The sequence below is a fragment of the Saccostrea cucullata genome, unplaced genomic scaffold (assembly GCF_032062105.1).
Source record: "Saccostrea cucullata isolate Sc308-1 unplaced genomic scaffold, CSIRO_AGI_Scuc_v1 ctg2493, whole genome shotgun sequence".
NCBI classification, from domain to species: domain Eukaryota; kingdom Metazoa; phylum Mollusca; class Bivalvia; order Ostreida; family Ostreidae; genus Saccostrea; species Saccostrea cuccullata.
In genome coordinates this window covers 245,001-353,923 of record NW_026928825.1, presented here as the reverse complement: position 1 = coordinate 353,923, position 108,923 = coordinate 245,001, and the positions used below count along the sequence as shown (strand labels likewise).

The window sequence follows — 108,923 nt, the reverse complement described above, 5'->3', positions numbered from 1 at the left end:
GCAAAACATACGGTACTAATAAAAAAAAAGAAAACGAATGAAAAAAATGTTGAAAACAAATAGAAAAAATGCACATTATGAATTGTGAAACGTACAATAAAAAATTGAAAATAATCAACTACAATTAAAAAAGAACCAATATTGCAACGTTTGAAATCCAGAACTTATTGAGATTTTTAAAATCCTTTTCATAACAATGAGAATCACATCGTGAAATCAGTTTACCTGGTGACAATAATACAAATTTTACAAGACAACCACATGTAGTTGTCATGTTAAAAACTTTCTATAAATACCTCCCAGTGAATTTTATCTTTTAACAAAATAATAACAACTTTTTAAAGAATTTTATTTTTAAAATCATATGCCAGTTTTAAATATTTTTTAATAATCTAGAGCATCAAATTAATTTTGAATTACCATATCTATACTGTATTCCAAAACAGCTATGAAGGAGAAACTTCAGAAGTATTTAAGAAGTGATATAAATCAGATGCTGATACTTAAAAACTCCAATGATAGTTGATATCATACTTTAAACATATTTTATTGATTATCAAAGACCTATATATAATAAACAAATGCTAAGTATTTAAGTTTAATGTTTTATTCGAGTTGGCAGGTATTGTCCACAGTGGTCTACACAACAGTGGGGCAGCCGGCAAAATGGCATACCCCCAACATCAACATAAGTTGTGCCCTCCCTGACGGGAAAAGTAGCACGCTGGGTTGACCTCAATCGTGCTACGGACACATTTCAACACAAATTGTCTTTTAATTATATTATTTTGCTTTAGATTTACATTATATAAGATATAATTTTCAAAGTCAACATCACATATATCAACATCAACCATCACATATATCAACATCAACCACAAAAAGTCAACAAAATCAACAGTTCAATGGTTAAATTGAAGGTGACGATTCCGCCAATACGACCACTGTGAAGTATAGTTTACGGTCTTTCCCCGAACTCCTTGAAATCATGGATAAATCGCAAAGTTGACACTTGTCACGCATGGTATTCGGTCAGAGATCATTCCAAAGGTCCTAGAATACGGAAATAGCGGGCAATTCTGATCAGCACCGTCAGTCTCCATCAACGAAATCTCAAATACCTGAAAAGACAAAAACAAAACCCCACAGCAGAAAAAGATTCTCAATAACATTTCCATAACTTTAATAAATTGGCTATACCTAACCCATGTAAAACAATGTAAACGTAATTTAAACAAACAAAAGGAGAAAGAGTATATACTTAACACCTAGCTCAAGGGTTGAGGTGGGAGGGTATTTCATAATACAGAAAAATAAATCGGATACTTTCATCACCCACCTTTCACTTTCATTGATGCATAGAAAAGGGGAGATAACCCGTAAACCTAGTGACTACGTACTGACACTGTATGGATGGATAAACAAATTCCGGCTTATCTCATTTACTCGATTTTTCACAAAAAGGAGGTGAATGATGACATATAATTAAAGGATATAGAGCTTTGATAACGACGCATATTGTGAGATGAACTCAAATATGCGGTATTATCAAAGACCTATATATAATAAACAAATGCTAAGTATTTAAGTTTAATGTTTTATTCGAGTTGGCAGGTATTGTCCACAGTGGTCTACACAACAGTGGGGCAGCCGGCAAAATGGCATACCCCCAACATCAACATAAGTTGTGCCCTCCCTGACGGGAAAAGTAGCACGCTGGGTTGACCTCAATCGTGCTACGGACACATTTCAACACAAATTGTCTTTTAATTATATTATTTTGCTTTAGATTTACATTATATAAGATATAATTTTCAAAGTCAACATCACATATATCAACATCAACCATCACATATATCAACATCAACCACAAAAAGTCAACAAAATCAACAGTTCAATGGTTAAATTGAAGGTGACGATTTCGCCACATGGGCACCGTAGGTGCCCACCGCCACCTGGTGGGGGTAGGCAACTTCAATACGCCAGTTTCGAGATTGTAACTCTCCTGCGATAGAGGCTCAAAGAGTATCCATTTCAGCATAGAGGTGGGACAGTTTGTTTATGTATACAAACGTGCACAAATAAATGAACGAAGTTTATGGCTTTTAAAATTTATTTACTGTTATAGAAAGATAAAAGTGTTAAACAGTGATGCATTTTAATAATTTTATCAAACTCAACTGTGAATATTTACATATCTACTTTCAATTATAGGGTACTTGAAAACGTAATAAACGTCGTGGTCTTTATAAAAACTAAGAAATTTTATTGATTTTACGTCAAACATTCTCTCAAAGTTAGTGGGTTTTTTAAAGTTATTATAAGGGAAAAAGATCAATGTGTCATTTAGATTGCCAACATGTAATGATCAGTTTCATGTTTACCGTATTTATAAGAGGTCCATGTATCCCTTCTCTCGTCTGAATAGTCTCACATCCACTGAATTTTCTTTTTGTTTCGATTTTTTACTTTTAAAAATGGACACCTATACTTTAATTCGATTATTCTCAAGTTGAACAGTGCATCCTTACAATTATATAATTACGATAAACCAGTAAATAGATGATGCGATATAACCAATGATAAATAACTGTCCCACCTGTTTGTTTACGCGGCAACCAAACTCCCCTCCTCAACGAAAGAACGCACCAAAGGAGATAATCTCGAAACTTGCCTATTTAACCACCCACCATGGACTCCTAGCCTACTCAAAACCCTCAGCAACCCATCCATCGTGAACATCACTCTCTCTCATTTCCAACCCACTGTAGATTTATGCTGCATTAAATAAATCTGGTTACCCTTCAAATTTATCGGGCCTTACCCCCCCCCCCCCTTTTCCCTGATTTTATATCTTTCGAAGTTGTATAGCTTTGGGTCTCTATTTCTATTACTAATATCCAGCTATATTACTCAGTCAGAAAGAAAGAACTAACTGGACTAATGTAAGAAAATAAAGTAGAAAAATATGTCTTATCTAGATTTATCCCCCCTTTTTTAATTTATTGGTTTATTCATTTGAATTTCATTTCTTATTCATCTTTAGGTCATTTGAAATAAAAAATTTGTAATATACTTTCCTGCAAAGATTACAAACAAGATGAATGAGTACCGATACTACCCCCCCCCCCCCCTTCAGGATGATTAAGTTGTTCCTGTATTGTAGACAATAATTTTAAGTGTTCACATTCCCACTCTGTCAAGTGCAGAACATGTTTTGTGATATTTTGTAATGTATCTTGCCAGTTCTGAAGAAATGAGCTTATCTAAGTACTACTTATTTTTTAAACCAAGCTCTTCCGAAGACCATGTAAAATTGATTAAATCTTGTATATACTATTTACCTTTCAAGTCAAGAAACACAAGAGGGTACTTTGTATTTACCCCTAAGCATTAATTTTGTTAATGTAGATGGACTGCACAAGACATGTAAGGCACATATGACTAAAACCTTTATTCTAAATCCCTTTCCAGCTGATACTCTATCAAAAAGACATGATCTAACTACCTTAAGCTTCCTACTTTGGGAATTTTGGGGAGGGACCCCCCCTTTCCTCCTGCAAAAAATATGCTATGGAATGGGTTATTAAAAATATAGACTTCAAAATTCTTTTTAAGGCTGTAAAAAATAGATTTATGATAGAGAGCATGAAAATTAATATGCTAAGTTAGTGTAAACATATCCTTTCTATAATACCCTAAAATGCTGTCGAAGTTTATCTAATCTTAGCACTATGAAACGTTAACTCCTACTCACTTGTGGATTTGTATTTGTATCCCCTAGCTAACCTGTATTTTACTCCAGCATGCTAGAGGTTCACGACGAGATACTTTTGACTTGGCTCCGAGGTACATAAGGAGCGTAGGGACGTTACCCGAGGCTCTTATACATGTACGAGTAACCTGTATTTGTACCCATTAGCTGATGCATGGATGTAAACTACATGTACATATGCAATTATGCACCGACTAATGCATCTTAATCCCATATGAGATTAATGTGTAAACAGAAAATAATTCAGCTAACTGCTCACATGAGGGATAAACACATACCATATTACATGCGAATGGCAACTGGGTTTGAACTGATATTTTCAATGAAGAAATGCCCCTAAGATATGCATATGTGTAAGCTAACAGTAAGCGCCTACTATTAAAAAGAAAATATTGTAGGAAATGGATCAGATTATAATCTAGCCTGTGGTACAATATGTATCTAACCCCCCCCCCCCCCCCCCACCCCGAATTTGTATCTCTATGCTGTTAGGAAATCTCGCCTTATGCGGTTCTTTCATTTTATTTATTTATTTATTTATTTATTTTTTTTTTAAATCTTATAATTCCACATGAATAAAACCAGTTACCTAAACAATTTATCCTTTATGAGTGTAAAATCTGTGAATAAAGAATTTTAACTGAAGCAAGTTTTATCTGTGTGAAAATAGCAAATCTTTTGTATCTAATAACTCAATAGACACAGCAAAAACCAACACTGACAAAAATTTAAGCCCCATTTTAAACCTTATACTGGAAGTCTCATTATAATCCTCTTTATTTTATTTATTTGTTGATTTATTTATTATTATGACCATTCATACAGCATATGCCATAAGGAAAATACATAGAAAGACCAGCACTGCGAGCCTTATTCAAATGAGCCTGCATTGACTTTAGCACCTAAAGAACTCTGTAATTTGTCCCTCATCCCTTTGCGAAACTGAATTACTTGATTAAAACTGGTAAAAGTTCAGGGACTTGAAGTTGCATTTCCTATTTTGAGGTTCACTTTCCCTGATGAGAAAAATAACTCAAAGGAATAAATGTTAATTTACTAATAATTTTGACAAGATTAGCCTATAAATTATTATTTATTTTACAGTCTTTTATTTGTAGAATTATATTTAAACACCTAAAGATTTTCTTCTTTTATAAGTCTTAAAGAACATTGTCAGGAAATAAAAGCCCGTGCTGAAATTAATCTCTGTGTGAATTATCGACATTTGTGAAATTGTCTATATAATAAATTTAGTAAAATAAGTTTACCTGATTTTTCATGTTAACTTAAGATGGTACAAAACTTATCATTTACTAAACACAACTATATAAAATACAAGGCCTTTATGCAGTTAAAGGGTGAGAAGTCATTAAATGTACGTGTCTTTCTTGTGTTATCATGTCGATTGATATCATCAAACCTACTCAAATAAGGTATAGGCCCTGTTAGAAAAATTCATAATTATGTTCATATACACTGAAGACGGCTTCTAAATGAACAAACAGCCTGACCTTCATTTATTTCCTTTATTTATAACTTTAACCAAACCAACGAAAATGTCAACACAGAATTTATATGTGAAACAAGCCTTTGACCCCCTCTTACTTAATCTGCACACTTATATATACATATATTAACCAGCAAAATAATAGCTAGACTTGTTAGATAATAGATATCTACATGTACTTAATTAAAATAAAATTCGGGGAATCCTATCTATATCAACTAGTGAACCATTGAGGCCCTAAATTACTATGCACACATTGTTATTGTTCTGGTTGAGTCTGAAGTTGTCCTCCTTGTCAAGCCCCCTAAGAGAAGAGATATCCGAATAGATGAGGATGCTGCTGGTCCTAATATAACTATTAATATGTAGATTTGACAGACAATGTACAATTCAACTCGGGTGCATAGAACCTATTCCCCCAGCTTTTACAGCCTGAATTGTTCATTGCAATGCTTCCATCCAACTGAATTTTTTTTTTTTTTTTTTTTTTTTACTCAAAATCTATTTAGTCATCATTCGTATTTACTTACCTTGAGTTTTGTCATAGCATGAATTGTGTATAAACAAATACACATCTTATTTCATGTTAAATTCATATACATAAAAATGCATTAATTGTAATATAACATTCAAAAGCACCACAATTTTTTCTTTATTTTACTTTGAATTATTTTATTTCACAATTGATTACTGCCTTTGTTGCAATTCCATACCTTTCATGCCTCTCTTTGGACCATTGTTAAAGTTGAATGGCCTTGATTGAAAATGTATATCCTTTAATTAGAGTTCTGTTCCTAGTTGAATCAGGGTAAATAACATTTCTAAAGACATCATGATACAATAGCTTTATCAAACTTTAATTTATTCTCAATCTGTATGTTTTCTATTTATTCACTGTTTTAAGGAAAAGTTTTTTTTTTTTTTTTTTTAAATGTCACAAAATATTTTGAATAAACTGATAAATACAAAAAGCCCAAAGTTACAAAACCATACTCATATTGTAAGAATTATAACTATGTATATTCCCATTTCTAAACCCCCTAAAGATAGGCCAAGGGACCTACATGTAAGTATCTAAATAGGCCTATAGGCTACCATGTGTACGGATGTTTGACCAATGACCTTGAATAACATGGACCGAATAAAGTTGAAGTTCAGACCTATTTTTAGATTAGCTCATTTTGTTTAAATAATATTTCACTAAGTACGCTTTTCTTCATTCAAAATATACTGATGAAGTTGGTTATTATTACCATACTTGTATATCTTGTACCATGTGCCAGTGTTTAAAGTATGGACGGGAGGCAAATCGATCTGTTTCAATCCAATGAAATATTTGCCATCGAGCAATATCAATGTTGATAAGATAATCCATGTTAATTCTTTGACTGAAACTTAACTTTAAAAACTGGAAATTATGATAAAATATTTCATAATACAGAAAAATAAATCGGATACTTTCATCACCCACCTTTCACTTTCATTGATGCATAGAAAAGGGGAGATAACCCGTAAACCTAGTGACTACGTACTGACACTGTATGGATGGATAAACAAATTCCGGCTTATCTCATTTACTCGATTTTTCACAAAAAGGAGGTGAATGATGACATATAATTAAAGGATATAGAGCTTTGATAACGACGCATATTGTGAGATGAACTCAAATATGCGGTAATATAATTCAATCAGGATTGGGCAACAGGCAATGCCTATGTAAGCCCTCTCCTTTTATAAATGGTCAAGATACAAATTAGAAGTAAATAATACATGAACATGATAATCAATAAAATTATAATGAAAAATAAAGATTCACAATCAAGTATTATTTATCAATAATATATCTAAAAAAAAAATGACAACCCCCTAACTGTATGCATATTATTTACATACTGTTCCAGCTTAAAAATAATACAAATATTTGAAGAAGAAAAAAAAAAATTATGCATTTAATAGAATATTTAATATGACAGTGTCCCTAATTTAGTCTTTTAGAAGATTTTATAAATTCTTGTACATATGAAAATATTTGACAATTTGTTTGATAAGAGTATTGAGATTTACCTCTTAGTAGAGCGTCGAGTTCAAAAACAACATTAATATCATTTAATTTTTTTACCAATATGTTTCTTTCAACATTATACGATGGACAGTTGATAAAATAATGTTCAGTATCTTCAGTATGAAATCCACACTTTTGACATGATTGAATATCTGATAAAAAATGATTTTTAAATGTGCATTAAGATTACTAGCATTGTTTCTCAACTGACAATGCAAGATATTTTCTTTCCTATTACCAAAGTTAAAGTACTTACAAGGTTTATTAGTTGCTCCCCAATTCTTAAGTGAATGATATCATAAAGAACATATGTTGATTTTCAATAATTTTTAACTTTTCTACACATTATACAACCATTCCCACGATAAATGAAGTCCTTGCTTTTGACATCATAAGCAGCTGCTTACCTTGAAATTGGACATTTGCAAAACTATTTATTTAAAACATTCTGACTCTAATTTTGCACACAAGTAATCTGAAAATGACACTAAAAAGATGCCCAGGTTTCTAGTTGACAATATCTATGAAGTTTTTGGAGGTCAGGTCTTCCATTAATCTGTTAGAATGCAACTGGAAACCAATTGCATCCTGTTTTTTGTAACTCTGTTGTTGGTTTGAACATATTTTATTGTTTTGATGTTATATCAAAAGGATTGGACACAAGTAATTAAAAACTTAGAACGTCCTCTCCTTTACAACAGTTAATAACACAAAGTATTGTTCAAAATTAATTTACACAGGGACCAAAGGTCAAGAAAATTATCTAACATAGGTAATGCATGTACATGTATAGAATTGAATTAATGTAGTATGGACAAACAAATCTAAATACATTACTCAAAAACGACCAGATCTCTTGATAAATAATTGCACATTTAAAAATAAACTTTCATTTTCAGAAATACTGATCGAATTCTGTTGTTGTATATAGATGAAACAGATTTAATTCAAAAAGAGAGAAAAAAAAAACACTTGTTGAGGTCTTTTACTCGACATTTAGATATGATTAAAACGACGACGTATTGTCGTAGGAAAAATGTTATTGGTAACCTCACAACGAAACCTTATGATATACGTGATGACTTTTCCAATCGTCAACTTTCCTCACTTATGTAGCGATATATCCTCATCGCCAGTTTATGCGTTAATTCGATACGCATGTTCTACATACGATCATTTTTTTAAAACGAGGACAGCTATAAACCAACCAGTTGATGAAATGAACAAGGATATAAACACGCTTGTTTGAAATAATGAATTACATGTAGCAAGTTCTATGGTCGATACAATGACTTTATCAGTAAATATATATTCTATCACTGGGTCAAATGCTGACTGCGCTTTTCATTCTAAAAAAACTGGAATCTCTAAAGATTTTCCCGTTTACTTGATCATGAAGGGGCACAGGGCAGGTGTAACTGCTTTACAGGAGATGCTTACTCTTTCAAGGCACCTGAACCCACCTTTGGTTGTTTTAGAGGTCCCTTTTTGCTTAGCTGCAATAATGTAGTCCTCTCCCTTTTTTGGTGGTGGTGGTGGTGGGGGGGGGGGAGATAAACAAAAATCGGAGAGGGCTACATTATTGCAGGTACTGTTTGCATTCCTCCCGATTTGTTTGTTTAATTGCACGTTGAGCTTGGCTGATGTTCATCATCTCCATTGTTCATTCTTTAATAGTAGAGTGTGCTCGTTGAATATGTATACAGTATAAATGTATAGTGTGATTATTTTAATTCAAAGTAGAGTTTTTGGAAAACGTCGAGTTAAATTAAGGTATTTTTTATACTTTTCATTATAGGTAATTAGTCTAACCTTATGAAAGGTTATTTTTATATTGTCTGCATTATGGACACTGACCAACATAAACTAGTACTCTTAAAATAAGATAGCATTTTGGGATAACATGAACTTTAAACATACTATTGAAAAAGTCGGAATTATCACTCATAATTGTTATCACTACACCTGAGATAATGTTCTATTGTTACGTGTGCAGACAAATCAAAAACATTTTGTGGTGGCAAAAAAATTGATAAGAAGGCATCTAATATTTCAAGTACAATGGCAAAACACCCATTTTTTGACGTGAACTAAGTATGAATTTCTATGATTTGGATAGAACTTAAAAAATATGGTTTTGGTATTCGATATCAAACATTTTTTACTTTTGTAAAACTCAAGAGTATTCAGTACATGTAACTATAAAACATTCACTCTTTCTACCACAAATGTTTTGCACTTGATAAATAACCTAAATTTGAGAGAGTTTGGAATAGTGTAATCGATTGCAGACATCCTAAGAATGAATACGTGAAAGTCTTTAATACAGGAAATAGTTCATATCGCAAAACACGAATTCCTGAACCCCCGACTCATGCAATTGTTCGTGTGAAAATTGTTTATTTCAAATAAAGCCAAATCAAAGAGATAACAAGTCAATCAGAATTCTGACAACTTAAGATTGGTAATAATCAATTGAACGATTTTATCGCTCGTCCTGTCTCGATAAAAATGACATCTTGTTTGTAGAGGGAAATCACTAAGAATGGACACGTAGAAGCTTACAAAAGAATTTTGCCGTAATTTCTTAAATTGTTATTTGCTTTAATTCATATGTTCAGTGTTGTGTTTATAGAAACCAAAGAAAATGACTGCTAAGCAATTTGTATGTCCAAATTCTTGCTTTAATTAACGAACTGTCCAAAATTTTGGACATTGTGAGTCGATTGAAATAAATGGCATGCGGATTTTAGACATAAATGAAGGTATACATTGTCATAATCAGTTCCATTTCAGTTTGGTTTCATATAAATCATTATTAAATTCCACCGTATGTAGGTATATTAAATCCAGCCTTTCTTCTACTCCACTAATTTTTATTTTCATCGAAATATTTTCTTTATATTTCAGCATTTTCTGTTGAAGTAATCGGGGTCTTTTATGATACGATTATCTGAAGTTTGTAGAAACACCCAGTATCCCTTCACAACTCTCCAACAATGACTAATAAAAATATTCATGGTATCACATCGTTCCTTGTGTTTATCTGTCAACGAGCATCATTGTAACTTTTATTGAATCTCGAAGGCTGATAGTGTGAAATTATTTGTATACCCGGCAGCGACTCAACTCCCAAGTATTTTACTTTGGTCAAAACATATCTGAGGAATTTTGAAATGGTCTTCAAAAATTATTTTTCTCTGTCTTCCTGCAATCCATCACAAATCTTACATGGCCTAAACCCATGCAAGGAATCTTACATATTTGAAAGAGCTGCTTCTGGAATTTTTTCATCGTTTCTTTGATATTTTTATATTGCAAATTTTTTCATCATAAAAATCATTTTGAGTTTACTTTGAAATTCTTATTTACCTATTTCCTAACTAGAGTCACGATTTGTAGAATCTATGTCTTTGATGTAAATTCCTACAGACACAAATAATTTGTATAATGCCCACTGGTTCATCTGCACTAAAATAGTAAATTAAAAAAGAGATATATTATATTATCTTCTATGTATTATCATGTACTACAAGTAACTTTCATGCAAAGATCCTTAGGAAACATATGTATATAGGGAAAAAAATTATCGAGAGTCTCTACTCAATGCCATATTTGTTAGAAATCAATGCAATGGTGTAAATGAATGCAATTAATTGTAAATACGCGAAAAAAAAAATCAACACAAGCGAAAACGACAAAAATAAATGACCAAAAAAAAACAACTTTGGAACGTATTTAACATAAAATGATATTTTCAGTGGAAAGCTCTCCTTAGATTTACCAGATTTTTTTCTTTGTGGACTGAATTAAAACCTTTATTAGGAAAGGAGGGCAATTACGTGCGTAGGTAAACGATATTCAGGGAACAATATATCTGTCAAAACGTGAATACCCCCTGCTGTAACCGAGTTTTCACGACATGACTCATCAAAAATTAAAGACATGCGCAATGAAGTTCACGTGCACGAAGTGTCACCTTGGACTGGCAGCGAGTGTCTTGCTGATGCGAGGGCGGGACGTAATATCATTGCAGATGTCAACGACTAAACATAGATACCCTAACACCCAAATTATGAAAACATCTTCGTGAGATAAAGAAATCTGTTAAAGATATTAATCACAAAAAGAAACGTGCGGATTTAAATAATCAAACAGATACGGATATAGTTGGAAACAATTTTCAAATGAATATCGAATAAAAAGTCAATATTTATAATTTGTTAAAGACAGAATACCTTTGTTCTCTGCTGTGTTATATTTGTTTTAAGACATTTCAAATTAAGTGATCTACTCGAATAGACGATATGCCCATGTTTGCATAGAAAAAAAAATCCAAGGGCTTTAACCATCACCTGGGTGAAAAATAACAATTTAAAGGATCAGAAAGATATCATGCACTTCGCTAATTATAAAGTAAGGCAAAATAAAAACAAATAGATAAAAAAATGTTCCTCAAAATAAGAGAAATATAGGACATTGGGGATCAATAAAATATACTAAAAGTAAGTATCAGTAACAATATGCTTACTATACTAATCTTTAATTTTATAATAGACGCACACACGATCAAGATTCAAAGACAATGGATTAAAAAAATTCAGATAGCAATTGGTAGCCAGACTGACTCAGGCGATCAAAAGCATAAGAGGAGAAGGTCTGAAAAGAGCAAAGAATTGCAAGAGGACAAAGACAGTTTTATATGCCGTTTTTGAAATATTAGTGGTCTTGTTCACTTTCTTATTCGGGAAGGTAGTTCAATATTTGGAGGAGTCTAAAAAGCAAATTCTTTGTAAAAAGATTTTTGAGAGGAACTAGAATCAGGAATCCACTACATTAAATTTCTTCATGACAGCGTCCACGCGCCATGAAGAGTAAAGGAGTTTTGGGGATAAACAGAACAGAAAAATGATAATTTGTCACACAATAATATTCGACTTTGTTACCCTTTGACTTGGTTCATTTTCCAAACTTGAAAAGAAACCTTTCAAGAAAGAGGAAACATAATCCAGTATACGAAGGGCCATACTGAAAATGAGTTCTAAACCCAATCAGAAATTGGATAAAAATGTTACCAACATGTATTTTTAGGTCATCTGAGTAAACTCAGGTGACTTATTGCTATCCGTTTTCGTCCGTCGTCGTGCGTTGTGCGTTGTGCGTCGTGCGTTGTGCGTTAACATTTGAACATTTTCAGCTTCTTCTCTGCAACCACTGAACCAATTTCAACCAAATTTGGCACAAAGCATCTATGGATAAAGGGGAACAGAATTTGTGAATTTTATGATCCCTGCCCCCCTGGGGCCTGAGGGGTGGGGCCAAAACCACTAAAATTAATGCAATCTTAAAAAATCTTCTTCTTTACTCCTGGACATCAAGCAGTCAAACTGTTCACATGTAATAATTAGCATCAAGTCTTCTACCAAATTGTGAAATTCATGGCCCTGGGATCAGGGGTTCTAGAGCTAGGGCGGGGCTAAATATGTATATAGTGAAAATGCATTATCTCTTTGAAAATCTTCTTCTCTGCTCCTGGGCATTAAATAAACCAACTAAGTACATAGTTATGATGAGCAAGAGTGCCTCTACCAAAATTGTGAATTTTATGGCCCCAGGGTCAGAGGTTCTGGTGTTAGGGCGGGGCTCTATTGATTATATAGTGAAACTGCATGAATTCTTTGAAAATCTTCTTCTCTGCTCCTGGGTATAAAATAAACTAACTAAGTGCATAGTTATGATGTGCAAGAGTGCCTTTACCAAAATGTGAATTTTATGGCCCCAAGGTTAGGGATTCTGGTGTTAGGGCGGGGCTCTATTGATTATATAGGAAAATACATGAATACTTTGAAAATCTTCTTTTCTGCTTCTGGGTATTAAATAAACTAATTAAGTGCTTAGTTATGATGAGCAAGAGTGCCTCTACCAAAATTGTGAATTTTATAGCCCCAGGATCAGGGGTTCTGGCGGGGCTCTATTGATTATATATAGTGAAAATACATGAATTCTTTGAAAATCTTCTTCTCTGCTCCTGGGTATTAAATAAACTAAGTAAATGCATAGTTATGATGAAAAAGAGTGCCTCTAATAAAATTGTGTCAGGGGTTCTGGTGTTAGGGCGGGGCTCTATTGATTATATAGTGAAAATACATGAATTCTTTGAAAATCTTCTTCTCTGCTCCTGGGTATTAAATAAACTAAGTAAATGCATAGTTATGATGAAAAAGAGTGCCTCTAATAAAATTGTGAATTTTATGGCCCCAGGGTCAGGGGTTCTGGTGTTAGGGTGGGGTTCTATTGATTATATAGTGAAAATACATGAATTCTCTGAAAATCTTCTTCTCTGCTCCTAGGTATTAAATAAACTTACTAAGTGCATAGTTATGATGAGTAAGAGTGCTTCTACCAAAATTATGAATTTTATGGCCCCAGGACACTACTGATTATTACTGAATATTACTGATTAGTTGAAATGCATTTTTTGTTCCCCTACCCTGCCTATGGGTATTAAGTTACCAAACTGAGCAACTGTTAAGTGTATAGTTATGATGACCAATGGACCGCCAGCTCTTTCAAAATTGTGAATGCCATAGTATCTGGCTTAAAATATGAATCAAATTCAATGACTGGAAAGTTGTTGCATAATGCTCAGGTGACCTATAAGGCCCATGGGCCTCTTGTTAATTCAAAGGGAATATTTAAGTTAAATTATTTAGACAATATTACTAGTATTGGAAAGCATCTTTTGCTTCTTTCCGAGAACAGGGGACATTATTTATTGAACAGCCTTCGTACGGCATGCAAACCCAACCGTATTTGAAGAGCATTATTCTGTATCCTTAGCTGCTATTGTCGTTTGATATTGGCCAAAGATTCGAAGAGTGGTCCATTTGGGAAACACACTTTAGAATTTGATTTTAAGAAAGGATAAAAGTTATAACGGATACTTCAAACAAAAATTTAATGCAAGGATTATTTATAAGATAGGCACATATCCCAGCAATGGAAAACATCAGAAAACTTATATATGTCAACATGTTTATTTTTTTCCCACTATTGCCTCCAACACTATATACCCCGAAATGCAAAATACTGCAAATGCACCTAGCCACAAATTTGTCTATATATAAGAATTAAAGTCTGAAGGGTCAACTTTAATTAAAAAAAATGTTAAGGAACATAATTTAATCATTGTTTTGCGTTAATTATTTTAAATATTAAATTTCCACTTCGTTAGGCTAACGTATCAAAATTTAGTATACGGGAAATATGTCTCACTTGTCAATCTAGGTCATTTTTAAATATTTTTATGGACTCAATCTTCAAAAATTTGTTTTCTTTTTACATAATAACATTTAAGAAAAAGAATAAGCATAGAAATATTATAAGTTGACGCATTACTTTTCATAATACAGGTTCTGATATTTCAATGCAAATTTATTTTGAAAATTTCAAAAGTTATTATAATTTAAAATTTTGACTTACTAGTAAGTTTGTTCTCATATTATGTTCTTTGGGCCAGGTCCTTTAACAAAATGTTGGAATTCTGATGGCAAGACGGGCCTCTTTATTAGCCAATCTATTGTAATAGTCCTTTATAGCATAATTTATTTATCGTGTAGTACATTGGTTGATGTATTGCATGCCAAATCTTAGACCTTTGCTTTTACTCTAAATCAAAAATTGTTCCGTATACTTGATCAATGCATAGAGCACTTGTCGGGCGTGACCCTTCAACAGGGATTTTTTTTCCCTCCTACGCACCAGATCCCGCCTTTTGATTTTCCGGCGGTCCTTTTTATGCCCTATTATCAGATTTGTTACTTCAACATATTTTTTTTATTAACCGCCGTTGTCTTCACTTTTTTTATCTATGTACACTCAAATCTGACTACAGTGTTGACATTAACTGCACTTAAATTTATGTCTAAGAAAATTGTAAAATGAAATTTAAAATAGAAAAAAATATAGGTTGTGACTGTAATACAGCTCATACTGAGAAAATGCAACGTGGGAGCAGAGCAAACAAGGACTCTAGAACCATCAGAGGTGGAAATAGGTGCTATATTTAGGAATAAGCATCCTCTGACGACCAACGTTCATATCCATCGTTCGTGAACTCCTTGTCATGGTCAGACAAACAGGAAAATCTGTTTACACTTCAGTGTGAAAAAAATTATCGTTAACAATTGGCATAAAAATTCCGTCATCATTCAATTTAATATGGAATGCCATATACGACAGCCAACTGCCTACTGCCAACTGCTGACTGGTTACTGCTAACTGTCAGCTGCTTACTGCCAACTGCCACACATATTTGAATAATTTTATATTTGTATTGATATTTATATGGATTTTCACCCAAATTAAAAAAAAGAAAAGAAAAGAAAAAAAAGGCACGTATCCAAGACATTTTTTCCAAGGGGGTCACCCTGGTAAAATTGAATTGAAAAAAAAATGACCACTATGTTTAATCTTATGTAATATTCAATATATGCGGTTGATAAAATACATTGTTTATTTTTTTATTTGTTTTCCTATTTAAGATAGGTAATAAAATGACTATTTTCTGCTTTTTATCTTTAGAGAAGCCCCCCACCCCCTCCCCCGGAGACAATAAAACCTTTGAAGAGAGAATAATAATAAAAAAGATTTATCGTTTCGCAGAGAAAGAAGTTTTGAAAATGAATGTCCGTTTTCCATTATATTCTATAGTTAAAAATTTCCTCAAATTAAAGATGTGTATCTCTGTGTGTTATAATGTTTCACATGCATAGATTGGGGGGGGGGGCATTTAAAATTTGTACAGTCATACGTTACATAAACTAAAGGAACTACCGGTATAACTGACCTTGGACCCTCCACTTAGAACACGCCGATCAAACATTTATTTCTCTTTGTTTGTACAAATGAAATATGTTTTACATGCATAGATCCAGAGAGAGGGGTCCGGAACACCCCTTTGAAATTTGTAAAGTTATTTAATTCACAAACTAAACCAACTAAAAGTTATTTAATGTGTAAAATAAATCAACTAAAAGGGACCTTAGACCCTCCCTCTCCCAAACCGAAAATGTGGATTTGTGTTAAGTTTGTATGAAAAATGTCATACACATGAAGGTATGACGCATAATGTCCCCCTCTCCCCGGCCGAAATAAATTTTCACATTTAGGAAAGGACTTAACGTATTTTTTTCTTGTCAAGAAACTTTCTGGGTTGGATTTTTTTTTTTACCAGAGTGAACCTCTTGGAAAAAAATGTCCTATAGATCCGCTCCTTTTTTTTTTAAATTTACATAAATATCAATATAAAAATAAGATTTATTCAAATACTAGTATGTGTGGCAGTTGGCAGTAAGCAGCTGCAAGTTGGCAGTAAGCAGTCAGTAGTTGGCAGTAAACAGTTGGCTGTCGTATATGGCATTCTATGGCAACTGCTAACTGCTTACTGCCAACTGTCAGCTGCTTACTGCCAACTGCCACACATATTTGAATAAATTTTCATATTCATTTTGATATATTTATGTGTATTTTCAAAAAACAGACGCGGATCCAGGATTTTTTTTCCAAAAGGGACACCCGGGTAGAAAAAAACCAACTCAGAAATTTCTTGACAAGAAAAAAAGTAAACTCAGTTAAATTCCTAAATGTAAATGTGAAAAATTATTTTTGGCAAGGGGGGGGGGTCTCATGCTTTAAGTCTATGAGATTTTTCAATTAAACACGGATCCGTGTTTTTTTTTTTGGGGGGGGGGGGGCAAGGTCCCTTTTAATTTATGCATTATATACATTTCAGTTGGTTTAGTTTGTACATTAAATAACTCTACAATTTTCAAACGGTGGTCCGGACCCCCCCCCCCCCCCTCTAAGCATATAAAACATATAATGGGGTTTATCCAATATGGATAAACCTGGTTATTTCGTGCAGCTTAATGTTTTACATGCAAAGATAGATAATTCTTAGTTTCTTAACATTGAACGTCATAAATCATCGGGCTCGGTGCTTAAAAAATTCTTGATATTTCTTGTATGCGCATGTCTTCTAGAATATTCCTTTTGAATCTGTAAATTGAACGAAGCAGACGCAAAGATTTTTTAAAAGAATTAATCGATCATCATCTGCTGATTTATTGTCAATTACAAGTAAATATGTTACGTGTATCAAGAGCTTCGAAGGCCAAAAGACCTTATTTCAGAGAAATCACAAGAAGTTCCGTATCCAGACCTAAAACATAGAGAAGGCCTAGCTGTAGAAACTCATGCAGTTCTGAACATGATGTCGCCATTGTCGAGCAGGCACCTGACTCAGAGTCACTGTAACTTCCTTAGTTTACCTGTTACCTGCTCAACATAATCGAGGTACAGTTTAATTTGACCCAAATCCTTTTATTAATTATTATATTTTTAATTTTACGAATTTCCATACAATGCAACATTCAAATGACGTCATATTTGTTATCCAAGGGAACCCTATGCATGTTTTTCACAAAATATGACACCTTTTTTCCACCATTGCTATTTGCCAAAACCAATATCGAGTGTTTTGTGTATTTCTGCACATTTGGGAATTTGCCTAAATCTAATGCACGTGTATCCGTCGTGGTTTAAACCAGAATTACAAACTTGATTTAAAAAACCAAAACCCTGCATAAATAGTCTATAAACTATCCATCTAGGCTTCACATAGTAATAATTTGGGATTTCCATCGTTCGTTATGTTTTCTACGGTGATCTAGGAATGCCATTTTTATATAATTTTCAATGAAAATATCGGGGTTTGTTAAAAAAAAAAAAAAAATCGTCCCATTACATGTACATAAACATTTAATTTCTTTAAATATACACTAAATTATACATGTACATAGAATTAATTTTTTAAATAATTGAATTAATCGATTAATTAAACGTTTAACAATATTTTGTTTTTCTAAACGACTCCCAAAATGATTAAATAAATAAATAAAAATAAGGTATTCTAGACTTATTGATTTGTAATTAATATTAATTTTATTTCTTGGTAATTTTAATTGTAGAACACGTCACACCATTTCCTAGTCGTGTATGGCAGGAATAATCTGTAAAATTAATGCACTTCAATTTTATTTAGATAGTTCAATGGTTACGTGTTGTGTTTAGTAAACATTGGTCTTGCCCACATTGACCGGTTGACTGGCCTGAGGAGTAATGCAGGGATATCGCCTTCCTAGAAATTGTATCTGTTGTACTAAGGATTATGATCTGGGCTGAAAGTTTAAATTAAATTAAAAAAAAAAAAAAAAAACCAACTTCATATTGACAATTTTTCTTTGGTTTATAGCAATTTAATCACAAATCATCCAAAAAAAAAAAGAATTATGGCATTAGTCGGGATGTTAGTTATGCAGATTTTTTAAGTTTAATGTACATTTAAAAGCAACATATACAAGGTATATTATAAAATAATGATAATAAATAAATTCCATATACTATTTCTCGGTTTATGTGGACCAGGTTTCATTACAGTACCTTTTCCCTCCATGTACATGTACCTATTCAGTTTTGCATCTAACTATTTAGGAGCCAGCTGTAGCCAGTCTCCTTCAAACTGGTGTATCTCAAAATACAGAAAGCAAAAGTCTTTTTTCAATTTCAGGCAACAGGTATCATTTCAGCAGATCTGGTCCCCTCCTTTTGATCATATGATTAATTTTATAGCATATATATGTCAGAGTATTATGGCTTTTCTACCGTCAAATGTTATTTATCAGGAATCAGTTTTGTCATCAACTTGCATGGTTGACAGAATCCAATCGATTCATTTATTATTAATAAGATATGGGTTGGTTACAAGAGATTTAACTAATGCGTCTCAGGATATAAGAAAACTATTATATTACCTATGTTGGATAACATTGTCAGTGTTTTGCCAGATTTGTGTTCTGATTTTGAAGCTGCTTTATTTAAGTCTGCTTTTACATGATTTTGAAGCTGCTTTATTTAAGTTTGCTTTTACATGATTTTGAAGCGGCTTTATTTAAGTCTGCTTTTACATGAGCTTTCTTTGCATTACTAAAAGTGAGTAAAATAGTGGCTTTGGGTATCAAGCATATAATTGTCTCTTGTGATAAGATTCAAGTTTTTTGTTACAACATTTTAGACTGGCCAAACTGGTTCGGGAACATGTTTGCATTTTGAAAAATATTACAATATGATTGTTTCAATCTTTGCAGAATTTTGCTGTATTATGTACAAATATTGATAGGGCGTCTCAATTTTCACATTTAAACTCAAAACCCTTATCCCAATATCAGTTTCCGTCCATCTTAAGGTATTCAATGTATAATGAAGGGATTTTCGACAATTTTAGATAAAGATAAAAGTGAAATGAACCAAAATTCGCTAGACTAATAACATGTACAGAGACGGTCATTTTGCACATTGAAAGTTTCTAAGAGTTACCTGGCCTTGATTAAAAAAAAAAAAAAATTATTTATCTAAATTTCTTCGGTATTATTCACTTTATATCATATTTTAATAAACAAACAAACGCATATTTTCATCAAGAGATAATACTCGGATTAGTTTGAAATTCAGATTACTTCTTAAAATATCTTTCAAACACATATGCGCTGTCCATAGACTTTAATATTAAAATCAAGGTGCAATTAATTGGTTAGTAATCAACATGTAAATTCCTTGTTGGAACATTTTTGTTTGACAACATCTTCAAATTATGACTAAAATATTGCCGACTTGGCGTAGAACAATAAAAATTAATCAATCAAAATATTTTTCTACCAATGATTTAAAATATTGGACTATTTATTTCTTAGGTACAAAATATGGTCGTTATACATTGTATAAACTTTAAACAAAGCTTTGCAGTTTTTGAATATTCAGTCAACTGAAGTTAAGACGTACTGATTTTTCACATTGGGGTTGCAACCCACTTGTATACAAAAGTGTTTACAGAGGAAAATATTACGCAGATCGGAAGGTGGCAGTTGGGCGCCAGGGCTGTGTATTGAGCAAAATTGAAAAAAAATTAGATACGATACGATACAATAATTTTTTTTTTTTTTCTAAAGATATATGCGATATATTGGATTCTATTACAAGTCAATCATAAAAGGCTTATAAATCATTTAACGTATGAATTTCATAAAAATTAAGTGTTTCATTGTCATTACAACTTACACCTCAAATTAAAACTTTTAATGACTATCAAATCAAAACTTTTAATGACTGTAAAATCAACATTTTAAATTAAAATTGTCTATGCTTTAGTAATAATTCTAAAAACTGTGTTATTGCCTTAAAAAATTGAATGATTATTTAACAGATTTAATTAGTGAAATATGATCTTTGGTGATTGAAGTTCCAATCTTTTTAACAGAATTAGAAGAAAAAATGCCTGTCCGATACGTATTGGAAGTAAATTTTCGATACGATATGTTTCTTGTATATTGATACGTATCGATAAATTGATAGAACCCTACAGTCAGCAGCCTGCAAATCTTACATAAGACCATTGTTGTAAATTTACCTTCTGTTTATATATATGTTTTATATTATGACACAACTTTGCAATTCAAATATTGCTTTGACATTTACTTAGTATTCCCACAAACTTTTATTACATATATGGTCACATATTTTGCCTCAAAATAATTGATAAATTGCCTTGCAAATTTAGAATGACAGAAGTGTAGACATAGGATTAATAGTGCATGTGCTACATTTGTGGTAAGTTTAAGGGTCGTGGTGCATCAATCAGTTATCCACATATTAGGACGCATTGCAAGGGAGATACTGGAGTTTTTCAGATTTGGGAATCAATTTTATTTATACTTTGAGAAATGATATCAATTGTGTAATTTTGTTTTGTGAAAATTTCTGCGATGCTTGTCATGAGCCCCATTGTGTGCGAGTTGCACATTTATCATTTTCAATGCAATTTGCATTAATTTTCAAATTTCAATCTTAAGGCGCAATTTGTGCCTTTCACTTACCAATTTTGTTATTTGGTGCGATTTGTACCTAATTTGTGCACGATTTGTGCTTTTATTGTTGATCTGGGTGCCAATTTTAGTTTGAGACGGATGGGTCATGCGACTATGTCCCTTGACCCATTTGGCTTAATACATATATTTTGGTGCGATTTGTACCTAATTTGTGCACGATTTGTGCTGTTGTTACTTTGGGCCGCAAAATTGCCGCCCCAATTTTAGTTTGTGGCGGATGGGTCACGTGACTTTGTCCCTTGACCCATTTGGCATAATTTTGCAAAGAATGCTGTCTCCGGGGGGTACTGTTTTTTCCAGACTCCTTGGATCAAGGTGGTATTTCTCTTGCTCATCATCTATATTCATTTACCTATGCTGCCATATAATCATAATGATCGGCGCATACATTGTGTTATATCTAATTTATTATTAAATGGCCATGACAAGCACGCCAAAACAAATAAAGTCTTCTTTTTATTGACTGTATTTTCAGACTTCGTAAACCTTTTACTGGGGTTAATCTGATCAAGTTTGTTTCTGTTATTGTCGTAGTCCAATGTCACGAAATAATGGGGTTTATCCAATATGGATAAACCTGGTTATTTCGTGCAGCTTAATGTTTTATATGCAAAGACAGATAACTCTTAGTAACTTAACATTGAACGTCATAAATCATCGGGCTCGGTGCTTAAAAAATTCTTGATATTTCTTGTATTTGCATGTCTTCTAGAATATTCCTTTTGAATCTGTAAATTGAACGAAGCAGACGCAAAGATTTTTTAAAACCCACCCTCCCTCCCCTTAATTTTATATTTTATCCCCCTTTAGCACCTCTGCCATTCTTCTAATGCATTTTCATTACAACTGGGTTTTTTTCCGGTTGTTTTTTCGTTTTCTTTTAATTTCTCGTTTCAGCGTCATGGCATGGATCGAATCTTGAAGAGGATCCACCAGCTTGTTGATGTGCTTTGCGGACCTTCGATGTTGATGTGCTTTGCGGACCTTCAATGTTCCAGTTGCGTGTGGCTATTGACTTTGTTAGGCATAATTTTGCAAAGAATGCTGTCTCCGGGGGGTACTGTTTTTTCCAGACTCCTTGGATCAAGGTGGTATTTCTCTTGCTCATCATCTATATTCATTTACCTATGCTGCCATATAATCATAATGATCGGCGCATACATTGTGTTATATCTAATTTATTATTAAATGGCCATGACAAGCACGCCAAAACAAATAAAGTCTTCTTTTTATTGACTGTATTTTCAGACTTCGTAAACCTTTTACTGGGGTTAATCTGATCAAGTTTGTTTCTGTTATTGTCTTGGTCCAATGTCACGAAATAACTATTTTTGTAAAAACAAAGAGATATAAATCTTTGAGAAAATTATTCAAACGTTCAAAATTAACGGGAAATCGAAATTTAGTTTTAAAATAATTCCCCTGTGAATCAACAACAAATCCTTTTTTCATTTTTTTATACTTTCCAAAGATTTTGTTGTCTCATGTAGGGGGGGGGGGGGGGGTTTAAAAAAGGAAAATGGTCATTTTATAATAAAAAAAATAAAAAATACTAGACTTTATCGATTTAATTTTTTGAATTTTTCATTAATAAAAACATACGATGAGATTAAGGAGTCATTTATCCATTTTCATTAGTATTTGAAGATCTGATGGTATGTTCAGTCTGATTTCAATTGATAAAATCTACCCCTTATTAAAGGAGTTATACATAAGAGCAATTAACTTTCTATCAATGGTTTTCAGAATGAGTACTTAAAACTGACCTTGGAACACCCCCCCCCCCCACCCCCCCCAAAAAAAAACGCGGATCTGTATTAAGTTAATTTGTATGAAAATCATAGATATGAAGATATGGAACATAGCAAACCCACACTGCCAAAATAATTTTTCACGTTTACGAAAGGAGTTTATGTTATTTTTCTTGTCAAGAAATTTCTGAGTTCGCTTTATTTTTACTGGGGTGGATCCCACCTGGAAAAAATCCTGAATCCATTTTTTTTTTTGTTTTTTTTTTTTGACAATTTTCATAAATATTAACGAAAATATGAAAATTTATTCAAATATGTGTGGCAGTTGGCAGTAAGCATCTGACAGTTGGCAGTAAGCAGTTGGCTGTCGTATATGGCATTCCATATTGCAGAGATACATATAGAAATTATTTTTGAATAAACTTATATTTTGGATATGACAAAGAAAAATATGGTATTTTTCGGCAATAATGGGTACTCGCACGTTTAAGTGTTACATGAAGCTTGAACTTGATGTCAGAATCACAATAAGCCAGTTCCTTTCTTTAAAAAAAAATAAATTTCTTAATCCATACGTGTCCTTTGAACAAAAGGAGTAAAAATCCTTGTGCACAAGTTCAAACTTTGGTGTATTTCATGTAAAAATCCGTTGTCAGTGTTTTGTTTACAAACGCGCTATATGACGTCATGTCAATACCATTCTGGCGGGAAAATGTAGGCCTATGTGGTGGACATCCTTGTTAGTTGTACTTCAAAAAGGTCAAGCGATATTGTTATCGACCGAAAATTATCAAAATGGAGCTTAACATTTAGTATGCCATTGAAATATAAATTTGCGACACAGTAGTTGAAAAAAAATCACTAGAAACCGAGCTTTTTAAAATGACAAACGATAATTGAACTTGAAAAATGCCATACCTTTATCAAAGATATATCGTTGCAAAAATTTGGAAATATTCAAGATGCCTGACTTTGCGGCATTTTTTAAGAAAGGCTTTAACATGCTTGTAATAGAAATGAAATTTTCAAACCATAAACACCTACAGACATTATAAATCATATTACAAAAGATGAAATAGCCTCTGCTGTTTGAGAAAGAGAATGATAGCGATCAGACGGACGGAACCGAATAATAACAAAACAGGCGTATGCTCGAATTTTCTTTTAGAAAGTGTATTAAAAACATACAACTTGTACACACTTCACTAAATGATGGGAGTGTAGGACTGAGCTCTTTTCAACGTAAATTTCGTTTGGACTAAAAAAATCCAATGAAGGCCCGCACCCCTTTTTCTAGATCCGTGCACGTTTTATTTAAACTATTATTTTTTTCAGTTATGCAATAATAATGTCTTTTGCTGCGACTCCTTTTTTTCCTATCGAGTTACAAATGGATTCACAAATGAAACATTGTTTACTCTAGATTATTCTTTAAAGGATGCATTTTTAAGTGCAATTTTAAGTAATTACAATTAAGTAATAGCCCGCAAGATTAGTTTACAAACTTTACACATGCCGAAAAAAAAAATAGTATAAGAATTTCAGTTGAAACTGATTTGGTTTTGCACTCTCGACTTAGTATGCTCTAATTACCACCATAGGTTAATGAATACCCCTTGGTACCTATTTAAATCACGTGATCATGATCTTTGACCAATGTTCACTAGTCGATTCGCAAAGCAGTAACAAACAACACCAGCTTTACAGTTTACGCTGCAGACTAAAGGTATAATTTCATGTGCAAAATTCTTTACGGGACGCTCCAGATAAAAAAAAACTCTTAAGGTAAATAAAAATGATAAATATTTTTGCTAATTAGTTAAGATTTTAAGATGAAAACCGTATAAATATGCACTCTGATATTCCATGACTCCCGCCATTTTCATATTTTTTCAGTGGTCAGTGGTTAAACTGATACAACTCACAAATCTTGTAAACGGAAAAAAGTTTGTGAATTACTTATTTAGTTCAATATATATTCATTGATTGTGAATTCAAAATGTTAACATTCACGAGCATTTCAACAGGCCGCATTGACCCCGCTCGCTTCGAAAGGGCATATTGGGGTATTTTAAAACGGAAAACAATTAGCATAAAATATTAATCTGAAATTAAAGAAGTTGCCTATATCCCTATTATTTAGGTCGTGAAGTCTAAACCCTCTTGAAGTAAAAAAAAAATCCATTTTGGAGGCTAAAAAAATCAAGCAAATTTCTGTTTTAATGTATGCTGCTAGATTTTATTAATTGGAAATGTCTTTTAATGCACCAGAGATTATAAAAATGATACCGTATTATATTTCCAAAAGTATAGCTCATATACTCGCCGCTCTCAATTCCATAAACCTGGTAACAGTCCTGTTTATATAGAAGACAAATTTGAGGCATAAATATCATATGTCTAGTCTAATTTGCATCGGGATCGAAATGATGAATTCATTTAAATTTTGGCATGTGGCGCGAACAGCAAATTCGAATGGCGTCGTGACGGTCGTCTTTGGTGAGAAAGTCTATACGGTATGGGAAGAACGATCGATGGGCTTAAAGCATTCCATGAAAGAATATTTGCTTGAGTTAGTTGCATGAATTTATAGTGCAGTGTTTCAGACAAAGTATAAAACTGTAGAAAGAGACTGCTTATAGCTTAAAGGTGAAACGGGTAACAACTAATACTAGACTTGCTTTATAGTACATGTAGTAGGTGTGTCATATAGTTTTAAAAATGCATCGAATGTTTTAATTTTACATGTTTTATAATCTTGTGTACTGATTGACTTCAAAGTAGAAAATTTATTTGTATAGATTTAAATTATTATGGCACTAAGGTGATGGATGTAGGAACTGAATGCACTGGGGTGGGGTGGGGGCATCCCATTAATTTTGCTGATTTATAGTATAGTATAAAATCACTCGGTACTCTATAGAAAACGTGTAGTAATAATTTAAAAAAACAATAATGCTATATACTCATGTCCCTCCAAATAAAATGCCTGATGATCCATCTAAACCCACCCTACCCCCCAACTGTAATTGCTTCCTCTGGCCTGAGGATAGAGGCACTAGCTAGGTATAGGACGAGGCTGACTTTGTCAAGCACATGTATTGAACATGCAAAATATTTTTTTTTTGCTGGAAACTAAGCAGTCTGTCAATCTGTTGGCATGATTATTGTCCCCCGCTTTCCCAAAAGTGAGGGGACATTAAATCTCATTCATCTGTCCCTCTGTTAGTCTGTCCGTCCATCACAAAAACTTTTACCTTGCCCATAACTTTTAATTTAGTGAATTCTTTGAATTTGCTTGTTACAGTTTTTTGTCTACCAAATAAAATTATAAAATTCCAAAACTTTGGCAAACGTTTTTTGTGCAGTTCTCATTTCTAAGTACCTATGAGCCCTATGATAACCAAACTTGCAAGGATGATGCATCTAAGGATGCATTAACTTATACAGAACTGAATTAAACATGTCTTAGGTCAATATTATCTCATAAAATGCATTTCTTTTGATGCACAGCTCAGGTGGTATTTTTTGAAAGTCCATAATTAATATTTCGGGGAGGGGAAGTGTCACTATCTACCAACAAATTTTTCTGTAGGAATATAAGAAAAATATTTTGAAAATCTTCACGTCAAGAACAGCATGGTCATTATTAGTCATATTCATATTACCGGTAGATTAAAGATTGTTTTAGTCATTACTTTAGGGGTATGTTGAAGCCACAATAGACAGTTAAAGTTTTGCATAGGCAAATTAAAGAAAAAATCTTCAGAGGTTTTCTTACACAGTACAGCAAAGCCATTATTAGACATATTCATATGGAAAAATTCTCAGATAATGTACATTCAACTTTGTTCAAATCTTCAACCTCGGGTAGGGGTGGGACCACAATGTGAGATCAAAGTTTAACATACAGGTGTAGGAGTATTAAGAAACAAATCTTGACACTTTGGACTTGGAGTTGGGTAGGATGACATTAGGGATAAAGGTTTTACATAGGAATATAGAATAGAAAAAACTTGTCGATATTAAGAACAGCAGGGCCATATTGACTCATGTGAGCATTGTGGCCATGGGCCACCTGTAATAACACCTGTAATACCAAGGCAATTTCATTGTCCTTGATATCACTTATCTAAAATGAATAATAAGCTTTGTTTAAAAGAAGGTATTTAATTTAATTTTTAAATAATTTTCAGTTTCTTTATTGTATAAGACACATGTTGTATACTGTAGATCACTTAATTTTCGCGACACCTTATTTTTGCGACATAGTCATTGTCACTTGATTAGCGAGACAAAATTTTCACGAATCGTGGTAATCTTAAGGAATACTATTATGCGCGAGAATTAAATTTTTGCGAGCACACTGTCTCGCGTAAGTACGCGAAAATAAAGTTCTCGCGAATAAAAAGTGATTTACAGTAGCATCATTACAATATAAAAAGCTTAAAATGCGGATATATGTTGAAGAGAGCTATTAAACTGCATCAGCATTTTTGGCAATTCCTTTTACCTTCACTTAAAATTTATATTTAGCTTAATTTCAGAGAAAATATTCAGTATACTGGTATGTTTATCAAACATTATACACTTCTACATTTTGAGAGCTACATCTCAGTGGCAACCACATTTTTCCTTTTTGCTATAGATTTTTGTTTTGCTTTATTTCAAAGAAAGTATTCAGGACATTTTAATCCAAATTTAAAATGTTTATGCATATTGATGATAGAAATTGAAAATTCAACATTTTTACCTAGTCCTTTCCTTTGACCTTGACTTATTGGGGTACATTGTATGTTCCCCCTTTGATGTCTCTTTTTAGCTCAACCCAACAAGGTTGGGGAAGCTGATGGTATACCCTCGGCGTCCCGGGTTAAGGTTAAGTTTTTTGGAGTTTTCTTTTTAATTACTTCTATGTCCTATATTGTTTAGACATGTATAGAAGATGTTTCTAGTGTGTTTCAATGTACCAGTCAAAGTTTCAGATGCTGCAATTTCAGCAAACCAAATGGCCAGGTTAATGTTTTTGGAGCAGGTTAACATTTTTGGTGCAGTTTTTGGTGTAGGTCTCATTTCCAAGTAACTATAAGCCCTATTTTGACCAAACTTGCATGGATGATACATCTAAGGATGCACACTACCAGGCTTGCTACAGATGCTGAATCTGACCTACATTTTTCGGTTAAGTGAACAGGTGCAAGTTTTTGGTGCAGGTCTCGTTTCCAAGTAACTATGAGCACTATAATGACCAAACTTGCATGGATGATACATCTAAGGATGCATACTACCAGACTTGCTTCAGATGTTGAATCTGACTTACATTTTCAGGTTGAGTGAACAGGTTAAAGTTTTTGGTGCAGGTTTCATTTCAAAGATACTATGAGCCCTATAGTGACCAAACTTGCAGGGCTGGTACATCTTTGGATGCATACTACCAGACTTTCTTCGGATGCTGAATCTGACCTACATATTCTGGTTGAGTGAGGCCAAGCTTAAAAAATTGTTTGTTTGCAGTTGCTGACCTATAATTTTTAGACTGGGTAGCTAGGTAGGCATTCTTTTTTTTTTTTTGGAAAAAAATTCAGATTTTTGTTAGATAACAAATAATAAGGTTGTTCCATGTTTTCATAGGCCTACTAAACATGAGTAAGCTCCACTCTTGTTATTAATCACTGTTTGATAAAATCGAAAGTCAAAAATTACAAACTGAAACAGTTCAGCATTCTGAAAAATTGAAAAAAAAAATAAAATTACAAAATGGCTTAAATAAAAAATTTGGGTTGGGTGCATTTTCAGTGGGTCAGTAGGCAATTGCAAACAAACTAATTTTTATGTTAGGCCTGAACAGGTTAAAGTTTTTGGTGCAGGATTTATTTCCAAGTAACTTTGAGCCCTTTAATGACCAAACTTGCATGGATGGTACATCTAAGGGTGCTTTCTACTGGGCTGGCTTCGGATGCTGAATCTGACCTACATTTTCCAGATTAGTGAAAAGGTTAGTTTTTTATACAGGTTTCATTTCCAAGTAACTTGAGCTCTATGTTGACCAAACTTGCATGAATGATACATATAAGGATGCACACTAATGGACTTGCTTCAGATGCTGAATTTGACATAACATTTTCCAGATAATGGACCTCGTAAAAGATATGGGTGCAGGTCTATTACCAAGACACTATAAGGCTCATTTAAACCAAACTTGCACAAATGATGCATCAAGAGATGAAAACTCTCAAACTTGCTTCAGATGCTGGATTTTAATGATGTTTTCCTGATGAAGAACTAGTTTAAAGTTTTTAAATAGGTCTGTTCCAAAGTATCAAATCAAAATTGCATAACTTCTGCATTTTTAGATGTACACTTTTTGTGGGTAATTGTGTGACTTTGCCTTACTTAAAGACAACATTCATTGAGGTGAGCTTTGTAATCTCTGATTACCTAATGTTTTCTATTTTCAAGCAGAAGAAAGTTAAGGCAGACCAGGATCCTGAAGTGAGGAGGAGTCTCTTTCCTGCATTCATGAGCAGAAAGAGCGGTGAGATTCAGACTTTACTTGCACTGCTGCTTTCCAATATGCCAGTTTCGAGATTGTAACTCTCCTGCAATAGAGGCGCAAAAAGTATCCATTTCAGCATGGAGGTGGGACAGTTTGCTTATGTATACAAACGTGCATAAATAAATGAACGATGTCTATGGCTTTTAAAATTTATTTAATGTCATAGAAAGATAAAGATGTTAATCAGTGATACATTTAATGATTTTATCAAGCTCAACTGCATGTGTATTTTATAAATCTACTTTCAATTATAGGGTACTTGAAAACGAAATAAACGTCGTGGTCTTCATAAAAGTAAAAGATTTTCTTGATTGTACAAACATTTCTCTAAAAAGTTAGAGGGTTTTTTGAAGTTATAATAAGGTAAAAAATCAATGTTTCATTTAAATTGCCAACATGTAATGATCAGATTCATGTTTACTGTATTTATTAGAGGTCCATATATCTCTTCCCTCGTCTAAAAAATCTCATATCCACTGAATTTTCTTTTGTTCCTATTTTTTTGCTTTAAAAAACGATACCTTTACTTTAATTCGGTTGTTCTCGAGTTGAACAGTGCATCATTACAATTATATAGTTACGATAAACCAGTATATCGATGATGCAATATATCCAATGATAAATATCTGTCCCACCTGTTTGTTTACGCAGCAACGAAACTCCCCTCCTCAACAAAAGAGCGCACCAAGGGAGATAATCTCGAAACTTGCATATTGATGTTGGCTTTGTCAGGCTTTGACCTCTTGACTTTCAATTGACAGGATGCAGAGATGCTGATACAGTTCATAGGGAACATCACCAGGAGCCACAACAACAACCAAGGAAGCTTAAATGGAAGTATTTTTGATTCCCCATTTCTCTCAATTTTCTTTGTCCTACCCCCCCCCCCCCCCCTGACTCTAATAGAACTAACCCTCCCTCTATTCTTCATATAGGCCTTTCAACTGCCGCTATGGGTCGGCTTTATGAACGATAACTCACTGCTGAAACTTGTTGAGAGCAGGCTCAGGGTATCTAACTGTTCAGACACAAGGCAGTTTTTAGCCTCTCAGTAGAATACAGTGGTTTTAAAATTTAGCACCAATGTTAAACTTATTTACTGTATAGTTGCGGACACCATTTCACTACATATCATGAAAAGTTTTAGTTAAAACTAGAGGTACTGTGAGCAATGAGCTCACTAAATGATACCCCCGCCTTCCATATGAATATAATGGCAGTTTCCATGTTTTGCTCTGGAAAATCAAAAATATATGTCAGATCAAAAAGTAAAATAGGAGGTGCACAATGGCAATATGTAATTAAGAATCTGTGAAAGTTTCATTAAATTTCCTTCAGTGGTATGAGAGGAGTTGCGGATAAGAGATGGGTACCCCAAAGCGTAACAGACGGACGGACGGAAATACCTATTACTATATACCCTCCCACTTTTCAAGCGGGGGGTATAATAAAAAGTGAAATCTACCATCCTTCTTAGTTCTAACCTAAATAAACTTTTATGCTCGGTCATTCCCCTTCGTGCTTAGTAACACAAGTAAGATGATCAATTGCTGCATTTACTTGTAAAAATAGATATATTTATAAAGGAAGCGAAAAAGCGCGCACACAAAAAACATGACATTAAATTCTCTTCATAATAATAATCGTCAAAGAGAGTTAAAAATATTGAATCTAGTCTGTTCCCCATTCATTTACCCTGTTATTTCAGGTAGAATGAAGGCATTCTCTTTCTCATGGTCAACACTTTTGTGTACAAAACAATATCAATGCCGGAGCAGCATATATATCTCATTCGGGGACTATGAACGATAACTCATAAATCGGCACTTTGTTGGCAATTTTTTCACTTGAGTTACCTGTCCTTAAAACACAAAGTCGGAAAAGTCAATTAAAAATAATTAAACTTTTTAATGATGTCATTGAATGTATGCATATGTAATTATTTTTTTGATAATTTCATGTACCTATAAATCTATCTATGCAATGTTTTTTACCATATGTGCAACTTGAAAAATTAGTTGAAAGGCCTACTTCATATTCCTCTTCCAGAATGATATGTCATTGTTTTCTGATTTTTCAACTAATTGTGTTGTACTGATTATTTTCACTTGAATTTCTGTGATTTGTTGCATTGTACTAACATTTCCCTCCCCTCCCCCACTCTCATCACATTTTTAGCTCACCTCAACGAAGTTGAGGGGAGCTTATGTGATACCCTCGGCGTCGGTGTCGGCGTCGGCGTCCCAGGTTAAGGTTAAGTTTTTTGGAGCAGTTTTCTTTTTAAGTACTTCTATGTCGTATATTGATTAGACATGCATGAAAGATGCTTCTAGTGTCTTTCATTGTACTAGTCCAAGATTCAGATGCTGCAGTTGAAACAAAAAAATGACCAGATTAATGTTTTTGGAGCAGGTTAACATTTTTGGTGCAGATTTTGGTGTAGGTTTCATTTCCAAGTAACTATAAGCCCTATGTCAACCAAACTTGCATGGATGATACATCTAAGGATGCATACTACCGGGCTTGCTTCGGATGCTGAATCTGACCTACATTTTCTGGTTGAGTGAACAGGTTAAAGTTTTTGGTGCAGGTTTCATTTCCATTTAACTATAAGTGTTATGTTGACCAAACTTGCATGGATGATACATCTAAGGATGCATACTACCAGGCTTGCTTCGGATGCTGAATCTGACCTACATTATCCGGTTGAGTGAACAGGTAAAAGTTTTTGGTGCAGGTTTCATTTCCAAATAACTATGAGCCCTATGTTGACCAAACTTGCATGGATGAGACATCTAAGAATGCATACTACCAGGCTTGCTTCGGATGCTGAATCTGACCTACATTTTCCGGTTGAGTGAACATGTAAAAGTTTTTGATGCAGGTTTCATTTCCAAATAACTATGAGCCCTATGTTGACCAAACTTGCATGGATGATACATCTAAGGATGCATACTACCGGCCTTGCTTCGGATGCTGAATCTGACCTCCTTTTCGTGGATGAGTGAAAATGTTAGTTTTTGATCCATGTTTCATTTCCAATTAACTATGAGCCCTATAATGAGCAAACTTGCATGGACGATACATCTTAGGATGCACACTAATGGACTTGCTTCGGATGCTGAATTCAACATACATTTTTCAGATAATAGACCAGGTAAAAGTTATGGTTGCAGGTCTATGACCAAAAAACTATAAGGCTTATATATATAACATTGTATAAACCAAACTTGCACAAATGTTGCATCAAGAGATGAAAACTCTCAAATTTGCTTCATATGCTGGATTTTGATTACATTTTCATGAAGAAGAACTAGATTATATTTTTTATGTAGGTCTATTTCAAAGTATCAGATCAAAAGTGCTTAAATATTTTCATTTTTGGAATGTACACTTCTTGTTGGTTAATTGTGTGACTTTGCCTTACTTAAAGACAACATTTGTTGAGGTGAGCTCTGTAATCTCTGATTACCTATGTTTTGTAGTGGTTCTGTCAATTTGGTTTCTGTTGTGTTTTTGTTTCTCTGTCTAATTTTCTCTGTTTTCTCTTTGCCGGGACTTCATCATTGGAAATGGTGGAATAAGGATTTGGAGGCGGCGGGCTCTTCATCGTTGGATGACTTGGAGGAGGCTGGGCATATTGGATTGGAACAGCATGCCAACAACGCTGGAATAGAGGTAATTCGACGTTGTTAAGGAAAAGCAGAGGTGAGATTGTTTCATTATTATTTTTGCACTCTTAAGTACTAACATTTCCCTACCCTCCCCCACTCTCATCACTTTTTTTTGTAATGGTTCTTTTGGTTAGATTTCTGTTGTGTGTTTGTTTCTTTGTCTAATCTTCTCTGTTTTCTCTTTGCCGGGACTTCATCGTTGGAGATGATGGAATAAGGATTTGGAGGCGGCGGACTCTTCATCGTTGGATGACTTGGAGGAGGCTGGGCATATTGGATTGGGACAGCATGCCAACAACGCTGGAATGGAGGTATTTAGATGTTGTTAAGGAAAAGCAGAGGTGAGATTGTTTCATTATTATTTTTGCACTCCTACTAAGTACTAACATTTCCCTCCCCTCCCCCACTCTCATCACTTTTTTTTGTAATGGTTCTTTTGGTTAGATTTCTGTTGTGTGTTTGTTTCTTTGTCTAATCTTCTCTGTTTTCTCTTTGCCGGGACTTCATCGTTGGAGATGATGGAATAAGGATTTGGAGGCGGCGGGATCTTCATCGTTGGATGACTTGGAGGAGGCTGGGCATATTGGGTTGGAACAGCATGCCAACAACGCTGGAATGGAGGTAATTAGATGTTGTTAAGGAAAAGCAGAGGTGAGATTGTTTCATTATTATTTTTGCACTCCTAATAAGTACTAACATTTCCCTCCCCTCCCCCACTCTCATCACATTTTTTGTAGTTGTTCCGTCAATTTGGTTTCTGTTGTGTTTTTGTTTCTTTGTCTAATCTACTCTGTTTTCTCTTATCTTCTCTGTTTTCTCTTTGCCGGGACTTCAATGTTGGAGATGATGGAATAAGGATTTGGAGGCGGGGGGCTCTTCATCGTTGGATGACTTGGAGGAGGCTGGGCATATTGGATTGGAACAGCATGCCAACAACGCTGGAATGGAGGTATTTAGATGTTGTTAAAGAAATGCAGAGGTGAGGTTGTTTCATTATTATTTTTGCACTCCTACTAAGTACTAACATTTCCCTCCCCTCCCCCACTCTCATCACTTTTTTTTTTGTAATGGTTCTTTTGGTTAGTTTTCTGTTGTGTGTTTGTTTCTTTGTCTAATCTTCTCTGTTTTCTCTTTGCCTGGACTTCATTGTTGGAGATGATGGAATAAGGATTTGGAGGCGGCGGGCTCTTCATCGTTGGATGACTTGGAGGAGGCTGGGCATATTGGATTGGAACAGCATGCCAACAACGCTGGAATGGAGGTATTTAGATGTTGTTAAGGAAAAGCAGAGGTGAGATTGTTTCATTATTATTTTTGCACTCCTACTAAGTACTAACATTTCCCTCCCCTCCCCCACTCTTATCACATTTTTTGTAGTGGTTCTGTCAATTTGGTTTCTGTTGTGTTTTTGTTTCTTTGTCTAATCTTCTCTGTTTTCTCTTTGCCGGGACTTCATCGTTGGAGAGGATGGAATAAGGATTTGGAGGCGGCGGGCTCTTCATCGTTGGATGACTTGGAGGAGACTGGGCATATTGGATTGGAACAGCATGCCAACAACGCTGGAATGGAGGTATTTAGATGTTGTTAAGGAAAAGCAGAGGTGAGATTGTTTCATTATTATTTTTGCACTCCTACTAAGTACTAACATTTCCCTCCCCTCCCCCACTCTCATCACTTTTTTTTGTAATGGTTCTTTTGGTTAGATTTCTGTTGTGTGTTTGTTTCTTTGTCTAATCTTCTCTGTTTTCTCTTTGCCGGCACTTCATCGTTGGAGATGATGGAATAAGGATTTGGAGGCGGCGGGCTCTTCATCGTTGGATGACTTGGAGGAGGCTGGGCATATTGGATTGGAACAGCATGCCAACAACGCTGGAATGGAGGTATTTAGATGTTGTTAAGGAAAAGCAGAGGTGAGATTGTTTCATTATTATTTTTGCACTCCTACTAAGTACTAACATTTCCCTCCCCTCCCCCACTCTTATCACATTTTTTGTAGTGGTTCTGTCAATTTGGTTTCTGTTGTGTGTTTGTTTCTTTGTCTAATCTTCTCTGTTTTCTCTTTGCCGGGACTTCATCGTTGGAGAGGATGGAATAAGGATTTGGAGGCGGCGGGCTCTTCATCGTTGGATGACTTGGAGGAGGCTGGGCATATTGGATTGGAACAGCATGCCAACAACGCTGGAATGGAGGTATTTAGATGTTGTTAAGGAAAAGCAGAGGTGAGATTGTTTCATTATTATTTTTGCACTCCTACTAAGTACTAACATTTCCCTCCCCTCCCCAACTCTCATCACTTTTTTTGTAATGGTTCTTTTGGTTAGATTTCTGTTGTGTGTTTGTTTCTTTGTCTAATCTTCTCTGTTTTCTCTTTGCCGGCACTTCATCGTTGGAGATGATGGAATAAGGATTTGGAGGCGGCGGGCTCTTCATCGTTGGATGACTTGGAGGAGGCTGGGCATATTGGATTGGAACAGCATGCCAACAACGCTGGAATGGAGGTATTTAGATGTTGTTAAGGAAAAGCAGAGGTGAGATTGTTTCATTATTATTTTTGCACTCCTACTAAGTACTAACATTTCCCTCCCCTCCCCAACTCTCATCACTTTTTTTGTAATGGTTCTTTTGGTTAGATTTCTGTTGTGTGTTTGTTTCTTTGTCTAATCTTCTCTGTTTTCTCTTTGCCGGCACTTCATCGTTGGAGATGATGGAATAAGGATTTGGAGGCGGCGGGCTCTTCATCGTTGGATGACTTGGAGGAGGCTGGGCATATTGGATTGGAACAGCATGCCAACAACGCTGGAATGGAGGTATTTAGATGTTGTTAAGGAAAAGCAGAGGTGAGATTGTTTCATTATTATTTTTGCACTCCTACTAAGTACTAACATTTCCCTCCCCTCCCCCACTCATCACATTTTTTGTAGTGGTTCTGTCAATTTGGTTTCTGTTGTGTTTTTGTTTCTTTGTCTAATCTTCTCTGTTTTCTCTTTGCCGGCACTTCATCGTTGGAGATGATGGAATAAGGATTTGGAGGCGGCGGGCTCTTCATCGTTGGATGACTTGGAGGAGGCTGGGCATATTGGATTGGAACAGCATGCCAACAACGCTGGAATGGAGGTTTTTCTTTGTATTTATTTTTATGTTTGTTAAGTCTCAATGTTATTTTAGTTATTTATTGTTTTTTATTTTGTTTAGATTGTTAGTTTTTGTTGTTAGATGTTTATTAGGTTGTTATTATTGTTATTTGCTTATTTGGTTCTTATTATAGTTTTTTGTTAATGAGGGTTGTAAAGTTGTTAATTTTCATGTTTTGTTTGTTATTTGTAACATTAAGTTTTTAATGTTTTGGGTTCATGTTACTGTTAAGTTTTAGCTTTTGTTAGTGTTGTTAAATTTGTTATTTTAATGAGTCATAATGTTATTGTTATGATTGATAATATTTGTTATCTATCAGTATATAAGTTATTGGCTATTGTTTTTGATATGTTAGTTCTGTGTTATTGGTATGAGGATCAGTCGTTTGTTATATTTACATGTATAGGAGGATATAAGTTATTTATAATATTATACAGTCATGTAGTTATGAGTTTTTATTAGATGATATTGTTATGATTCAGTTATTTGTTATTGTGACAGTTATGAGCATTTGTTGTTTATATTTGTTTTAGTTAGTTGTTATTGTGAAGTTGTTATGAGTTTTCGTTGTTATGAGTTTTAGTTATTTGCTTTTCTTGTGATTTTGAATTATTTGTTATTGATTTCAGTGTTAGCTAGTTGTTATTGTAATGACTTATAGTTATTAATTATTGTGACAAAAAATCATTACAATTCTTCACAAAGCCATAATTGTTCATTAATTTAAAAGCATAATTAAAGTGAATTATAACAATAAACAAAAAATAAGCCTTTATGTGTCATATTAATTCAAAATCATGCTGAGGAAGTGTAGTTTGTTCAAATCCCCACTTCCTCCTCCCTCGAACTCGCACTAGATTAGAGGTATTTCTTAGCCATTTAAGAAGACCTAAGATTGTTTGATGATTAGTTTGTCACTCCTACTTAGTACTAAAAATTTTGAGATCTGCCTTTTGGGATCTACGTGATTCGTGTTTCTGGGTCCCGTCGGTTGTTTGCAGTAGCTATCTTATACGATTATTTTGGAGTGTTTCCTGCTTCAGTTGAAAGGTAAGAGGATTATTGTAGTTGTAAGCAGCCTTACTTAGGTGTTTCTTTGTGTTAGGTTTAGTTTGTGTAGTGTTTCCAGTAGGCGCAGTTTTGTTTTAGGTTAAGTTAGTTTGTAAGCTTTAGTTTTTAGTTTTACAAATTAGAGTTCTTTAGAAGTGTAGGCCAATATTGTAATTAAGGTGTTTGTTAGTTAGTGCTTGTGGTAGATAAGTTTGCATGATTAACACCCTAACAAGTACGAGGGGCAATCAGAAAATAAATCAAGTAATGTTATTCCATAGAAATTCTTCTTAAATATTTTGTTAGTGTTGTTGGTATCTCATTAGCAAAGGTACATGAAATTTTGACCAAGCTCTTCAACATTCCTAAAGTATGTGCACGAAAAATTGCTAGAAAACTGTCTAAAATCTATAAAAACTGTGACAGGATAAAATTTGTTGACTTGCTAACAGGTGATGAAACTTGAAATTTACTTTTTTGAGCCGCAAAGAAAATTGATCAATATGATAAGGGTAAGAAAGAATAATGTCATTGCAAAAAATGTGTCAGAGTGCTAGGAAATTTTTCTTTAATTCTAGTGGCCTTTTTATGCAAATTCCAACTCCGAAAGGTAGTTGTATCTCGGGACAATTTTACAAAAAAAAATACTGAAAAATATTAAGAAAGTATATGAAAAGAAAAGACCAAAGACACGCTTGAAGAACATGAATCTCATTCAAGACAGCGCTCTAGCCCATAAGAGTAAAACAGTTCAAAGTTTTTGAAAGATGAATTGTTCAGCCCCCTTGTCCACACTGTTCTCCCGATCTAAGTCCTTGTGACTTTTTCCTAGTACCTAGACTGAAACAAATGTCATCTGGACATCGCTATACTTTGCACAGTGCAGTTGATAGTGCTATTATCAGTGCTTAGACATTATTCCAAGGAAAGACTCCCTCGGGGATATGCAAATTGCAAATGTGTCTGAATGTAAAAGGGGGTTAATTATTTTGAAGGATTAAACTAGTTAACATTTTGATACATATTGTTGTCATTATTTTATAGATATACTTGCAGAATTTTCTGATTGTCCCTCGTAACAAGCTACTAAAACTACTAACGTCTGCTAAATGTTGTGTGACGCGTCTAGTGTGTTGGTGTTAGTGTCTGTGTGCTTGTCACCTCACGCTTTCAGCCATCACCGCTGGCTAGCAGCAATGTGAAAAGGGAAGGAATTTTTGTCTTCCCCTGCCAGTACATAGCCTCTCCACAACAAGTCCTATGCGATGCCTCCACGTGGAAGCAGATGGATACTGGGCACCATTCGGTCCCAGGCTAAGTTCGCAAGGGCGCACGGGAAGATAAGTCTCCTAAGTTTTTGCAAGCACCTTATCTAGGAGAGAAAAATGATCACAATCCCGATTTAGTATAAGACTTGATTGATGTGGTAACTGGTAATAGGAATGAACCTTTGTCCATTGTCTGTCTTTGTCATTTTTGTGAAAACTCACACTTTCATCTTCATCGGGCCAAAATCAACCAAACTTGGCAGAGTATCCTTGGGTAAATGAGATTCCAGTTTATTCAAATGAAGCCCCATGCCCTCTTCTAAGGAGAGATTATTACAAATAAGTGCAAAATTAATATGACATCTTTTAAAAATCTTCTTTTGAAGATCAGCTGGAGCAGGAAAGGTGACCCTTGTGTGGAATTATCCTCAGGTAGTGTACATTCAAATTTATTCAAATCTAGACCCCACTATTAGGGTGGTGCTAGAATGAGGAATCAAAAATATACATTGGAAATTTTTTTAAGGAGACACTGTGACACACAAAGGGGAAATTTGACAAAGGTAGAATTTTTGCATACTGTAAACCAACTTTTATTCGCGTGCGAGAAATTTTCGCGAAGTTCGCGAGAGCCTCGTCATCGCAAATATTTCTCGCTGCGAACCGGTCCTTAAAGTGTATTTGTCTATAAACAACAGATCCAAAAAGGCTTGATCGCGAAAATTAATCGTCGCTAACTAGTTTATCCCTTTTAAATCGCGAAATAAAGTTGTCGCGATTAAAAGTTGGTTTACAGTAACCCTTGTCAATTTTTTTTCAATTCCTGAAGGAATTTGGTTTCAGGAAATTACAGATTTCAGAAACTAAAAACTCTATTTTTATTGAGAAAAATAAAAATAAAATAAATTCAGTATGCCCCAATACATTGCACTAAAAGATTGTTTTACTTCTTTCCTCATATTGTATGCGCTCAGAAAAGTTGAATAAGTTACCATGACCTGAAGTACCTAAAAATAAATGTAGGTACACCAAGATTTTTGATACAATATTTTTAAAAAGCTGTATGCAGCAGCCAACATGGCCCAAAGTAGTAAGCAATAAGTTTCTCTGTTAAATGAAGTTTTTCAATTGATAGGAAATGAGTGATTCCCCTTTGATGTCTCTGTTTTCTCTTTTAAGCGGAAGAAAGTTGAGGCTGACCAGGATCCTGAAGTAAGGAGGAGTCCCTCTCCCATTAAACTGCACTCATGAGCAGAAAGTGTGGCAAGATTCAGACTTTATTTCTTGTATAATTTTCTGACTTTTTGCTTGCCAAATGAGATTGGGCCAAAATAAAAAATAGTCTTGTTTCCTGCTACCCGACCTACCCTATTTTTTAGCACCCGACCCTAAAGTTTTTTTTAGTTTTGGGGGAAAAATTCAAAATTTTAGGAATTTAATGTTTCAAAGGTGAAAAAAATATATATACTCAAGTTGTATTACATGAAATATATTTATGAAATATTGACTTACAGAAAATTCCACTTGAGTTGTGCATCAAAAGGCATGGAATTTCATTTTAAAAGATGATATCTACCTAGCTATGACATGTTTAATTTGATTTTGCAGTAGTTCATATCCATAAAAATACCGTTGGAAAAAATAAAATAAAATAAAAAAATAAAATAATTTTCCTACCTACCTACCCTATTTTTTTCTGGCTGGAAGCAGGAAACAAGACTATTGTTTTTTTTGGCCTTGGCTGTACCATTCTTTAACATCTGGACTTTTAATTGATAGAATTACAATCAAGGACAGGGGTCAATTAATATAAGAAGAATCCATGTCCTGGCTGTGTTTTTCAGGCAACATTTTCAAAAGTGGTAAGTAACAAGTTTGTTTTAAGCTTCTCACTTGATATGAAGTTCAGGTATCCCCCCCCTTTGATGTTTCTGTTTGATCTTTTGTAGCAGAGGAAGGTTAAGACTGACGAGGACTTCTAAGGATGGAGTCCCTCTCTCATTCCACTACGGTAATGAGAAGAATGCACGGTAAGATTTGGGCTTTACTTCATGAAGTATTAATAAATTCTGACAAATCTTTCTTCTACCTCTTCTCTACTCTAAAGTAACTATACATCCCTTCCCCATCCTAATTTTCCCTGTAATTCGTATTCCCACCTTATTGTCTTATTTGATAACTGATTTTCCAGCTAATAATGTTGTAATGATTATATTTACTCGAAATTCTTTGATTTACTTATATTGCATTGAATTATTAAGTACTAAAATTCTCTCCCTTGTATATTTTCAAGGACTTGGACAAGGGAATAAGGGGAGGGGGAGACCAGGGCTGACCTAGAGAAGAAGAGTCCATTGTCAAGCTTTGTCCAGCAGCCAATATCTGATTAGACGTTACGCACGATGTAGGTGACGTTTGACGTTACGCTTTTATAAAGCGCTACGGAAAAATTGACGTAATGCTTCCTATTATGTTACTTGCTTGACTGATACCCTTTCGCTATCTCTTTTTACTTGAAATACGAGTTTAAAAAGTCATAGGCTATTAGTCATTAAACTAAGGGACATTTAGGGCGATTTGGATTTGTATATATCTGATAAATTTTATTAAGTACTCAAAGCAGTCTTGAACGCATTTTCATGTATTACGCTGAAGCAGAACGAATTTTACGCGTCAAAAACGTCCACTGGACAAATGTGTTGAACCTCCTAAATGTTGCGTAAAATATTAATTAATGGAGTAGATTTATTAATCTGACATTCAATCTAATCGTTTAGAGTAGCACATTTTGAAAATTCAACTATTTCTGTAGTCGATGGGGAAAACAATATAATTTCACGACTCGAAAAAAACATTGTCTTATTTTTGCACGTCGTTTTAGACGCTGGACATTTCTGTTGAACTTGTAGTCTTATTACTAGCTCCAAAGCATGAAGTTTGATATCAACATCATTGAAATATTTCAAATCTATAGAAAAGCACATTATTTTGATATATTTTGTTTTTATTTAAACTTTCTTGTTAATGAGCAAATTTATTGTTTTTATTCATATGCACGTTTTTATTGAAAAGCGTTACAGATTCTTCACCTGTAAAAACTATCGCTTTATATTTCTTGCCAACATTTAATGCAAAATCGTTAATGAAGTCACAAATGACATGGATTGCTCTTGTTTTGTGAGAAAAATGAAAATTCTAGATTCTCTTTTGAATGCTCTACACACAAAAAATGCGCGATCCCTGCTAAAAAATGTAACGCGTTACACGCTTGAAAAATACCCTTTTTGCGTTATAAAATTCTACTTTTTGCATAAAAATTATTTAGATGCTATTTTCTTACTAGAATCGGGTAGTTCTGTTCAAAATCTATCCATTCATACTAAAATCATCCATATTGCGAGTATATTTTTAAAATCACCGAAGTATTTCATAGGTCATATTCTAAAATTGTAAAATAGCACCAACATCGCGCGTAACGTCATTAAGAAGTGAGTAAAAAGCTTTTTTGGCAATTTTCAAATTTTCTTTGTAATTCAAGTTTGTTTAAATCGTGGGTCCAGGAGAATTTAATTACTTCTGTTGCAGAACAGCAAGACCATGTTAGTTGCAATAACACTAAAGCATTCCAATGTTGTATTGATTCAATAAAGTTATATCATGATCCTTTGGGGCTAGAGTTGGCAAAATTATGAAGTAAAGATTTTTTTCTTCTTATAACAAGGTTAGGATGACTCAGGTGAACATTATGGCACAAGGACCTCTTGTACATTTGTAATGATCTTTGGATTTTTCTTTGTTAACAGGCAGAAGATGAGACTGACCTCAATCTGTCAACAAGACTGTGGAGAGTAAGGATTAACTGCTGTCTATCCTAAAATTGATGGTAAGATAGTTGTCAATTAAGCTATAAACCTTTCAATTTGTGATTAAGAATTTATGACATCACTCTTTTTTTTTTTTTATTCCTAGTGGGTTTTTTTGTTAATAAGCAGGGGGTTATGCTGGTATTGTCCCATTTCCAAGAGATAGCAGGTTGTCATAAGTCAGTGAGAGTCCAAAAAGATCAACTGGGACTGACCTGAAAATAAAGGTAAGACACAAGTTCTACTTACTCCTTCTACTCTGTGAAAATTTACTTTGCTCTCTTATTTATTAAAATTTAATTAATATTTTTAGCTCACCTGAGCTGAAAGCTCAAGTGACCTATTCTGATCACAATTTGTCTGTAGTCCGTCTGCCTAGGTGTCCATCTGTAAACTTTTTTAATTTTCAACTTATTCTCAAGAACCACTAGACCAATTTCAACCAAACTTGCCACAAAGTATCCTTTGGTGAAGGGAATTCAAGTTTGTTCAAATGAAGGGCCACGCCCCATTCCAAGGGGAGATAATTATTAATTATTGAAAAATTAATGGCAATTTTCAAAAATTCTTCTCAAGAACCACTGTGCCAGGAAAAATGAAACTTATATGGAAACATCCTCAGGTAGTGTAGATTCAAGTTTTTTTCAAATCATGACCCCCAGGGGTAGGGCGGGGCCACAATGGACAATCAAAGTTTTACATAGGAATACATAGGGAAAAATCTTTTAAAATCTTCTCCTTCAAAACAGCAAAGCCATAATTGGTCATATTTATATGGAAGTATCCTCAGACAGTGTAGATTCATATTTGCTCAAATTATAACCCCTGGGGGTAGGGTGGGGCCACAATGGACGATCAAAGTTTAACATAGGAGTATATAGGAAAAGTCTTCTCAACAACAGCAAAGTCATTATTGGTCTTGTTTTTATTGAAGCATCCTCAGGTAGTATTAGATACAGATTTGTTAAAATTATGACCCCCAGGGTTGGATGGGACCACAATAAAAGTTCAAACTTACAGGGAAAAAGCCAGTTAGTCAAAAAAAAATATGTAAGCATCCTTAGTTAGTGTAGATTCAAGTTTGCATAGATAGAAGTTTGTTCAAATCATATCCCCCTTTTAGAATCGGGACCACTTAGGTATTTACTGAATTGATTTTTTCCTAGCCACAGTGTGCTCAGGTGAGCTATGTGGCCCATAGACCTCTTGTTTGTTGATCCTTTTATGATTTGTTTCTTTACAGGTAGACTGGCATCCATATATTGTTTCTTTAATGGCAGACAAATAAATGAAATAAGCTTCAACAGTAGTGCAGAGAGTAAGGTTTGGACTGCAGCTTGATGTAGTCTGACTGAGGAAACTAAACAGTCAGGACTCAGGGGAACTTTTCATATTCTTTTCTTCAAACTAGATACACTTTACTGACAGAGTTCAATGGACAGTGTTGATGAGTTCATTGTTATCACAGAGTGATGGACACATTAGATAGCTAAACTGACAGAGTTCAATGGACAGCTCTGAGTACATCGTTAGATCTACAAAACGGTGGACACATTAGATAGCTAAATGAGAAGAATCAAATGGACAATGCTGACGAGTTCATTGTTATTAACAAAGTGAGGCAACACATTAGATAGTTGGAGAATCAAATGGACAATGCTCTGCGTACATTATTGTTAACAAGGTGATGGACACATTAAAGAGATAAACTCACAAAAGTCAATGTACAATAACAATATTTAATTCATTGTTATTAACAAAGAGATGGACACACTAAGCAGCTTAATGCAAGGAATCTAATGGACATTTAGGAATGGATTTTACGTTTTTTTTCTTGGCAAGAAATTTCTGGGTTGGATGTTTTTTTTTACCAGAGTGACCCTCTTGCAAAAAATGTCCTATAGGTCCGTGCCATTTTTTTTAATGTACAAAAATATCAATATAAAAATAAAATTTATTCAAATATGTGTGGCAGTTGGCAGTAAACAGCTGACAGTTGGCAGTAAGCAGTCAGCAGTAAGCAGTTGGCTGTCGTATATGGCATTCCATAGTGTATAAATTTCAGATTGGTATATACGATTTTTCAACGGTGTGTACAAATTCGAAGACACTACAAGAATTTAAAAACACATGTAATTTACTGAAAATGGAGATTTCTATTCATGACGTTGTTATAAATCTAGCGCAGCGTCGGACTGGGCTATGCAGTTTGTGTATACAAACTGTTTATTTAGATGACTTTCGTAATTTTGTGTGTATTGTGTTGAATTTTAAAGATTAAATTAATTATAAACTATACTTAAAGATTATTGCTAGCACTTGGAAGTGCGTTGCGCCTTAAAAAAGAAATGAAGTTCGTGTCCATGAACATGTGTTAAGTCAAAACCCAAATGTTTGACGTTATAATGAAATTACCTTAAGGTCAAGATCTAGTAAATGAAAGGTGCCCACAGATTTATCAAACTTGAGAAATGAATTCCTTTATTGGTGCTTTACAACTTTAGCTTGATCAAATAAGATGTTTCGGGGCATAATTTGTAGGTAAACAAGATGAAAAATTGTATTTTAAACTGTCATTTTCAATGAAAAATTAAGAAAACCAGTCATGAATATGGGAGTTTTTTTCGTATTCGGCAATGGAAATGTATCAAGATTGCCTACAGTCTCTCAGGAAATGGTAATTAGTATGTTCATGGCCTCTTCTTTAAATCAATATCAAATTTAATATAGGTATCCGGTTTACTTTTCATATGATTTCAAATTGAATGACATGAAAATACCCTATTTTCTAAATAATTCTGCTAAAGCCGTAAAGTACGGGAAAAAGAAAGTTGAAATTGATTATGACGTCATAATGGATCCAGCACCAAAAAATTAGTCTCAAGGTATTTACTAGATCTTGACCTTAACGTCAGACTGGTCCGTGCGCACAATCTGCGATCTTTAAAGACCCCGATTTTTACAAAAATATAACGTTTCCTAAATAAAAATGAAACCTTTCTGACTTGGTTTTTCACAAGAAATATTTTGATATACAATAGATGCATATAGAACCATTTATTTTGCCAAAAACGTCATTGTCCACGAACTTTTTGGACAACCCTCGTAAAAATAAGGTACCCATTTAATTTTTTTTACTAATAAAATATCCAAATAAGATGCAGATGAATAAGACTCTGTGGGATCTTTAATTCAAGTTCACTTGCATGACTTGGATTTACAGGGTCGACACTTGAATGGAGGTAGCTATTGTTAATTGATAATTTGTCGTTAATATTTCTAAATGTCGAGTTGGAAGTCATGGCAAGCGATTTTTTTTTCTAAAGTGTAAGTTTTTGAATAAATTTTGCTACACATAAGTACAAAATTAGGCATGCTAATAACAGGACACAATTGTTTTGCTCATATGAATTTCGATGGATTGTTGAAGACTTGATCTCAAGAACCAACATTTTATACCATTCGGAGTACTTGTGTAAAGAATGTATTTAGAAAATTATTTTGCAAATGACCAATGATGTTGAGTAAAATTACGAGTCTCAATTTTATTTCAAAAAGCATCTGTCTATGATGTCAAAAAGAAGTCTTATGTTTTGATGTTAATGACTTTGGTAAACGTTTGTGATTTTAAATCTTCTAAAATTTCCTTGTATTTTTTATGTATTCACATCTGATTTAAAACACTTTTTGAATATATTGATTGTATATACAGATTTCAAGACAAATTGACAGTAAAAATGCACAACTAATGTAATCCTTTGCAACTATTTATTTGCTATCAAAAAATTCAAGCAAAAAAAAATTAAAAACTGACATGATGAGAGAAGCAAAAAACAACACGGAGACATTTTTGACATTCGCTGTTTTTCATAGTCCTTTTACGATGAATCCGATTTTTACCTACAACGATAGAATACCAGCATTAAAACGAACAATTAAGTGTTAAAAATATTTAGTACAGGAACTTCTAAAAATGATTACTTCTCCACTTACTTCAAGCTCCTTTACAGATACCACAACCTTTTCTGCACTTCTTGTTCATGAATTGAGGGTTCTTCTTACATTCACCGGAAGTGGCCCAAAATTCACAATCTTTATCGTTGTCTTCGCAAACTTCAACGCCTTCGCCTTTTAGAGCAATCAACAGAGTTTTCAACTGTACAATTTGCAAAAATCAGTCTCTAATAGCTTGGGATACTATATTTATGAAATTCTTACCTGTGCAAAGTTTATTTTCGCAGGTTTGTTTTTGAAGACACTTAGAGCAAGCTGCACCTTTCTCAAATGGATACTCCGATATATCATTTCCCCTTAATACAAATGTTGTCTAGTTTAGAATATTTGATATATCCATTGAAAATCAAGTTTAAAAAAATCCCTAATGTGGATACGTTACATTTGCATACAAATTTCTTGCTGAATTACATTCAAGGATGCATGTGAGAATATTTTTTTTTAATTTTTGTACTTATGCCTATAAAAAGTGTATCTAAAAGTTACAGGACAAGATTTTTATCCCAGAACCTTTGCAATACGGACGTTTGACTTACTTGGGATCGTAGTAACAAGCAAGATACCACGCGTTCTTCACAGGTCTTCCAAATGCTTGAAGGTAGTTACATTTCTCCATGGCACATCCGACTTTTCTAGTTTTAGCCCAGACTACCTACAATATAAAGTATTACAGACTTTGAATTAAAAATTTACTCGTTGGAAATGGTGTACCAAATTACCTATAAAAATTTAATGAACAATTTGCCCGTCTCCCTTTTTTGCGAACACACAAATTTTGTAAAGGGTAGAGGAAAAACTTGCATCATCGCAAACTACATTTAAAATATCGCAATCTCTTTTCCCTGATCTTTTTAACATATGTCATAAAAATGACAAAAATTTGGATAAGGACCTCCCCCTGCACGGTTCCTACGATCCCGTCCATAAACTGCAAAATTTTATTACAGACAAATTTCACCAAAATTAAGGCTATCCTAACCTGCGTATAATGACAACTTCTCGGTGCACAGGATTTCCTATTATAGTTATAGTCCTTGATTTCATCATACCAGGCCTTCATTGAACTATTGATTAATTCCTCTGTCTTCTTAGGGTTGGAATCAAAAGCCAGATTTTCTCCCCTTCCTTTCATCTCGTGTTTGAAACTGCATCTCTTTATCCAACTTCCCGCCTCTTTGCTGAGTGTGTCATCCCACACCTATTTAAAAATGTATGTTAATAGGGATCATCATTATGATTTTTTCTCCATAGATTTAATTATGTATTTATTAGTACTCACCAAAGCCTGCATGTCGGCTGCACCTTGCTGGGCCCGGTAAGCATTGTGTACGTCTAGAAGTTGCTGTTTATACTGATCTACAGGGACGGTCTCAGAATGTACTCTCACCAGGACGACACAAACCAAAGACAGCAACAACCGCAACACCTCCATCTTAATAATAAAATTTTCATTAAAAGTATCGTGTTCATCTTTTTTTTAAAGTGTCATAAACCAATGTTTCTTATCCATTTCATGTATAAGAATTTTAAAATGTCGATTACGCCGTCCTTTTTGGTGTCTCAAGTAAAGTAATAGTGTAATAAATGCTATATCGATCTCTCTATAGAATACTTTAGGCATTATACTTATGGATTTGTCTCTTTTTAATGTCTTTGACACTCAAAATATACGGAGAAATGTTGAAAATTATTTTTATAAAGTAAAATTTCCAATCATATTTTGGATCTTAATAGTTTTTTAACATGTTATATGTAAAATGTGAAGATAATGAACTGTAAGCGATTTCAAAAACCCCAAAACAGTACAAATATGTTAAGTTAAGAGTGCAGCCATAAAACACGGACCCTTGAAATTCAAGAAATGTGATCAGGTGCCTAGGAGGAGTAAGCATTCCCTATTGACTGGTCGAAACTGCCGTTCCTTTTTATCAAAAACTCTCTTTTTTAAGGTTTATCATTCTTCTGTTCACTTATATTAAAAAACTGCTTCATGAAATAAATATTCATAAATTCATTATTGAAATGGCAACAATTTTGGTTTACTTTGTAGAATAAAATTTAACAAGAATGGTGTTTCAAAGAAAATCAAAGTCACGTATTTCTTCTTCTCAAGTTACTGTTCTTTTCTAACAGGCTCAATGGGCCTTAAAAAAAAACCCAGCAACTTACCTTTCTGCTCGCCGTTTTCAGTCCCCAGTCCCATCGTTCTTTTTATACTTATGTTATAAATGTTACTGGGTCTTATTATTTCCACTATATTTCAAAAGATTAGTTCAGTTGAAGACCATGTTAATGTAGGCCTCATCAACATCTAGTACCAGTTTCTGCAATGTTCGTCATTCAGACTATTATATATTTTGACTAACCATGCACGACAATGGTAAATGTTACTGTTAATTACAATAACTGGGAGATCGATATGCATGCACTATTCAGAGGGAGAAAAAGATGTGCATTCTACTACTTTTTGGGTGCGTGAAGACAACAGTTCACTTCAGCAGGAGCTGCAATCTGCCATAAACAAGACCATTGGGATACAGAATAAACTGATTGTACCTGTAATAAAGTGCGTATAATCCTCCAATTAAATAAAATTGAAATATTAAAAGTTTTAATGCAAGTCTTAATTCTTTACAAATATGTCCGTGATGAAACTGGGTTGGTTTTTTAAAAAAAATTCAACATGAAAAATTACAAAACTTGAGATTATTTTTCTTTAATGTCTAATTATCTCTACTTAATATTTGCTTTTTTACTGCAGTTCATTTCAGGTTCAATACTTATAAATACATGTAAAACTGAATTGGAATGAATATATGCATTAGGGACCAGGGCAAATTATATCACATTCACACTGATGGGACCAGTATATTCAGGTATGGGACAGTGATTTTTCCATTAAAGAAAACCATGGGACTAAAACAATTTTTAAATTAAGTACCCATGCAGCACTTTTTTGAAAAATGATTTACACGGTACTTAACTCAAGAGACACATTTATTATATTTGAAAATATTATTTTTTTCCTCAAAAAGTAATGGCAACTTAAATCTTCAAAATAATGGGAATTTAAAAAAAAAAGTAACAATACTAAATCATTAAAATGAAGGCCGATTTTTTTTAATCACCTTGGCTACTTATGTAATATGTCGCAAAGACAATACATGTATTACTTTTACATGTAGTATTTCAGTACTTTGATTGTATTAAAAGCCACTGAGAAAACCCATTTTTACCCCACCCCTGTTCCCTCCCACAAGAAAATGGCCGACCATGAATCAAAACAATCACAAGACACATTGGAGAATGGCGAAAGCAAGAATGCAGATGAATGTTCATGGCCAAAACCTGTGGTAGGATTGCAAAATAAAACTGATATTAACAGCTCTGCACGATCTCTGCGGTACCAAAGTAAGTGCATCTTTGAATGCTAGAATTTCCGTGAATCCTGAGTTTAGCAAGCCCTTCCCGAATTTACTCTATGCAAAAGTGCAATAGGCCTAGCATTACATTTTGGGTAAAAAAAAAAGGACTGCAAAAAATATGCGCTTTAATATTAACTGAAGTAAAGTAGATAATGACTAAGTCATTGAAATCTCATTTCGATTGTTGCACTAGAGTCTGAAAATTTATCAATGTTTTAATTGCTGATAGAGATTGTACCCTCATCCAAAAATAAAGATCACTTTAGTTGATAGATTATCAATGAGATGGTATTAAATAAAGCTAAAAAATCTAAGGGTTGGAATTTAGAGTTAATACCTACAGTAGCTGTAGAACTGAAGATGGGGGAGTTATATGATTCCCCTGGCACCAGTGTCAGTGTCATGAGCGTCCCAAGTTAAAGTTTTTGGAGCTTTTTTCTTTGTAAGTAGTTCTAAGCCCTATAATGATCATATGTACATGGAACATGCCTATAGTATGTTTCATTGTACCAGATAAGGTTTCAGATGCTGCAATTTCAGCAAAGGAATGACCAGGTTGATGTTTTTGGAGCAGGTTAACATTTTGGGTGCAGTTTTTGATGTAGGTCTTATTTCCAAATAATTAAAAGCCCTATGAGGCCCAAACTTGCATGGATGATACATCTAAGGATCCATACAACCAGTCTTGCTTCATATGCAAGATCTGACCTACATTTTCTGGATGAGTGAACAGGTTAATGTTTTTTGTGCAGTTCTCATTTCCAATTAAGTAACTGATGTTTTATGGTGTGACCGTTTGGGGGAGCACAGTTGTACCTGCAAAAATACACATCAAACATTGATCCGCCACTTCAAATGCCAGGTCGCACGTGACAATTAGATTGTGACTTCACACAAGAGTTCGTCAGGGTTTACGGAAACAGCTGAGCATCTAGTTGAAACTAATAGACCTTAATGTGCAATTTTTGTCGAAAGACATTGCAGAGTTATTTTTTGTTTATTTTAAAGATTTCTACAAACTGAAAGCCTTATTCGCGCAAAGGGCATTGGGTAGCAAAGGAATTCTGGGAAGGTTTCACAGGAAAATTTGCTTGACGTATGTACAGATTTCATTTCGAATTTCCTCTGTTCTTACATGTTAGTCTATTGAGCTCGCTTCATGATGCTTGCTGTGCTCGCTATGAGCCATATGATGACCAAATTTGCATCTATGGTACATCTAAGGATGCACACTTCCAAGCTTGCTTCGGATGCGTGATCTGACCAACATTATCTGGATGAGTGAACAGGTTAAATTTTTTGGTGCAGTTCCCATTTCCAAGTAACTATGAGGCCTATTGTGACCAAACTTGCATGGATGACTACCAGACTTGCTTCGGATACTGGATCTAACCTTCCTTTACCAGTTGAGTGAAAAGGTTAATGTTTTGGTTCTGGTCCCATTTCCAAGTAACTATGAGCCTTATGATGACCAAATTTGCATGGATGCACACTGATAGACTTGCTTCGGATGCTGGATCCCACAAACATTTTCCAGATAATGGACCAGGTAAAAGTTATGGGTGAGGTCTAACACCAAGAAACTATTAATCCTATATTAACCAAACTTGGATAGATGATGCAACAAGGGATGAACACTCTCAAACTTGCTTCAGAAGCTTGATTTGTTACATTTTCTTGATGGGAGATGGACAACTATTTTGAAGTTTTGGATAGGTCTATATCCAAGTAACTGCAAGCCCTATCAGATCAAAATAGCATAAATTTTGCAATTTAATTAGGGTGCAAAATTCTAGAATGTTAGTTAATTGTGGGACTATGCCTTACTTAACGTGCTTATATAAAGTCAACATTCATTGATATGAGCTCTATTATCTCTGATTACCTACGTTTAATATACATATTTTATTTAATTTTAGTTGTAACACATCATTTGATTGGGTAAAAGATTTTATGCATTTCGTATAACATAAATTGGCTGCGTCACAATGAGTTACGTCAAAAACCTATTACTCTGCTTGACGTTACTTTTAAAATAATGCTCAATTTGATGCCTTATTCCGGAGGAAATATTGTCTCATTGTCTACACTGAAATTAAATTATAACTTTAAGGAATGAAGCTAATTTCAACTTATGTTATCCGATATAACAAAACTTGTTGCAATTTATGCTTTTTTAAAAACCTCTTCACGGTTTATAAAGCGCCGTATTAAACTGCCCTAAGTTATGTGAAATCGGATAACATAAGCTTCATTTCTTAAATATAATTATATTACCCTTACATTACCAGATGAGTGAGGAATTTTTAATAACTTTGTGAAAAGCCGACATGGCTGAAAGGGCTAACAGTAAAGATTTTATTTAATTTGGACTGCAGCATTCTGTTTTTATTAAAGTATAATTAGATATATATTTGTCTTCGTCCTCTTCGACCATAATCGTGCTACAGACCCTGTAATGCTTTAAATACATAAATTGCAGTTTACAACACAAGAAAATGCACACCATTGGGGAGAATTTTGTAAAATTAATACCTAGATTTTTTATTGACAGAGTTTTATTAGTTTTATTCTACAGCATGCTCACAATAGACTTTAATTGTCTGCAAACTTTTGGTTTTATGTTAATAAGCTGAAGGTTTTGCCACGTACATAGTGACATCAAATTAGACTTGTGAATGTTGTTCATAAAAAAGAGGCAAGCGCTCAGAAAAATATTAATAAGTAAAACAAGACATTGTTTACTATTATAAAAGTTATATATACAGATTTTTAGTGTTTTATGCAGTACATTATTTTTTAGCTCAAGAAAACTGTACCAAAAAATCTTAAGTTATTTACTAGCATGTTTAGAGTACCGGTATTTGAAACTTCTATGAAAAAGTCACAGTGCACACATGGGGAACTTACTCTAAATTATTGCAATAAAACATATTCATGACACAATTGCTTTACGTCTTAGATATACCTCAAACTGTGGAATATCACCAGTTATAGTTGGTACTCAGCTGAATTTCCTTGTCAGAGATAGAATATGGGGATATATATATAGTGTCTTTGTGATAAATGAAACATTTTCCATTACATTTCAAGTGTTACTTGAAAGTCAGCTGTATATGACAGAATTATTTTAATACTGAATATGATATTATAAAAAAGATAACTTTGATCTTCAGTTCAACTTGGTAGGTGAGGATATTTTCCAAACATAATATATATTTGAACATGTTCATGATTTGAAATTGTTGAAGAGTATGACAGGGGAATTTTTTTTACATGTACCAAGAAAACCAAATCAAACATTTCCCTTTACCACTAGCTAAGTAATATTCTATATTATATGTTTATAGTTATTCATTACAAGTGTTCTTAAATAGAAATCATGTGATTTGTCAAGCAGGAAAGATACATCATACAACATTTAGATTTCATTTATATGCATGTAAAATAAGAGGCATTTGGCAGGAAGGAATTAACACTGAATTTTAAAGATGGCATTTTCAACAGGTACTTTTTAATTTTTTCTCCCCAAAGTCTGGATTTTAGGTGGTCAGAGAGATTTAGGATAAACTGCATGTCATTTAATGAAGAAAAACCACAAATGCAGAATGACAATATTCAATGTATATGTATCTTGCATACTTTTATTGCTTGATACTTAAAAGTGGGGTTTGAAGGCAATTCATGTGTTTGTAAACATATAAAATCAATTCTTTTTTTTTCTTCAGCAGTTTTACAATGAAAGTGCATGTTATTCTTAAAGTCTTTAATACCCAGATTTCAGTGTATTAATCTAATAATGTCCAATCATTAAATTTTCTTATGCTTTAAATGTGAAATTTTGACATCTCATTTCAGTGTAGGGTCCAAAGGACTTCTGATGATTAATTTTGTTATGATCATCATGACTCTGTATCCCCTTGAATTGATTAGGTTGATGTTCAAGGGAAAATTAAAAAAAAAAGAACATTTATATCTTAATTTTATTTCACAATAAATCTGCTTGGTTTCATGTTTTACATTTATGACTTTTAAAATTTCTTGAGAATATATAAAACTCAAATGATCATATTGAATGCAGTTGAAATATATACACATGTATAATTATAAAAAAGTCTGCTACATGTAACAAAAGAAAAATCAAAATAATAAAAATACTTTAAATAAATAAATATTTTGTGAAACCTGTAAATAATTAAATGACGAAAATATTGGTTCATTAAATTGCTACTTGTTGCTAGACTGATCTTTTATGTTAATTTCCCCATTGGCATCAAATTATTGATTTGTTAGCATGATCAACAATTCAAGATGGCAGAGGAAACTATTTATCTGTGTAACTTTCGAGTTTCTGTTGATGGGGACTGGTTATGTTTGAAAGAACTCAGTGATGTGCAGTTGGAGGTAGATGAATTAGATCTACCCACCCCTGAGGATGGTAAGGGGGTGCTTGAGTGGGGGAGGGGGGAGGCTTAATCTGTGCAGTGGAGGGTCTCAATATGCAATCATTCTTGCATACTTTGTCTTGGATAGATGGACAGACATGCATGATTCTAGGGTTTCTATAGGGTGGTTTTTTTGCATATTAGGGGAAAATATGTGCTAGGAATGTGATGTATCTAATTACAAGTCAATTAGTAAATTCTGCAGAGTAACTAAGAGTGTGTGTTTAGATTGCATTGATTTTTTTCTCTTGCTATACTTCACTGAACCTTGCATGTTTTCATTGCTGACATTCCGTCAGACTCTGGTGTTCAGTATTCTTTTGGGTGAGTCATTCCATAATAAGCAGTTGTTATTAAGCTCTAATTTAGTACAAATCTAATATGTCAAATCCTAAGAAAGCAAGTCGAACTTTTGCAGATTGAACTTTCTTGTTAGTTTTCATTAACCTACTCTTTGTACCAGTGAAAGAATGCCAGACATTTATGTTATGTGCATTCCTGCAATTGAAACATGTACATCTAAGAAAAATAATAATGTTCATTTTTTTCCCGCATACAAAAAGTACATGTACCATACTTGAATACAGTAAAACTTGGTTATAACGAAGTCACTGGGACCTTGAAGATTACTTTGCTATATCCGTAATTCATTATATACGTATAAGGAATTTGTTAAATTTATATGGCTGGGGATCCAAGATAACTTCACTGTATCTGTAAATTCACTATATCCATGTTCGTACTAAACGTGTTTTACTGTCTTTAGCATTTTGAACATTTTGTATGGAAAAATCTTTAAAATGTTGTCTAGTAATTATGAAGAATGCTACATTGGTGACGAAAATAAGTACATGTATATAATCATGGAAGACGGATGCATGGATTCCAATCTAGAGATTCTCAAATAAAGGATGTCGGAAATAATAATAGTCAAAATCAGCAAGTATCGAGCATTGAATGGAAATTAAGTCAAAATTTTATTTTTTCAAAAGATTTTGTCTTACCTAATGCTAAAATGCAATTAAGATTTTTTTTGAACGTATAAAGGGACTGGTATCCAAGGAAATTCATTTCCTTAGCAACGGGTTCATAAATTCTTATGAAAATCAATGATTTTTAGCCATTTTTCTATGAATATGTTTTCTGAACGTGATAAGATAAGGTATTTTGGTTACCTTATTTGTTGAAAGATGGAATTACTTTATTCTCCAAAAATAGGAAAAACAATTACAAAATATCTGTAGTGATATTGTTGCCATGACAACGGGAAAAGAACATGCGTCAGTGCTTATTAATTTTGAAAAAAATCCATATGTTTATCACTCTATACGCAAAATCTATAACCACTGCTGGAAAAATGAATGCTGTGGTGTTAGGGGTTATCTATATGATCTATACAATAACATTTGCAGGCAACTTTAGTAGAAAAGAGTTACAAATTGTTAAAATGTGTGACAATCTGGCATTTATAAGCTTTTTTGAAGGGCGGGGGGTAAATTGAATACATGTACAGTGTCCATGATATTGGTCATATTGGTTCTGACCAAAGTGTACTCATAATTTTTTTATTGTTGAAAAATAAATGTACATTCAATTTCAAAAGGAATTTTATATTCCTCACAAACGAAACTTGGAAAGGGGGGGGTGTAGGAATCACCTTGTTCAGCCATCCATATGTATGTAAAATTTTGACTTGTCCATAACATTTCAATGAAGTGCCACTGAAAGTTCATACTAGATATTAAGATTGCTTATGATCTAGAGATGTGTCCAAAACTTGACCCAAGGTCATTTGAACAAGGTCAAGGTCATTGGTAGTGCAATCTTTGCCTATTCTCTAACATTCTAATGAAAAGACTTGAAGTTTCATCTCGGGGATTATTTTTGAGCTGTAGGTTTGTCATGACCTTGACCAAAGCTCATTTGGATATGTTTGACCTTGACTCAAGGACATAGCTTTTTCAAGGTCACTGCAGTAAAAGTGTACTATATGAGTTTGGCACATTTACATATTTAACTAGTGCTAATTGTAACGGGAACCGTTACAGATGTTCCCCAAACGCTCCCCAACTCCCTTTTAGTGCCATATTCCTGTAAGTTTCATTAAAATAGGCAGAATCTATGCATTTAAGCCTTAAACAACATTGCATGAGCGTAATGACTATATCATCTTGTCTACACTATTTTACTCATTGCACGTGCACGCACGTGCATGATGACCATACCTTCTTGTAGGAGTCCATTATGCCTGTCTATGTTCTTAATCCCATCTTGTTTGGTTGAAAAACAAGGGATTTATAGCCATTTTAAAGTTTAAGCCAATCAGATTGCAGCGCACGTACATGCGCGTGTTTTCATGACAATTATTATATATCATATTGTAGGACATCTTAAAGTATGCCTATGTTTTAAATTTCAAAGCATTTTGTCAGAAAACAGAAAAGATATTGAGATTTTTGTTTCAGCCAATCAGAGCAAAGTGCACGTGCACGCACGTGCATGCATGTAAATGCTGACCATACCATATTGTAGGAGTCCTTTATGTCTATCTATGTTCTAAATCCCATCATGTTTGGTTGGAAACCAAGGGAGTTATAGTCATTTAAAGTTTCAGCCAATCAGAGTGCAGCGCACGTGCATGCACGTGATTTCACGAAAATTTTTATATATCATATTGTAGGGAATCCTAATGTATGACTATGTTATAAATTTCAAAGCATTTCATCGAAAAACAAAAAAGATATTGAGGATTTTGTTTCAGCCAATCAGAGCAAAGCGCACGTGCATGCGCGTGAGTTCATGCAAATTTGACCATGTAATCATATCTATACATCTTATATATCCTTATATAATGAGTTTCAAAACATTTCATCAAAAAATATAGAAGTTACATCCATATTAAATATATCAGTCAATTCACTCATTTCACGCGCACGCATGCGTATGCGCGCAAAATGACCTTCGTTCCGCACACCTACACTACACACCTATTAACCCTAAAAAGGTTTTAGCTCAGTTGGGTGAACAGTTTCTGAGAACACTCGCGGACAAAAAAAGTACAGGAGAAGAAATAAGAAAAAAAAAAAATAATAATAATAATAACTAGAATCTTGTTGCCATGGCAACAAATAAGTCTTCCGTTCTTCTAAATCTAGAAGAATTTGCTTTTTTTCTGTGCAAAAAACATAGATATCATATGTACGCAGAAAAAAAAACTGCAAAAAGTTCTTTCAGTACTTAAGGTACTTTGATTTTCATGATCAATCTTGTTCTGATGCATTTTGGCACTCATAAGAGCTACACGTGTATCATAGACAAACCAACGGACGAACGAACACCGTACTCTCATAAACTTCACTGTGTTTATGTTCTGGCACAATTTGTGATGGTGTTATAAAAATGTCATGAACTAAGTTAGTACCACATTAAACGTAAAGTCGTTGATTTTTACAGTAATACTATCGAGATTTGTCAGCAGAAAGATTATTCAACTACAGGAATAATTCAGCAATCGATTTATTGATTATATGTTGTTTAATGTCCCTCTCGAGAATTTTCCACATGGAGAAGGTGGGGACTGCAAAATGTTGTCCTATAATTTGACTCTAATGGCCATTGAGCAGTGCGGAATCTTTTTGAGTCAGTACCATGTGACACACGGGACCTCGATTTAAACGATTTCATCTGACGGACCGGTCTTCCACGTCCACACAACTTAAGTCCATAATTCAGATATATGATGCTCTAGTCATGTTTTTATTTTATTTTTCATTTCCCAAATTTGTTGCATCAGATTTTCTTAAAGATCATACTTAATAAAAATCATTTCGAACAACTTGATTGCAATGCATACAGCGTCCGGTGATTTTGATTGACAGGTCAATACATGTGCACTTAGTGTAATATATACTTCTTAAGCAGAAAAAATATACAGAGAGTGACTATAACGGACTATGAAATCAGAAAATATTTAATAAAGAATGGATACAACTGATATAGAACTGATTTTTGTCTATGAAAATGGATAGGATAATCAGGATTAAAAGGGAACATCTCTCTCTCTCTCTCTCTCTCTCTCTCTCTCTCTCTCTCTCTCAGACATGTAAATTTCAGTGTCTCGTATAATGAAAAATCTACTATTATAGAATATGAATTCTGTACACATGTTAATGGTAATTATAAGCAAATGTTCCAGGTTTAATTGTATATCGAATTTATAATTCAAAGGCCTATAGTTGCAATAATGTCTCCGAATAAAATTAAGAGGGGGGGGGGGGGGGGCTTCAAAAGGATTACATACTCGGTAATTTTATGTTTTATGAATTAAAAGTAAAATACTAAAGGTTGCATGTACATGCATATAATTATAAAACTTGCATAAAATTGTGTTCATTCGTATACTTTATCTAACATATCAACAGACTTTTGCAGATATTTTTGTTTCATATTTTAGCGTAGCATTATTTCACACAGAAACGCGTAACTTTCACATAATGTTAACCCTTTGAGTACTAGTACTAATATTTCACAAAAATCCTAGAATCGCTTTTTCTCATCTTTAAAAACTTCTCGGGTATATAAAAGTATATATCATGTATAATAAATAAACCTAAAGACTTTTAATCAATGAAATATACGTGTTAAAACCAAATCCAATCTATAGATTGATTTTCTTTCTTTTAAGTTGCAGATATCAATTTATTTCTAAAGGCTTTACACCTACTCTTCTATCTCTCAGTTCCCTTCTGAGTACATATAATATTTTAGAATTGAAAATAAAACTCGGATTCCGGGATAATTTCGCATTCAAATTAGAGAATGAATTAAGAATATATTTTTTTTAATATTATCATAACAGACAGCACAGATTTACACTACGCTGACAACTTTAAACTATGCATATACTGAAAGCAGTAACCAACGTAATCTTTCATGCAGAAGTGGATATGGAAACTTAAAGTCTAATTATTTTTTTATGTGAAAAGTGTGGATATAGACATCTGCGTCGTCATGGATACTACCTCCGCCCTTTTCTCGAAAGTTCTTTTCCCACTTACATGTCAGAGTTATCTATCTTTGCTCATTGTCACTACGTAAATAGAGAAAATGAATTTATTGACGGAACCTTAAATCTCCAAAATGCAGAATTCGATTGAATAAATAATATGTTTAGTATTTTGTAGAATAATTTGTATATACATCGCTGTAATTTATACTGCGTACAATATTATTTTCTTCAAAGTGCTTAGCTGACACAGAACGGATATTTTTTTTAGATATAAATTTGTTAATCAAAAACTTTCAATATAAAGACTAACACTACACAGCCAATAAACTAATATGCATAAAGTGAATTAAGTAACATGCAAAAGAGAGAATATTGAATGTGTAAATATGTTGATCTGGAGAGCGTGTATATGTCTCTAACGTCATCAATACTATTTCCGCCTTTATCTCGAAAGTTCTATTCTCAGTCACAGGTCAGAGTTATCTTTCTTTGCCCACCTTAAACATACTACGGAAATGGAGAAAATTTCGGTACCGAAAATATACAAAATGCGGAATCTGATTTAAAATCAAATTAAATATTTACTATTTGTAGAAAAATGTCTGTTTTGCAAAAGAATATCTTGAAAAAATATCTAAAAACAAAAAAATCGAAAATTGACCAAAAACAAATTCACTTCCGGTTCGGACAGGAAGTACTGGAAACACACGAAAACAACTTCAAAACAAATAGAATATCATGATCTAATACTCCTGTAAATTTCATATCTTTACCTCAAACCATTTCCGAGAAAACTGCCGGACAAAAGTCCATTTTAAAATTCGAAAATCGGCCATAACTTCGGACCGGAAGTGAATTTTTCAAAAAACGGAATTTTATATAAACTTCATATATCAACCTACTTACATGAGAAAAATTGTGAAAATTTATCCAGCCATCTCTGAGTAATCGCGCTCACAAAATTTGGGAGGAATAATAATAATAATAATAATAATAAGAAACAATACAAACACTATAAGTCTTCCGTTGTGAACGGAAGACTTAATAATAAGAAACAGAGTAAAAACAATATGTTCCCAAACTCCGTTTGGGGAACATAACAAGAGAAATTGGAAGTTTGTGCTCAACACAACGGTTTTACTACCTATGACTTGAGTATATGTCAAAGTCATTTGGGTATAATGCATATATATCTGCACTAGCAAAATTTCAAAAAGGTTTTAAATTAATATCTGGACCTTTTTTTGTTATAAAAAACATTTAATGCAATAGCAAGAGGGTGGGTACTGTAGATCACTAAATTTTCGCGACACCTTATTTTCGCGAGATAGCCATTGACTATTGATTAGCGAAACAAAATTTCACGAAATGTGGTTATTTCTCTATATAATCTTAATGAATACTATTATACGCGAGAATGAAATTTTCGCGTGATCGCTGTCTCGCGAAATTACGAGAAAATAAAGTTCTCGTGAATAAAAAGTGATTTACAGTATCATTTTATTAGCTTGCTCACAATAACTCTAGTTTATGAAAGAGAGTCACTATATATGACAGCTCACATAATTTTAGAGTAAAAACATATTAATCAAGCATGTAGCATCAGGTTTGGGTTGGGTAGGGGGGAATGACATCCCCCATCCAACTTTTTTTCTCAACAGAACCTGATGTTCCCCCCCCCACCCCCCCCGAGTTTGGAGAATTTCCCCACTTTTTTTCTTGCAGTTTATTGTATGCCTACCCCACACCATGCACTTTCAAAAACGATACAATGTCAGAACGAATGAATGCAACCGTTGGTATTAAACCTATGATATATTCTCCTGCTGTCCTAATTAGGAAACAATATTGCAAGACAGCTAAGGCCTCAGTAGCTACTGGTACCTAAAATAAAAATCTGGAAGGGCTATATATCTATATATAAATGTCTAAACTTGAACTGACCCTAAAAGATATTTCATAATAACCCTAATGGGCAATCTTTTGAATGGCATATATCGAAATTTTTGTTGTACTTATATTTAAAAACATTTTGAAAACAATGTAGAAATCAGCAGAGAATGACAAATATGAATATTTTTTTAAATAATACCTAGAGATACAAAACATAAATATGAGTAACGTGTCATCTAACTTTAAACTAGCCCTCTTTTTTTCTCACAAAAACATTGTCAGTTTTGAAATTAATTGATTGATCATTTAATATTGACCTTGTTTTAATTATGATATTCAAAATGCAGAATATAAAGATATGTTTCAGATATTTCTTCTATCTAATTATGAATCTGCATGCCAAAATCTTAGATAGAGATGATACTATTGTTTGCAGCTAACTGTAAAGTTTCACGTTTCGTCACGATCTTTTTCGTCAGATGCATCCAGCGTAAACAATTCATGTGATTGGTCAACTCAAATTTTCAACATTGATATGGAAATAGTCTGTTGCATGAGCAGCCAATCAGGGATAAGAAGAAAGTTCCAGTCGTAAAGCTTGCGATTAAGAGACGTGTACAATTTACTTTGAGTGCAGCTGTCAACTAGATCGTGACGTAACGTGAAAATTTACAGTCAGCTGCAAACAATAGTAATGTTGTTATACATATTTTTGTATACATTTTTATTTTCTTGAATAATGTAGAACATTTTTCTGTTTTGTTTAGGAAGAGACCCCCGAACTATTGAGAGATGTAACTTGTTAAATGTATCCAAACTTATCATAAAGGAGGTGATCGACTCCAGTCTGTCTCATGGTCGCATGCTGGATGACAACCACGTTCCACTTCAACAGTTCTTTATTGTACTAGAACATGTTCTGCGCCATGGACTTAAGCGTAAGTGGAAATGTATTTTTGTTGATTTGTCAGCCTGAGAGAATGTACATTAAAATTCACTCATAGCAAACATGCTTATAATGAATTGTCACTTATAACAAAATGCATATTAGGACTTTGTGCATACAGCAGACTTTAAAAAAAATATATACTGTGAATTTTAATGGATATACACAGTAATGAATTGCCGTTATAATAAAGCAAATTAAGTTGTCTTCTCCCCTGGCTCTTGGTCATAAGTGTGGTTTACTGTATAAGATTTTTATTCAGATATTGCTCCATTTTAGCAGTCATCATCAATAACTTTTTTATTGCTCAATGAAATATTTAACAAAAAATGCATTTTTTTCAAAAATAGCCAAGAAAAGTTTACTACGAGATCGGCGAGATTTCTGGTGTGTCCTGGAAACGGTAGAGAAACTGGTTCCCGAAGCTTCCGAAATAACCACCAGTGTCAGAGAAATGCCAAACCTCAAGTAAGGGTATATGGCTACATCAGTTTAACCAATCAAGTTTCTCACTAACTGAAAGTTAAAGGAAGTAGATCATGATGCGGGCAATCATGCATCAAGGGGGGTAACTCTAATTAAAGTTGTAGTGAAAGAGAAAATTATTGGGTTAACACTTTCTTTGATAAATGACCAGTAAATAAAAGAAATATAATTATATAAGTACATGATGTTTATTTCTTTATTTGTAGTTAACGGTATTTATGATATGTTGGCAAAAATACTATGTATTTGACACTGTGAATTCTTTTCAATTCCTGTTGTAATGACATGTAAACTCTCCAATGTTTTATGGTATGGACTCTAATGTACTAGTATTTTAAATATTGACATGTACGTATCTTATTTCACTGCAGGACACCATTAGGCAAAGCCAGAGCATGGCTGAGACTCTCACTGATGCAGAAGAGCCTGGCAGACTATCTTAAAGTACTGTGTGAGAAAAAAGACCAAGTACTTGGGTATGATCTGGAAAAACAGGCATATACATAAACTGATGCATGTTAATTAATGTTCTAATATTTACATTCAGTGTAATTTTCCTTATGAAATCCATTAGAAATCTACGACGTTCAAATTTCTATAACATACGTGAAACCTTGTCACCGCGCGTTAGAATACTCAGTAGGAACTATTTGCATTTTCAATACTTTAGGAACACCAATTTGTAAAAATGTTTTATTTCAATTTAATGAAAAACTACAACCATGAAAAATTAATGTTAAAATGAACGTAATGTGCGTTAAGAATTAATTGGTCACTTTTTTCATCGCAATGTTTGTTTGTGTTATTTAACTTTGCAACGTCATTTAAAGTCATTTGACGTCATTTGACGTCACAAATGGCTCTTACATCTATTAACCACGGCAATTTTGAAGGGCACTAAATTCACATTTAAGATTAACGAAATAAGCAATAATGAAGAGGGAAAATTAGAGAATGTTAATATAAGCATTGAATTCATATTTTTGGATGTCTTCAGTCCTATAACACACCTGGCCGTGCCGACAAATTATCATACCGCGCTAACGCGCGGTATTCAATTTGTTGGCACGGCCAGGTGTGTTATAGGACCGAAGACATCCAAAAATATGAATTCAATGCTTAAATAAAACATCAATTACATGTATGTCCAAAAGTTTCTTTCCCTTTCTTTGAATTTCAGATTATGAGATGTACATAGTATATCCCTTCCCCTCCTAATCATTCTTTTCTCAGCTGAAATATTTCAAGCAATTTTTTAATTTACATTCAAGTGTAATTAGTTAATGTTTCAGTGTATATATAAATATATTTTTGTATTTTCAGTGAATTTTACGAGCCTGGTGCTATGATGTTGGAGGATGAGGGGATGGTTTTTACGGGGTTACTTGTGGGACTTAATGTCATCGACTGTAACATGTGTATAAAGGAGGAGGACTTAGACCAACCTGTACGTTCATTCATTTAGTTATACATGTATAAAAAATTATCATTTGGATAAATTCTTTTTGTTCAAAGATTATGGCTTCTAGAATTTTTTCTTATACAATCTGATAAGCTGAAGGCTATTTCAGTAAAATTTTTCTGAAAGGGGGTGGGGGTAATGTTTTGGAATACCTGTTATTTTCAGACTCCTTCAATCTCAATTTTGAGAAAAAAAGACAACAAATATGTGAAATGTGCCTCACAAATCTCTCAGAAGAAAGTGACTCATGTCAGGAGGGAGGGGGGGGGGGCACCTGTAAATCTGTATTTTCAAAAGAAAAAGTTTGAAAAGGAGTCAACTTGTATATAATGTACTTTAAAGTTATTGTAAACAAGACTTTGTCTCGGTATGTTAATGGATCTGGCCGCAATGTTATATATAGGTAATGTTCTTTAGCTAGAAAGAGCACTAGGTGATTTATTATGACCCAGGCCTTGCTCCTTTTATTGTTGTACTCAAAAGCAATTTTATAACATTCTTCATAAAATATTCTCATGATTGTTATTCATGTTTTAATTTCAGATGGGAGTCATAGATTTTAGTTTGTACTTAAACAACAGAATTAATGATGACCTATCACCAGAAAATGAAAGGTAAACACCATCAGTCTTTATGGTACATGTATTGTTTTTTTTTGTGTAAATATAATGAAAAAAATTTCTGCAAATTGAACATCATTTATTATATAGAATCAGAGAAGTTTTGTATCATAATAGAATTTGTATTTCTCTCACCCACTGGTTAAACTTTTAAACCATGTTTCTAAGATCTGATGACCTTTGACAATTTTTGATTTACAGTCCAGAAACAAAGAACAAAATGGCTACCATACTAGATCAGAAAAATTATCTAGAGGAACTCAACAGACATTTGAAGTAAGGACATTGTTTTTTTCTTGGTTCTATTTTGGATATATTAAGGTTTGACTGTATTTGTTTGTGTTGTTAAAATAGGATTGGTTATGGTGCAATGTATTCTTTTACTTTGCAAAAGTACATGTATAAAGATACATATGTTAAATTAAATTAAAACCCTAAAAACAACATGCAACTCTATTTAAAAAAAGATTACATAAGAATTCTCTGTTACTTTATTTGTTATATTGACTTTAATTAATTCAAGCACAAAAATAAATACATTTAAGACATTTTCATTCAGTGCATAAATTTATTTCATTTTGTTTTTCAGTGCAACAGTCACAAATCTACAACAAAAACTAGAGAGTGTTCAAACTACTAATACTCTATTAAAAGAAGATCTTGCCATTGCTAAAAACTCGGTGTTAGAATTACAGGCAGAAAATGACACTCTGAAAGCCAACCAGGGTTCAATTGTAGACGACACAAAGAGGCAACTGGAGGTAAGGATACTTTGAGCTATTTTTTTTAATTATGAGAAGAAGTTAAAGTAAATGCTAATGATGTTCTATATTCTCTGGTAATTTCTACATCAAAACTTTGATACAGTGAAAACTGTCTAATCTGACACCTGTGGAATCCGCCACACTGTCAATTTCGATGTTAAATTTCTTTCCCCTTTTACTATTTTCATGTGTTTTACACTGTGTAATCCGACACCATATCAATTCCAATGCAAAATTTGTCACCCAGTGCAAGGTGGATTAGACAAGATACAGTGTATTATTTTCGTAAAAATATTCAAAAGCTTTGCCATACTTTCAATCTGACATTCATTATACAGGCTGTCATAAAACATGAAGAGGTAATTTAGAATTAAGAAAATTCCTATTATGTAAACAATTCCACAGCAAATGGCACACATTCTAAAGGTCCTGTCACAACCTCACAATCCTTTTCCACAATTACTTAAGACAAATTTATATAATTAAAAGGCTGGTGTAAAAATGTTGTGTGTTTGTATTGGTGCTTGACACTTGTACCTGCATTTATATAAATTTTATAGAAGTTTTTATTTAAGGAATGAGTCATTCCTTATAATTTAATTTTAAAATAATTAAACAACTGGGGGTGTAAAATTGTGTTGTTTTTATGAGTTCAAATTTACCGCGCAATAATACAACCGTAGTAACGGAAGTGATGGGAAGCGAGGGGAGGTAAAAACTGATACATAGATCTAGCAGCCATGATGCTTGTTTACACGAGGTAAGATCGAGCTACTGTTTGAAGTTAAAGGTACATTCATTAAATCTGGAATTTTCCATGAATCCCAAGGACTGGAAATGAGGAGATTGATGGATACAGATGATTCACCTGGTTGTCAAGGGGGGGTGTCCCCATACCAAACCAGATTATACAAAATGTTATGCGTTCCTTTTTGGAAATCAACCAATGAGAGGCAAGAATACAAACAAAATTAAATTATTTAAATTTCAATGACGGTATATTTTTATTTCATTACTCAATTTTCCTTCAACATTTGTTGTAAACAATATTTTGTTTAGAGGAACAGAAAATATAAAAGCTTTAAGGCAGAGGTTTTTTTTTCAGAAACTAGAAAGAACGAAACAGTATTATCATGCTTGATTGCAGTAAAACTATTGCAGTAGTAGCTACTTAAAGCAAAATGTAAATCCCTAGTGGCACAAGAACATCTTCCTGCACTTTTTAAATTTCATACTTGTACATATCAAATCACACTTTCAAATCTGTTAAGTTTGAAATATTATTAATAACAATATTAAGAGAATCACCCAACCTTCCAAACCCAAAATTATAAAGTAATTATTGAATACTTAAAAAAAGTTGCAAGGACTTCATTAATGAACTGAATTCCCTGATTTTGAGTGCTCAGACTCTGAAATATTATCGATTTCAGAGAAGAAAAAAAACTTTGATTCAGAGAACTAAACCATTTTCTGGTACACTTAAATTTAAGACAATGCATACAGAAAATATCAATTCTTTTGCATTAATTTTTCAGATAGTAAATACACGTACATGACAGTATATATACCCTGGTATTAATATTTGTAATAGAATTTACCTTTTTTCAATATCAAATTATATAAGCATTTATCTTTTTATAAAGGCTGCTAAACAAGACATTGAAACAGAACGAGCTACATACAAGACGTCGAGGGAGGGACTGGACAGCATGTACTCCGACCTCAAAAAACAGCTGGAGGAGGAAACTCACGTCAGACTCGTAAGTTACCTGTTAGGGCACACAAGTACTAAAATATTTTTAAAGAAAAACTAGTTGTATTCTTATATGTGAAAGTTTAAGTAAGTTTTTCTGATGATGTTTTTGGAGATAATGAACAGTAGTCAAGTTCAATAGTATTTGGAAAAAAAAGGAGTAGAGTAGACACAAAACTCTAGAAATATTATAGGTGGGTTCAGGTGCCATGGAGGAGTAAGCATTCCCTGTCAAACTGTTCACACCCAGCGGGTACTCTTTAAAATATTAACATTTAAATATTTTAATGGAAATTGGAATTTGCATCCTTCAATACTTAACATGAAAGACTGTGTGAATCAAAAATGAAACAAAAACTATAAAAACATTTATTTTAAATATAGGATGTTGAGAAGGAACTAGAATTGCAGATCAGCATGAAACAAGAAATGGAGATGGCGCTGCGAATATTAGAGAAAGATATCCACGAGAAACAGGACACCATGATTTCCTTACGACAACAGCTGGAGGACATCAAAGGAATCAACCTGGAAATGTACCAGAAATTACAGGTAAATCACAGGTAACATGTAGATTTCTGCACATCTCCTCCAAGCCTCGTAGATTATCTTCAATGTCAACTCTCTGGTAATATTCCTTAGTCGTGTCCACTTTGTGAGAATTCACTTATCAGCATCAAATGTTAAAGCAAATCTCAGATGTTTTCGCAGATTGTTACTTATGAATGCTTATCAAGATTTACAGGTAATCTAACCAAACAATCGTATGGTCACTCTAAGAAGTGCATCAAACATCCGTTATAATTAATACCTGCCGCAAGGTTGACGCTCCAATATAGCGATAAATGCGAGATTTCGCGAGAACGCTTCACATCAAAGAAGTTAAGGTTTATGTATTTAAAAAACCCTTTTTTCCCATGGACATTGGTATTATTTGAAAGTCTGTTGAGAAATGCAGTAATTTTATTTAGGATCAATCAAACTTTATCTCAAATACCATGGATATATAAAAATCAGCTTGAAGTTCCAACCACTTTTCTTCTGTTATTTTAACTGCATGTCAAAACTCAGATATCTTGAAGTGTTTCATGGTCCTACTGGATATGAAATAACAAGATTTGACTATATATACTTGCTTACTGGCTTGGTGAAATGAAACAAGTTTGCTGTAAAATCACATATTTTCGAGGGGTCAAATTTTCGTGGTTTGAGAAAAACATTGGTTCATGGGAATTTGATTTCGTGGTTGACAAATTGTTCAGTAGTAATATGTGTGTAAAATTGCCTTTTGTTGTGGACATAAATTTGTGGGTGTCTTACCTTGAAAACCACAAAAATTAACCCCCCATGAAAATTAGTGATTTCACAGTACTGTAAATGTATTTCATTTGGCGTGTACGATATTTGGCGGAAATTCAATTTTCAACAAGTTAGCGTAGATTTGATTTAGCGCTGTCTGGATTTGCTAGTTATAAAATTTAATATAAAAGACATTTAGCGATGTACTTGAATTAGCAGACGCTGCTTTCCGCCAAAATCGCTAAACAGAATACACCGCTAAATGTAATACGTTGACAGTATTTCATCTGATATAGGGTGACCTTTTGTCTAAGGTTTTTGGATCATATCTGACTGCAAATTACATACAAGTTAGATTGTAGTATTTAGAAAATTGAAGACAAGCAAATTATGATTTTCTGAGATAAAGAAACTTTGATTTATAGTTTTGATCTTACATTATATAGTCTGCAACATTGATAAATAAAACTCTTGAATTTTTTATGTATACTCTCTGAAATTATAAACTTACTGTATATTGTGTAATACTTTTATTTTCATCTCGATGTGTAAAAACTGACATTTAAGGAATGAATTAAATAGACCCCCCCCCCTCTGCGAAATGGCAGAAGTAAATATTTAAGTAATATGTATCAGCTATTCTTTTCATTCTTTTAAATAAATCCTATATTTGCCTCTTGTGTAAACTCTGTGCCCAAAGTAAGTGAAGATTAATTTTATGAAAGGTTTTAATAAAAGTATATAATAGACTTTTGAGTGTGTCTGTAATTTGATGAACTTTGTAGTAATTGCCTCCAAAAATGTAATGGTTCCATTATATTCTACCTGTATGCTCCTATCCAAACTTAAACCATTCAGGTGAATCAAAGTAAAGACCAAGATATAATTTTTACCACTTTATTTTGTTATTTCGTCCATTGATATTGAACACATATTGCTTATTACATGTAATGGTTCCACCCCAGGCTTGTCTCTGTTCTGCTGCTTAAACTTCTCTGGCATCCACACTATTTTTATCCTGAAAAGAAATTTAGAAATAGAATATCACTTATTTTCTGGGTTCAAATTTTCAGGAGCTTATCATGCTTCTCTCATGAAAAAAAAAATGTAGCTTCATTTGAATTTGATTTCGTTGTTGAAGAAATATACTAGATGTGTAATTTGCCAATTTTACAATGAAAATTAACCCCCCCCCCCCAAAAAAAAAAGAACAATATATTTGGGGACCATTTCCAGCTGCTCAGTTTGTTAGATACTAAGCTTGGTCACACAAGTTTACACTTGATCCCAAACTGATCTCAAACTGATCTCACACTTGATCTCAAACTGATCTCTCACTTGGTCTCAAACTAATCTCTAAACTGTTGTCATCTCAAACTTTGATATCCAAAATTCCAAGTGCGGGTCGAAAGTCCCAATAATTTGTTAATTATGTAATTTAAACCTGATATCTCAAATGTTGGATATCTCATGGTTTTTTTCTTGGTTGATCAGGTCTTTAAACTGAGGTTTGACTATTTCATTCATACATGGCCACTTTTAAGTCTCTGTGTTTTGCTCTGTTTTTTGTAGATTAAGATGAGCATACAAAAATTTATTATTAATTGGATTTACAATTAAGATTAGTGAATAGGACATGATTTTGTGATCCTAATTTTTTTAAAATGAGGATTGAGTTATCCAGTAGTGCAAATTAAGCTTTTGCCATGCAGGCGAAGTAATAAGTACAGTTAGGAATTAAATGATGATAAAAATCTTAATTACCTGCATCATTGAGAAAACATCATCAAAGTTTGAGTTTGTGCATTTTTGTATTCTCTCCACCTCATCCTGTAAACGATACAGTCAGATTTTACTCAGTTTTACCACAATTTAGTTTTCAGGACAGTATGTTGCTTGTAATGTTTTTGTTCTCAGAATAACCAACATTATTAACTTGATACTGAATGTAAAGATTTATAGACAACAAAAATAATCTACCTAAATACATTATCAGTAATGAGAGTATTTCAAAGAAATTAAGATAAATTGTGCTAAGAAAAAGTGATCTCTATATTTATTAATTCATTTAGGATGGGTTCATGATAGACATTTAAAAGTTCAAGTAGATTCATTTGATCTAAATTGACAAACATTAACAGTATCACTGATTTTTTTCCTAACTAATGATTTTAGAATAGTTATGTTTTGTTAGTACACCTTTATACTTGGACATTGATGATATATCAATTAGCATTTTTTGGAAACCAGTATTCAAATTTAATTTCATTTTCTTTTGACTTCAAATGTATTTATAGAAGAATAAAATAGAAAATTTTATTTTAGTTCAAAATATATTTGGATGAATTAACACAGTTTCAAGTTACAATATTATAATGCTGTAAAAAAGTAAGATCTTTAAAAATGTGCTATATGATAAAAGATGGATCTTTTTTCTAGCTGGAAAACAAAACTTAAAATTAGTTCTATCCAAGTTCATTGTAAAATTAAATTATTTACAAAGAGTTGTTAAGGATTTAGCACTGATTTTCAAAACTATAAATTTGCTATCTTTGTGTTTGTACTAAATATATTTTAGTGTATCTACTAAAGAGGGATTTAAAAAAAATTCTTGACAGTTTAAAAAAGCTACTGGGATAGTAGTATGTTGACAAGAATATGCATAATAATAATCGTATTAAATTGGTATTCTATAGCATCAATTTTTAAATATTTTCAAAACTTACTTATTTATAATTTTAATTAAAATCCAGAATTTTTTCTCAAACAATAATGTTATATTAAATCAGTATATTGATAAATGAGATATTAAATTGGTATTCAATATTAACATTTATTTTCAGTAATTTTCAAAACTTAATTTTAAATTTACAAGAATTATTAGATATTTTTCTCATACAATATATGTTATATTAAATTCAATAAATTGGTACATTGGTAAATGTTATATTAAATTGATATGAATTTTTTTTCACACACAATAAATGTTAATATGTATTTACCTCGATGATTTTGTATAAAATAGATCGTATTTCTGGCCTGAGAGCACATGGTTTATAACTCCTTTTGCCGGGTTGCCAGCCGTTGCTGAAGTGGTAATTTTGAGCGTGGACTTCACACAAAAATCCAAATGTCAAAACTATCACAATCACTTGTGTACACGGTGAAGTCTTCATCCTTTCAAAAAAACGATGATGTTATAAATGTAATATATTTTCCACTAATTTCAAATATTGAGATTGAGTTAAAAGATAAAAGGAAAGTAGAAGAGAAAAAAACTTACTTTTAAGACGAGATTTTATTTAAACTTTTTTTTGGTAAAAAATACAAAAGTTACTAAATGTGAGGAAAACTCCTGGTTAGTGTTGAGAATGGGAAAAGTTTCATATTTACATGCCCATTTTTAAAATACAAAAGTCAAAAATGACTAAACATTATCGAAAGACTAATGAGAGAGCTTGCTTAAGTGTTTACCTTGTAAATTTCCCTGATTTCTCTCCTTCTGTTGAATGGGACGTAGCAACGGTAGATAAATACATTTATAGTCAGTCTTACATGACAATCCTCAAAGTGACCAAAATCTGAAATCACCTGCCCCAGTAAGAATATATGAGAGAAGGAAATTAGCTGCATCCATAAGTTTGGCTGGGGGTCATTCTAGATTAATGGATTAATTGTACAAGGAGGGATACTTGCCATGTCTTGGACAGTATTGGGAATCAATCTTTGTAAATAGATGTATTTCTGGCGGTAATGGGCGGACAGATCTAACTTCTGAAATGTTGTCAAGGTTATGTGAAACTAAATTGGGCATACATTTATTTGAACAGCTGTCAGTAATGTGAATATATCTTGAATGTTACTTCTGTCTTTTATTGCTTATGTTCTTTTTTTGAGTAAAGAAAATATTAATTTTCTGTAACAGAATTTCAATCTGCTGTAGATTCCTATTTTTTCGTGAGTACTTATTATTGCGAATGAGCTCTTTGACTTCAAATCATGAGAATAATAATTCGCGAATGAACGGTTGATCAAAAGATTTTATGTGAATTACAGCACCATAAAAATGAAGGCTAATAATTTTATTTCGCATGTGGTGCTTCTCGCAAAAATACGCAATAATTAATTCCATTCGTATATTTAGGAATCTATAGTATTTTTAAAATTGCCATTCCATCATTGTTCAGTGAACATTGCATACTTTGGTACAATTTCTCTGGAATGTTTGTTTCCAAACATTAAGAGTGAATTTTAATTAAATATTTCCAATTAATTTTACAGTGGGAATACATGTATTATAATTAAAACTTTTAGGTATATGCATATGCAGGTATTTGACCACATGTCCAGAAATCATTTTAATTCTTTGTTTGAAATCAATAGAAAATCAAAGCCAGTTAAGATTTGAAAAAAACTATACATGTTGTTGCTTAATATAACTTTACTAGAAAAATATTACAAGTTTACTAAAAAAAAAATAATAATAGAAATTGCCATAAAGATGATTATGTATATCTAATTTAAGCTCACCTGAGCTAAAAGCTTGAGCTTTTCTGATCATGCATTGTCCTTCGTTCATCCATCTGTAATATGTAAATTAACTTTTCACATTTCAGCTTCTTCTCACTAACTACTTGGCCAATTTTAACCAAACTTGGCACAAAGTATTTTTGGGTGAAGGAGAGTTGAAATTATTAAAATGGAGGGCCCAGCTCCCTTACATGGGGAGATAATCAAGGAAAGAGGAATATAGGGTGGAGTCATTAAAAAATCTTCTTCTCAAGAACCACTGGGCCAGGAGAGCTGAAATGTAGAAGCATCATTTGGTAGTGTAGATTCTAAATTCTCAAATCATGACCCCCGAAGGTAGGGTTGGGCCACAATAGGGAATGCTAGTTTTACATTCACATATATAGGAAATAAAAGTTTTCTTCTCAAGAACTACAGGGCCAGAAAAGCTGAAACATGTGGAAGGTTCAAGCATCCTGGGGTAGTGTAGATTCTAAATTGTTCAAATCATGACCCCCGGGGATAGAGCATGGCCAAAATGTTTTACATTGAAATTTATAGGAAAAATCTTTAAAAGTGTTCCTCTCAAGACCCACTAAAATCTGAATAGGATTCATCAGGGATAGGATTGGGTTACACTAGGTATTCCAAGGTGGGTCTAGTTGTAAGAACAGGATGGCCAAAGTTACTCAGGTTACTTAGTGTTGTGGCCTATAGGCCTCTTTTATATTACATGTATGTTTCTGTCAATGTTTTGTTGGAGATACACACTAGCACATATGAAAAGCCAATGGTATGCAATGTCTACTTTGGACAAATTAAATGACTTTTCATTCAGTGTGAAGTAAATTCCTCTATGCTGATGTAAAACTTATTTTAAATTGTTGACTGCCTTTCACAAAAAAAGCCCAAAACATGATAACCCTATTTTGTAAGGGGGTGGCTGTGGGGTATGACTCTTGTCTTGATTGGACATATTTATCTGGGGGAGGGTGTGACATTATTTTTCTAATGTCCTCTGCTGTTTCAATTGTTAGGGACAACCCTGAGTCTTTTACACTATAATTATCTCCAAAATTATCCAACTCGTGTTCAATCAGGTAGAATAAATTTTGTTTAATATTTTGATTGAGATATGGAACTATTGTAAATTAAAGATTCCTTGTCAATTGAAGCATGATAAGAGGAGAGCAGGTGCTTGTCCTGAAATGAAGAATGGAATTATCCAGTGGCATTTATTTCTGGGATCTTCTTTTGTGGGCATGGGGAAGATGATTAATCATTGTCTTTTAAGCCCTTGTAACAGAGGGCAAATGACCTTTAATGTGTCTTTGTGGTCGCTCATTTTCAATAGTAGGAGATTAATTCCTGTAATATTGAATCATCAGGTCATTTTCAAGTGCTAATAGAACATGTAATTCTGTTATAGGCATGTTAGTAAATTTTGATACATAATTGGCTTAGTCCTTGTGATTAGATGCTAAAAATAGTTTTTTTATCCTTGTTTACTGGTTGGGCTTAATTAATTTGTAATTACTGATGTGGCTTTATAATTATTCTCCTCGTCTTTTTACATAATTCTTCAAAAGCATATGAAATAATTATATTATGGTATCTTTGAGCATCCTTAAACGCCATGGGTTCTGAGCCAACATGTTGCCATTGGACCCTCCGCAAATTTCATTCAATAGTTAGTGAACTGACTATATAGTGACATCTAAATTGCATTAAGGCATTTGATATGATAAACAACTTGCTTGTAACACATGAATTTGAGGTGTCAACTGTATCCTTTCTATAATGCCCTGCTCCTATTTTGTAATGTTTAATGGACTTTTGAGCTCAATACTGTTCATCATCTCCGCATATTTCATCTAATTCTTGATGAAAGCTCAATGAGAGAAGCAAGCCCTAAACTATCAAATGAAATTTGCTAGAGGTCCAATGGTAATTTAACCCAAAACCCATATGGCATTGCTTGTATGATCTCGGATGAAATTTTCACTTCCTATAAAATTTGATAATTAGCTTTAGCTATATAATTTGACAAATGTAAAAGATTATTTTTTTCTTAATTGTAGGCATGTGAGGGCAGTTTAAAACATAAAAGTGAATTAGTCGCTAAGCTGGAAGAGAAAACTAATCAGTTAGTGACCACACTCAAGGACATGGAAAAGAGGTTAGTCACTGTTACATCATTTCTATTTATATATCAAATACATTTTCGCTGGATAGACATAAAGGGGGTGGATTTAATGAAATAATTACAAAACTTACAATTTTCATGTAGAATTTTAAAAGAAGGTGTTTTCTCCTGAACAGAATATAACATTTTTTCCACCCTTTCTTTTGTCTTATAACATGTCACCATATACATACTAGCCAAATATATTTAATGACATGAAATTTGTAGCACATTTTCAACTTTGTATAATATATTCACATTTCTTCATTGTTGTAAAGTCACAAAAATCATACATATATAATACACATAATAGCCCATTGATTATATTCTATAAGAATGTAATACTGTAAATCACTTTTTATTCGCGAGAACTTTATTTTCGCCTAATTACGTGAGACAGTGAGCACGCAAAATTTCATTCTCGCGTGTAATAGTATTCCTTAAGATTATATAGAGAAATATTAACAATTCGTGAAAATTATGTCTCAATTATAAAGAGTCAATGACTGTCTTGCAAAAATAAAGTGAAGGGAAAATATAGTGATCTACAGTATACCAAAATAAAATGACAAGAGATTTTTTTATGCCTTTCCCATTTTTTCATGTTGCAATGGAGAGAGCCTTTATTGCATTTAAGATTTATAAACTATACACAATGTTCAGTATATTTATATTTTTTAGTTTATTAGAAAATGCTTTGCATAGGAACCAGGATAAATAAAATCATAAACTTCCTGTATTTAAATAATAGTCTACACAAGATAGTGAATGACTTTCTTTTTCAATCTCTAAGCAGATTTTGCAAAGGAAATATTGTTATTTGTATTAGGCAGCAATGAATGGGTTCTGCGGGATTTGATTTAGTAGATGAAAAATTTTATGTGCGAAAAATTACATTTCATATTGGACATAATATCATGGGTTTCCTCATACCTTGAAAACCACAAAAATTACCCCCCCCCCCCAAAAAAAAAAAAATTAATGATTCCACAGTAATACACACACAATGCTGGTTCCTAGGCTTTTGATGAGTTATTAGCTTCCAAATTATTGTGTAAAATGATTTTGATTTTTTGTTTTTGTTTTATTTTGCATGTCTGTGTCTCCTGCTTTTGTTTGTGTGTGAAGATTAAAACAAGCTGAAGCTGACAAACAGGCAGCTGAAGAAACAGCCCGAAAACTCGGCCAAATCATTGCCGACAAAGACGCAAAAAGGTGGGTGAAAAAACAAATGGGAATTGTCAACCCAGAAACTGAGATTAAAAAGTGGATGTTAAATAGGAACAGTTCAGTCTTTTCAGTTTTAACAGTGCCTTGAAAAGAGCTCAAGTTGATCAGCAGAATTGATAGAAGTGGTAATAGATTTTTTTTCCAGCACTCAGTTTCCATTTATTTTCCAAAATTAGAAGTTTTTTTATAAATGGATAATAAATCAAAATGGTAAGAGAAGTCAAAATCAGAAACATGACCGAATAGAAAACAGGCTGGTATTTACAGGAATCCAAGGACAGGCTATTGTGAATTTGTAGGAGTTGTTTGTCGGAGTTATTTATGAATAAAAGGAGATATTTTTGCCTTTTATCATTCAATTTTCTTATGAAATACAATCCCTTCTAGCTCACCTGATCTGAAAGCTCAAGTGAGCTTTTCTGGTCTCATTTTGTCTTAGTTTTGTCTGACTAGCTGTCTATCTGTCTGTCTGAATGTAAATTTTTCACATTTCTGACTTCTTCTCAGGAATCACTGAGCCAATATCAACCTAGGTGATTTCTTCAAATAAAGATCCACATCCTAATTCAAGGGGATATTATTCAGAAATAGAGAGGTAAAATTTTGGTGGTATTTTTTGAAAGTTCTCATAAAAAATTATTGGACCATAAAAGTTGAAATTTATAGGAAACATTCTTCATAATTATAGTTTAGATTCAAATTTGTTTAAATGATGACCCCAAGAGTAGGATGGGCCACAATTGGGGGGGGATTAAAGCTTTACATAGAAATATATAGGAAAAAAAGTTTTAAAATTTTCTTCTGAAGAACAACAAAGCTTTGATTAGTCATGTTGATAGGTAAACATCCTTAGGTAGTGTATATTCAATACTAATCAAATGATAACTCTAAGGTAGGGTGGAGCCACAATGGGTATTAAACTTTTACATCAGAATACATAGAAAAAAAAATCTCTAAAAGTTATCTTCTCAAAAAGAGCAGTGCCATGATTAATTACATATTTGTGGAAGTATTTTCAGGTAGGGTAGATTCAAGTTTGTTTAAATCATGATCCCTTAAGCTAGAGAAGGGCTTCAATGGGGGGTCGAAATTTTCTTTTACAAAGGAATAGGAAAAAATCTTCTCAAGAACAGTAATATCATGGTTACTCGTTAGTCATTTTAACATGGAAGCATCTTCAGGTAGTGTAGATTTTAGGTTGTTAAAATCATGATCCCCAAGGGAAGATTAGGGACCACAATGTGGAATCAAAGGAATATATAAAACATATTATTTAAACATTTGTTCAAGAAGAGCAGATCCATTTCTGATATTTACAGTAAAACTCGTTTAGTATGAACACGGATATAACGAATTCACGGATATAGCAAAGTTTTTCAGGGTTCCCGGCAAAATTCTTAACAAATCTTTGGAAAAATTTATAATGAACTCTGATATAACGAATTTACGGATATAGCGAACTGATTTTGAGTCCCGTTGAGGTTAAATATAATGAAATTTACATCTTTTATTACGAACTTTCCAACATTATAAAAAAATTGAAAAATTGAATTGATTTGATTTACTTTTAGCATTTGTATATAAAATTCAATTCTTAATAAAACCTTAGTTATCGAAGATATGTTTTTAATATTTACTTCCCTAACATATTTGGTAGTAATACCTGAAGGAAAACACGCATATTGCGAATTCTCTATAATGGTTATACGAATTCATTTATTAAGTTATACACACAAAATGGATATAACAACGTTATTTGGTTAACAAAAAGGTGACCAACCGATGGTCAATACAGGACGTTCCTACTAACTTGGTCCCCTTAATGGTTTCGTATATAGACTTGGTACCGTCTTATAACCGAAGTATACGGAGTAAACCAGGGAAGGCTGTGTGCTCCGAGTCGCTCCCCACAGCCGACTAAGTCTAAACCCAAAACAGCTGGTTTATATAGACAAAAGTTGTTATGATGACATAAGAGACAATCAGATACCTATATTACGTCACAATCAATACAATCAATAAGTTAGCTATAACCGAGTCTTTACAAGTGTATATGGAAGCATTCTTATTTACAAAAGGTTAAATATATTCAAGTTCCCCAATGTAACAATATGTTTTTAATATTTACTTCCCTAACATATTTGGTAGTAATACCTGAAGGAAAACACGCATATTGCGAATTCTCTATAATGGTTATACGAATTCGTTATACGGATATAACGAATTACGGATATAGCGAAGTAAATTCACAGGTCCCCAGGACTTTGCTATAACCGAGTTTTACTGTATATGTCTTAGCCAATGTGATCAGATGAGCGATGTGGCCCATGAGTCTCTTATCTTTCATCAACCATTATCTCTTTGTTTTTTTTCTAAACAATTGAAAGTAATTTCATCCCAGTATGCCATAGAATGATTTTAGGTAATTGATATGCAAATTTAAAGAGCTGGATTTGCTCATAAACAAATGAACCAGAAATTAAAAAAAGAAAATGTAAATTTTCCAGTGTGCAAGGATGAGCCAAAAATGGTGCCCAAAGCTTCCAGAAAAATCAAAAAGTGAAAAAAATAAATTCATTTCAGCTATAACGTGACATTTGAATTGAAGTTGCATCATTCTGGTTTTTAATTGAAAAGAAACCAATGGAGGTGACTTTATTTTTCATTTTCAGGACAGCACTGGAGACAGATCTAAAAATAGAAAGGGAGTGGAGAGGGACCTTACAGAGGTCACTGGAGGAGGAAAAGGAGAGAGTGGCAGCAATACAGACAGACCTACAGAAGTATAAACAGTTAGATAAGGTTAGATTTACAGTAATACAGACAGACCAACAGAAGTATAAACAGTTAGATAAGGTTAGATTTACAGTAATACAGACAGACCTTCAGAAGTATAAACAGTTAGATAAGGTTAGATTTACAGTAATACAGACAGACCTACAGAAGTATAAACAGTTAGATAAGGTTAGATTTACAGTAATACAGACAGACCTTCAGAAGTATAAACAGTTAGATATAGATTTTGTGTTAATTTATATAACTGTAAAGATTTTCACTGTTTATGAAAATGTTTTTATTCAAATATACTTTTTATAACATACATCTTAAACGAATAGTATCCACATAATTTTGATTAAACTTTTGTTGCAAACATACAACAAAGAAATGCTTGTCAATTTCAATATGATTTTTATAAATTTGAAGGAATATGCTGCTTTGGAGCATCGACATAAGGAGATGCAGAAAACGTGTGAAGAGCAAGAGAGAACACTAGCTGAACTGGGATCTCATCTGAGCGCGTAAGCAACACTGTTAGAATTTTTTTTCTGAATTTCAAGCAAAAACAACAAGAGAGTGTGTTTAAATCAAGGTTTTTTTTAAATATGGAGAACACCTTCTTCATATATGATCCTAGCTGTGGTAAAAAAAATTATGTGCAGTGATGAGCACCCAATTTTCTTTTCATTTTTTTTTTTTAAATTGAAATAATCTCATAGATTCAAAATTTATTTGGGTCAGGAAAAGCTTGTTCCAGTTTATGTTCATTGATAGATCTGTATTTCTTATAAATCCAGGTCCAAGTTACGTGTTGAGGACATGCGGGAGGCGCAGCAGGCGGTGAAGGAGGCCCAGTGGATCAGTGACAAGGAGGCCACAAACTGTAAAGGCTGTAGTAAAGAATTCTCCATCTCCAGGCGACGGGTAATCAGATGCTTATAGTCAACTCGCTAGTACAGTAAAACTCGGTTATAACGAATTCACTGGGACCTGGAAAATTACTTCACTATATCCGTAATTTGTTATATCCGTATAAGAAATTTGTAACATTTGTGTAGTTGGGAATCGAAGATAACTTCGCTATAAACGTGAATTCGCAATATCCGTGTTCGTACTTAACGAATTTTACTGTATTGACTTTTTTGTTTGTTTGTATATTGTTAAACATCCCTCTAGAGAATCTTTCACTCAAATGGAGACGCCATAACTTGCCTGTGGAGAGCTGCAAAGTTTGTCTAATACTCGGCACTTCCAGCAATTGAGCATTGAGGGATCTTTTTCGTGCCAGCACAGACATGTGACCTCGGTGTATACGTCTCTTCCCAAGGAACAGTCACATATAATGAGTTGATGCTTACAGCAAAGTGGTTTTTCTTTCCCTGGGGCTTTAACATAAATTAAGATTTTGATAGGCATAATGAACTTAATTTTTAACAAAGCAAAAACATCTGTCCCTGGCACTTTATTATAAGTGTGTTTTATTGTATTTTTTTTTTTAGGAGTCTGTAATTTTAACAGTGCAAGGGGTTCTTCTGAAGTTCTTGTAACTTTCTCTTTGTAAACAAATTGACAAATATACAGTAAAACTTCTCTAATCTGACCACCACTGGTTCTAAAGAAATTTGCTGGATTAGACAACATTCTGGATTAGACAACATTCTGGATAAGACAAGATTTTAAACAATAAAAATGACTAAAAGGGACTTAAAGTTTACATTGGATTAGACAAGATTTTAGAATATACAACATCTGTATCAGACAAAATTCACATTGATGAAAGTACTAATTTCAATGAAAGTATAACTATTGTTGTAAACTCTTTTACAAAGCTAAATCAATTCATTTACTGTAAACCAACTTTTATTTGTGACGACTTTATTTCGCAATTTACGGATAAACTAGTTCGTGACAATTAATTTTCGCGATCAAGCCTTTTTTGATTCTGTTGTTAATAGACACATACACTTTAGGACCGGTTTGCTGCGAGAAATATAAGCGATGACGAGGCTCTCGTGAACTTCGCAAAAATTTCTCGCACGCGAGTAAAAGTTGGTTTACAGTAACTGAAGCAAAAATAAATGAGGTATAAAATTTCAGGTATTCAGTAGGGAAGAGTCTCTGTGAATAAATTGAATTTTATCTTAAAATTTCAGCACCATTGTCGAAACTGTGGAGATATATTTTGTAACGAGTGTTCAGACAATAAGATGCCCCTGCCCTCCTCAGCTAAGCCTGTGCGTGTTTGTGATAACTGTCATACTTTACTACTGCAAAGGTATTCCTCAACAGGAAACTGATGACATTGTCTAATTGTGAAAATTTCATACAGTGGCCCAATACTCAAGATGCCAGCCTTATATCAATGTGAAAATTCCATAGGTTCAAAAAGTGCTGCAGAAATTGAGTTAGTCATGAACCATTTAGTGCTAGAAGGTGTTCCCATGTTGACCATTTAAACATCTTTTCATTCACAACCATTTAAACATCTGTTCTTTTTTGAAAGTCATTTAAACATATTTTTTTGTCATCCATAGATACATTCCAATATAACTTAAATTTCTGTTACTAGAATGCATCAGATGTGTTGGATAATGTATGGTGTCCCTGTATTTTGAGTCAACATAGCTATCACAAAGCCAAGTTGTTTTGCTTGTTATTATTTCCAAAGCCATAAATATATGCAATATGTATTTATATACTACATGTACATGCTAGTAGTTATTTTTTTATTTTTCCTAAATTTTTACTTTGTCTCCCTAATTATAAAATGGAACTACACTGTAGTAGAAATGAACAAAGCCTAGATACTTATAAGTGTAATTTACATCCTGAAGAATGTGGGCTAATGTCATAAAATATGAACTGGGTGATTTGGTATATTAACATGACATATACACGTTATATTATTGTGATTTTAAATGTTATGTGAATGAAATGTATTTTTGGTTTAAATGTAGATCAATTATCAACATACAGTACATGTACCAAGTTTTCAACAACAAAATGAGTTGTGTTCACATCAGATAATATATACATTGTATGTATTTAAAATCTGATCCCCTTTCAGTATTCAGTTTTGTTGATGGGTGTTACTACATGTATGTGGAGTATGCTTTACTTAGAACTGTAATACAAAAGCAAAATCTTAAAGCTTTTGGGAAAGGTGGCTTTAATTTTTTTTCCACTTATCTGTATGTTTTCAAACATATTTGAAAGCAGTTTTTGAATGCAAGTTTATTTCAGTGAAGACAGTTTGAAATGCTTCATTTAATTTCTTTCTGGGTAATATTTAGAACAGAATAAGCCTTTTCTGTGTTGACGTTATCATGTTGATCATGAATTAGTCTGCTAGAGACAAAAATTAAACCATAAAGGAGCTACACTCCATAGGTAAAGATATTTTTTCCCCTCAATGAAATACTTTTGAATTATAATCAAGGGTTTTGTGGGAATAAAAAAATTAAAAAAAAATTTAATGCAATTGCCAGGCCCATTGCAATCACATGATGAAGAATGGTTACTGCTTCCTTTCAGAAAATGTTATAGAGGATTATTTTGCAATGCATAATTGTTGATTTGTATATTATTGTTATTAAATAAAAAATAAAATGAGGAAAAATAAATTTATTTTTTCCCTTGATGATGTGTAGATACAGGATTGAAAAAAATATGGTGATGAATTTTGGTAACTTCATGAATACATTTTTGCAGCAAGAGTGGAACTTGGAGTATGATATGATGAAATCAATTGTTCATAATTGCTAGAATAAGCAGCTGCCCAAATAAATTGTTTATATTTTCCAATTATTCATATTTTTTCCATGTGGTCGTACGTATCGTGTGTCCCCTTTGTTTTCCTCGAGCGTCTATCTATGTGGTCGTATGCTGTGTCTTCTGCATCTCCCGTGACGTCATCAGAATGAATAATGTTCTGCTTGTAATCTGATCTGTCATAAACACTACTGGTCAGATTTGGTTTCTGATCCTGTCTGGTCAAATGATCATATGCTGCATCTTTGTCGTCTGCTGCACCTGTGACGTTAGATTGGTTGATATGCGATCTGTCGTAGATACTACTGTTTGGGTTTGGTTTCTGTCTAGCCACGTGATCGTATGTGGAATCGGTCCTTTCAGTAGTTTTTCCTATATGTATAGAGGTGTACTGCGACTTGTCTGAGTTGGTTTGTTTGAATTTGGCATAGTCATATTTATGCACAGAATCCTGCACTTCCGGAGTACCTCTTGTCATGTGGTCGTAATTTGATCCAGCATTTTGATTTTTGTCCGTATATTCCGTTAGGCAGTCTTTCTGCTTTTTGTAATTCTTAGTTTCAATCCAGGCTTTTCGGGCTCTTTTAGATATTTGTTTCCTAGTAAGAAACAAAATCAGCATTTATATCTCCTTCAGAATCTAGATTAATAATGGAATTATAATTTAATTTAGAAAATACCTCAGCATAAAGACTGTGACTGCAATAACTAGAACAACAAGAGCAAACATCCCCAGAGGTACAAAAATAGTAACAATGTGGTTTTCACCTGTGGAAGACCAAAAAAGAAAGTTTTCATTGAATAAATGTACATAAACAGAAGAATTACTCATATACGTACATGTATATAATACGGGAAGTATATTAATATTAAAAGAACAGACTGGACATAATGCGCAGTGGTGGATCCAGATATCTTGAAGGAAGGGTGGGGGGCACAGCCACACACACACACAAAGAAACATTTATTAAAGAAGTTGGTTCACTTTATGCATAAAATGGCCCTGTAGATATACCAGTTAATTGATCAACACTTGATTTTCTATTTGAAGCATTAAAATAAAATAAAGACTTGGTGCTTTCATATCCTATTAAACATTTTCTTCTAAAAGTCCAGGTCTAGGAGAACTGGCTTTATGAAATTGCAATGTTCTTGAAATTTTAGGTAAACAGGTATAATTAAGTACTTTCAGTGAAGAAAAATAATATGAGCGCAATCTCGGATCTAAAAAGTCAAATATGTCCATAAATCCTAAGAAACAGTTCTATCATTTACTAGTTGCATATTTTAGATCAGAGGTTGCGCTCTATATTAAATATCGAAAAATATCTTTCAAAATTGGCCGCTTTTGTAGACTTTTTCAGAATATGAGGGAATTGACGCATTTTGTGACGTCATAATGCATTGACTAGCCAGAAAATGACGTCATTTTTGAAAGATACGCAGTCACCATAGATTTAAGTGATATTTAATGCATTGTTAACTAAAACTATGCGGTTTCAGTTTTTCAGAAATTCACAGGGCCAAATAAGGCAAAAGTGAACCTTGTTCTTTATGTATATTTTGGACACAAAAGAGGCGGGGAAGGGGTGTTTAATCCGCTAGTAATCATTCAAATTAGACGACAAAGTAGTAAATTTACAAAATGATTGAATGGATTTTACTGGCTAAATTTTGCAATTCACATGTAAAAGACATTCATATTACTCCACTGGTCAAGGTTTATAATGGTTTACCTTCAGGTGGAAGGGGTCTCGTAATTATTCGAATTCCCTTTACACTAGTTGTGCTTGTTGGCTGTGTGCTTGTCTGTTGGACTTCGCACCAGGATGGCAAGCGCTGGCCACAGTTTTCGTTGAATATGTTCATAGTCCCATCTGAATTAACAGTCACAGCCGTACACAAGGTAGATATTTGTGGATTATTGGGAATAACTACAAATAAAAGAGGTTCATGTAATTAAAATTTTTGTAAATGTTTAATAATATGTGGATACTTTAAGTCAGTTTTGCAGAATAAACATATGAATATTCCGAGATGGAGAATCTTACAAGGTTTAATTTTGCAGTGCAATACCCTTTTTGCAGTGCAATTTACCATAATTAAGTAAACACTTTGATTTATTATGGAACTTTATTCTAGAACTTTTTAAGACAGGGTCTTATGTTTCTTAAATTACATACGGATTACATATGTAGTTTATTTAAGTTATACTATGGAAAACCCAAAGTACTCACTACATGTCGGATCAAAAAGTAAAATAGAAAGTGCATAATGGCAATATATAATACAGATTATGTGAACGGCCCATCAAATTTCACTCAGTGGTATAAGAGGAGTTGCAAATAAGAGACGGGTAGCCCAAAGCGTAACAGACGGACGGACGGACATCCCGAATACTATGTACCCTCCCGCTTTTCAAGCGGGTTGTATACTGAATAAAATATATATTGATCCTTGACATACTAAAAATACTTTGAGTTAGTATAATGAAAATTCAAATCTTTGGTTTACTATAGCTAACAATAGGATTTTTTCATACCCCACTCGAAAAGCGGGAAGAGCGACGGGAAACACACTGTATAAAATTTACGCACTTTGAATTTTTTAAAAGTGCGTTTAGAGTGAACGTAAAAAATATTTACTATGGAGGTATATAATAATCGGGATATCCGTCCGTTCGTTCATCTAGCTGTCTGTACGTCCACGGGTCTGTCTGTTACGCTGTAGGGTACCCATCTCTTATCCGCAACTCCTGTCATACCACTGAATGAAATCCTCTTTTTCTTTCAAGAAATACATTTAAATAAACAAATAATACCTCTATTTAAAAGTATTTTTTAAAATTCTGAAATGAATTTTTCGAAATCTAAAATTGAAGTTTCTTTATTATGGCATACTATAAGATATACGCACATTTTCGATATTGCATGTACTAAAATCTGCTTGACTTAGGAGTAAATGATGCATAAAAATTGTATAACAAGTTACATCATCTTGTCTGATATCATAATTATCTACCGGTGTCGATTTTTGTGAATTCTCTGCGAAAAATTCCAACCCAGAAGAGAATTAGACGCGATGGATTTAGTACCCCAGGGAAGAAGTAAGTATCAGCGATTCTGTAGTTGAGTCTGCTGCACTCCAGCACTGCCTCTGACCAGTTCATCCGTAGATTGGATGTGTAAAATACATCAACTGTAGAATACAAAAAAGTAAATACTGTCATTAGAAAGACAGTTTCTCAGACCCCCGCTTTTTATTCCCTCCCTCCTCCTTCGGCGTTCAATGCCAATCTAATTACATGGAATTCCGCTAATTTAAATAAGATTGAGTTCAACGTGGCATGCTAATCGAACACCATTTTCTATACTGTGTGAAACTAGCTGATAACTTTTTTTCTTAAAGATCACTGTTACAACGCACTTTGAAAAATTACGCACTTTGAAAAAATTTTTCAAAGTGCGTTAAGTTTTGGGACCAGGTTAACGCACTTTGAAAAATTTTTTCAAAGTGCGTTGAATTTGGGACCAAATCAACGCACTTTGAAAAATTTTTTCAAAGTGCGTTAAAACTGTACATCATAATTTTACACCATGTAAACATTTAATGCACTTTGAAAAAATTTTCATTAAACAAAAGGAATTAGACTTATATTTTAGAAATAGACAACAGTATTATCCCCTCGCAACGTATGATGGGATATAGTGATGCGATTATGTGTGTTATTACTTTATGTGTATGTTAGTTTTTTCTGTGTGGAATTGACGTAATTATGTTCCCCAAACGAAGTTGGGGAACATATTGTTTTTACTCTGTTTCTTATTATTATTATTATTATTTTTCTTCTTCTTCTTCTTCCTGGGTACTTTTTTGTCCGGGAATGATCTCGTAAACTATACATCCGACTAAGTTGAAATGTTTTTAGGGTCAGTAGACATGTTATGTAGATTTGCGGAACGAAGGTCATTTTGCGCGCACGTGCTTGCAAGAGCGTGCACGTGCAACATGTGAAATGACCGATTTAATTGATATAGGCGTAACTTTTTAAATTTTTGATGAAATGTTTTGAAACTTATAATATGAGGATATATTAGAAGCATAGACAATATGACATAGTCAAAATAGCAAGATCTCACGCGCATGCACGTGCGCTTTGCTCTGATTGGCTGAAACTAAAGTCTCAATATCTTTCTTATTTTTTGATGAAATCTTTTGAAATTTTGAAAATTGCCATGCATTAGGATATCCTACAACAAGATATATAGCAATTATCATGAAAACACGTGCATGCACGTGCGCTGCAATCTGATTGGCTTAAACTTTAAATAGCTATAACTCCCTTGATTTTCAACCAAACAGGATGGGATTTGGAACATAGATAGATATACTGGACTACTACAAGAAAATATGGTCACCATGCACATGCATACACGTGCATGTACGTGTGCTGCAATCTGATTGACCGAAACTTTAAACAGCTATAACTCCCTTGGTTTTCAACCAAACGGGGTGGAATTTAGAACATAGATAGATGTAACGGACATCTACAAAACGATATGGTCACCATGCTCGTGCGTGCACGTGAAATGAACAAAATCAAAAACACACTTGAATGAGCGTATCTTTTTAATACTTTTGGATTAAATGCTTTAATATTTAGTATATAAAAATATATAGATTGTGTAGACAAGATGATATGGTCATTATGCACATGCATTCACATGCGCACGCAAAATTTGAACGAACTTTTTACACTTCTGGGTAAACGTTATTAAAGTCTCAAATGCATCGAGTTTGTCTTATTTAATGAAGCTTACAGGGAGTATGGCACCAAAAGGGAATTGGGGAGCGTTTGGGGAACATCTGTAACGGTCCCCGTTACAATTAGCACTAGTTTATTTAAAATATGCTCAATTTGAAGCCATTTTAGAGGAAAATTATCCAATTGTCTACACTAAAATTAAATTCCTAATAGTCAAAATTTTCTCTAGGATTTCTCTGTTCCAAATATTCTAAACCACATTGATATATCCTTTATAACTACCCTTCGTCTGTTCGATCCAATCAAGTTCATTAAAGTTCATTATACAGATTGCCCATATATATCGTTGTATACTCTCAAAGGAACTAATCGCAGGAAAGTGGATTCAATAGATCTTTAATTATGTTCCCCAAACGAAGTTGGGGAACATATTGTTTTTACTCTGTTTCTTATTATTATTATTATTATTATTTTTCTTCTCGGGAAAATTTTGTCCGCGAATGATCTTGTAAAGTACACATCCGATTAAGGGGAAACCTTTTTAGGATAAGTAGGCATGTTATGTAGATTTGCGGAATCAAGGTCATTTTGCGCGCACGTGCTTGCAAGAGCGCGCACGTGCAAAACTTGAAATGACCAATATATAATGGATATAACCGTAACTTTTCTATTTTTAGACGAAATGTTTTGAAACTCATAATGTAAGGATATATGAGTAGTATGCACAAGATGACATGGTCAAAATAGCAAGATCGCACGTGCAAGCACATGCGCTTCGCTCTGATTGGCTGAAACTAAAGTCTCAATATCTTTTTTGTTTTTTGATAAAATCATTTGAAATTTTGAACATAGTCATACATTAGGGAGATCTACAGCCCGTAATAAAAGAAATATCATGAAAGCATGTGCATGCACGTGTGCTTGCAAGAGTTCGCACGTGCAACACGAGAAATGTCCAATATAATTGATACAGACGTAACTATTTAAATTATTGATGATATGCTTTAAAAGTCATATTAGAAGTATATATTAGAAGCATAGACAAGATGACATGGTCAAAATAGCAAGATCTTACGCGCATGCACGTGCGCTTCGCTCTGATTGGCTGAAACTAAAGTCCCAATATCTTTCTTGTTTTTAGACGAAATCCTTTGAAATTTTAAATATAGGCATGTATTAGGATATCCTTCAATAAGATATATAGCAATTATTTTGAAAACGCGTGCATGCACGTGCGCTGCAATCTGATTGGCTTATGCTTTAAATAGCTATAACTCCCTTGGTTTTCAACCAAACAGGATGGGATTTGGAATATGTATAGATATAATGGACTTCTACAAGAAGACATGGTCACCATGCACATGCATACACGTGCATGTACGTGCGCTGCAATCTGATTGGCTGAAACTTGAAACAGCTATAACTCTCTTGGATTTCAGCCAAACGGGGTGGGATTTAGAACATAGATAGATGTAATGGACTTCTACAAGAAAGTATGGTCGCCATGCTCATGTGAGCACGTGCGTGCACGTGAAATGAGTAAAATCAAAAATACACTTGAATTAGCGTATTTTTTAATACGTTTGGATTAAATACTTTGATATTTAGTATATTAAAATCTATACATTGTAGAGACAAGATTATATGGTCATTACGCACATGCATTCACATGCGCACACGTGCAATGCTAAAATTTGAATGAAATTGGTACACTTCTGGGTAAACGTTGTTAAAGTTTCAAACGCATAGAGTTTGTCTTATTTAATGAAGCTTATAGGAAATATGGCACCAAAAGGGAGTTGGGGAGCGTTTGGGGAACATCTGTAACGGTCCCTGTTACAATTAGCACTAGTTTGTATCGGGATCGATGTCAAATGATTTACTGAACATGCTTTTTTGGGAAGGAATGCTCCGCTTTGCGGTGCCCTTACTTTGATGTGTTTCTTTCTAAAAACTGATGGATTGAAGAAAACCAAGAAACGGAAAACGAAGAAAAGACTGGCTGAATTAAGGTCTATCAGCTCAACTCTTTATCATTCCCACCCAGATATATCTATTTCTATTACTCGTAACCTTAAGTGTCAATGATATTTGAAAAAAAGAGCATTCTAAATACAGTATAAGCACTGTACAAGGAAGTCTGTAGTAAATCGAAATTTTGTTCTTTTAAATCTCAAAGTCTATTAATGTTCATTTTCCTTCAATTCCTTATTTTTCGCGAGTGTTTTTCATCGCGAACTGGCTCTCAAACGTCAAATCGCTAGAATTATAATTCGCGAATGAACGGTTAATGAACAGATTTTACATAGATTTAAGCACCAGAAAAATAAAAGCGAGTAATATTTTTTTCGCGAGTGATACTTCTCGCGAAATTACGCCGAAATTAATTCCTCGCTTATATTAAGGAATCTACAGTACCTGTCGGCTTTTCAATGTTAATTTGATACCATATCTGATAATCTCTCTGTTAAACTCCAGGTGTTTAAAAACACAAGTTTTGCCAAAATTATAGAGTTATTTCTCTTTGGTATCCCAAATAAGTAAGGTTTTATGAAAATTCATATAAATATCTATAAATTTTTTAAGAATCATTCCAATATGTTAACTTTTGAGAATTGACTAAGAGATAGGCGGAAGAACAATCATTATACTATCGTTCGTAGTTCTTTACGACATTGAATGTTGACCTTTTGACCCCAAATTCAAAAGGGGTCTTCCTAAGGCCACAGGGATTCTGTTATGTTAAATTTCATTGCAAATGTTCAAAGGGATGGCGAGATAACGTGTGGAAACGAAAGCGTTACAGAAAGACGGATGGACGGACAGCTAGACGGACGGACTGACAGATAGACCCAAATTAATATCTCCCACTTTTCAAGCGGGGGACAAAAAGTATCAAATCAGGTTCAAATGATAATTTATCATACCTAAGATTTGTAGGAATATTGACTAAGCCACGCAGAATTTTTTTTTCAAAGTGCGTTAATATGGTCGATATTAACGCACTTTGAAAAAAAATTTATTTTTTCAAAGTGCGTTAACCTGGTCCCAAAATTTAACGCACTTTGAAAAAATTTTTCAAAGTGCGTAATTTTTTCAAAGTGCGTTGCCACAGATCACCAATACGAATGCGTGATATCATATACTTATAAACTTTTCGTTTTTATACGCCCGTCTTAAGACGGGACGTATTATGTTATAGGCTTCGTGTCCGTCCGTCCGTCTGTCCGTCTGTCCATTCCTGTCCGGCTCATAAATTGAATACTATTAGGCCTAGGATTATCAAACTTTGTCAACTCATACTTCTTGGGTAGACGGTGTGTCGCGCACAAAAAGTAGGTCGCTCTGACCTTTAATAAAGATGCTATAGCCAAATATGGAAAAATCCTGTCCGGCTCATAACTAGAAAACTATTAGACCTAGAGCTTTCAAACTTGGCAAAAGTATACATCTAAAGTAGAAGGTGTGTCACGGCCTATTTCAAGGTCACTGTGACCTTTAATTATAGTGAATTTTTAAAAAAAAACTAAGTCTTTTAAATTCTAAATTTCATAATCCTAAAAAATGTAAAAATATAGTTGTTTTTTCATTATATACTTTACAGCAATCTGTAACAAATGTTTATGCTTTGAGAGGAATTCAGTTTGTCCCATGGGCTTAATTATCAAGCACTGGTCAAGAAGAATTTTGATAGCAGAAATTTGCATGTCAAATTAGAGAGAAATTAATGAGTTTATTGTCAGGATCTAAGAGCACCTCTAGATCTGATGCAGATGTTATCTTAATTTATCTCTTGAGAGTTGGGCAAAAAGAAATGGCCTCATAGTTGCTTGTGCTAATTAAGAGTTCTTGATGGCTAGTCCAGATAAAGATCTTTAAATAGTTGTAATGAAATTAAACCAAATTGATGTTTTAGTGTATGATTAAAACTAAATTAGTATTGTATAATATGATTAATACTAATTATATATGTGTTCATTTAAAAAAAATATATATTTCAATTTTTATATATTTGCAACAAAGATGCTATAGCAAAATATGGAAAAATCCTGTCCGGCTCATAACTAGAAAAATATTAGACCCAGAGCATTCAAACTTAGCAAAAGTATACATCTAAAGTAGAAGGTGTGTTGCAGCCTATTTCAAGGTCACTGTGACCTTTAATCAAAATGAATTTTTTAAAAAACTATGTCTTTTAAATTCTAAATTTCATAATCCTAAAAAATGTAAAAATATAGTTGTATCCTTATTAAAAAACATTTAATTAAGTAAAAACTTATTTTTTCATTATATACTCTACAGCAATCTGTAATAAATGTTTATGCTTTGAGAGGAATTCAGTTTGTCCCATGGGCTTAATTATCAAGCACTGGTCAAGAAGAATTTTGATAGCAGAAATTTGCATGTCAAATTAGAGAGAAATTAATGAGTTTATTGTCAGGATCTAAGAGCACCTCTAGATCTGGTGCAGCAGTTATCTTAATTTATCTCTTGAGAGTTGGGCAAAAAGAAATGGCCTCATAGTTGTTGTGTTAATTAAGAGTTCTTGATGTCTAGTCCAGATAAAGATCTTTCAATTGGTGTAATTAATTAAAACAAATTGATGTTTTAGTGTATGATTAAAACTAAATTAGCATTGTACAATATGATTAAAACTAATTTTACATGTGTTAATTGAAAGAAAAAAAAACCCATTATATTTCAATTTTTATATATTTGCTACAAATTGCAGTCATGTCTCACTAGTATTATTTGTTATAAACAATCCCTACACTGTAAGTCTCTTAGGATGTATAATAAGAAATGGAAAATAGATAATTGAAATCTGTGTCAATCTGTTAATCAAGTATACCTGATTTTCTTGCATCCTAACCAATTCATGATTATTGAACAATATTTGACGGGCGTATCATGCTGTGGCGGGGCACTTTATTAGCTCACCTGAGCCGAAGGCTCAAGTGAGCTTTTCTGATCACATTTTGTCCGTCGTCCCTCCGTCCGTCCGTCTGTAAACTTTTCACATTTTCGACTTCTTCTCAAGAACCACTGGGCCGATTTTGACCAAACTTGGTACAAAGCATCCTTGAGTGAAGGGGAATTTAAATTGTTAAAATAAAGGGCCAAGTTTCCTCACAAGGGGAGATAATCAAGAAAAGACAAAAATAGGGTGGGGTCATTAAAAAATCTTCTTCTCAAGAACCACTGGGCCAATAAAGCTGAAACTTATGTGGAAGCACCCTGGGATAGTGCAGATTCTAAATTGTTCAAATCATGACCCCCGGGGTAGGGCGGGGCCACAATGGGGAATCAAAGTTTTACATAGAAATATATAGGAAAAATCTTTGAAAATCTTCTTCTCAAGAACCACTGGGCCAGAAAAACTGAAACTCGTGTGGAAGCATTGTGGGGTAGTGTAGATTCTAAATGTTCAAATCATGACCCCCGGGGGTTGGGTGGGGCCACAATGGGGAATCAAAGTTTTACATAGAAATATATAGGAAAGATCTTTGAATATCATCTCAAGAACCACTGGACCAGAAAAGCTGAAACTTATGTGGAAGCACCCTTGGGTAGTGTAGATTCTAAATTGTTCAAATCATGACCCCCGGGGGTAGGGTGGGGCCACAATGGGGAATCAAAATTTTACATAGAAATATATAGGAAAAATCTTTGAATATCATCTCAAGAACCACTGGACCAGAAAAGCTGAAACTTATGTGGAAGCACCCTTGGGTAGTGTAGATTCTAAATTGTTCAAATCATGACCCCGGGGGTTGGGCGGGGCCACAATGGGGAATCAAAGTTTTACATAGAAATATATAGGAAAGATCTTTAAAAATCTTCTTCTCAAGAACCACTGGGCCAGAAAAGCTGAAACTGATGTGGAAGCACCCTGGGGTACTGTAGATTCTAAATTGTTCAAATCATGACCCCCGGGGGTTGGGCGGGGCCACAATGGGGAATCAAAGTTTTACATAGAAATATATAGGAAAAATCTTTGAATATCATCTCAAGAACCACTGGACCAGAAAAGCTGAAACTTATGTGGAAGCACCCTTGGGTAGTGTAGATTCTAAATTGTTCAAATCATGACCCCCGGGGGTAGGGTGGGGCCACAATGGGGAATCAAAATTTTACATAGAAATATATAGGAAAAATCTTTGAATATCATCTCAAGAACCACTGGACCAGAAAAGCTGAAACTTATTTGGAAGCACCCTTGAGTAGTGTAGATTCTAAATTGTTCAAATCATGACCCCCGGGGGTAGGGTGGGGCCACAATGGGGAATCAAAATTTTACATAGAAATATATAGGAAAAATCTTTGAAAATCTTCTTCTCAAGAACCACTGGACCAGAAAAGCTGAAACTTATGTGGAAGCAAATTGGGTAGTGTAGATTTTAAATTGTGTTAATTATGATCATTGGGGTAGGGTGGGGTCACAATATGTATTACAAGGGGAAAATCTGGTAAAGAACAATATGACAAAAGATTCTCAGGTGAGCGATGTGGCCCATGGGCCTCTTAATTGATAGGAGATATTACTGATTGGAATATTAAAACTATTCAAAATTTGTGTGAAATAAGAAATGATCAAAATACGATTTCTCTATACAGGAAGTAAACATTTCAATCTCAAATTGGATAAATATTAATAATAACAGAGATCAATGAATATAACAAAACTACTAGTAACTGCAAGTTAAATATATGTAACTTTTTTATGCCCCTGTAAACGAAGTTTCGGGGGTATATAGTTTTTGTTGTGTCCGTCCGTCTGTCTGTCTGTTTGTCCGCAAAAACTTTAACCTTGCCCATAACTTTTGATTTAGTGGAGCTATGACTTTCATCTTTCACATGTGTTTTCCTTGTAACAAGACCTTTCTTGGGTACCACCAAATTAGACCTTTAGACCTTGACCTTGGACTTTGACCCACTTTAACACAAAAATTCCAAACTTTTACTTTAGCCGTATCTTTTGAACAGTAGATACCAGGACATTTATGCTTCACATATACGAGGGTCATTCAAAAAATACGTAGACTATGTTCCTAATCGTCATATTATTATTACAAGATGATAGATAAACACATTATCGTAAATAAGAACATTTATTTTGTCGAAATGTGAAGTTTTATTCCAGTTGATTAAATAAAACTTAAGCTAGCAAAATTTTAAAGCAGCATGTTTTGTTACCAAGGAGCACGGTTAACCAACATTGTAACGTCAAAAACAACGCCGAGAAAGTTTCTCAAAATTACCCTGCTTTTTAATTTCATACACGGTTTGTATCGTCTTCTCCATTCATAAAAACGTATCTATAACACTTAACACATAGTTTGCTAACAATTGTGCAAAGAGCTTGAACTAGGTTGACTCAGTGTTTTCAAATTCTTTACCGCGTACATGTAACTCGATTAGTTCCGCAACAGTGCAACGCACATTAGAAGAATTACACGCTTAGTTTGGACTTTCAGTAAGGCGTGGCATTCTCGACGTTGCCTAATTAGCTTCTGAAATTTACACAGCTTTCCTTCACTGTTGAAATATACATATGATAGAAATGCGGCCGAATGTCAACTGGTGTAGTGAATAGCCAATTAAAATTAAAAGTTCTCTCACGCCACAGAGGTGGGACATAAGTTGCCTCATCGTTGTCAACAACAATTTTAATTTCCTGATGTTTTTAATTTCGTAACCAATGAGAATCTACTAGTATTCGCCATTACGTAGCGCCGAGAAAGTCACGCCCTTCTGAAAGTCCAAAGTAAGGGTAAAATCATCCTACGTTTAATGACGTTCCTAACTCTTTTGACAAGATTTTTAACTATATAACCTGTTTCTCTGCAGACCATTCATTGTCCGATTCAAACTCGCTACCACTCAAAAATTGTATTTTCCATATTTATACAAATACACAGCTTATTTTCATATATTGCTTGGTTTGTACAGGATTTTTTAAGTTTGTTAAAGAAGTTTCCCGAATGCAAAGCAAAATTTAACTGCTACTCGCTGCTCCATGACGTCCTCCAAAGTCATGTTCTTTTGCCATTTTTAGTCAAGTCCATATGTGTTTAGAAACTGATATCTTTTAAACGGAGCGGTATATTACATTACCTGATAACATCTTAAGTGATACAGCAAAACTGAATTTAAACATGTAATTTAAATTTCGTTTCAGCTCAATTTATTAGAGGTAAGGCTTTAGATACTATAAAGTGAAAATTAGTAAATTTCTCAATTTTGACATTGCTCCTTGACCCCATTTTTGCTGTACTAAATCTTCGATAACTTTTTTGAATAGGAAGATATATTCCTCTAATCAAATTGTTCGAATTTGTCGTTAAAATATGTGTACCAAATTTGGATGTAATATGACGTTCAATAAAAAAAATTAGGGCAAAAGTCTACAGACTTTTTGAATGACCCTCGTATATTCTTTGTAGAAAGTCCTTTCATTTGATACCAACAACTATGACCTTTTGACCTTGACCTTGAAGATTTTCGTCCTTGTGAAAAAACTTTAACCTTGGCCATAGCTTTTGAACGGTAAGGGATAGGGCTTTCATACTTCTTATATGTAATCCTTGTGAGAGGACCTTTTATTGGATACCAAGAACTTTGACCCTTTGACCTTGACCTTGGAGTTTGAACTACTTTTAAAAAGCAAATTTGACCATAACTTTAAAAGGGTTATGTCTTGTGCTTTCATACTTTACATATTTCTTCCTTGTGACAAGACCTTTCTTCCTATACCACCAAATTTTATCCTTTGACCTTGGAGTTTGACCTACTTTTCAAAATTGGTAACCTTGACCATAAATTTAGAAGGGTTAGGGCTAGGGCTTCCATACTTCACATATGTATTTTTTGTGGCAAGTCCTTTCTTTAGATACCAATAACCTTGACCTTTTGACCTTGGAGATTATTGTACTTATGAATAAACTGTAACCTTGGCCATAACTTTTGAACGCTAAGGGCTAGTGATATCATACTTCACAAATGTAATCCTCATGACAAGACCTTTCATTTGATATCAAGAATTATGACCTTTTGACTTTAACCTTTGAGTTAAACCTACTTTTAAAAATCGGTAACCTTGGGCATAACTTTAGAAGGGTTAGGGCTTCCATACTTCACATATGTATTCTTGGTGGCAAGTCCTTTCCTTGAATACTAACTGCTTTGACCTTGGAGATTTCCGTACTTATGAAAAAAAAACTTTAACCTTGGCCTACTTTCATATTTCACAATTGTATTTCCAGTGAGAATACCCTACTTTGGATACCAATATATTAAATTTGCATATAAGAAAAGTTTAATCTTCTCTATGTTGCCATACGGGGGCATCAGTGTTTCACAAACACATCTTGTTTAGTGTTGGCAACGAGTACCCGGTTAACCGGTTAACCGTCGAACGCTGCGAGTACCGGTTAGTAAAACTGCTATTCGGTTACTCGGATAAAAATGCATCGTATATAGTAAATAACAAAAAAAAAAATGAAATGTTAATTTGTTTATAAGCATATACTTAAATTTTTCTCTAAATTTTCTTTACCGATAGACTTAATGATCTAGTGTTTCACTAATACGATTGATTTGTTTTGATTAATAGTTTTCACAGTTAATTGATAGCTTGGATTGCCAGCAGTTTATACAAGTTTGAAGACCCGAATTAAAATTACCTTAAATAATTTAACAAGATGCCGCCAAAGACATATATAGCTTGAAAGTATTTTAAAAGAATAATTGATTCGATACTTGTAAAATGTTATTTTTGTGAATTGGAGTTATCGTGTACGGTTGTGACTTCAAATTTCTAAAGAATTATTCTCTTTGATCATGACATATATCGGGGGTCGAAAAGTAAAAGGTGATGAACGCCATTGTACACTTGAATATTTATTTTTCTTCTTCTAGCTCTGGCTCTGATTTAATTAATTTTTTGATTATTATATTAAAATTCTTTCAAGATAGTACGTGCGTGTGTATCTTTAAGTTTATAAATAAAGTTCTTTTACATTATATTACTGTTTTATTACTACCGATGAATAAAGGATGAGATAAATGATATAAATCATCCGAGTAACCGGGTACTCGATCGGAAGATAGAGCGAGTAACCGGTTACTAAATATCGTCCGATTTGCCAACACTAATCTTGTTGAATAAGTACCGCCTACTACTATTTGAAAAGGTGAAGTCATCTATTTATTTTGAAAATATGATTATCTCTAATTCGAAAAGGCGATATCACCCATTCGAATGTGCGGTATCACTTATTTGAATACATGTAGGTGATATCACTAAATGACAATAAATTCAAAAAAAAAAAAACAAAAAAAAAAAAAAAAAAAAACGCCTTAAAATTCTTGCTTCACGTACCGGATACATATAAAAAACCGTTAGAACAAAATAGCAATTAGATTAATAAGTAACTTAAGATTTTATTTGACCTGTTCCAGTGTGACACACATAACTGGCCACTAACTGATCACAGCGCGTGGTGACGGAGGTATATGACGTCGTCAATTCGTCATCTTCACCCGCACGGCTCTGTTGACCCTGAACGCATTGCAATTCCCCTGGTACATATGATTGCATTTGGGTGTCTGAAAAATTTATTAGAATTGCATAAATATAAAAAGGATGATATCGATTTTGGCTTGATTTAAAAAAAGTTGACAAAATAAAAATGATTTTTTCCCCAGATCACATTGTCTGTAAATTATTATACTTGACCGATTGCTTTCTTACTTGTTGTGTAGAACATGATATCTGTGGTTGCTAAATTTCCAAAAGTTAAAGTTCCACCACAGAAATCAGTTGTTGATCCATTACAAAGGCGAGCTGTGCATTTGGTCACAAGCGGCGGCAAGGAGGAGATGCATAAACAAAAATTTTCCTTCAAAAGTCAGAAAAGAAAGTTACATGGGATTCTACTAGAATGTATAAAAGTTGAGTCAAACATTTTCAAATCATTGTCCAAAAAATGCATGAAAGAAATATAGACAACACAAAATTGTATATTGGCTGAATCATGAATGTTTGTTGTTTTACATCCCATACGAGAATATTTCACTCATACATTAATAGAAATGTCGTAAGATTTTCAAAATATTATAATAATAAATTGAGTATCAATACTGTAAAATTACATATTTTCTTTAGATCAAATTTCCGAGGTTTTATGGAAAAAAATTATTGATTTGTGGGGACTTGATTTCATAAATGCTTTGGTCTCTACATGCCAAAGAAAACCACGGAAATTAACCCCCATTAGATTTAGTAATTTTTAGTATAGAGTTTTTACCGATAAGCCGTAGATAGTAGAGGCGGGACAGCTTTCCACACACCTACCCACCGGATCACTGCTGTGCAGTGGAATTCTACTGGCAAAGGGCAGTTGTGCTGTATATACCGTATAACAACCTGAAAATAATAATAATCCTGAATATTCGAAGAGTTTAATGTTGTACATTACAGAGCTAATTTCATAAAAGTCGCTTGGTTTTAAATATAAAGAATACAATAACAGCGCTAATCGGATCAATTCCTCCTGCAAGGAGCATATCAATAAATCATGCAGCATTCGACTTCGATCCCTTCATGGAAATTACGTCAGTTCCGTTTCGCGCTAATGACAGCCTAACCCACACACACGGCCGCGCGCACAAACCCTTACACACCAGTTTGTTTATACTAAATCTCCACCGACTCTTTTGCTAGGGGATAACAAGAAATATTATAGTAGTATACAGTCTAGAATAAAAATTATTGAAAAGAAATCAAGCCAGTTTCTTGTGGGCACGAAAAGATCTTTGGCTATCAAGGAGATTCTAAACACTTCTCACCAAAGAGTTCTAATTCTATGATTTACAATAATCAACTTTATTTGCGTGTGAGAAATTTTCGCGAGAACCTCGTCATCGCCAATATTTCTCGCCGCGAACCGATCCTTAAAGTCTCTGTGTCTATTAACAACAGATTCAAACCTTCCAAATAAGGTTTGATCGCGAAAATTAAACGTCGCGAAGTAGTTTTCCCCCGGTAATCCCAAAATAAAGTCGTCACGAACGAAGGTTGATTACAGTATGCAGTTAGCCTGATCGTGTTTGACTTTTGAACCCTAAAATCAGCATTTGTCTTCTAATCGCTGTAAAGATCATCTACCTGTCAAGCAAAGAGTTCTAAAGATATTGAGATATCAACATTTTGCTATGCACAGTTTCATCCTTGACGTTTGATCTTTTAATTTAACAAACAACAGGGATCGTTTGAGCTTGAAAAGAGGTTCATCGACGCCCTATAGGGAACCTGTGTATTAAATCTGTTGTCTCCTAATTGAATTCTTTTCAAAATTTGAGCATGTCTTCTTGTGTCTGTTTTGTTTCTTGATCTTTGACCTAGTGACATCAATTTGAATTTTTGACCTTGAGATCTCAAAAAATATCAGAGGGTCATTAACTTCATAAGGGAAATCAGTTGACAAAGTTTTTAAACTTTACTGAACAAACGATTCTCAAGATATTGAATAAGATATTCTTCTTGACCTATGTCTGTAATAGTTTTACCCTTGACCTTTTTACCTCTTGACATCAAAATCAATTGGTTCACTGACTTTTCAAGGGGTGTCAGTGTACAGAGTTTGACTGAAATCTGTCAGCAAAGGGTTCTCCACATATCGATAGAAGAATGTGTTTATTCTATATGTAATATAATATATAAATATTGCATGTAGTTGAGTCAACTTGAGTGTAACATTGAAAATTTTCACCCCAAGAAAACCATTGTCAACCGAGGTGCAGCCGAGGTTGACAATGGTTTTCGAGGGGTGAAAATTTTCAATGTTACACTCATCTACATGCAATATTATATTATACTGAATGTTTTATACAAATACATATAACAGTGAATTGTGCGGGCATAAATTCTGCACAGTCGCTATTTTTGGAATATCACCCGTCGTCAAGCACTGTTGACTGTTGCTACGCTGGAGGGCGTGGCTTCATTATTCAGGTAATGGTGTTTTTTAACAAATGTTTTTCGACCAATCAGATTCAACTAATTTACATGAAAGTATAATATATAATATGAAGTACTGTATGTTTTGGTTGTCTACCTCTGACATTTAGCCACTGAGTATGTCCCCTGTAGGCGCCAATCCAGGCCTTATTGTTGTTCTCCTCTGACGAAATTTTGGCATTTTGTAAAATCCCTTGTACACTTGGTCCAAGGAGGGTACAGTTAGAGGTTGCTTCCTCCCAGGTCAAAAGGTTATTGTTAAACGAAGCTGCAACATCTAAATAAAAATATATTTTGATTTATAATCATATTACCAAACTTTGTTAATACATATGTAATTTTTTTAATGAACGGTGATTATACGTCTGTCTCCCATTTCTCTTTTGAAGTCAGACACTCACAGCGTTAAAAAATGTCTGAGTTGGAACTCGTTTCCAGTAAGTTAAGAAAATGGACTGTTTTGTCGTGTAGGAAAAAATATCCGTCAAAGTTATTAAATGGAGGGGGGGGGTAACTTTCTCAGAAAGAGGTTTTCTGTTGAATAGCTGAGCGAATCCCTTCCATGGAGATTGAAAACTATTTCGCATATGCCTAAGATTGTCAATTACCCTCAAGGAGTAAATCTCTTTGAATGTTGTCATGTAAAGGGGGAACTCAACCTTAAAAAGGGTTAAGCTTAAACAGAGAGAGCTAGTGTGGGGAGGATATGCTTGAAAATATATAAACTTTTCCAGTCGATATTTATGAAGTGTTATAAATACATCATATTTAAGAGAGTTTGAAAAATCAATGGGGGGCATATGTTCTTTATTCACCGTGTGAAAGACAGAATTCACAAACATGTCATGAATATATATATGAATAAATATAACTTGGCTGGAAATTCCTCACCATTTGAATTTCATTTGACTCATTCCGTATTATAAAAAATTGATTTCACGTACTCCCCTTCCCCCAAATTCATCATAATCCATGGGTATATGTCTTCAAAAACGCAGATATCATTGTGATGCAATCATTACGTAAGTATCATGAATACTCTTTCATATATTACCTTGAGTTTCACAAAATCCACAGAAATATAGAAAGGTTACCACTAATAGCCGAACATACATTTTGATCGATTTATTATCTCCCCAGCAAGCACACTACAATGACTGAATTGCTTTACCCGTTCACCTCGGTAATTACTCAACACGGATACTAACTCTGAAATCATTTCCTCCTCAGTATACTAAAGTGGACAATCATCGGTAAATTTATGTAAAGATATACATACGGTTATTACTGACCACTTTCTCCTTTCTCTCTCCGTAATATTTCTAGCCTACTTTTTTTTGGGGGGGGGGGGGTATCAGTGTGAGAACCATTAATCTTTGAAAAGAAGGAACAGTTTGGGGTCGGGTTAGGGCCCATAGCCACACCCCACAAATATTTATAAAATCCTATGTATATTTTGGCCACGCAGGGGAGGGAGGGCTGTCCCCTCTAAATCAGTCAGTGCGCATATTTGTTGTAATCCTCAAGTAAATATGTGGACTTTACCGAAAAAATCTTCATAATCGACTGAGCAGGAAGGGAAGTCGATATATACCGGTATCTGGATTGACCACATTAAAGGCTATATTTGTTTTGAATTTGAGGTAGGCTATGTCATAATATTCACACACAGTAATATTTTAAGTTTTTAATTATCTATTGCATAGCTCTTTCAAAAGTCTTATTGAAAATTACTCATACATTTTCATAAATTTAGTTTTTTATCGGGTTTAAATACGGTCTATATATATATGATGTTAGTTATGATAGAACACTATTACAGTACATACTTAGGACTTTGGGCCATTCCATTTTTCTCTCTGTTAAGCATCCATGACGGGTTGGATTTTAAGGTTATGAAGTTAAAATCAATCAGGGTCTATGTGATGTTAGCTATGATAGAACACTGTTACAGTACATACTTATGAACTTGGGCCATTCCATTTTTCTCCTATTTTACATTTTGATCTGACACATATTTTGGATTTCCCACAACAAAACATGGACACTGCCATTATATTCATATGGGAGGCGGGGGTATCATTTAGTGAGCCCTCCCTGACGGGAAAAGTAGCACGCTGGGTTGACCTCATTCGTGCTACGGACACATTTCAACACAAATTATCTTTTATAATTATATTATTTTGCTTTAGCTTTAAATTGTATAAGATATAATTTTCAAAGTCAACATCACATATATCAACATCAACCATCACATATATCAACATCAACCACAAAAAGTCAACAAAATCAACAGTTCAATGGTTAAATTGAAGGTGACGATTTCGCCAATACGACCACTGTGAAGTATAGTTTACTGTCTTTCCCCGAACTCCTCGAATGGATAATTTGCCAAGCTGACCCTTGTCATGCATGGTATTCGGCCAGAGATCATTCCAAAGGTCCCAGAATACGGAAATAGCAGGCAATTCAAATCAGCATCGTTAGTCTCCTTCAACGAAATCTCTAATATCTGAAAAATCAAAAACAAAAACCCACAGCAGAAAAAGATTCTCAATAACATTTGCATAACTCTAATAAATTTGGTATAGCCAAACCATGTAAAACAATGAAAAATTATTTAAACAAACAAAGAAGAAAGGGTATATACTTAACACCTAGCTCAAGGGTTGAGGTGGGAGGGTATTTCATAATACAAAAACATAAATCGGATACTTTCATCACCCACCTTTCACTTTCATTGATGCATAGAAAAGGGGAGATAACCCGTAAACCTAGTGCCTAAGTACCGACACTGTATGGATGGATTAATAAATTCCGGCTTATCACATTTATTTATTTTTTATTTTTTTCCACAAAAAGGAGATGGATGATGACATATAATAAAAGGATAGAGCTTTGATAACGGCGCATATTGTGAGATGAACTCAAATATGCGGTATTATCAAAGACCTATGTATATAAATAAACAAATGCTACGTATTTAAGTTTAATGTTTTATTCGAGTTGGCAGGTATTGTCCACAGTGGTCTACACAACAGTGGGGCAGCCGGCAAAATGGCATACCCCCAACATCAACATAAGTTGTGCCCTCCCTGACGGGAAAAGTAGCACGCTGGGTTGACCTCATTCGTGCTACGGACACATTTCAACACAAATTATCTTTTATAATTATATTATTTTGCTTTAGCTTTAAATTGTATAAGATATAATTTTCAAAGTCAACATCACATATATCAACATCAACCATCACATATATCAACATCAACCACAAAAAGTCAACAAAATCAACAGTTCAATGGTTAAATTGAAGGTGACGATTTCGCCACATGGGCACCGTAGGTGCCCACCGCCACCTGGTGGGGGTAGGCAACTTCAATTTAACCACCCACCATGGACTCCTAGCCTACTCAAAACCCTCAGCAACCCATCAATCGTGAACATCACTCTCTCTCATTGCCAACCCACTGTAGTACTATCCTGCATTAAAATAATTCTGGTCTCCCTTCAAATTAATTGGGCCTAACGCCCCCCCCTCCTGAATTTATATCTTTCCAAGTTACTAGTATATTGCTTTGGGTCTCAGATTCCATTAATAATATCCAGCTGGCAAGAGAGAACTACTACATGGACTTATGTAAGACTTATGTAAGATAATTATGTAGAAAATATGTTTTATTTAGATTCCCCCTCCCCCCTTTTTATTTGTTTATAAATTTGAGTTTTATTTCTTATTTATTTATTTTTTAGGTGATAAAATACTTTCATGCAGAAATTAGAAACAAGATGAATGAGCACCTTTACTCTTTAACCCCCCTTTCCCTTTCAGCATGATTATGCTATTCTTGTATTGTTGACAATAATTTTAAAAGTGTTCACATGCCCAATTTGTAAACTGCAGAACATGTTTTGTGATATTTGGTAATGTATCTTGCCAGTTCTGAGGGAATGATGTTATACATGTACCACTTACACTGTATTTTGAAAGCGAACTCTTCAAAGGACCATTTAAAATTGATTAAATCTTGTATATAATATGTACCTTTCAAACCAAGACACACAATGGACACACAAAAAGGCACATATGATTAAATCCTTTATTCTAAACCCCTTCCCAGCTGATGCTCTATCAAAAATGCATGAACTTTTCACACCTTAAGCTCCCCCCCCCCCCCCCCCCCCCCCCCCCCCCGCAAAAATATGTTATGGAATAGGTTATTTAAATAATAGACTTCAAAATATTTTTGAAGCTGTAGAAAATGGATATATGATGGAGAGCATAAAAATTAATATGCTTAGTGAGTGGAAACTTATCCTATATCGAATACCCTAAAATGCTGGAGAATTTTATCTTATCAATACTATGAATCTTGTAACTCCTACACACACGTGGATTTGTATTTGTATCCCCTAGCTAACCTGTATTTGTACCCACTAGCTAATGCATGGATGTAAACTGCATGTACATATATATGCACCGACTAATGCATCTTAATCCCATATGAGATCAATGTGTAAAGTAACATATAATAATTATGCTACATGTAACTGCTCAGATGAGAGATAAACACCTATCATATTACATGCAAATGGCACCTGGGTTTGAACTGATATTTTCAATGGGAAAATGCCCCCTGAGATATGCATATGTGTCTTAATTTCCAACAGTAAGCACATACTGTTAAAGGAAATAGTTTGGATTGTAACCTAGCCTGTGGAACAATATGTGTTAACCCCCCCCCCCCCGCTGTTAGGTAGTTACATGTAGGTAATCTCGCCTTTAGTGCTTATTAGTGATAAAGAAAACTAGTTACCTAAACAATTTACCTTTGTGAGTTTAAAAACTGTGAATATAGAATTTTAACTAAAGCAACTTTTATCTGTGTGAAATAGCAAATCTTAACAACTTAGAGACACAGCAGAAACCAACACTGACAAAAAGCCCCAATTTGAACCTCATAAGTCTCATTATAACCCATTCTATTTTATTTATTTATTGATTTATTTATTATTGTTGCATGACCATTCATACTACAGCATATGCCATATTAGGAAAATACATAGAAAGTACCAGCACTGTGAGCTGTGTTCAAATGAGCCTGCATATGCATTGACTGTAGCACCTGAAGAACTCTGTAAATTGTCCCTCATTCCCAATGCCAAATTGAATAACCCGTAAAATTGGTAAAAGTTCAGGAAATTTGAGTTGCAATTCCTATTTTAAGGTTCACTTTCCCCAATGAGAAAGATAACTCAAAGGAATAAATGTAAATTATTATGTTAATTATGTTAATTTCCTAATACTCTTGACAATTTATTTATCTCACAGTGATTCAATTAGCCTACAAATTATTATTATTTAACTTCTTTTTATAGTCTTTTATTTGTAGAATTGTATTTCAATACCCAAAGTTCTCTTTTTGTATAAATATTAAACAAGTGACTAGACCCATGTTTTTAGAACATTGTCAGGAAATAAAAGCCCATGCTGAAATTAATCTCTGTGTAAATAATCAACATTTGTGAAATAATCTATATATAATAAATTAGTAAAATAAGTTTACCTGATTTTTCATGTTAACTTAAGATGCTACAAAACTTTTCATTTACTAAACACAACTTTATAGGATATAAGGCCTTTATGCTGTTAAGGGGTGAGAAGACAGTAAGGAGGCTAGGGGGTCAAGCCGGTCAACAATTATTAACCACCAGATATAATTTAAATTTTGGGATATGATATCTTAAGCTGTCAACTATCAATTGGCAAAAGAAAAATTTCATAAATTTTAGCTTTAAAATTTAATCAATTATATCTTTATTGAGCTCTTCTTCTAAAGGAGATCCAAATAGCCTAAAAATGGCCACAACCACCCAGCCCCTTTAAATGTATGTGTTTATATTGTGTTATCATCAAACCTTCTCAATTAAGGTAAAGGCGCTGTTAGAGAAATTCATGATTATGCTCATGTACACTGGAGACGGCTTCCATGAACGAACAGCATGGCCTTCTTTTATTTCCTTTATGTATAATTTTAACTACACCATTGACCAAAATGACAACACAGAATATATGCGAAACATGCCCTTCGCCCCATCTTACTTAATCTGAACCCTTTGATATGTATTAACCAGCAAAATAGTAGCTAGCCTTGCTAGATATTACATGTAGTTAATTAAAATAAAATTTGGGGAATCCTATTTATATCAACTGTTACTAATGAACCATTGAGGTCCTAAATTACTACGCCCACATTGTTATTGTTCTTGTTGAATCTGAAGTTGTCCTCCCTATCAAGCCCCTTAAGAGAAGTGATATCCGAATAGGTGAGGATGCTGCTGGTCCTAACATATTATTATTATGTGGATTTGACAGACAATGTACAATTCAACTCTGGTGCATGTTACCTATGCCGGGTATGCCTCCCAGACTTTACAGCCTGAATTGTTGATTGTAATGCTTCCATCCAACTGAATTTTTTGACTTAAAATCTATTTACTTTTTAGTCATCATTCATATTTACTTACCTTGAGTTTTGTCATATAGCATGTGTACAACTGTAAATATGTATAAACAAATACACATCTTACTTGATGTTTCATTCATATCATAAAATGCATTATTGTTATGTTACATTCAAAAGCACCAAAACTTGTTATGTATTTTACTTCAAACTATTTTATTTCACAATTGATTACTGCCTTTGTCGCAATTGCATATCTTTCATGCCTCTCTTTGGACCCTTGTTAAAGTTGAATGGCCTTGATTGAAATTTATATACTTTAATTAGAGTACTGTCCCTTTGTGAATCTAGCTAAATAACATTTCTAAAGATTTGTCAAACTTTTATTACTTCTCAATTTGTATTTTTTTTTTTATTCACTGTTTTTAGGACAAAAGGTAGACTGGTATGGCACAGCTAGGGTAACCATATCCTTGAACATTTATTTATTTATTGTTTTAAAATCACTCAATATTTTAAATAAACTGATATATGCACCAAACCCAAAGTTACAAAAGCATACTCATCGTGTAAGAATTATAATTATGGATATTCCCATTTTCAAATCCCCTAAAGATAGGCTAAGGGATCTAAGTAACTAAATATAGGCCACCATGTGTACGGATGTTTATTGGCAAATGACCTTGAATAACATGGACCAAATAAAGTTGAAGTTCATACCTATTTTTACATTAGCTCATTTTGTTTATATATTATTTCACTAAATAAGTTTTTATTCATTCAAAATCAGCTGATGAAGTTGGTTATTATTACCACATTGTAATCTTGTACCATGTGCCAGTGTTTAAAGCATGGACGGGTGGCAAATCGATCTGTTTCAATCCAATAAAATACTTGCCATCGAGCAATATCACTGTTAATAAGATAATCTGTTTTACTTCTTTGACTGAAACTTAACTTTAAAAACTGGAAATTATTATAAAATATTTCATAATACAAAAACATAAATCGGATACTTTCATCACCCACCTTTCACTTTCATTGATGCATTGGAAAAGGGGAGATAACCCGTAAACCTAGTGCCTAAGTACCGACACTGTATGGATGGATTAATAAATTCCGGCTTATCACATTTATTAGTTTTTTCCACAAAAAGGAGATGAATGATGACATATAATAAAAGGATAGAGCTTTGATAACGGCGCATATTGTGAGATGAACTCAAATATGCGGTAATATACCGGTATCTGGATTGACCACATTAAAGGCTATATTTGTTTTGAATTTGAGGTAGGCTATGTCATAATATTCACACACAGTAATATTTTAAGTTTTTAATTATCTATTGCATAGCTCTTTCAAAAGTCTTATTGAAAATTACTCATACATTTTCATAAATTTAGTTTTTTATCGGGTTTAAATACGGTCTATATATATATGATGT

At 33.6% G+C, this 108,923-nt stretch overlaps 4 protein-coding genes and 1 long non-coding RNA gene across 6 annotated transcripts; 2 read left to right on the top strand and 3 right to left on the bottom strand.

Annotated features, from left to right (window-relative positions):
• Window positions 1–40,521: 40,521 nt before the first annotated feature.
• On the top strand, window positions 40,522–42,659 carry LOC134278842 (uncharacterized). The gene is made up of 3 exons (XR_009994535.1): window positions 40,522–40,637; window positions 40,725–40,805; window positions 42,579–42,659. It is a non-coding gene; the product is annotated as an uncharacterized LOC134278842 (long non-coding RNA).
• Window positions 42,660–46,392: 3,733 nt separating this feature from the next.
• LOC134278841 (peptidase inhibitor 15-A-like) lies at window positions 46,393–48,221 on the bottom strand. Its single transcript, XM_062761147.1, has 6 exons — window positions 47,932–48,221; window positions 47,632–47,850; window positions 47,189–47,304; window positions 46,857–46,948; window positions 46,632–46,766; window positions 46,393–46,538 (listed from the first exon to the last, which is right to left on the bottom strand). The coding sequence occupies exons 1-5, from the start codon at window positions 48,082–48,084 to the stop codon at window positions 46,633–46,635; spliced, it is 714 nt and encodes a 237-aa protein (XP_062617131.1). The 5' UTR covers window positions 48,085–48,221; the 3' UTR covers window positions 46,393–46,538; window position 46,632.
• Window positions 48,222–49,471: 1,250 nt separating this feature from the next.
• Window positions 49,472–83,081, top strand: LOC134278846 (RUN and FYVE domain-containing protein 2-like). Of its 2 annotated transcripts, XM_062761151.1 has the most exons (17): window positions 49,472–49,528; window positions 49,866–50,063; window positions 62,191–62,361; window positions 62,720–62,837; window positions 63,227–63,331; window positions 64,179–64,302; window positions 64,861–64,931; window positions 65,139–65,213; window positions 65,527–65,698; window positions 67,348–67,464; window positions 67,842–68,009; window positions 75,347–75,444; window positions 76,579–76,665; window positions 79,353–79,482; window positions 79,885–79,979; window positions 80,256–80,382; window positions 81,612–83,081. In XM_062761151.1, the coding sequence occupies exons 1-17, from the start codon at window positions 49,510–49,512 to the stop codon at window positions 81,753–81,755; spliced, it is 2,019 nt and encodes a 672-aa protein (XP_062617135.1). In that variant the 5' UTR covers window positions 49,472–49,509; the 3' UTR covers window positions 81,756–83,081. The 2 variants fall into 2 exon arrangements, with proteins under 2 accessions (XP_062617135.1, XP_062617136.1); XM_062761152.1 differs by lacking the exons at window positions 49,472–49,528; window positions 49,866–50,063 and adding an exon at window positions 54,366–54,515.
• Window positions 69,640–71,939, bottom strand: LOC134278849 (prepro-gonadotropin-releasing hormone-like protein). Its single transcript, XM_062761154.1, has 3 exons — window positions 71,759–71,939; window positions 70,521–70,586; window positions 69,640–69,774 (listed from the first exon to the last, which is right to left on the bottom strand). Exons 1-3 carry the CDS (start codon window positions 71,930–71,932, stop codon window positions 69,742–69,744), a joined length of 273 nt encoding a protein of 90 aa, XP_062617138.1. The 5' UTR covers window positions 71,933–71,939; the 3' UTR covers window positions 69,640–69,741.
• A 14-nt stretch (window positions 83,082–83,095) lies between the features above and the next one.
• On the bottom strand, window positions 83,096–102,186 carry LOC134278848 (uncharacterized). Its single transcript, XM_062761153.1, has 9 exons — window positions 102,073–102,186; window positions 101,116–101,295; window positions 99,307–99,425; window positions 98,751–98,898; window positions 98,450–98,605; window positions 86,251–86,427; window positions 84,966–85,163; window positions 83,910–83,997; window positions 83,096–83,828 (listed from the first exon to the last, which is right to left on the bottom strand). The coding sequence occupies exons 1-9, from the start codon at window positions 102,131–102,133 to the stop codon at window positions 83,267–83,269; spliced, it is 1,689 nt and encodes a 562-aa protein (XP_062617137.1). The 5' UTR covers window positions 102,134–102,186; the 3' UTR covers window positions 83,096–83,266.
• Window positions 102,187–108,923: the final 6,737 nt, after the last annotated feature.

Excerpts from the sequence above, each read along its gene's own strand:
- LOC134278841 (XM_062761147.1), bottom strand. The coding sequence starts at position 48,084 with ATGGAGGTGTTGCGGTTGTTGCTGTCTTTGGTTTGTGTCGTCCTGGTG. Across the intron at positions 47,305-47,631 it reads GAAGTTGTCATTATACGCAG|GTAGTCTGGGCTAAAACTAG; the intron begins GTTAGGATAGCC and ends TTTATATTGTAG. Across the intron at positions 46,767-46,856 it reads CGAAAATAAACTTTGCACAG|GCGAAGGCGTTGAAGTTTGC; the intron begins GTAAGAATTTCA and ends TTGCTCTAAAAG.
- LOC134278846 (XM_062761151.1), top strand. Across the intron at positions 50,064-62,190 it reads ACGATCTCTGCGGTACCAAA|GAAGAGACCCCCGAACTATT; the intron begins GTAAGTGCATCT and ends TGTTTTGTTTAG. Across the intron at positions 67,465-67,841 it reads AGGAAACTCACGTCAGACTC|GATGTTGAGAAGGAACTAGA; the intron begins GTAAGTTACCTG and ends TTTTAAATATAG.
- LOC134278849 (XM_062761154.1), bottom strand. The coding sequence starts at position 71,932 with ATGAAGACTTCACCGTGTACACAAGTGATTGTGATAGTTTTGACATTT. Across the intron at positions 70,587-71,758 it reads TTTTATACAAAATCATCGAG|GATGAGGTGGAGAGAATACA; the intron begins GTAAATACATAT and ends TATCGTTTACAG. Across the intron at positions 69,775-70,520 it reads ATGTTTTCTCAATGATGCAG|GATAAAAATAGTGTGGATGC; the intron begins GTAATTAAGATT and ends ATTTCTTTTCAG.
- LOC134278848 (XM_062761153.1), bottom strand. The coding sequence starts at position 102,133 with ATGTATGTTCGGCTATTAGTGGTAACCTTTCTATATTTCTGTGGATTT. Across the intron at positions 101,296-102,072 it reads TGGATTTTGTGAAACTCAAG|ATGTTGCAGCTTCGTTTAAC; the intron begins GTAATATATGAA and ends ATTTTTATTTAG. Across the intron at positions 86,428-98,449 it reads TGTGTGTCACACTGGAACAG|TTGATGTATTTTACACATCC; the intron begins GTCAAATAAAAT and ends TGTATTCTACAG.